General features: G+C 41.5%; 1 protein-coding gene across 1 annotated transcript; it reads left to right on the top strand.

Moving 5' to 3' along the window:
* Nucleotides 1-53,668: 53,668 nt before the first annotated feature.
* On the top strand, nt 53,669-117,107 carry LOC145394984 (uncharacterized). The gene is made up of 6 exons (XM_080268733.1): nt 53,669-54,838; nt 55,017-56,007; nt 57,557-57,742; nt 116,004-116,173; nt 116,208-116,351; nt 116,883-117,107. Exons 1-6 carry the CDS (start codon nt 53,669-53,671, stop codon nt 117,105-117,107), a joined length of 2,886 nt encoding a protein of 961 aa, XP_080124859.1.
* The last annotated feature ends 27,072 nt before the right edge of the window (nt 117,108-144,179 follow it).

The raw sequence follows: 144,179 nt of genomic DNA, 5'->3' as shown, positions 1-144,179 counted from the left end.
ATCCTCCACCTCCCCCACCACTGCATCACTACTCCCAGACATCACCTCATCTCCCTCCCCCGCCCCCAAACTCCCACCCCAAACCCCACCACACAATGCCGGCCACTACTGCACCCCACCAGGAGCAGTAAAAACACCACAGGGCAGAACCTACGCCACCTCGCCCACCACCCCGCCACTGTCACGCTGCCTCAGCATGCCAAGACTGCCCACAACACCTACACCACCATCCGCCCGTATGCCCTCCTCCACCACCTATTAAAGTTGTCGATGGCCCCCTTTCCGTCACTCAGGTAAAGGCAAAGTCTTGTAGTAGTTTTCTGACAATATATTAAACACAGTCTTGAATCGATACAGCAGTACCGGACAACTCCATGTCCTTACCCAGACCCGTTTGGACAGCTACTGATCGCCGGTTTCCCACCGGCTAGAGAGAGACAAGCGGTGCGACTCATAAGTCGTGACTCATACCTTTCTAGACATAACATACTGAGCGAGCGTTGACGCTCTACTTGGATCCTACTTACAACTACTTACATACTATATTTACATATTATATAATATCTACAGAAATGTTACAAACAATTTTCCCCCTCATCAAAAAGTGTGTCTCCTGACACAGTGGTGGGGGATCAAGTCATAATATGGCAAGAATACAAGTGGTCTGAGTACACAGTGAGACGCCCCCCCCCCCCTTTTTTTTTTTACAGTGAACCGGGATTACATGGGAGTGCAATAATAAATGAGATATTGCTACATAATTCACAAAGCTGGATGTAAGAAAGGATTAATATATTTACAGTACATGGCCATGTTGGAAAAATAGCATAAACATATAGGTTTGGTCAATTTACAAATATATATATATATATATATATATATATATATATATATATATATATATATATATATATATATATATATATATATATATATATATATATATAATCACAAAATGAGTTTTACTCAGAACTACCATTTTCCAGGTCTTTTGGTTGTCGCACTAACCTTGTTGCTACACGGATCTCATGCAACCTTTTGTCCATTCGCTTGAGACAACAATACAGGATACAAACAATTGTAATAAAACCTAGAAAACATAAGACAACCGGAGGAAATACAAAGACTGGATGTGACCAGGAGCGGTTAAAAGCTGAAGAAAAGTGGTTCATAATAAAATTAGAATTGTTTAAATAGTTCAACATACGTAGGTTTTCTGATGTGATAGAAAGATTGTCTGTTGGTAGATGAAAGGTAGTATTAATAGGTTTGAAGATGTCATACTTGTGGGAGCGGAGTGCGAAGTGATAATGTGTGTCATGGGCTATTATAGACTCAGACTTTACTGTACAGTAATCAGGGGCCTTATATAAACCAATTGCCGATAGTGAACGGACAGGGGTCCCTGGACAAATAAGACTGACTGGAGCTGAGACACTAAAGAAGAAATAGCGGATGTGATAAAACCTAGAAAACATAAGACAACCGGAGGAAATACAAAGACTGGATGTGACCAGGAGCGGTTAAAAGCTGAAGAAAAGTGGTTCATAATAAAATTAGAATTGTTTAAATAGTTCAACATACGTAGGTTTTCTGATGTGATAGAAAGATTGTCTGTTGGTAGATGAAAGGTAGTATTAATAGGTTTGAAGATGTCATACTTGTGGGAGCGGAGTGCGAAGTGATAATGTGTGTCATGGGCTATTATAGACTCAGACTTTACTGTACAGTAATCAGGGGCCTTATATAAACCAATTGCCGATAGTGAACGGACAGGGGTCCCTGGACAAATAAGACTGACTGGAGCTGAGACACTAAAGAAGAAATAGCGGATGTGATTTAGACGAGCATGGTGTACCTGGCTTTTGGGAACCGGAACAAAGGTACAGACAGGTTGTACTGAGAAGTTACGGACTAAGGCAGATTCGCAAGGAGCAACGCTGCCAGGAAAAATTGTTATGAGGTACGCAGCACAAACACAAGAGTTGGATGTGAGAAGGGCACATCTACCGAGGTCACTTGAGGAGAGGAAGGCAATATAGAGATGATCATGGGAGAGAAGAAAGTACTCTGAAGAGACAGAGGCTTGTACTAGGGAGTTATTGTACCAGAAGGGAAAAGGAATGATGTGAAAGACATCGAGTATGATGGAGGAACGAAAAGGAATATGAACAATTATATCTTTAGTAAGGAATGTGGCTTCTAGTATTGGGTAGTAGTGTTCTAAAGAGGAAAATGGAATCATAGGAGACAAGCCGAATGTTGGATGAGCCCATTCCAAGGTAGAACGAAGGTCAGAGAGAGATACTAAATCTAGGGTCACACGACTATCAACAGCATTGACTAAAATGCTTGGGAGACAAGAGAGTCCAGAGAAACCTGCAAATTATCAACATGTAATTTAACATACATCAACTCTGAAATAATATTAGTCTGTGATATTTCACGCTTAAGAACAATCGTAAAATTATTTAAAGTATTAGTAACATCATGTAGATGGTGACTCATCTGTTGCATCATAAAATGTTCAATACGTAACACTTTGTATTGGGACTCGATGGCATTGGATAATTGGATTAAGTCCTTTTTATAACCAGAAAGTTCACGGTTAGTCGCTACACCAAATAATCCACTGATGATTTCTCCTCCAAGGTCAAAAAATCCACGTTTCACTCGTGAGCGACCCACAGGCGTTTGGTGAGGGAAAGAATCTTGAAGATGGTTGAACTGATAACGAATATAATCTAAGTTCCAGCAGATGGGTAGGTAGAGTGGGTACAAAAATGTGTCATTGGGTACTGCAATATAGGAGCAGGTTGACTGGCTGTCCCCTTGTGACGGGCACTTGATAAACATGCATTGCAGTGAGCTTCTATATCCTTTCACATAGTGGGCCAGTAATATGACAGACATGCTTGCCGTAAGCTTCTGTCTTTGCCATGGTGTGATGCATGAGGGGTGTCGTGGATTAAATGGAGGGCAGCAGGAATTAAGTATGTTGGAATGACTAGTTGCTTAACTTCGCGATGAGGTACGTTGTTACCTGTCAGTACTGAGTTTTTATAGAGCAATTCATTGTTGAGGAAGAAATCAGATACAGGGACTGGTAACTTTGGCAGAGAAGAGTCATTGCCTGACTCTAGAAAATATATGACCTGTGATCATACGGGGTCCTCACGCTGGAACCTACGTAGTGTGTCATAATTGAACGCTAAGTTTACGTCGCAACTAGTTGAGACTGTGGCAACATGCCGCGAGAGGGCATCAGCTACGACATTGGATTTTCCAGGAACGTATTCAAATGTTGGATTATAGTCAGTCACAGTGACTGCCCAACGTGCAAGTCGACCGGTAAGGTTACGTCCCCGAAACAAGTCACATAAGGGAAGATGGTCGGTTTGGATGTAAACAGGATATCCATAGATGATGTCGCGGAAATGTTTTAGGGACCAGACCACGGCAAGGGCTTCCCAGTGAGTTACACTGCAATTCTTTTCCGCTGAGTTTAGCACACAGTTAGCATAGGCAATGACACGTTTCTTTCCTTCAGAGTCATATTGCATGTGAACGGCACCTAGGCCTACTCCGGAAGCATCAGTACAGAGAAGAAATGGTTTAGAATAATCAGGGAATGCCAAAACTGGTGATTGTGCTAGAGCAGTTTTCGGTGTTGTGAATGCAGTTGCCTGTTCATCAGCCCACACAAAGGGCGCATCCTTCTTTAGCAATTTTGTTAACGGCACAGCTATCTTGGCATACGATTTTATGAACCTTCTATAATACCCACTGAGACCGAGGAAACTGCGTACAGCGTCGGTGTTGGTTGGAGTTGGGAAATTCGTCACGGCTCTAACCTTGTCATCTGATGTGTGATTTCCGTGTGCGTCAACAACATGTCCTAGGAATTGGAGTTTCTTAAGTAAAAAAGTCACACTTTGATAGTTTGATCTTAAGTCCAGCTTGTTTGAGTCTAGTGAACACTTCGGCTAACTTTTCTAAGTGTTCCTCCACTGAGTGACTAGCGATTATGACATCATCTAGATAAGCAAAAACTGAGTGACCTATCATCCCAGCGAAAACTGTATGAATTAATCGCATGAATGCTAAAGGTGCATTTCTCAAACCGAATGGAAGTCTACGGAATTGGTAATGACCGGATGGAGTACTGAAGGCAGTGATAGGACGAGATGATTCTTCCATCTCGACTTGCCAGTAACCACTTAAAAGATCTAGGGAGGAAAAAACACAATTGTTTTCGCCTAAGGATTCCAGAAAATTAGTCAGTACAGGAATTGGAAATCTGTCCGAGACAGTCAGTACATTCACGCGTCTGTAATCTATGACTGGTCGTAACTCACCATCTTTCTTTGGAACCAGAAATAGTGGGCTGTTCCACGGGCTATCAGAGTGTTCAATGACCTCATTTTCCAACATGTCCTGAATAAGACGATCGGCTTGTTGACGTTGGCTATGTGGTAAACGGTAGGCAGGAATATATACTGGCTGAGCACCTGGCTGTAATGTAATATTGTACTTTACCAAATTTGTTTTGCCCATATTCTCACTGGGTAGGGCTACTACTTTGCGATAGTCTCGCAAGAGATTAATTAATTGATGTCGGTGTTCCGGGAAATCACTTTGTTTCACATGAGAATCAAGATTAGATGGAATACTGGTGGACTGAGCAACTGAGCACACATCGGCAACAGGGTATGGGAAGTCCTGGCACACACGTACGGTCGCTGGATATACCAAGAATTCGCCAATCTGAGTTCCCGTTCGTAAGGTGTAAGTGGCATTTGTTGTGTTTGCAATATACAAGTAGCATAAACCATCCTCCAGCACCGTACACAATGCTGACTCATAAGCTATGCCATTCATACAACACGTCTCAGGTAGGGTTAGTACATCCACTCCTGCTTTCGCACCTACAACACGAACAGAGACTTTGGTAAACTTGTGCGGCAACAAAATTGTGCACTGATTTGTTACTGCACGTCTTATCTCTGCGTGTTGTAAAACATCAATCACACTATCTGAGGCAGTTAAATGAGACGTGTCTGAGTCGGCGGGTGTGCCACTGTCAGAGGGATTGATACGATCTGTAATTGAATGCTCAGAGGATGTAGTACTAGATGGTAGTGTACTTGGCTGTTCAGGTAACGGCGTGTGTATTTGGTTACTCTTGACTACTGTTGGAATCATGTGAGACTTAATAACTGAGTCAGTTTGGGAAAGTACCGGACATGGATATTCCATACTAGATATTGAGAAACCATTGACATGTACACAACGAGAAGCAGGGAGGAGAGTAATGGCTTCTTGGGCCATTGTCGAAAAGCCAATGAAAGTGTCCGCTGGATACCTAAGATCATTAGTGACATGAAACTCTATGTCAAAAGGTCTTAAGGCTTTATCAAGTTGTACTTCTAATGTGATCTTTCCTTTGACCTGAAATTCTGAGCCATCCACACCGCATAGGCGAATGTCAGGTGGTTCGAGGATCCCAACTCTTTTAGTTATTTTCCTAATGTTGTTTAAAGAGGTATCTGAGATTAGATTTATCATAGATCCACTGTCCATTAAGAAAGAGCTTTGTACCCCTTTGCTCCATCCTAGAATGACTAAGCCTGAAGATGTTATAGGTCCTACCTGACGAATGGGGAGTTGATTTTCTGTTCCCTTATTTTCAGACACCGGCGGATCTTCTACTGTTAGGTTATATTTCTCCGATCCGAGCTCTCGTCTTCCCCGGACTGACAGCTCTTAAGGTAACGACACTCGTCCGTGGAGTGAGTTGTGCTATTCTTATGGTACTTGCACGTTAGGCGTCGGGACCGCGAAGGTGCGCGCGGACGTTCCCGTGAGTGAAAACGTCTTTCTTTGTATGCACAGCTAGACTCTCTATGACCTACATTACCGCAGTGCCAGCACGGAATTGAGAATTGTTTGCTTCGTCGCAGAGTTGAATTGTCATGACCGCTAGAAGGTGAAAGATATTGTGAGTGAGAACGATTACTAGGTTTGGTTCTTGTAGATGGCCGTGAACGAGAGGAATCATATGAAGCGATGCTGGTGTGTAGTACTCTCGCAGTACCACCTGCAGAGGGAGAGGGTGAACGATAAGAATCGACCTGGTGAGTGAAGTCTGTTCCTGACCTTTCTACAATTGTTTTACCTACATCCATTATTTTGTCTCCTGGTTTAAAGCCAACTTTTAGCACTATTTATTTTTGGGAGTCCGAAAGCCAATTGAGAAATCTAAAGTAACCGAACAAGTCTGCAAAATTATTTAATGTAATCATGATCTCCCTGTTTTGTTCTGTTACCCACTGAGTACCACGGAATATTTGGCGCAACTCTGAACTCGTCGCCCTCACAGTAGCGGCTGCCTCAATTACTTTTGCATGTTGGGGATGTACCTTCATGTCTTCCTGCATTTGCTTGAGGAGATTAGTTAATTCTATAAGTGATGCAGAATTGGAATGCTGGCAACAGTATTGAATGAGCCGTTGGCTAAACATGTCAAACGTTTGACAATCTTCGAAGTGCCCCGCACGAATAGCGGCTCCTATTAATGATCTGCCATGGTGAAGTCGACTGAGAAGGTATGAAACATTCAAGGGTTCATTGACAATCTGGCGATTATGCAGGACGTTTTCGAAATCTCTGAGGAAATCTCCTGTAAATTTGGGTCTATTCACATCATCTAAATATATAGATTGAGGAAGTGGAGAGTTCTGAGTCGCCATCGTAAGAAGAGGGTGAGACCGCGAAGGTGAGGAAGTAGGCACGGTAGTGATCTGAGACGGTGTGTGGGAAGGAAGTGTCGTAGCGGTAGTGGTGTGTGTATGTGTAGTAGTAGGGAGGGATAAAGACTGTGGAGAAGACTGAGTGGTTTCGGGAGAATCAGTTGGAGATGATAGAGTATCTGGAGTTAATATATCTGGATTTAGGGTAGGAGTAACAGGTGTAGTAGAAGCAGGTAGGGAACTTACGGTTGGTTTGGTATAAGATCTGTCACTGCGAAGTTTTACATTATCATTACATACAGCGTTATCTGTGTTACCGTCGGATTCAATAGGTGAGAGATCTACCCTTTTAAAAAATGACATTAACAGAGTAGGAAGTTAGCAAATAAAACTAAATGAACAAATGGATGAATAAATGAGAATAAATAAAAAAAATATTTGTAATCTGTGAAGAAATGATTTATATACAATGAATATGAGTGAAAATGAATGCGTTATTTACAGCTGAGTATGAGTGGGAGAAAATGGGATGAAGTAGGAGTGAGTGAACGAAAAATTCTGACTGAATAAAAAATGAGGAACAAAAATACAATGAATGGATGAGAGTAAATGGTGAAAGTATCACAATCTATAGAGACTGCTTGGCTGCTTTGTAGAAAGGGATTAATCAATGTGATGGAATGAGGAATTGCATGAAAATGCTGGTAAGAAATACTTTGTAGTGAGATGTGGTCTTGTCCGAATGCTGAAGAATAGTGAGGCTCTCGTCTCCTCGTGATTGGGTGGAAGTGTCCGTGACGTCACTGGGTGCGGCTCTCTCTCTCTCTCTCTCTCTCTCTCTCTCTCTCTCTCTCTCTCTCCTCGTGATTGGGTGGAAGTGTCCGTGACGTCACTGGGTGCGGCTCTCTCCTCGTGATTGGGTGGAAGTGTCCGTGACGTCACTGGGTGCGGCTCACCACTGGGCAGAACGAGAAGCTGATAGGAGCAGGAGACTGTGACGTAGCTCGGTGTGACTGGCCAGGCTCCCTGGGTGACGTCGGTGTGTGTGGTGGGTGGGGTAAACGATGACGTAACGGCGTCGGGCGGCGGTTGGGGGCTGCTTCCTGGAGTGGGGTCTGGGGTGGAATTTGTGGGGGCTGAAACTAACCGTTACAGAAGGCTGGACAGGAACACAGGCATGCAGGCAAGGCAGGTTGTAGGTTGATAGGAGCAGGAGCAGCGTTGCCGGATACCCAGAAAAGTCTGGATTTCTCCAGATTTTTGTAGCTAATGCCAGAATTCCAGAATTTTGATGAAAATATCCAGATTTTTCATGGTTAGCCAGATAGAATCCTTTAAAAACTCTAAATCTCCAGAATTTACGGTTTTGTGATTACGTTCAGTAAATGATCACATTACCATATATATCACTGAGTTTCAACTACTATTATACGTACAGCCAACAGTAGCTGTTGAGTTGAATCTTGAACAGTACCCGTGCGCACGGTGCGCTTCTCGTCCAGACGGCGGTCACGGCACAGCTGGGAGTCCTGCCACTGCGGCTGCCAGTCCCGTCGAGATATCTGAATCGTGTACGTGATCGGTTGTACATAGCGGGCAAAAACACACAAGCACAGCAAAAGGAAGCCAGATTCTGCCGAAAACGCACAACTAAAGGTAGCAGATGGCTAATTAAGTCATAATATATAAGATTATCAGGGATGCCGCACTCAGTCGTTGTATGTGATTTTTACTGCAATCACGAGACTGTTATTACAAGTGTCGTGAATTTGTCACTGAGACACCAACGAAAAATGCATTGTTTTCAGCCTAATGGTGTTCCCCATCTCTATTATATAACATATAACCTAATTAGCTATCTTTTACCTGTATTTGTGTATTTCGGTAGAATTTGGCTCTCTTTTGCTGTGCTTTGTTTGTGTGCTGTGTTTTGATGTGCTACGGTGTTTCTGTAAAGTATCGGTTTACCATATTATCATAGCATTCACAATTTTTCATGATTCAGTTCAGGTGTGACTGTGTCTGAGAAAGCATTAGATATGTCGTCTGATACAAGTGACAGTGGATATGAGACACCTGCTGGTGTTCCAGGCAAAAAACAGAAACGGAAGTACAGTCAGAAATATTCGAAATCCTGGGAAAATGATGAAGAATTTAAAAAGTGGCTGAAGAGTAGCAAAAAAAGTGCAAATTTCGCATACTGTGATGTATGTAAAGTTGACCTGACACTTAAAGCTGGAAAGGCTGACTTGCGAAAACATGCTAATTCCAAGAAACACAAGGAAAACTGTGTTGTAGTGTCGAGACAGCCCTCGGTATTTGACATGCTTGGATCTAGTATGAAACAAAAAGAGAGTGATGCAGTGAAAGCTGGTGAGATTCGGATAGCATCATCTGTCGCAGAACATGATTTACCATTTACTATTGTTGAACACATTCCCAAGTTAATTCAAGCTATCTGTTCTGATTCTGAAATTGCAAAACAACTTAAATGTGGGAGAACCAAAGCAACTGCTATTGTAAAAAAGGTCTGTGGTCTAGAGAGCATTTCATCACTAATTAAATGCCTACAGCTGTTCAAATTTTCCCTCATAGTAGATGAATCTACGGATAAAGGCTGTGTGAAGCACTTGTGTTTGATTGCTAGAACAATGATGAACGAGGACATTCAAGATTGTTTTCTGGGCCTCATCCCTGTACAAGATGGTTCTGCAGATGTTCTGCTTGCTAACATTGTTACATTTTTTGAAGAGAACAACATCCCATACAAAAGCAACATGATAGGCTTTGCAGCAGATGGGGCTAATGCTATGCTTGGGCCTCATCACTCTCTGTCCTCTTTACTGAAAAATGACATCTGTTAATTATGAAGTGTATATGCCACTCCTATGCTCTGTGTGCATCATACGCATGTCTGAAGTTGCCACGAGGAATTGAAGATTTAGCACGTGATGTCTACTCCTACTTTACTTGCAGTCCAAAAAGACAAGGAGCTTTTCAAGAATTTCAAGAATTTGTTCAGGCCAAGTCTCACAAGCTCCTATACCCTTGCCAGACTCGGTGGCTGTCCCTTGAGTCTGTCGTGTCTAGACTCCTGGAGCAATATAATGCTCTAAGGCTGTATTTCACTGATGCAGTAGTAAGCAAAAGACTTCTGGCATGTGAAAACATATTACAAAAACTTAATGATCCAACAACAAAACTGTATCTTCAGTTTCTGGAGTTTGTACTACCCATCTTCAACTTGCTCAACAAACAAATGCAGTCTGAGTCACCCCAGATTCACACCCTTCGCAAGTCTGTTATAAGGTCATACACAACAATTCTGGAATGCTACCTGCAAGATGATTACATCCAGAAGACGCCAGTGGAAACCATTAACCCTCGTGACCCACACAACTTCAAAGAGCTTGATTCTATGTACTTCGGTGTGGCAGTTGGAATGTCACTATCACAGCCACATTCATTTCCCCCACAAGCTGTACATCGGTTCAAGCTACGATGTCTGGACTTTTTTGTTGAAGCTGCAGTTCAAATATCCAAGCGGTTTCCCATGCAATATGAAGTATTCAAGCATTTAGAAGCACTGGATCCAGCTGTTGTCAAAGAAAAGAGCATCTAAACACTAGTCCCCCTTATGATAAACTTTCCATCCCTTGTGAATAATGAGAACAGGCAAAAAATTGACACCCAATGGAGGATGCTGAGAAATACACATACCACTATCGTAACTTAAAATCAAAACATGACCCCTATCAAATTCTTGATGGAACTGAAGAAATCCAAGACGGGCGATGGAACATCTCTCTTCCCAGATCTAGCTGAATTCATGCTTTCACTGCTGTGCTTACCCCATTCTAGTGCTGCAGCAGAGAGAGTTTTCTCATCCATCAACAGAATGAAGACGAAGACCAGGAATTGTCTAACTACTGCTACAATATCAGGACTGCTTCACACCAGATGCTTGATAACTGAGAGGAGCTGCTACGATTTGGAAGTCATCCGTTCAATGACCAGTAAAATGAACTCTGATATATACAAGTCAAATGCTCCAGAAGATATGCAAGGTAAGAAAAATTATACCTTTATAATACTGTACGGTGTATTTCAGATTTTTTTTCTCTCTCTCTCTCTCTCGCTCTCTCTCTGGATATATATATATATATATATATATATATATATATATATATATATATATATATATCCAGAATTTCAAACAAAATATCCAGAATTTTTTGCCTCGGTTTCCCAGAAAAGTGCTGTCAGTCATCTGGCAACGCTGAGCAGGAGTTTTGCGTTGTTCACTGGTTGTGGTGGCGTGGTGATAGGTGGGGGCGTTGATGTGGAGGAAATACCCAAAATTACATCAAAACTGTCAGAACGATTCCACACCAAGACTGCAAACAGGGCTGGAGGCTAGGGCGTCGTGGAAAGAGCAGCAGACAGTAGCGTGGGAAGACCGACACAGCTAAACCGGCCCACAGAAGACGTAATTCATCCCACTCGCTTTCCACCAAATGTTAAAGCTGTCGATGGTCCCCTTTATGTCACTTGCAGGTAAAGGCAAAGTCTTGTAGTAGTTTTCTGACAATATATTAAACACAGTCTTGAATCAATACAGCAGTACCGGACAACTCCATGTCCTTCCCTAGACCCGTTTGGACAGCTACTGATCGCCGGTTTCCCACCGGCTAGAGAGAGAGAAGTGGTGCAACATGGAAGTCGTGACTCATTCCTTTGTAGACATAACATACTGAGCGAGCGTTGATGCCCTACTTGGATCCTACTTACAACTACTTACATACTATGTTTACATATTATATAATATCTACAAAAAGGTTGCAAACACACCCCTACCAGTACATTGCCACCCCCCACCATCACCTCACCTTGCCCCTCTACCCACAAATCTCCACCCCCGACACCCACACCATGCACAACCTGAGCACCATGTGGAGGCACTCCTACCTCGCCACCCACAGCCACCCTAAAAACCACCATCACCCGATCCAGCTGCCTCTCGCGCCCTCCTGCCGGATACATCACCACTCCATCCCCCCCCTCCATCTCACCTCCCCCACTGGATTTGTCCACCCCAACACTACCCCCATCACCCTCAGACTACACCAAGCCCAGCTGAAACTTCCTTCTACCAATATCCCTGGGGAAAATACTTGCGTCTCTCCCCAGCATAATACCACCACCCTCGCTGCCATCGCCAGCATTCAGGTGGGACCACTGGAGGAGCAACCACCTACCACCATGAGAGTCAAATGTGGTACCTGGGCACCAGCTTGCGGCAGGAAGCACCTCGTCCGTGGACCACACCACCTTCTCCAGATCCTCTGCAACTCATCCATGCCCTCCATCCTATTCATAACCTACAATCAGCACCTCGATGAGAATAGAGCAACCACTCAATGAATCACCCTCCTCCAACACCTGACCCCAGACCACAACACAGGCAACACCAAGACCTGTTATGTCCAAGCACGGGGATGTGACTTTCTCCCCCATGACGGTGGTGAAATGATGACAGCAGACAACATCACGACACCCCCAGGAGGCGACAATGGAGAGGTAGACAGGGCACGTGCAACATCCGTACTATATGGACGTAAGTCCAATAGAGCCACGTGCCCCTATTCCCCGGACAGCACCCGATGTAAACACCTCAGTCCAGGTGCATTACCTTTTCACTGGACCAGCCTGCATCAGGATCAGGGTGGAGCTAGAAAACTAGCTCCAAGCAGCACCCCAGCGACAGCCGGCAGCTGTGCACCTAAGGCAGTGGCCTGTAGCTGTGTCCCTGCAACTGCCTGTAGCCGTGCATATGTCATGGCCGGTAGCCACACACCTAAGGCAACAGCCTGTAGTTGGGCCCCTTCAATGGACAGTAGCCATGCAAAGGTGACGGCCAGTAACCATGCCCTAAAGAAACAGCCAGTAGCCACTCCTAGTGCTGCTATCCCCCCTCTGCAGAACCCATGATGGCCAGTTGCCGCACGTGGTGAGAGAATGGTATGCCCTCTCTCTTTCTGCAGTTGCCTCAAGGGGCACGACACTGGTGACGGCTGATAGCCGCATCAGCAGGCAAGAAACAGCCTGTAGCCACTCTTCGCCTACACATCGCCCCTCATACGGGACTTCAACGATGGCTGGTAGCCCACAGCCACACTTCGCCTGCGGTCCCATCAGGGAGTCGGGTCCAGGTGACAGCCAGCTGCTGCACCTACGGGAAAAGGACGGCCTGTAGCCGCCCTCCTCATGTTGCCCAAGGGACCTCAGCAATGGCTGGTAGCCACGCCAGGGAGGAGCACCTTAAAAGCCCTCGTCCCCTGTGACTCCGCACCTCAAGGGAGACCCTGGAAGTCAGACCCAGGTGACGGCCAGCTGCTGCACCTATGGGAAAGGGACAGCCTGTAGCCACCCTCCTTCCATTGCCCAAGGGACCTCAGTGACGGCCGGTAGCCATGCCAGGGAGGGCAACCTAAAAGCCCCTCACCTCCTACGACTTCCCTACCTGAGGGAGACCCCTTTTTGAGCTGCCCCTCCAGTGGCAGAACAAGTCCCACCCTTGGCTTCCTCACCCGAAGCAGTCTCCAGGAGGAACACTTCTCTATCCAGGACTTGTGGAGAGGACCCATCTTGACCCCAGGGTTACACTCCATCCAGCCAGCACCAAAGGGAGACCCACGCCTATTCGATTCCTGCCACCCACAACGCCGCAGTCCTACCCTAATGGCGAAGCAACAGGAGCGGGACCACAGCCAGCGGGCCCTCAATGCCCCCCCAGCATCCCGGGGCGTGACCTTTCCAGTCCGCAGGAGGAGCGACGCTCTTCCCGCACCAGGTGCCTGCAGGAGTGCCTTCACCAAATCTTTGGTCCCAGTCCTGAGGGCCAGACCTCAGTACCAAGCCCCTCCCGTGCAGGGCCCTTCAACACACCTGACTGCAGCCCATCTCGGAGGATGATGCCCCCACGGATAGTCCCGTGGCCCCTCCCCGAGAGCTCATCTGAAGGGGCGCCACCAACACCGGGCTGCCACCTGTGAGCTGCCGCCCCCCCCCAGTTGGTCTGCTCCCCTACCCCATATCCCTATAGTGACTGTGATCCCTCTCCCTGCCCGAAAGTGAAAATGAAAGTGACTGCCCGAGCATCTAGTACAGGGACAGTAAATGTGAACTTAACTGCCCGAATATAACGTACAGTGACAGTGGTAAAACAGCCTGAATATAGTGAGAAGTAAGTAAGACACTACCACTGCATACCGTAGGACAGTTATAGAAATAATATGAGGAACCAGCAGCCCTAGAATAAAAGTGTAGTCATGACTTGTCTCAAGAGCAGTGTCTGTGTGTCTGTCCGTTGGTATCCTGTGAGATACTTTTAACTCACAAATACCTGTCCATTTCAGTTACTTGGTTTTGGACAAAGTCTAGCTTCCTGTATCCATAATTTAGTAATATACGTGTAAGGTTGTTGCTTAGTGTTTTATGCCCTGTTTCTCTCATACTGTGTCTAAGCTCCGGTCTAGAAAGGGAACCCAGCTATACCATAGGCATTATTAGGACGGGAAGACGACCTAGAAATGCCTAGTATAACAGTTTACATCTGAAAATTCTGTCGAAGTGTCATCATTATTTATTTATGTGTAAATTGCATCTGTTTGCTGTTCTTTATATACTCTATCTAGTGTGCTTTTTGTTTCCTGTTTGTTTTCCTGCTTGTTCTTTTGTCTCTGATTATGTTTGGTGATTTATGTTTCACAGACGACCTTTCTTAGAAATGCCTAGGATAACAGTCTACATCTGAAAATTCTGTCGAAGTGTCATTATTATTTATTTCAATGTAAATTGCATCTGTTTGCTGTTCTTTATATACTCTATCTAGTGTGCTTTTTGTTTCCTCAGTTTGTTTTCCTGCTTCTTTTTGTGTCTCTGATTATGTTTGGTGATTTATGTTTCATTGATCATTTTCTGGTTCTTGTGTTACAGTATTTGGCACTGCTAGTGCTGATTCTTCAGGCACTAAGGCGGTTTTCTTAGCATAATCTGATTACTCACTAAATCACAGCTACACATATCTTGATTGCTCAAAAAAGTTAAATTATAAAACACATATGTCAATGTACATTGTGTAACTGTCTTTCACTGTGTAGTTGGTAATATTATGTGAATGATGAGTATATATATATATATATATATATATATATATATATATATATATATATATATATATATATATATATATATATATATATATATATAAATGCTCGTGGATCCTTCGGGCCCCTCGCACTTGCTCCTGCGGAGAGCTCTTGCGCTGCTATAATATATTTTAGTTATAGCTACGGGCAAAAAATTCTACGGAGATTCTATGCCGGGTGCTTGGAGAGGCGTTTTTTGGTCAAAATGTGATCACTCATTAAATATAGTTAAAGTTTTTCAATCGTGATGGGACCAAGTTTTTTCACATCACTATTTTTTTGCGATTTTTGTGCCAATTGTGGTGCGATTTGAATGTGTAGTTTCGGCTGCCCAAAACACACACACACACACACACACACACACACACGGCTACTGCTATATTATATTATATTATATTATATTATATATATATATATATATATATAATTTGATAATTTGTTCGTATATTATTGATAGTTATGTAAGTGATGAAGTGATAACTAATACAAACTTGGTTAGAATAAGTCAACTCACTAGAACAGTAGTGAATTTATAGTCGTGGTGTGCGGTGTGGCGAGAGAGATGTTGATGTTCAGGATTGTTGACCCAGTTCAGCATGTCAGCATCGCCTGGACATCACTGCCTTCTTGGTGAAGAAGATGGTGGTGTTTGGGAAAAGTTGTGGGAAATGGTGGGGGGACGAATGGTGGAGAGAGGTGGGTATCAACTGTGCTGTGCTTAACTTAGCTGTCACAGAGTTCACTCACTTCCTTGTTCGCCTCTTCTTCTTGTAGTACTTGATTTTCCTTACTTGTTGTGATTAACATGTAGGCTTGTAGAGTTGTCGATAGACGTAGTTTATCGTTGTTATTGTTTCTCGTTAATCGTGGAGTTGTGGTTGAGGTGGTTAGGAGCGGTTAGGGACGAGGTTAAGCTGCGTTTATGCTCAGCGAGGTCTTGCTCTGCTTTGCTTGTTTTTTGTTTGTTTGTTTCTTGTTTCTTGTCATTGCGTAAAGTAGCCAGATTGAGTGTAGTCGGTTTGTTTTCATTGTCAGTATCGATGATGTCGCCTTGACAGACATAGAGATATAAGGAGGTTGGCTGTAATTGTATATTGTCAAAGCACCACCAGTATAGAGTCGTGTGGCTCGAACTTGCCGCTGTCACCAATATTGATGATCGTAACCGAAGGGTTTGATTAGATGGAGAGATTGTAGGTGTATCTTTGATTAAAGGCTTCCCCTCTATCACCATTGAAGTGTAACATGGGTCGTTGCTTAGTAAAATGGTGTGTCATTGTGTAGGGTGAATAGGTTGGTCTCTTTCTGTCTCACCTTCCCTTTTGTGTATCGTAAGCGAGGTGAGTTACAGAGCACTCTTGGGTTACGTAGTTTATTGTGTACAGTTATATCGAAGTGTGATTGACAGCGTAACCTAACGTGACGGCAAACCTCCTAGCTGACTCTATCTCCTGCCTTCTGCCCTCGATCGTCCTCTCAAGCTCGCTCTTTCTAACCCCTTCTGACCTGAAGAGAATCTGTTCGACATTATATATAGCTTGGAGGGGATTTGTTGTGTGATATTGTGTCTGGTAGATTTCCATTCACGTGGACTAACCGACTAGAGCTGGTTACCTCACGTGTTTGAATACGTCACAAAATTCCCGTTCGCCTGGACTACAGCGAGATTGTTTGAGATACATCATGTGTTAAGACATTCTTGATGGTCTAGGAAAACAGGTTTGTGGATTGACATTATTAGTGAGAAGCTGTGCAGACAGTACATACTGCACATTGTGATACGAGATATATACTGGTGTCTATAATGCCTACATTTATATACACTATATAGACGTAATATTCAGTATATATACTATAAATACTATGTATTTACATATGTATACTATGATTATTTATATGTGAAAATATACCTATTCACAGTTTATGCATATATATATATATATATATATATATATATATATATATATATATATATATACGGAGCCTCAGTGGTAAAGTGTGCGTTTTAGTACACTGAAGAACGTGGGTTCGCGCCCCGCCAGGATAATAAACTTTGGGAGCATTCTTCTGGCCGTAAAACTACATGCTGTCTCAAAGATGCCACATGTCCTTAAATTTGTGAACTTTATAAAGAAAAATATTGATATCCCATTCATGGTAAAACGACGAGTGTTCGAAGCAGCGTTAATGTCATCACTGTTATATGGTTGTGAGTCGTGGCTCACCGCGGACCTCAAGCCTATAATTAAATTGTATAATTGGTGCCTGAAAGAATTACTTGGTGTACGAAAATCAACTTGTAATGATGTTTGCTGTATTGAAGCAGGATTTCCATCTTTACAACAATTAGTAAAATATAAGCAACATACATTCTTTAATAAGATATGGCAATCGAGGTCCGAGATGGGTGACGATCCGCTCATGTTTGCAATAAATACGACACTGAATTATAACACAGTAACATCAAGATTACTTAGAAATTATAAAAATGACCAAGTGACAAGTTTAGAACAATGTAGACATAACCTTATTGTATCAATTATGGAAAGTGAATCATCTCGACGAGTGACGTACAAAGATATAAACCCTAATTTTTTGTTGCACCGTGTATATACAGAGAGAAACTCAGTGAATGAAAAACACAGATTATCGTTCACCCGCTTCCGAATCAGTGGTCATAGTTTGGCCTGTGAAACAGGTCGTTGGGACAGAAGAGGGCGAGGCAGACTACCTCTGGCTGAACGGTTGTGCCAGTGTGGTCAGGTGCAAACTGAGTCTCATGTAGTACAACATTGTACACTCACACAGCACATTAGGACACAATATGACTTTACCACGATTGATGACTTGTTTTCCGGTCGTTTTACACCCGAAGTAGAATGTAAAATAATTCATGACATTTTATCTGAATATGACTTGTAATAATTATAATGTAGGAGTACATTACTTAAGTACTGAATATGAATAGCCAAACATATTGAGTATAAGACTATTATCATGATTTTATGTGCATAAATAGGGGATAATTGTGTACACATAAGAATAGAAGAAGCCGAATGCTAGTGATACTTATATTTATGATTATCTTAGAATATGATACTTATATTGGACTGCAGTTTTTTTTTTTTTGTAAGAAAATTACTTAATTATACTTTGTTCAAATGATTTTGTATACTATATGATTTTTGTAAAAAAAAAACTCTGTAATTGCTGTGGTCAATAAACTATCTATCTATCTATCTATCTATCTATCTATCTACTGCTTGGCGGACATCAGGGGTGCTGTGGTTGAACCAGTGTCGCATACTATAAAGTATGCTTGCACCCAATCGGCTTGCACGGGCTGATTACACCTGGTTCACAGACCACACACATCCAAAGCCACTACAACACTGCAGTTACATTTACAAGCACTTCTCACCCTACATACAATCTCTACCAGACAGCCTAAGCCACTTGGTAGAGATATATTGGCTGTATCTTCCCCACTTCGGTAGGGATAAGCCGGTCCTGCAGTGGACACTCAAACGGCTGATGAGATGATATATATATATATATATATATATATATATATATATATATATATATATATATATATCCCAACTGACAAAAATCAATATAGTTCATCAGTGCTCGTGGGCCCTTCGGGCCCCTTGCATTTGCTCCTGCGGAGGGCTCTCGCGTTTATGTACTGTTCTAGTGCAACGTTGTCACTTGGATTTTTTGCAGCTAACCAATTGATCGTGTTATTTGCAGCATTGGTAATGGAACCCAGTTTATTTTAGTTCTACCTCTGGGCAAAAAATTCTATGGAGATCCTATTTCGGGCTTCGGGAGCAGCGTTTTTTGGTCAAAGTGTGATCACTCATTAAATATAGTAATAGTTTTTCAATCGTGATGGGACCAAGTTTTATCACATCAGCGATTTTTTTGCGATTTTTGTGCCAATTTTGGTGTGATTTGAATGTGTAGTTTCGGCTGCCCAAAATACACTTACGCACACATGCACACACACACACACACGCCTACTGCTATAGTATATATATATATATATATATATATATATATATATATATATATATATATATATTCATTTTTTTCATTCATTGCCAGACGCCATGTATCCCAAACGGGGTGGCCAAGGGCTTAGAGTTAATTGTTTTACAGGGAGGGGCACTAATCCTCCACCAACCCCACTTGACACGTAGGGAGAACGTTATGCCAACAGCATCTGGTGTTCCCTGGCGGTCAACCATCCAAGTACGAACCAGACCCAACGTTGCTTACTTAAAATTGCCGGATGCAAATGCACGAGGAGATATTTGATTACTTTATAAAAAATTAGGCAAACAAGGGATGGAAAAGAAGCAATTGCTGTAAAGTAAGAAAGGGTTATGGGAAGTAGAAATGGTGCACAGCAGACACTGGCAATGCTGACTGAGCCATTCACCACATCAATCATCGTCATCGTAATCATCATAATCAATAAAATGATCAACATCAGTCATTACTATTATACTTATCATTGTAATCACCAGCATATCGTCATCATCCTAACCTCCTTCTCACACAGGGATGCGGTAGGGTAGGGTCCAAAATGCAAGGACAAAACACATGGAAATCAGACATGTTATATATGGACGACCCTGTACTTGTAAGTAACTGTGGCATATAACCAGAACTCACTGCATCCATTTGTGATGTACAGGTACGTGCAAAAGTATGACATCAATACTCTCCCAGCACTAACTTGTATTTCATAATTACTATCAAGCTTACCCAAATGACAAAAGAGTAGCACTCTGCAGTCCATACCACATAAATACTTCAAACAAACCCTTCCATTGTTACAGTCCACACCACATAAAATATTTCAAACAAACCCTTCCACTGTTACAGTTGGCAGACAAGTGCCTACATACTTTTGTTCATGGTATAGACAGGGGTCTTGGTACACATTTTATAGCCTGTGGCAGCGTATGGCTGGCCAGTTTTTTTTTTTTTTTTTTTTTTTTTTTTTTAGGGGGGGATTGGTAATCAGGTTTGTGAGGTTGCAATATACATCTGTACAGTATGCTAATCCAGTTAGCAGATCTGAAGTGTTTGCAATGAAACAACTGGGCAAACCACAAACTATAAAAAAAAAAAAATCTGTCCACTGCCCATCAAGTTAAACAATAATACCACTAATAATAATAATAATAATAATAATAATAATAAATCAGTAAAAAATCACATGCATAATTCACTGGGGTGCCTTTTAGGTGGCACAGGAATCTTGCTAAGAAATTACGCTAGGAAATTGTCTAAGCCACAGAGACAAGCCACTTTCATTGAACTAACAAAAGACATTGTTCAACTGAGAGAAATACTGCTGGGGAACCTTTCTATTTAAAAATTCTAGCTAGCTATATATCTATCTGCCGATCTACCACTTATTGAGTAATCTATCTACTACCTATATATGTGTATATGTCATGTATTTCTATCTGTGTACTGTACTTATTTGGCAATCTATCTAATATCTATGTGTATCAGTGTAATGCTCCTCAGTCTATTTGTGTTCTTGTCTGTCTATCTGCCTATCAATGTGAAATAAGAATGAGTTGATGCAATAGCTTAGTAAGGAGACATGCTAGTCACAAATAAGTGCAGTGGAAATGCTTCAAAACTACCGGTACAGTATCTGCTGCTGGTATATCTGCAGAATTTGCTTACTATACTCCTATTACCCTAATCAGCCCTAATATTACCATCTCAGCAATAGTTTAGCAAACAGAAAAATGCTAGTGTGCGATGGAAAGAATGTAAACCCACAGTACAGCATTGTGTTATTCTACCACAGAACATCAAGAAAAAGCTGCTACATGCCCAAAAACCTGAATTGAGTTACGGTGAAAGAATGATGCCACTTATGCACAGACTAAAATAAGCTAAAAATACATATCCTTATACCCCATAGAATCGCTCTCAGCTGAACAAAATTATCTAGCATTAGATGGAATAAAGTGTTGCTCTCCCACTTATGAACATTCGTTATGATATTACTGAGGACTTACCAGATTGAGTGGTTAGCACTTCTGTTAATAACCAGCTAGCTTGACATTGCCAGTTTGATTGTTGGCACTGCATCGACTGCATCATTATCATCATCACAGATTAGCAAGTAAGATAAATACTGTACCTTGGTGACAAAACTGTGGAAATGCGGAATGATGCACTGACCTTTTATACCAGTGGTGAAATAATCAGCCAAAGGGTAAAAGGCCTACAGGCAACGAGCACTGCCACCGGTTATCGGTTTCATCATCAGCCCAACCTCCTTCTCCTACCCAAGGATGGGGTGAGGAATTTATATATATATATATATATATATATATATATATATATATATATATATATATATATATATTTGTTCCATCTGACAAAAATCAATATGAAATCCATACAAGCGATAGCAGTGTCAATAGTAGGAACTGTTTGACGCACCCGAGCGATTTTGCGCTTATGTGTGTGTGTGTGTGTGTGTGTGTGTGTGTGTAATTCACCGGGTCCGTCAAGATCACTTGATGGTCGTGATCGTCAGCTTTTACCCTCCCGGAAGGGAGCTGAGAGCTCATATAGTCCGATCTAAGGGCAAGGCTGTGACCTTCACACATGCACACACCCATCCCCTTGCTCAAGGGGGACAGTAACCAGTGAAACTTTTCGCAACCTGAGCAAGGCGCGAACTCCCGTCTACCAGATGGCAAGCGAGAACGTTATCACTGTGTGTGTGTGTAATTCACCGGGTCGGTCAGGATCATTTGTGGGTCGTGATCGTCAGCTTTTTACCCTCCCGGAAGGGAGCTGAGAGCTCATATAGTCCGATCTAAGGGCAAGGCTGTGACCTTCACACACGCACACACCCGTCCCCTTGCTCAAGGGGGACAGTAACCACCCACTTCGTCAGTGAAACTTTTCGCAACCTGAGCGAGGCGCGAACTCCCGTCCACCAGTTGGCAAGCGAGAGCGTTACCACTGCACCAGTGAACGGTGTGTGTGTGTGTGTGTGTGTGTGTGTGTGTGTGTGTGTGTGTGTGTGTGTGTGTGTGTTATATAACGTCATGATCTGATTTTGACCATTCCTAGTGGGAAGGTTGAAGGTCATTCAGGAGGGGCTGATAATGATTATGAGAACCGGTCTAGCACACATGGTTTGGTTGAGTATACAATTTTTACTTGATTTAGTGGAGAGTTGGCGGATGGGCTCATGGTAATGAAAGAATGAAGGGCTTTGATTTTGGTAACAATTATTCAAAGGTCAAGCTCACATACATATTCCATTTTTACTGTCACCTAGCAAAATTAGCCAGCAGACATAGGCTTGTGATGATTTAGATCAAACATGATGGAAGGTAATAGGGCTGTGCCAGAACGATGGGATTCAAACTTAACTACAAACCGTCAAAGGTCGGTTACCATCACTGGGCCAGGCTTTTTTTTTTTTTTTTCCGAATTTAACCAAAGTGTGTGGAAAAGGTAAGGGACAGTTAAAAATGAGGTAGATCGATTCTGTGAAAAATCAGTCGAAGGTCAAGGTCACTGGTCGTAAGGCCTCGGCAAATGAAGATACAGATAGAAGACGCAAATATTATCGTATGTAATCCCGAAGGTCAATGAATGGAAAAGTTTTGGCTGCAAGAAAAATCACCCCTTCCACAACACAGCTCCATTGCTCAACTCCAAGCCAGTACCCATAATTTCAAGAGTCAAACGTTTCTCGTGCTGGTGTGGAGTATGTTAACATCATACTATCCTTACATGAATAGCAAATAGAACGTAAGTTCTGGCTGTCCACTTCAAAGGATCGATTATTCATTATAGAACTGCTATGTTAGCATAGTAAATAGTGCTCTGCTCATTACAAATCATGTGTTAGATTTGGCAGAAAAGATAAATCGAGTAATTCCTTTTTTCATCAGTGTGAAAGAGTTGAAGAACATACGCCTACACTCATATATACAGTCTAAGACACAACAATCTTCCCAGTGTTTGACGAGTATATAGTGGAAAAAATCGAACCATTTGAAACACGCACTAGTAGAGATAGGCTTTTCATTGCATTTCGCCAGGTGTAAATTTTCCTTTGAAGGATCTGGGAAGATAGTTATGTCTTAAATTTTACAAGTGTACCTAGTTGCTAGGACCATTTAATGCAGTGATATAGGTAGATGGGAGGAGAAAACAGAAAATTTGTCGGACTTGACCTTCCATTACGGCTTCTCAGTGGTAACTGAGAGACAGACAGACAGACAGACAGAGACAGAGTACTTACCCCCTCGAACTTGAAGATATTAACAAAACTGGATGTGGCTGATACATTCTTCAGTGTCTGCTGGCGGACTTTAATGGTATCCATCGGGTGGCCAACCAACAGACCTGCACAACCTGTGGAGTAGAAAGAAGTCTTTTTGTGTTGGTTAACCCCTGTACAGTCGGGACAACTCTAGTATGTCATTTCAGTAAACGTCAGACATTTAATTTAAAACTGAGTCATAGGACCCTGAGAATGTTTCTCCTAGTAGGTACACTGCCATTTATTATCGCATGGTCGGGCCAGCTTTAATTGTTTCAGTTAACGACTGGTTTGGTAGCAGAAGCAGCCACATATCAGATGAATGTTATCGGTTTACACAGAAATGTTTGACTGTAGCAAGAACAGACTGGAAGAAAGAGTCATCTTGTTAATTAAAAAATCGTTCCGAACGTCCAGAAACTCGATGCCTTCCAGCAGGGAAAGTGACGACTAGATTATTTACACTGAAGAGTAAGTATCAGGGTGCCAAGTCTGCAGTGCGTGTGGATAATAAACTGAGTTTCTCTATTTGAGGGTTGGATTGAAACGGATATGTCATGTCTCCATGGTTGTTCAGTCTGATTATGGATGGGGTTATAAAAGAGATACAAGGTAAGGCAGTGGATGTTGGAGTGGCCCTGGTGAGAGAGGGCAGTGTTTGGAAACTCCCTGTACTGTTGTTTGCAGATGATACTGAGTTGTTAATTGAAGACGAAGGGGAGCTGCAAGGGTTGGTGGATGAGTCTGGGAGAGTATGTAACAAACGGAATCTAATGGTGAATGTAGGGAAGAATAAAGTAATGGTCTTCGAGAGAGATGAAGTCAGTGAATATACAGTGAAGTTGGATGATATATATATATATATATATATATATATATATATATATATATATATATATATATAGAGAGAGAGAGAGAGAGAGAGAGAGAGAGAGAGAGAGAGAGAGAGAGAGAGAGAGAGATAGATAGATAGATAGATAGATAGATAGATATATGTTCCCAGACACCTTAATCCCTTATACGGGGTGGCCACAAACAAATTGCCTCCACGTCACCCTGTCCCCCGCCATTTCACTGTTCTGCTCCCAGTTCACACCCCTTTCTCTCATATACATCTCCACTCCATCTCTCCGTCTCATCCTTGGCCTTCCCCTCCCTCTCTCCCCCTCCACCTCCCTCACATACACTCTCCTCGTCAGTCTCTCACTCTCCATCCTCTCCACATGGCCAAACCACCTCAGTGTGTTTCTCCTAACGCTTCCTATCACATCCACATCCACACCACAACGCTCCTTTACATCCTCATTTGTTAGTCTGTCTCGCCATGTGACTCCACAGGTTCTTCTCAATTAACTCATTTCCAATGCTCTCACTCTTAACTTGTGTCCCTGCAACAACGTCCAAGCCTAACTTGCATACGTTAGAGCTGATATCATAATACTGTCATGTAATAACTTTTTCACTTCCATGCTCACTTCCCTGTTTCTTATCACTGCCTTCAAGGAACCAGCAACCTTTCTTCCTTGTTGTACCCTTTCAAGCACTTCACCCTCCAAACTTCCATCTTTACTCATCACACTACCCAAGTACTTAAACGTACTCACACTTTCCATTTCCTCATCATCCAACTTCACTGTATATTCACTGACTTCATCTCTCTCGAAGACCATTACTTTATTCTTCCCTACATTCACCATTAGATTCCGTTTGTTACATACTCTCCCAGACTCATCCACCAACCCTTGCAGCTCCCTTTCGTCTTCAATTACGAACTAACAACTCAGTATCATCTGCAAACAACAGTACAGGGAGTTTCCAAACACTGCCCTCTCTCACCAGGGCCACTCCAACATCCACTGCCTTACCTTGTATCTCTTTTATAACCCCATCCATAATCAGACTGAACAACCATGGAGACATGACATATCCGTTTCAATCCAACCCTCAAATAGAGAAACTCACTCAGTTTATTATCCACACACACTGCAGACTTGGCACCCTGATACTTACTCTTCACAGCATTCAACAACTTCCCATCTACTCCGTATATTCTTAACACTTTCCACAATCCTTGTCTATCCACCCTGTCATATGCTTTCTCCAAATCCATGAAGGGCGCATACAACTTCTTTCCCTTCTCTAGAAACTTTTTCACGAAAGATCTAAGAATAAATATCTGATCTACACAACCTCTTCCCTTCCTAAAGCCTCCTTGTTCTTCTCCTACTAATTCCTCTGTTATTTACTTGACTCTGTCAATAAGTATCCTACCGTATACTTTTCCTATTACACTAAGAAAACAAATGCCCCTATGATTACCACACACTTCTTTTTCCCCGTTCACTTTGTACAAGGGAATAATTATATCTGACTTCCAATCCTCTGGGACTCTCCCTTCCTCCCAGGCCAATCTGCACATCTTCCACATCCATTCTACTACTGTCTCTCCCCCATGCTTCGGCATTTCACCTCACACTCCATCAATTCCTGGGGCTTTCCTCATTTTGACTTTCTTCATTGCTTCCACAACTTCAATCCTACTGATTTCTCCCTGTCTTCTCACCTCCCTCCTTCTCCCAGTAATCCCCAGCCACTTATACTCGCATTACTTTCTTTCTCTATGTTCAACAGTTCATTAAAATGTTCCCTCCATCTGCTCACTTTTTCTTCTTTCTCAGCTAGTAATCTACCATTTTTATCTTTCACTTCCTTACTAACTTCATTGCCACCCTGTCTGACTCTCTTTACCCCATTCCAGAACAGTTTCTTACTTTCCCTCCACTTTACACTCAAATTCCTTCCAAATTCCTCATCCACTCTCTTCTTTCTCTTACTAATCTTTTCACCTCTCTCTTCCATCTCTCAACTTCTTCCACGCTCCTATTTCTCATCTATTAATTATATGCTTTTTTCTTTTATGCCACAGCCTGTCTCACTTCTTCATTCCACCATGGTGTTCCTTGCACCCCCTTTCGTCTTCTCTTCACCCCACACCACCTCACATGCTGCACATATTTCTTCTGTGAATATCTTGCACACACCTTCCACATCCCCCATCTGCTCCAATTCATATTTACGTAATCGTTCCTCCACTTCTCTCTTATGTTCTGCCTTTTTCTCATCCTCTCGTAACCTTTCCACTCTCCTTCCATATACTCCTTCCTCCCGTCCTTCCCTTCTCCTATTTTTCCATTTTTACTTGGACCTTGATTCTGAACACCGCCATGTGGTGGTCAGAAAGTCCACTCCCCGAACCTCTCTCTCTCTCTCTCTCTCTCTCTCTCTCTCTCTCTGTAGTATATATATATATATATATATATATATATATATATATATATATATATATATATATATATATATAAAATAGTAAATTATGCTTCTTACCCAGCTTTATCACAGGATATTCGGATCTACTAATACATTAATATGTTTTATAACAGTTACGTATGGCAAAGAAAAAAATCACATTTTGTTAGTACTATGAGGCACTGAAATGCCAATGAAAACACATGGAACTCGAACAGTTATGTCAGTTAAAATAATGACGCATGAAATACAGCAACGAACATAATCTGACTACATTATTATCACCCGCCTTTAGAAGGCAGAGCGATAATGTTTTTGCCTGTGTGTGTGTGTGTGTGTGTGTGTGTGTGTGTGTATTTGTTCCCATTATATCTCAGGAAGGATTTGAGCTGTCAACATGAAATCTTCAGGGTATCAAGATATGGCAAAAATCTTGGACGAGTTCGAAAATGGGCACTTGGGGCAAAGGTCAAGGTCACAAAATGGCTCCCAAAGGTCAACTAGTTTTTATCGCCCACCTTTAGCACCATTATATCTCATGAACGGCTTGAGCTATCAACATGAAACCTTCAGGGTATCAAGACATGGCCAAAACCTAGGACTTGGCCAACAGCATATTCTGGCTGGCGATTGACATTCGGCTCCAGAATGCTTTTCTTTCAGTACTTGAACCGTATTAACACTAGAGCACATGAAAAAGTTAACATAAATACTTAAGATTCGCAGAAGATGTTTAGTACTAGAACCCCAGTGGAGACGCTACACACACACACACACACACACACACACACACACACACACACACACACACACACACAAAACGCGAATCACATAAAGGGGCAAGCTTTATAGATGTAGGTTTTTTGTGTGAGAAACAAATTACTCTCACTATTGAAGAAATAATAAACATTACCTTAAAGGACTACTCAACGATACTTGAAGCACACAAGGACATTTAGTTAGCGACTTACTTTATTACTCGTTCCCGCACCTGAGGGGCTGGGAGACGGGTATTGTTTTCACTCGGTTTGTCTGTTTGTTTGTCTGTCTGTCTGTTAACAACTTTACGCGAAAACTACGGGTGCGATTTTGGCTAAAATTACAGGGACGATGGGCTATGACCTTCTGATCACCTGATTAAATTTGGGGCCACACTGGGACAGGGCTCAGCCCGTGGGCCCAAATAGACTATAAAAAAAAATCGCTTTTTCGCCATAACTCCATTCAAATTCGTCATATCGGCGTGAAACCAAAACCTAAATGTGCATCTTTCAAATCTGTATCCTCATTACATCAGGGGGTCACCCCCCCGGTTAGCGGTAGGAGGGTGAATGTCAGGTGGGTCGGGCCTAAAATTTCAAATGGGCATAGGCTAAAATCGTCAACCTTCACGCGATTTACTCCAGATTTGACATGTGACCTCTTTGACTAGATATCTTGTTGTGTTTATACGTCAGCACAAAAATGACTGCCGGGAACGGGTTTGCTGTGCCTTGGCACTACTTCTTGCTAGAACTGTTGCTGGGAGCAATCGGCACAAAAATTACACTGGGTAAAACAATTGTTTCTACATTGCATTGACAGTTTCTACCATTTAAACGACCCTAGCAATGAACCAGATGCAGTACTTGAACATGCAGGAATATCACACAGTGTGAAACAGCAGTTCCACGGAAATTGTCAGATCACCGGCTGGGTGTGAGTGATACAAGCAGATGGACAATAATAATAATAATAATAATAATAATAATATTAATAATAAATAATTTGATTTTACGCCAGGTATCCCTGAAGGGCTAAGATGTTGCCCCTGACTAGAGGACTTTGGACTGGAGCGTGTAGTGTTTTATGACCGGATGCCCTTCCTGATGTCTACCAATGACCCTTGGGTGGATCCGATCCTCCGACCCTTCGGTAAGAGCGGAGAGCTCAAACCCACTGAGCCACGACTGCTACTTAATAATAATAATAATAATAATATTATTATTATTATTATTATTATTATTATTATTATATATTGCCAGACGCCTCAATCCCGTTCGGGGTGGCCACAAACAAATCGCCTCCACGTCGCCCTGTCCCTCCCCATTTCACTGCCCTGCTCCCAACTCACACCCCCATCTCTCATATACCTCTCCACCCCACCCCTCCATCTCATCCCCGGCCTCCCCCTCCCTCTGCCCCTCCCACCTCACTCACATACACTCTTCTCGTCAGTCTCTTACCCACCATCCTCTCCACATGGCCAAACCACCTCAGTGTATTCCTCCTAACGCTTCCTATCACATCCACATCCACAACACAACGCTCCTTTATATCCTCATTTGTCAGCCTGTCTCTCCATGTGACTCCACAGGCTCCTCTTAAATAACTCATTTCCACTGCTCTCACTCTTGACTTGTGTCCTTCTAACAACGTCCAAGCTTCTCTTCCATACGTTAGAGTTGGTATCACAATACTATCATGTAGTAACTTTTTCTCATCCATGCTCACTTCCCTGTTTCTTATCACTGCTTTCAAGGAACCAGCAACCTTTCTTCCCTGCTGTACCCTTTCAAGCACTTCACCCTCCAAACCTCCATCCTTACTCATCACACTACCCAAGTACTTAAACGTACTCACATTTTCCAATTCCTCACCATCCAACCTCGCTGTACATTCACTGACTTCACCTCTCTCAAAGACCATCACTTTATTCTTCCCTACATTCACCTTTAGATTCCGTTTCTTACACACTTTCCCAAACTCATCCACCAAGCCTTGCAGCTCCCCTTCGTCTTCACTCAACAACACAGTATCATCTGCAAACAACAGTACAGGGAGTTTCGAAACACTATCCTCTCTCACCAGGGCCACTCCAACGTCCACTACCCTACCTTGTACCTCTTTTATTACCCCATCCATGTACAGATTGAACAACCATGGAGACGTGACACATCCCTGTTTCAACCCAACCTTTAAAGAGAAAAATTCACTTAGTTCACCATCCACACGCACTGCAGCCTTAGCACCATCATACATATTCTTCACAGCATTCAACAATTTCCCATCTACTCCATATAATTTTAATACTTTCCACAGTCCTTGTCTATCCACCCTGTCATACGCTTTCTCCAAATCCATGAAAACCGCATACAACTTATTTCCCTTCTCTAGAAACTTTTCCACTAAAGATCTAAGAATGAATATCTGATCTACACAACCTCTTCCCTTCCTAAAGCCTCCCTGTTCTTCTCCTACTAATTCCTCTGTTCTTTCTCTAACTCTATCAACAAGTATCCTACCATACACTTTTCCTATTATACTAAGAAGACAAACGCCCCTATAATTACCACACACTTCTTTTTCCCCTTTTCCTTTGTACAAGGGAATAATTATACCTGACTTCCAATCCTCTGGGACTCTACCTGCCTCCCAGGCCAATCTACACATCTTCCACATCCATTCTACTACTATCTCTCCCCCATGCTTCAGCATTTCACCACACACTCCATCAATTCCTGGGGCTTTCCCCATTTTAACTTTCTTCATTGCTTCCACAACTTCTATCCTACTGATTTCTTCCTGTCTTCTTACCTCCCTCCTTCTCCCAGCCATTCCCCAGCCACTTATACTCGCATTACTTCCATCCTCTATGTTCAACAATTCCTTAAAGTGTTCTCTCCATCTGCTCACTTTTTCTCCCTTCTCTACTAGTAATCTACCATCCTTATCTTTCACTCCCCTACTAACTTCACTTCCACCCTGTCTTACTCTCTTCACCTCTTTCCCGAACATTTTCTTACGGTCCCTCCACTTTACACTCAAATTCCTTCCAAATTCCTCATCCATTCTCTTCTTTCTCTCTCTTACTAATATTTTCACCTCTTTCTACATATAACTCTCTCTTCCACCTCTCAACTCCTTCCACACCCCTATTTCTCATCCATTCATTGTATTCTTTCTTCTTTTGTGCAACAGCCTGTCTCACCTCTTCATTCCACCATGCTGTTCCTTGCATCCCCCTTTGTCTTCTCTTCATCCCACACACCACATCACATGCTGCACATATTTCTTCTGTGAATATCCTGCACACACCTTCCACGTCCCCCATCTGCTCCAATTCATATTTACCCAATCATTCCTCCACTTCTTTCTTATACTCTGCCTTTTTCTCATCCTCTTGTAACCTTTCCACTCTCATTGCAAATACTCCCTCTTCCCGTCCTTCCCTTCTTCTATTTCTCCATCATATATGGATCTTAATTCTGGCCACCACCAAGTAGTGCTCAGAAAGTCCACTCCCCCAACCTCTATAAGCTCTTGCATCCATTACACATCTTCGCATCCTTTCATCCACACACACATAATCAATCATTGCCTTCCTTTCATTCAGTTCACCACCGACCCTTCTCATCACTCGCCATGTATACCTGTGTATCATTTTATGTCTGAAGATGGCATTGGCTATCACCAACCCCCTCCAAGCACAAATGTCCACTAATGCACTGTCATTCTCATCTATCTCAGCAGGTACACCCCACTCACCAACTATTCCATCCATCTTCACATTCCCTACTTTACCATTCATATCACCGATCAAAAACACTCTCTGATTCATTCCAAACTTTTCCATGCACACTTCCACATTTGTCCAGAACTCTTCTCTCACTCTGCTTGCACGATCTTGCGTTTGCACATACACACAGACAATCGCCCACATTTGTATTCCAACTTTCAATCTCACCCACACAGTCCTTGACCCAACTGATCCATACTCTATTATGCTCTTCTTCCAACTTTTGCTCACAACTATACACACTCCTTCTTTTGCCCTCTCATTCTCACCTACTCCTGCAGATATACCCCATCCATACTCCCATTCTCTCACACTCTCACCTCTCCATTTAGTTTCAGTTACTCCACATACATCCATTTTCTCACCCTCAAGCACCTGGACAATCTCTCACTCTTTCACCTCATCATTCGCACCTCTTACATTCCATGTTCCGATTACCATGTCCTTTGTCCGGTCCTTCATCGTCATCGTTTGGTCAGTCATTGTCCGAGGCTTATTGTCTTTTTAGTTAGTTGTTTTCCGGGGAGGGGCACTAACCCTTGGGAAACCTTTTTAGTTGCCTTGTACGACAAGCAGAGATACTGGGGGAGTATTCTTGAAAACCCCCTACCCTACTTGCTAGTACAAAGAATGATAACAGAAAGATGTCATCGTATCGGGGAAAAAAATCTCCGGGCAGTAGCAAGACTATATCAGTGCCATTTTACTGAATAAAATTGTTTCCCGATACCAAGAATAAAATTAGAAAGACGTCATCGAAATGGCGAAAATCGTTTGGTGAGGGCAGGAATAAAATATCGTATTCTGATTGGATGGATAAACTGAGGGAGAGGTTATATAACTGAACTAACTCTCTTTTCTGGTAGAAGAACAGTATAAGAAATGTCTTCGTACTGAATTTGGTTCCTTTAGTATTAGGTAAAATAGTTCGGCGGTAGCAAAGATGGAAAGAAAAAAAAGTCGTAATCATGTAGAGTAATAGAGTTTTATGGTATCAAGAATGAAATCAGGAAGACGTTAGCGTCCTGAACATATTCGTTAGCAATTGCCAAGGCCCCAACATGCGTCGGCCTTGGTCACCTAATGGCGCCACTCCATGCCACTCGATCTCTACTGCCTCCATATTAATTTAGTCCCTTATCTCTGAGGTCACGCTCAATGACTTCATCCCAGGTAATTTTCGGTCTGCATCTCGCAACCCTACCCTTAATCTTAACACTTCTCACTTTCCGCACCCAGTTGTTATTCCCTGTCCTCTCCACATGCCCAAACCACCACATCACAACACCAGTACACTCCAGTCCCATAATACCTCTTCCATGGTACACCTAGTCCCCCCAGGCCTCGCACACAAAAACGCACTGCACATTCACCTTATCACTGTCGTTCCTGTACGTTTGAACCTGCGAATATCCTTTTCCTTTATTGCCCAGGTCTCGCTACCAAACAGCATTAGCCTACACCCCTAACGCATGCCGCATACAAAGATCCTTTAGCACGGAGGGAGAGCCATCTCAGTGTTAGGAGAGGCAACAGTTCCCCCAAACTTTTTCCAACCATTCCTCACTCTAGCCACAGAGCTAACTCCAGCTTCACTTTCACCACTTAACATGTCTCCTAGATAACAAACCTTTTCCACACACTCGAGAGACTCACCATCAAGATCAATCCTTTCACGCCTGACAATCTCCATATGCTCTCCCCGTCACACAGCAGACACGAAATCAGCATTATCTCGCAGCATACATCTAATACCACTACATTGCTTGTCCACCCACTTATCACAAACACTGCGCTAGATGGAATTACTTCCCACGCCCTTGTGGGAAATCGCACACAGCCACTCTCCCTTTGCTTTGACAGTACTGCCACCAGCCCTACATACCATCGCCTTTGTTTTATCTGCATTTACTCTCCAGCCTTTGTGTCCCATATCATCTCTTCACTTCCTAAATCTTTCCTCTGCCTTCTTTCAATCTCTGTAGGTAACACCCAATCATCGGCATACAACATCTCCCAGAGTAGTCCATTATTGAAGTCACATGACAGGGCTTCAAGTACCATGATAAACAGTAAGGGGCTGACCCCTGATGCACACCAGCATTCACAGAAAACTCATCACTCAAACCTCCATTCACTCTTACCTGGGTGTGATCACCCACTTACATAGCCATTACTACCTTAACCAGCCACTCCTCGATCCCAAGCTTTCTCATCGCTCACATCACCATCTCCCTAGGGACTCTGTCAAAGGCCATCTCCAAGTCAACAAAAATAAAGTACAGGTACTTTCTCTTTCCTACATATTTTTCCTGAAACTCACGAACAGTGAATATGGCATCAGTGGTCCCCCTGCCTGGCATAAACCCAAACTGCCTCTCATCAATGTTCACGCTTTCTCAAATCATACCTTCAAGGGCTCTCTCCATTACCTTCATTATCTGGTCCAAAAGCTTTATGCCTCTATAATTTTCTCTTTCCAGGTCATCACTCTTCCCCTGTACACATAATCATACTCTTCAGCCAGTCGTCTGGGACAACACATCATCATCATCATCATCATCCGGACCTCCTTTCCCACTCTAGGACAGGGTGAGGAGACAGCCTTAGTTTGCCCAATTCAATGGACCATGCTTCCATTCACTCATCACTCAAGCCCATGGAATCCTGGCTCCATCAGATAGGACAAAAAAAATTTCACTACGTTATGTGGTTTCACATATACCTATCTGATAGAGTCAGTCCGAACACTGTCACGTTAAAAAGGGGTGCCAAATCCCTGGTTATGTGCTTCTCTGCACAAAATTCATCTAGCCAGCTCGGTCTCAAGTCAGTCCCTCAGCCTTACCAACTTCCATACGTCTCTTCCTCACACACTCATCCACCACATCCCTCCACCTTCTTCTTGGCTTACCTCGCCACCTCCGTCCTTCAAGGTCAAATTCGCTCACATATACCATTTTCACCGCTCTATTAATTCTCGTCGATTCTGGTGTCCACAGACTTCCTCACTCTGCATCATTCACGAATCACATCATTCCGTATCCTATCCATTCTCTGTACTCCACATTCATTCCTCAGCAGTCTCATCTCCACTGCTCTTACACTTGACCTTTCATTATCATGCTACGAGTACATCAAAGTTTCAGATCTATATGTTAAAGCTGGCACGAACACTCCTTCATGTAAGCCTCACGCAGCTCCAACACTCAAGCCTCTGTTTTTTATCAAGGCCTTCATAGCACCATCTACTTTCCTTCCTTGTGTCACTCTACTTTCCACTTCTTGTGCACATTTCCCTCTCTTTCTGTCACTGTACCCAGGTACTTGAAATCTCTCACCAATTCCACTCTCTCTCCATTCACTGTTACATCACACTGGGAGTCACCTTCTCTCTCAATAACCATTACTTCACGCTTTTCTACATTTACTGTCAAGGCACGATGATCACAAACATTTACAAAACTCTACACTAGTTTAGCAAGCTCTTGTCTCGTATTTGCAAGTACCACTGCATCATCAGCATGCAATAAAATTGAGATATTCTATCCAACACTATTCCTTGCCAACGCCATCCCTCTCCATTAGTCATGTTTTTAGTTCTCTACCTCATCCATGTGGAGAGAGAGAGAGAGAGAGAGAGAGAGATCCATCATCCAATCCTACGTTGCCCCATGAGGAGCGATATAGCCCGGGGCTAGGCAGTTGGTCCTGACATTTAAGATGAGAGTGACCAACCTCACTCATCCCTGAGTGGCATTACGTGAGCAGTAAACCCCAATCACCCCTTGGATATAAACCTTCACAGGCTCAGTCCGATTGGAGCACAATAAATACCCACTAAACCACCAGGCGCCAAAATTTGGTTATATATAGTAAATGGTTTCCTGATGTACAGAAAATACACACACACACACACACACATATATATATATATATATATATATATATATATATATATATATATATATATATATATATATATATATATATATATATACTGTATATATATATATATATATATATATATATATATATATATATATATATATATATATATATACCCTGTATATATCCCATTCGATCCCCGGGGTGCTGGGCGAGGCATCGCACTGGCTGGGTACTAAGTGCACAGCCCTCCGCCTATCGGCTTATAGTTGCAAAGCTCATAGGTCCCTACCCGGGGGTTTCCTACTTTATAAAGACTTGAAAAATCCCAGTTCTGTCCAATATTCCAGACACCGGGCTCCAATGGGTTAAAGAGACTTATAGGTTTGCCAGCCATTAACCCACTGGATCCCCGGAGTGATGGGCAAGGCATTGCGCTGCCTGGGTACTAAGCGTACTGCCCTCCGCCTATCGGATTATAGTCGCAAAGCTCATAGGTCCCTACCTGGGGGTTCCTTACCTTATAAAGACTTGAAAAATCCCAGTTCTGTCCAATATTCCGGACACCAGGATCCAACGGGATATATGTATATATATATATATATATATATATATATATATATATATATATATATATATATATATATATATATATTGTTACATAGCCTCTGATTTCATCATCCTTTGTATAATTCTAATGTACAGTATGCTGCATGTTTTATCACAATTCGCCTCGTGGCTTCCATAGTGACCAGGCTTGCGCGTTCTACCTCACTCCCCCTTCTCTCCCTTATAGTATAGTAAGTCGTTCTTTCTGTTATTCAGAGCAGGATTGTCAACTCTTTGTCCCCTATGGCTTCATTTGCGCTTCCTTCTTACAAGTTGTATCAAGCTCTGCAGGCCCCTATATAACGAGCTCAGTCTCTGCATTAATTGCCATTTAGATCTACTCCTCATTTTGTTCACATCTCTGTCCTCCCCTGTATAATGTATTATTATTTTTGTGAGTCCTCAGAAAGTCTCCAACCATCTAGCTGCTGTATAATTTGAGTATAAGTGTTGTTACCATTTTTCTTGTACTGTGTGGCCTGGGGCGTTGGTTCGTGGGCCTGGTGAAGTTTTTTGTGATTCACGTAGAGTTTTTGATGTCAGCCATTATTAATAATATTTTGTTCCGTAATAATATATATTGCTTTAACTGAGCATTATCCGGTTTTCTCATTTATCAGGGCTGACTTAGATAAATTTGCTCTTGCTAAATTCATGTTAACGAGGCTACTGCAGTTAACCATATATGTAACCTGTTTTGTCATTACATTATCATTATGAGTCCTGAATGTTTAGTTGTTAGTTTGAGCATTAAACTTTAACTTGTAATTTTACCTAAGCCTTTTGTATTGAACCTGGAACTTTGCAGGACCGTAGTGATTTTGGTATTCTCACTTAAAGTGTCCATTATCTCTCTCTGTTCCATAACATAAATTTCGCGACCTCTTATCAGGATATTCAGGATATTATCATAAGGATATTGCTTGATATTTTGAGACTATGATTTATTCATGATGTCTACTATTACTACTCTTGATGAAGCCAAAGATTTTTTGTCAAATGTGCAAACAGTGTGTGATGTAGAAAACAGAACAAAGAATGAACTTAAGCTTGTTGCTCAACAATTAGGAATTGCTGTTCACTCTCATCATTCTAAAGATCAAATTGTTGACATGATTAATAAAAGCTTGTTTAATGTAACTCCTCCAGATGAGCAAATGCAGATTGAAATAGCTAAGTTACAGCTAGCCCTGCAGGAGGCTCGTACTAAGGAGGCTGAGACTCAGGCTCGTATTCAGGAGGCACAGGCACAAATTGAAATTGCTAGGATTCAGGCAGACCATGAGTATCGCATGAACCAAGGTGAAACTGGATCATCTAGCTCTGATGATTTTGATGTAGCTAAAAATGTTAAACTTGTCCCTCCTTTTAATGAATCTGATTTATCAAAGTATTTTCAGTTGTTTGAGAGGGTAGCTACAGGTTTTAATTGGCCCAAAAAGTATTCGCCAGTACTCCTTCAAACTGTTCTCACCGGTAAAGCTCAAGTAACTTATGCATCTTTGCCTCAGGATCAATCTGATACTTATGATGTAGTTAAGAGCTTGATTTTTAAGGCCTATGAGCTTGTTCCTGAAGCCTATAGAGTAAAATTTAGGACAACTTATAAGCAAGATAAACAATCCCATGCTGAGTATGCAAAAATCAAAGATCTGTTACAGCAGTGGTTAAATTCTAAGAATGTAAATTCTGATTTTGATAAATTTAAGCAGATGATTTTGCTGGAGGACTTCAAAAGGTATATTAATAAAGATGTAAGCCTATATCTTGATGAGAAAAGAATAGATAATTTGTCTGATGCTGCAGTTTTAGCTGATGAATATGTTCTCACTCACAAGAGATATTCTAAAAAAAAAGGAAAGCTGAGAGTAAGTACATTGTCTTACTCAGTACAGGTAACAAGAAAGAGAATAAAGATGATGTTTCTCAGGAAGTAAATACCAGCTCCACCTCTAGATTTCAGAAAAGTAAATGTACTTATTGTAGTAAGCTTGGTCATACTACGGAGAAATGTTTCAGGAGACAGCGTGATGTGAACAAAAGGAGTCTTTAAATATTCAGTCAATTGGTGTAGTGTCCACCCTTGAGAGTTCCCAGAATTCTTTAACCGAGTTAACTGCACCTGTTTTGAGGGGTAAATTAAATTGTCATGATGAGGCTCCTCTTTTGAGCAGTAACGTGGGTGACACTCTCAAGAGTTCAAGTGCTAATTTCCTGTCTGATGGTTTTGTCAGTCCTCTGGACAGTAATGACAGGAAATCAGTTAAAATATACCGTTATACAGGTGCTTGCCAATCCCTTATGCTGACCAGTGTTCTAGGCTCTAATGTTAATTCCTCTGATGAAACTGTAATCATACAAGGTGTAGGGAATAATTACTTCTCTGTCCCTTTGCGCAGAGTGGATTTAGAGTCTGGTTTTGTTAATGGTTCCGTTATGGTTGGGTTGGCTGAGACACTCCCAATGTCAGGTGTAACTTTCTTACTTGGAAATGATATTGGTGGAAGTCAAGTGTGTCCAGCTCCTCAGTTGTCTAGTGAACCAGTGACTGCGACCCAGGATTGTGATGTCCCTGATGTGTTCTCTGCATGTGCTGTCACTAGGGCTAAGTCTAAAGTTACTGGTGACTTAGAGGATAATGATGATGATGATGTTATCCTAGCTGACACTTTTCTTGCTAATTTGGACCACTCACCAGATGAGGCAGTACCCCGTAGTGTTGATAATTTGTCTCAAGAGTTGGTTGAGTTGCAGGTTGCTGACCATGAGTTGAAAGGTCTAGCTAACTCTGCTTGCAGTGAGGAAGAGTCAGCTGGTGCTTCTACTTGTTATTATATAAAGTCAGGAGTACTTATGAGGAAGTGGAGACCCCCAACAGCAGCAGCTGACTGTGAATGGGAGGTTGTACATCAAGTTGTCATCCCTCGTGTTTGTAGGCAGGATATCATTAGAATGGCTCATGATTCCAGTTTGGCAGGACACCTTGGAGTAAAGAAGACTGTGGCACGCATTTTGAAACACTTCTACTGCCCAGGTATCTTCAGAGATGTTTCCTGGTATTGTAAGTCTTGTCACACCTGTCAAGTTGTTGGGAAGTGTAATCAGACCAAAAAGGTTGCACCTCTAGTTCCCATTCCTCCTTTTGAGGCGCCATTCACCCGTGTGTTGGTGGATGTTGTGGGCCCTCTTCCTAAGACTTCTTCAGGATTTTCTTATGTGTTGACCCTCATTGATATGGCTACTCGTTATCCTGAAGCAATTCCACTCAGAAATATCTTTGCAAAGAACGTGGTTAAGGAAATGCTAGGGTTCTTCACCAAGTTTGGTCTGCCCAAGGAGGTACAGTCAGACCGGGGAAGTAATTTCATGTCAAATGTTTTCAAGCAGTCTCTGAAAGAGTTGGGCATCACCCAGATCACGTCTTCAGCTTACCATCCCCAGATCCAAGGAGCGTTGGAGAGATATCATCAAACACTCAAATCGATGCTCAGGAAATACTGTTTGGATCATCAGAAAGATTGGGATAAAGGTCTTCCATTCATTGTATTTGCCGCAAGAGAATCTCCAAATGAATCACTGGGCTTCTCACCCTTTGAACTACTGTTTGGCCATGAAGTAAGAGGACCCCTTAAGCTACTGAAGGAATGCTGGGTGTCGGAGGAAGATGACGTCAACCTGCTGGAGTATGTGATGAAGTTCAGAGAACGGCTGTCCACTGCTTTACAGCTGGCGAGAGAGAATTTAGGAGCTGCTGAGAAGATGAAGACTTGGTATGATAAGAAGTCCAGGTTATGCCACTTTCAACCAGGAGATTAGGTTTTGATTCTGCTACCAGTGCATGGGCAACCCCTTCAAGCCAAGTTTAGTGGTCTTTATTTCGTGGAGAAGAAACTCAGTGATGTCAACTATGTCACCGCCACACCAGATCGTAGAAAGAACAAGCAACTTTGTCACATCAACATGCTAAAGTTATATCACAGGCGGGACAAAAATAATCCAGTCTGCACTGTAGCTGTTCCACTTGAGTCTGCAAGTGAAGTTCTCCCATGCAGTATGAGCCTGAGTGATAGTTTGGGGAAGAATCCTGATATCATGAATGATCCGCAGACTTAGCTTTCTCATCTAGCTCCCGAGGAAAGGCAGGAGTTTTCGGTATTACTGCAGGAGTACCCGCATGTGTTCTGTGCCTTTCCAGGAAGAACCACTGTGTTGATGCATGATGTCGATGTTGGAGACGCAAAGCCAATTAAACTGCCTCCTTACCGTGTGAACCCAGTGGAAGTTCCTCTCGTCCAGAAGGACCTTGGCTACCTGTTGGACCACAAGATGATTGAGCCATGTCAGAGAGATTGGGTTCTCCTGTCACTCTAGTCCCTAAGCCAGGTGGGTCACAGCAGCTTTGCATCGACTACAGACGTGTTAATCAGATAACCAAAACAGACACTTACCCTCTCCCTCGCGTGGAAGATTGCATAGACAAGATCGGAAAGGCTAGGTACATAAGTAAGTTTGATTTGTTAAAGGGATACTGGCAAGTACCTATGACTGAACATGCTAGGGAGATCTCATGTTTTGCTTTGCATGTTCTGTAATGCCATTTGGTATGAAGAATGCACCAGCCACTTTTCAGAAGCTCATGAATGTATTAACAGAGGGTTTGGCAGGGTGTGTTGTTTATATTGATGATGTATTAATCTTCAGTGACAACTGGAAAGACCACCTATGCCATGTCAGTAAATTTCTTGAGCGTTTGGCTCAGGCTAATCTTGTAGCTAATTTATCAAAGTGTGAGTTTGGTCAAGCTAAAGTTCAGTACCTTGGGTACGTAATTGGTGATGGACATGTTGCACCACCAGGAGCTAAGGTTCAGGTTATAAGTGATCTTCCCAGACCTAAAAGTAGGAAAGAGCTACAAAGATTTTTGGGAATGGTAGGTTATTACAGGAGATTTGTTCTTAACTTTTCTACTCTTGTATCACCACTTACAGACCTACTGAAAAAGGGAGTTAAATTTGTCTGGACCGATAACTGTGAATCCTCTTTCAGTAAACTTAAATCTATCCTATTAAGTCAGCCAGTGCTCGCTACTCCAAATTTTGCTAAGCCTTTTAAGATGGCTGTTGACGCAAGTGATACAGGAGCTGGGGTTGTTTTGTTGCAAGAGGATGATCAGGGTATTGAACACCCTGTATCTTATTACAGTAAGAAGTTCACTCCACCTCAAAAGAACTACTCAACTATTGAGAAAGAGCTTTTGGCCTTGATTTTGGGTTTACAGCATTTTTCATTTTATTTGTGTTCTGGTTTTGACCCCATAGTCATTTATACCGTTCATAACCCACTGAAATTCCTTAATAAGTTCAAAGATAAAAATCAGAGATTGACAAGATGGAGTCTACTTCTTCAGTGTCACGAATCAAATTCACGACATTTCCCTTTTATGAGAAGCCACGAACTATTAGTGGAAAACTCACTGTTTATCGTTCAGTTAACTGCTCATTCGGACGGAAGCTTTGTCAAATCAATTTTTCATTGTCATACGTGATCGTCTCTGTGTGAGACATTAGCGCTTCCGCTGAGTGATTTGTTTTGGGCGCGTTTCACTCACTTGACCATTAGAAAAATGCGGCCTACTGCTCCCCCTTTTTTTCCCACGACTTACTCAGTCCAGTGTTTGCTCTGAAGGAGAGAGGTCCTGTGCTCCAGAAGTGAGAGGTCAACCCAAGCTCCACTAGAATCACAGTTACCGAGTGCTCCCACCTTGGTGATACAAAGCATTCATCGACTAGTACTTCCTTCTTGTATTTTCCTAGTCTTAAGAGTTTAATGAAGGTGTTTTTCCTAGGCGTAAGAATTTAGCTCGAGTGAGTGAGTGCGATCTCATTAATTTGATTTTGAATTGTAACGTTAAATTTATTTTGTAATCAATAAATTTAACAGTTCTTTTTCTTGAGCTTAATGTAAAGTAAACTCTTGTTTCATTTCTCCATAATTAAGCTTATTTTCCATATAGCTCCTAGCTTGCATAAACGTTTTGCCAATCATAACTTTTACTTAGGCCAGTTTTGTTGTATTAAGCTTAAAATCCGTTGTGCCACCTAGGAGTTAAGCATCAGCAAGAACCTGATATTATTATTAGTATTATTTATTGTCAGGGGTGAAGTAACTTTCTCCAGAGGCTAACAGTACTAATTCAGCATTTGTGAGTAATTAGTCTCTGCTGTGTACTGTTGAGAAAGTTTATAAATTCTCGTTCTTAAAGAATCGTGCGCAAGCCAGCGTAAAGTAGTCTTTGCTTGATGTAGCAAGACAATCATTGTTCCTGCTCTTCAATATTATTGAACATTAGTATCAATTAAATAATATTTAAGCATTTATTTTAAAAACCCCGTGACAATTGGCGACCTCATTCCAGGATATTAGCTTCTAGCTCTAAAGCTATTCACGAGATAGTGCTCACTCGTTCATATTTAGGTATTTATAATTAAAGTTTATAGGCACAAGTTTACTGGTGTTTACCATTAATTTAGCAAGTGAATTTTTGCTTTATCAATCCATAGAGTACTTAACTCTATTTAGTTTATTCTTGGGAACGCCAGACGATTTTATTCGCTCCTGGAAAGTCGCCGTACCCATTGTGTTTATTATTGAGTCTTCCCAGTCATTTGCATTTTTGCTCTAATCTTTCCCAGTTAACTACATAAGACTGGTCACCACTAGCTTGTGTCTGTACTCTTTACTTGTGTTTATTAGTATTCGTTTGCAGAGCAGTCAGTACTCAGTTTCGTTTGCTTAATAAGCTAGCATCATGGCAGCCAGTGCTTATGTACAGGAAGCCAAAGATATGGGTCTCACAGACCCAGAGAAAATACAGAGTTACGTTCTCTCACGGTTTAATTACGAGCAGCAGCGTGAGAATGATGCTCGTGAAGAGCGTAAGATTCAGCGCGAAAACGAGCGAGAACAGCGCGAATACGAGCAAGAACAGCGTGAGGAACGCGAAAAGGAGCGCGAACACGAGCAGAAACAACGCGAGCTCGAGTTAGAAAAAGAGCGACAACAGCGCGAACACGATAAAAAACAACGCGAACTCGAGCTAGTACAAGAGCGAGAACAGCGCGAATACGAGCGTGAACAACGCGAGAGAGAACGAGAGCACGAACGTGCCGAGCGAGAAGCACGTGAAAAACAAGAATATGAAATAATGAAGCTCAAGCAAGATTCCTTGGCTTCAGACACATCTGGTGCAGTTGGTCAAAGCTGCACGAGCGTTTTCCCTGCACATGTCCTGGCGACCCCACACATCAAGCTTCCTTCATACAAGGAAAGCGAGCGAATCGAGCCGTACATAGCTCGTTTTGAGGACATTGCAGACATGTATCAACTGGATGAGGCAGCTAAGCGGATCCAATTTCTTAGTTTATTTGAGGGCCCTGCCCTCGATATTCTCCACAGAATTCGTGGAGACAATCTCACATATAAGATGATGAAAGCTGCACTCATTAAGGCGTATGGTCTCACAGTAGACGACGCCAAAGTTCAGTTCATGGGAGCTCGTCTCCAAGACAAGGAGACAGCTGTTCAGTTCCTCGATCGTCTCACTGCTTACTTAAATGAGTGGATGGAGAAAGATGAAACTCCTTCCACATGTGAGGGGATAATTGACCTTATGCTGCGTACACAGCTAGAGAGGTCGTGGCCTGCTGAGCTCATAGCACAGCTTAAGATCTGCCAGGTGAAAGATGCCAGCCAAATGGCAGAAAAGGCTGATGCATTCTTTACTGCATACGGGTATCAAACTCGTAAGCAAAACACCTGGAGCAGAAAAGATACTGCCAAGTCTGGGAAGCCGTCTCAGACTGAACCCCAGCAACAAGGCCATTCTCAGAATAATGGCCAAGGTCCAAAACCGCAGTGGAAGGACCAGGGGCAAAACACTCAGAAACTTGAGTGGAAGAGGTACAACAAGTACCCTAACCAGCAGTAGTATCAGCCACGCAAACGACCGTCGGGACAAACTTTTTCACCACCAGCTCAAAAGAGGCAGGAAGCGAATGCAGCCTTCATTCCTCAGCAGCAGCACGGTGGTCACGTCCCTACCAGTATGGGTACTTCCCCACAGTTCACTAGTCCCACAGTGACAGTGAACCCCCCTCCACAGATGGCCAATGTTCCATCTTCCCAATATAATCCTCAAGGCACAATGTTTGCCGGATCAATTCAGCAGCCTCATGAGTGGCTAGCTGCTTCCTCCACAGGCCCTCCCACAGGTGACAGTACCTTCCTTGTTCAGCCAGGGTTTGTGGGAGACATTCTTGTGAAGGTCCTGAGAGATAATGGTTCCTCAGGTTGCTCTGTCAAGCAGAGTCTAGTTCAGCCTGAGCAGTATACAGGTCGACAGATCCATGCAAAGCTTATTGATGGATCAGTGAGATTGTTCCCTGAGGCATGTATCCAGGTGGCATCTCCATTTTATACTGGTATGACACTCGCAGTTGTCATGCCAGAACCTTTATTTGACCTCATCATTGGCAATATTCACGGAGTCAAGGATAGTTGCTCCAGTGATGACGCTACTCAGACTTCGGCTGCTGCGGTAACACGAGCCATGGCTGAGGCTCCAGACTGTGTCACCCCAGTGATCATTGAATCGCTGCAAGATCTGATGTGTAGTCAACTTGTGCAAGAACAACATTCTGACCCGACACTTGCTGCCGTGCGGAACAAACAAAAGGGTCGAGTGATAAAGTATTCACGGGGAGGTCGAGCCAAGTTCCTTCGCAAACAAGGACGGCTCTACCGTGAGTCACGAACACCCGAGGGCGAGGTTCGACTGCAGTTTGTCGTTCCCGCCAAGTACCGCCAAGCAGTGTTAGAATGGGGTCATTGTTCAGCCTCAGGAGGTCACATGGGCAAAAGGAAGACCCAGGGCCGTATCTGAGCTGACTTTTTCTGGCCAGGGATGGGACGAGACATAGATAGTTTTGTCCGTTCCTGCAGTGTGTGTCAAAGTAACACCACTAATCAGGGACATGCCCTTCCTGTGTGATTCATAACCACACCTGTAATCTCTGAGTCAGTTGAGAGACAGGATAGTGGTGAAGTGAGTGTAGACCTGACGTCTCACTTGTTGGCCCCACAGGACACATTATGTCCAGGGCCTGTACATACATATTATGTACCATAAGTTAAGGGGGAAGTTGAGAGGCAACTTGAGGCTATGGAAGACCTGAGTTTGCACAAGGATTCTCAGCTCCCCGATACTAATATAAGTACTGTAGGTTAAGGGGGAAGTTCGAGAGAGAACTCCGCAGAGGTGACTCGAGGCTATGGAAGACCCGAGTTTGCAGAAGGATTCTCAGCTTCCCGGTACTAATATAAGTACTGTAGGTTAAGGGGGAAGTTCGAGAGAGAACTCCGCAGAGGCGACTCGAGGCTATGGAAGACCCGAGTTTGCACAAGGATTCTCAGCTCCCCGATAGTAATATAAGTACTGTAGGTTAAGGGGGAAGATCGAGAGAGAACTCCGCAGAGGCGACTCGAGGCTATGGAAGACCCGAGTTTGCACAAGGATTCTCAGCTCCCTGATATTAAAATTAAGTACTGTAGGTTAAGGCATAGGTTGAGGAGTTGAGGACCCGTGTGCAGTTCGAGGTTATGGAAGACCCGAGTTTGCACAGGGATCCTCAACTTGCTGACACTAATCGTGTGCTATAATTAATGGCGACCTCGAATGTACGTCGTAGCACTGACTGCTAGGCAGAGAGAGTAATTGTAACATAATAATGTTTTTGTCTCATTGACATTTTTGATGCTCCACCTCAATTGGTTTTGCAGGTACAGCAATGGGTGTAGCAGTTTTGCTGTGCGGGCCAACTGATCGTCTGCCGCACACTGCCGCCTCTTCTCCTCTGCCTTCGTCGTTGCCATATTATTATTTACTGTGTCATTTTACACGTAGGTACAGTTACACTACAACTGTCACACCTACACCGTGTATTACATACACCACGCTACACAACAATTAGTTGTCAGTGTAAATGTAGCGAACTTTCGCTCAGTTTGACCTGAGTACAGGATTTTCACTGTCGTCATGGAGTTTTTCCCTCAAGCTTGCTTCTATTAACTTAAATACGAGGTTTTTTCGCTCACTGGCGACTGCGACTTTCTCCTGTAGCAGGATAGCACACACACCACAGTGTGAATCTTGTGTGACTGAGTTAGGATGTGTACATATATATATATATATATATATATATATATATATATATATATATATATATATATATCCACAAATTTTTTCCCATAAGGAAAAAAATTTAATTTTGTAGGGGCGTAATGTCACAAATCAAATTCGTGACATTTCCCTTTTGTGAGAAGCCACGAACTATGAGTGGAAAACTCACTGTTTATCGTTCAGTTAACTGCTCATTCGGACGGAAGCTTTGTCAAATCAATTTTTCATTGTCATACGTGATCGTCTCTGTGTGAGACATTAGCGCTTCCGCTAAGCGATTTGTTTTGGGCGCATTTCGCTCACTTGACCGTTAGAAAAATGCGGCCTACTGCTCCCCCTTTTTTCCTCACGACTTACTCAGTCAAGCGTTTGCTCTGACGGAGAGAGGTCCTGTGCTCCAGAAGTGAGAGGTCAACCCAAGCTCCACTAGAATCACAGTTACCCAGTGCTCCCACCTTGGTGATACAAAGCATTCATCGACTAGTACTTCCTTCTTGTATTTTCCTAGTCTTAAGAGTTTAATGAAGGTGTTTTTCCTAGGCATAAGAATTTAGCTCGAGTGAGTGAGTGAGTGCGATCTCATTAATTTGATTTTGAATTGTAACGTTAAATTTATTTTGTAATCAATAAATTTAACAGTTCTTTTTCTTGAGCTTAATGTAAAGTAAACTCTTGTTTCATTTCTCCATAATTAAGCTTATTTTCCATATAGCTCCTAGCTTGCATAAACGTTTTGCCAATCATAACTTTTACTTAGGCCAGTTTTGTTGTATTAAGCTTAAAATCCGTTGTGCCACCTAGGAGTTAAGCATCAGCAAGAACCTGATATTATTATTAGTATTATTTATTGTCAGGGGTGAAGTAACTTTCTCCAGAGGCTAACAGTACTAATTCAGCATTTGTGAGTAATTAGTCTCTGCTGTGTACTGTTGAGAAAGTTTATAAATTCTCATTCTTAGAGAATCGTGCGCAAGCCAGCGTAAAGTAATCGTTGCTTGATGTAGCAAGACAATCATAGTTCCTGCTCTTCAATATTATTGAACATTAGTATCAATTAAATAATAATAAGCATTTATTTTTAAGAACTCCGTGTTATTTTAAAAACCCCGTGACATTCAGGAGTATTCATTAGACATACAACATGTCAAGGGGGAAGAAAATGTTATTGCAGAATGCTTATCTAGACTTTAGACAGATTGTTTTAGAGTAATAAGAAATTTCCTTTGTAAATTTCTTTTTCTTTGTGGGGAGGTGTTACATAGTCTATGATTTCATCATCCTTTGTATAATTCTAACGTACAGTATGCTGCATGTTTGATCACGATTCGCCTCGTGGCTTCCATAGTGACCAGGCTTCCGTGTTCTACCTCACTCCCCCTTCTCCCCCTAATAGTAAAGTAAGTCGTTCTTTCTGTTGTTCAGAGCAGGATTGTCAACTCTATATCCCCTATGGCTTCATTTGCTCGTCCTTCTTGCAAATTGTATCAAGCTCTGCTGGCCCCTATATAATGAGCTCAGTCTCTGCATTAATTGCCACTTAGATCTACTCCTCATTTTGTTCACATCTCTGCCCTACCCTGTATAGTGTATTATTATTTTTGTGAGTGCTCAGGAAGTCTCCAACCATCTAGCTGCTGTATAATTTGAGTATAAGTGTTGTTGCCAATTTTCTTGTACTGTGTGGCTTGTGGCGTTGGTTCGTGGGCCTGGTGAGGTTTTTTGTGATTCATGTAGAGTTTTTTATGTCAACCATTATTAATAATATTTTGTATCTGTAATAATATATATTGCTTTAACTGAGCATTATCAGGTTTTCTCACTTATCAGGGCTGACTTAGATATATTTGCTCTTGCTAAATTTATGTTAATAGAGGCTATTGCAGTTAACCATATATGTAACCTGTTTTGCCATTACATTATCCTTATGAGTCCTGAATGTTTAGTTGTTAGTTTGAGCTTTAAACTTTAAACTTTAATTTTACCTAAGTCTTTTGTTTTGAACCTGGAACTTTGCGGGACAGTAGTGATTTTAGTATTCTCACTTGAAGTGTCCATTATCTCTCTCTGTTCTGTAACAATATATATATATATATATATATATATATATATATATATATATATATATATATATATATATATATATATATATATATATATATATACACACAGCAAACTCGCCATTAACGCGAGAGTTTCTCTCTAACCGTGGCGTGTTCAGCACGAAACCGCATAAGTTTTAACTACTTATTTTGTTCCCAAGACCCCTCAAATGTGGTGTTTTGCCATTATATGCCATTGGTAATGAATATGAAGCACTTTAAGTGGTTAGAAGATTTATATAAAGTATTAACCTACAAATACAGTACTGCACAGCAAAACTTCAACACACAAATACGTAAACACAAGGCAACATTCTGATGCCAATTGGTTTTGGGACAATTCGTCATCAAGTCAGTTTGACATCACAACAATAAACAAGACAATTTGCCGTCATGAAGACAGCTATGAGTGACACTAGAATATAATTCAAAGGCGAAATTAGTATATTTATTGAATGATGGGGAATCGTTCATGTTTTGACAGGGAATTGTCTGACGGCGAATTGACTTGACGGAGAATTGTCTCAAATCTCGCAGATCATGGGTAATCATATAAATCAGGTTAACTGGTTACAAGGCTTTAGTTAATGTTTTAACTTTATTTCAGTGCTTTAACTTACGAGAACAGTAAATATTTAACTTATAGTACTGTGGAAAATCAGTGCAGGAAATCTTTAATGAACAAATTAAAAAGCCAATATTCCAACGCCTATCATGTAAACTAGTTATAAGACTTTATTTCTTGCTTTAACGTTATTAAATAGTACTTTAACTTGTACATAAACTTACCAGAACAGTAATGTAAATATTTAACCTACAAATACAGTACTGTGGAAAAGCAGTACAGCGAATCACATGATCACGTGATCAAAACAAACTGTGCGTATTGTGCTAATGTTTTAGGATTTGGCCTTTCAAAGGCCTCTCTTGCATAAATTCATAGTTTTCATAATGGTTCTTTAATCTTATATTGTCTTATACCAATTTCAGTACTAACTGCGTATAACTGTGAGCGCGTTCGGCAAGAACGTGTTTGGGGCGAGCTTACTGTATATATATATATATATATATATATATATATATATTGGTCAACCATAGGGACCTCACACAACCTTGTCGCACACCTACATTGATCATGAACTATCACTTAGATTCCCATTTGCCCTTACGCGTGATTCACTACCATCATAAAAACTCCTGACGGCACCTAGCAGCTTACCATCTACTTATACCTAATTCCACTATCAAAAATTCTTCGACTACCTTACTTCTGCGGTGGAACACATTCCGTCCATTTCTCCTTTCTCTGAAATCTCCATTCTAGGAGATTTCGATGTTCACCACCACCTTTGGCTCTCCTTGTTGTTCACTGATCCACCTGGTGAACAAGCCTTCATCTTTTCTATCCTTAAAGACCTAGAGCAGCTTGTACAGCACCCTACCCGTATCCCTGACCGCCTCGGAGAGAGCTCCAACATACTTGACCTCCTCCTTACAACTAAACCTTCTGCTTACACTGTTAATCTTCTCTCTCCATTGGGCTTCTCCGATCACAACCTTATTACCTTGACCTATCCTATTACTCTGATATGACCTGTGGACCCTTCAAAGAAACGTCGACTGTGGCACTTTGGAGCTGTGGAAAGGGAGGCCCTCAGGCAGTAATTCTTTGATATTCCCTGGAATGAGTATTGCTTCCATGGCCGGGAGCCATCTGAGTGTGCCTTGCTCATTACAGAGGTTATTCTCTCGGGCATGGAAGCATACATTCCATTTTCATATCCTTTGAATAATGCAAGAAAGCCTTGGTTTAATCAAGCTTGTTTTAATGCTGTCTGCAACAAGGAGAGGGCCTATAAAAGGTACCGGAGCGACCCCTGAATCACATCTTTTTTACGTTTCTGCTCGGAATCATGCTAAGTCTATTCTTCGCTCTGCTAAAAATAATTTCATCTGTACTAAATGCTCTCAACTCACTGACTCGAATTCTTCCTGCTCCTTCTGGCACGTTGCCAGAAATCTTTCTAACAACTTTACCTCATCATCTTTCCCTCCTCTTTTCTACTCTGATGGCCCTGTAGCTATTTCTTCTACTGATAAAGCAGATCTCTTCGCTCAGACTTTCTCCTCCAATTCCGCCTTAGACGATTCCGGTGCTGTTCCTCCATCACTTCCCCCCTCTGACTTCCTCATGGCTGACATTAAAATTTCTTCAACTGATGTAATTTCTGCCATCACAGGCCTCAATACCATCAAGGCATATGGGCCTGATGGAGTCCCTCCTGTTGTTCTCGAGAACTGTGCTTCTGTGCTTACACTCTGCCTAGGTAAACTCTTTTGCCTTTGTCCATCAACTTGTACCTTTCTTTGTTGCTGGAGGTTTGCTCTCATGCAGCCTGTCCCAAAGAAGAGTGACCATTCCCAACCCTTTAAGTATCGTTCTATTGCTTTAACATCCTGTGTCTCTGTAATGTATTCTTTAGTTATACCTGTAAAGAAGACATTTTCTTTATCCAAGGTTATACGTGATTTGATAAAAGGATTCAGTGCCTTATACATAAAACTGTATCTCTTATTTGTAGCATTTGAATCCTTGATAAGGAATCCAGCGTTTCATAAACAAACGTTTCAATGAAGAATTTGTATCACTTATTGTTTTTAAAAAAGACCTCCTGTACCGCTCTCAGACAGTAAAGTATGGTGTGTCCTCCTAGTGTATTTTGTCCCTAAATTCGCAACGAGTTGGGATAGTGCAACATTATGTACATGATTATTCTGCAGTACAGCGTCTAAGGGTCAGGTCACCGATATCTGCGGGCTAATCAACGCACACTATCATTACAGGTTGGTGTTATATGTTTGAACATAACAAACTGGCGACGAGTTGGGATAGTGCAACATTATGTACATGATTAATCTGCAGTAAAGTTGGGAATGTGAAGCTGGATGGAATAGTTGGTGAGTGGGGTGTGCCTGCTGAGATAAATGAGAATGAGAGTGCGTTAGTGGACATTTGTGCTTGGAGGGGGTTGGTGATAGCCAATACCCTCTTCAGGCATAAAATGATCCACAGGTATACATGGCGAGTGATGAGAAGGGTGGGTGGTGAACTGAATGAAAGGAAGGCAATGATTGATTATGTGTGTGTGGATGAAAGGATGCAAAGATGTGTAATGGATGCAAGAGTTTATAGAGGTTGGGGGAGTGGACTTTCTGACCACTACTTGGTGGTGGCCAGAATTAAAATTCAAGTAAGATGGAGGAATAGAGGAAGGGAAAGACGAGAGGAAGGAGTAGTTGCAAGGAGAGTGGAAAGGTTACAAGAGGATGAGAAAAATGCAGAGTATAAGAGAGAAGTGGAGGAACGATTGGGCAAATATGAATTGGAGCAGATGGGGGACGTGGAAGGTGTGTGCAGGATATTTACAGAAGAAATATGTGCAGCATGTGATGTGGTGTGTGGAAGGGAGAGAAGACGGAGGGGGGTGCAAGGAACAGCGTGGTGGACTGAAGAATTGAAACAGGCTGTGGCACAAAAGAAGAAAGCATACAATGAATGGATGAGAAATAGGGGCGTGGAAGAAGTTGAGAGGCGGAAGAGAGAGTTATAATTATGTAGAAAGAAAGAGAGAGGTGATAAGATTAGTAAGAGAGAGTAAGAAGAGAGTGGATGAGGAATTTGGAAGGAATTTGAGTGTAAAGTGGAGAGACTGTAAGAAAACGTTCTGGAAGGAGGTGAAAAGAGTAAGACAGGGTGGAAGTGAAATTAGCAGGGGAGTGAAAGATAAAAGTGGTAGATTATTAGTGGAGAAGGGAGAAAGAGTGAGCTGATGGAAAGAACACTTTAAGGAATTGTTGAACATACAGGATGGAAGTAATGCGAGTATAAGTGGCTGGGGAATGGCTGGGAGAAGGAGGGAGGTGAGAAGACAGGAAGAAATCAGTAGGATAGAAGTTGTGGAAGCAATGAAGAAAGTTAAATCGGGGAAAGCCCCAGGAATTGATGGAGTGTGTGGTGAAATGCTGAAGCATGGGGGAGAGATAGTAGCAGAATGGATGTGGAAGATGTGCAGATTGGCCTGGGAGGAAGGTAGAGTCCCGGAGGATTGGAAGTCAGGTATAATTATTCCCTTGTACAAAGGAAAAGGGGAAAAAGAAGTGTGTGGTAATCATAGGGGCATTTGTCTTCTTAGTATAATGAGAAAAGTGTATGGTAGGATACTTATTGACAGAGTTAGAGAAAGAACAGAGAAATTAGTTGAAGAAGAACAGGGAGGCTTTAGGAAAGGAAGAGGTTGTGTAGATCAGATATTTATTCTTAGATCTTTAGTGGAAAAGTTTCTAGAGAAGGGAAAGAAGTTGTATGCAGCTTTCATGGATTTGGAGAAAGCATATGACAGGGTGGATAGACAAGAATTGTGGAAAGTGTTAAGAATATATGAAGTAGATGGGAAGTTGTTGAATGCTGTGAAGAGTATGTACGATGGTGCGAAGGCTGCAGTGCGTGTGGATGGTGAACTAAGTGAATTTTTCTCTTTGAAAGTTGGGTTGAAACAGGGATGTTTCATGTCTCCATGGTTGTTCAATCTGTACATGGATAGGGTAATAAAAGAGGTACAAGGTAGGGTAGTGGACGTTGGAGTGGCCCTGGTGAGAGAGGATAGTGTTTGGAAACTCCCTGTACTGTTGTTTGCAGATGATACTGTGTTGTTGAGTGAAGACGAAGGGGAGCTGCAAGGCTTGGTGGATGAGTTTGGGAGAGTGTGAAAGAAACGGAATCTAAAGGTGAATGTAGGGAAGAGTAAAGTTATGGTCTTTGAGCGAGGTGAAGTCAGTGAATGTACAGCGAGGTTGGATGGTGAGGAATTGGAAAATGTGAGTACGTTTAAGTACTTGGGTAGTGTGATGAGTAAGGATGGAGGTTTGGAGGGTGAAGTGCTTGAAAGGGTACAGCAGGGAAGAAAGGTTGCTGGTTTTCTGAAAGCAGTGATAAGAAACAGGGAAGTGAGCATGGAAGTGAAAAAGTTACTACATGACAGTATTGTGATACCAACTCTAAAGTACGGAAGTGAAGCTTGGACGTTGTTGGAAGGACACAAATCAAGAGTGAGAGCAGTGGAAATGAGTTATTTAAGAGGAGCCTGTGGAGTCACATGGAGAGACAGGCTGACGAATGAGGATATAAAGGAGCATTGTGGTGTGGATGTGGATGTGATAGGATGCGTTATGAGGAACACACTGAGGTGGTTTGGCCATGTTGAGAGGATGGAGGGTGAAAGACTGACGAAGAGAGTGTATATGAGTGAGGTGGAGGGGGGAAGAGGGAGGGGGAGGCCGAGGATGAGATGGAGGGATGGGGTGGAGAGGTATATGAGAGAGGGGTGTGTGAGTTGGGAGCAGGGCAGTGAAATGGCGGGGGACAGGGCGACTTGGAGGCGATTTGTTTGTGGCCACCCCAAACGGGATTGAGGCGTCTGGCAATAGATAGATAGATAGACAGCATCTAAGGGTCAGGTCACCGATATCTGCCTGCTAGTCAACGCACACCATTATTACAGGTTGGTGTTATACGTTTGAACATAACAAATTGGCGACGATTGGCGGGCACGGACTCAGCAGCTCCAGCAGCTCCCAGGTCGACAGCAGGTAGCCAAGCATACATCCAAGCACAATGCCTCTAGATGTGCCGCCGCCTACAGCATTCTCCGTGGCTGAGGACCCCTCATCAGTAGCCCAAAGATGGAAGAAGTGGAAGACAAGCTTCAACTTCAACCTCACAGCAACAGGTGTCACCAACCCCGCACAGCAGCGAGCATTATTACTCCATGCAGGAGGGTCAGAGGTACAAGATATTTTTGAAACCCTCCCTGATCCTAAAAGTACCTTAAAGGAAGTAACTGATGCCCTTGACAAGTATTTTTCACCACAGTTAAATTATAGGTATGAAAGATTCTTATTTTCTAGGGCACATCAATCACCCCAAGAATCTACAGATGCCTATGTTACTAGATTAAGGAAACTAGCCTCTACTTGTGAGTTCCATGATGTAGATGATGCTATAACAGATCAGGTGATAATTAATTGTGCTTCCTCTCATTTAAGAAGGAAGTTACTTCAGGAACCGAAGGTAACTTTAGACAAGGTTCTTCAAATTGCCAGATCACTTGAAGCAGCTAATCTACAGGCAGAATCAATAGAAAACAATGGGAGTATGAGTAGTAACCAGGAATCTCAGGTAAAAAATGTTTCAGCAGTTAAACAATTCAAGGGTCACACAAACTATGCCAAGAAAGGTAAAGCCCATACTAGTCCCAAAGCAAATGTTAACCCTAATCAGTCAGGTATTAGTAAGTCCAGCCATTACAGTAACAGTCAGGACACTAAATCCAAACAGTTTAAACTATGTTTTAGATGTGGTAGGACTGATCATGGCCCTTGGGACAAGACAAAATGCCCCGCAACAGACAAAACATGTAGTAAATGTGGAAAATTAGGTCATTTGCAAAGCAGTGCAGATCTACAAAAAATTAATGCAGCCTCTCCAGGATCACAGCAGCAGTCCACAGATACTAATGTTAATCATGTAGAGCAGCCAGTTAATGTTAATGATAATTTTGCTTTCAGAATCAACACTGTGAGTAAGAGTAATGACAGAATCATGATAGACATTCAGTTAAATGGTAAGCCAATAACCATGCAACTAGACACCGCTGCTGAAGTAACAGTAGTATCTGAGGATGTTGCCATGGCTATACCTAATTTGGATATTCAGCCTACCAGCAAGGTCTTAATGGACTATAATAATCAAGCAATTCAGGTTAAAGGTGCAACCACAGTTCATGTAAGTTACAATAAGCAAGATTTTGATAACTTACCTCTGACAGTTGTAGGAGGAAAAAGACCTTCACTGTTTGGTTTAGACTAGTTAAAGCAAATTCCTCTAAATTTGCAAAGTGTTCTTAAAGTTAACTCTGGTATTAACAACAAAGCAGATTTGAATCACTTGTTAACAATTTCAGGAGGTATTTGATGTTAATATAGGAACAGTTAAGAGTGTGCAAGCTAGCCTCTCACTTAAACCAGACAGAACTCCCAAGTTCTGTGCTCCTAGGCCCATTCCCTTTGCATTAAAGTCTGCAGTAGAGCAGGAGATTGCTAGACTTGAAGCTCATGGAACCTGGGAGAGAGTCACTTACTCAACATGGGCCACTCCTTTAGTTCCTGTGGTTAAAGGTGATGGAAGCATTAGATTGTGTGGGGACTACAAAGTAACATTGAATCCCAAATTACAAGTAGCACATCACCCTCTTCCCAGGCCTGATGATATGTTTGCCTCACTTAGTGGATGTAAAGTATTTTCCAAAATAGATCTTAGACAGGCATTCCAACAACTTATGATGGTAGAGAAATCACAAGAGATTTGTACAGTTAACACATGCTTAGGCCTGTTTCGCCCAAAGCGACTGCCATACGGTGTAGCCAGCAGTCCCACTCTGTGGCAGCAGACAATGGACCGAATTTTCAGTGGTCTCTCAGGTACATTTTGTTTTGTGGATGACATATTGGTAGCAGGCAAAGACAGTTTAGAACACCAGTCAAGACTAAGGTCAGTTCTAAGCAGAATAAAGGAAAATGGACAGAGAATCCGTCAAGATAAATGCCAGTTCCAAGTTTCCTCATTAGAATACCTAGGTTTTAGGATTGATGACAAAGGCATACACAAGACTAGTGAGAAAGTCAAAGCAATCAGAGATGCCAAGGTGCCAGAAAATGTAGGTGAGTTGCAGTCATTTCTAGGATTGGTAACCTTTTATGGCAGATTCATCCCTAATCTGGCTACAATAGCAAGCCCTCTGTATCAACTCCTGCAGAGAGATGCTCAGTGGAACTGGACAGACCAATGTGCCAAAGCAGAAGATGAAATTAAATCAGAGATCACATCACCTAGATTCCTCACTCATTTCCAGCCAAATCTACCAGTAAAATTGGTGTGTGATGCGTCATCCATAGGTATCGGCGCAGTACTATCTCACATCACGCCAGATGATGTAGAGAGGCCAATCACTTTTGCTTCACGTGTTCTGAACATAGCTGAAAGAAATTACTCCCAAATAGAGAAAGAAGCATTAGCACTGGTGTATGGTGTAAAAAAATTCCACATGTATCTGTACAGCAAACCAAAATTCACACTCGTTACAGACCATTACCTTTGCTGGCTATTCTAAGGCCAAAGGGCGGATTACCAAACTTAGTTGCCGCCCGACTTCAGCGATGGGCGATCACCCTAGCTGCATACTCATATGATATTGAGTACCGTCCAGCTGGTAAGATGGGTAATGCTGATGCCTTATCCCGTTTACCAGTGGGTAATGCTCTAGATGATGATAAAGATACTGTAATGCTAATAGAGAATTACAATCTTCCTATCACTGCACAGGACATAGCAAAGAACACAAAAGAAGACCCAGTACTAGCAAAAGTATACCAAGCCTTAACGTCAAGTCGTAACTATCTGAACAAAGTGATTTTAATGCATATTTGTCAGTATGGTCTGATCTTACTACTGAACAAGGTTGTATCCTCAGAGGTTCCCGAGTAGTCATTCCAAAGTCTATGCAAAGTCAGGTTCTCAAAGAAATCCATGCAGATCATCAAGGAATCGTAAGGTCCAAGGCAATTGCCAGAAGTTATGTGTGGTGGCCTGGAGTAGACAAAGATGTTGGGACCTATGTCAGAGGATGTCAAGGTTGCTCAGCACAACAAAACGACCCTAAGGCAGCTTGCATGCATCCATGGGAATACCCCAGTCACCCATGGCAGCGTTTACATGTAGACTTTGCAGGTCCTTATCTAGGACACACATACTTGATTGTAGTTGATGCATACAGTAAATGGCCAGAGATTATTCCTTTGCAATCAACTTCAGCACAAGCAACAATAAAGGCTTTAATACCGGTATTCGCAACACATGGTCTACCAGAGCTTCTTGTATCAGATAATGGACCACAGTTTTGTTCAGTGGAATTTTCAGATTTCTTAAAGGTCAATGGTATACAACATTCTAGATCTCCTCCTTATCACCCAGCAACCAATGGGGAGGCAGAGAGGTTTGTCCAGAGTTTTAAGCACAACATGAAATGTAGAGGAGCGACTCCTTTCAATGTAATCACATGCATTAGTAAATTCTTGTTAACTTACCGCACTACTGAACATGCCACTACTGGTCAAACACCTTCTACTTTGTTAATGGGGAGGAAAGTCCGGAATAGGATGGATTTAATGATGCCTAACACTAAGACAAAGCTCAACAACTATCAGTGGAAACAAATGGAACAGCAGAGTAAAGTCAGAAATTTTAATCCTCCAGCTCCAGTCAGGGTTAGAATGTACAACACATTAAACAAATGGGCTGAAGGTAGGATCATTAGAAAGAGAGGCAACATGAACTATGAGGTTGGAGTTGAAGGAAAGGTTCTGAGGCGACACATAGATCAGTTATTACCAAGCACAGTTGATAATGCTCAAACTACCATACCAACACCTATATTGCCTCACACAGACATAGGCTACCATCCCATACAACAACCGGACCAAAACATAACACAGCTCCCTGACACAAATACCACAAATGTGGGGGAACAGGTAGATGACAACGTAAAAGAAGCAGGGAGTACTGTTGGAAATGATATAAGGACACCAGCACCTCGCAGGGTACTACCTCACAGGGTAAACCGAGAACCACTGGGTTTGTAGAATAAGGTGTAGTATATTGCTGTCTTCCAAAGGATATTTGTAAGGTTTCATACAATGAATGTCATTCCACAGGATGATTGTTTTACTAAGCAAGCATTATATATGTGTGCACTTCTCACAGGGGGAAGGAGTGTAATGTATTCTTTTGTTATACCTATAAAGAAGACATTTTCTTTATCCAAGGTTATACGTGATTTGATAAAAGGATTCAGTGCCTTATACATAAAACTGTATCTCTTATTTGTAGCATTTGAATCCTTTATAAGGGATCCAGCGTTTCATAAACAAACGTTTCAATGAAGAATTTGTATCACTTATTGTTTTTAAAAAAGACCTCCTGTACCGCTCTCAGACAGTAAAGTATGGTGTGTCCTCCTAGTGTATTTTGTCCCTAAATTCGCGACGAGTTGGGATAGTGCAACATTATGTACATGATTATTCTGCAGTACAGCATCTAAGGGTCAGGTCACCGATATCTACGGGCTAATCAACGCACACCATTATTACAGATTGCTGTTATATGTTTGAACATAAGTCTCAAAAGTTTTCGAGTCAATTCTTAATAGAATAATTTTAGAGCATCTTTCCTATCACAACCTTCTTTCTGACCGTCAGTATGGATTCCGTCAGGGACGCTCCACTGGCGATCTTCTCACCTACCTTTCAGACTCCTGGTCATCCTCCTTTCGTGACTTTGGCGAAAGCTTTGCCATTGCATTTGACATCTCAAAGGTTTTCGATCGAGTCTGGCACAACTCTTTTATTTCCAAACTGCCGGCTTACGATTTCTATCCTTCTATCTGTGCCTTCATCTCTAGCTTCTTTTTTGGTCGTTCTATAGCCGCTGTTGTAGACGGCCATAGTTCCTGCCCTAGATCTTTCAACAGTGGTGTTCCTCAGGGCTCTATCCTATCACCATCTCTCTTCCTTTTATTCATTAATGACCTTCTAAGCTCTGAATCTAACCCTATCCACTCATCCGCTGATGACTGAACCCTTCACCTTTCCATTCGATTTCCACAGCGCCCATCTCAGCAGTTACTTCAACAAACAAGGGATGAGGCTATGGCACACCTAATGTCTGACTTGGCTCGTATCTCTGACTGGGGTAAAAATAATCTTGTTGCTTTTAATGCATCAAAGACTCAGTTTTTACACCTATAAACCCGTCAAAATCTTTCACAGGTGTACCCACTAATGTTTAATAATATTCAGCTTAATCCTGCATCATCCTTGAACATGCTTGGTGTTTCATTTACTCGGGACTTGTCTCGGAAAGATCATACTACATCTCTTGTAAAAACTGCTTCGAAGAGATTAGGTGTGCTAAGCTGACTCCGTTCCTTCTTTACCCCTGCACAATTGTTGACTCTATACACGGGTTTTATCCGCCCCTATGTGGAGTACAACTCTCATATGTGGGGAGGTTCCCCACATACAGCTCTTCTCAATAGGGTGGAGTCAAACGCTTTCGTCTTACCAACTCTCCTCCTCTTACTGACTCCCTCCAACCTCTGTCTCTTCGCCCCACTGTTGCATCTTTATCTCTTTTCAATGGCTACTTCAATGATTACTGCTCCTCTGAACTGTCTGCATGCATTCCTCCACCTCTACGACGGGCACGTAGCACCCGTCTAGCAGCAAACTCTCATCCCTTTTCTGTCTAACTCTCTAATGCAAGAGTTAACCGTCACTCCCAGTCCTTCATTTATGCAACAGGTCAACTCTGGAACTGTCTCCCTCTGTCTGTTTTTCCTGCTTCCTATGATCTCCAGTCTTTCAGACGCAGTGTGTCCAGGAATCTCGAAATGCTCGGATCTTGAATTTGGTTCTCGTATTTTGTTTTTCTCTTGGAGGGAACAGTTATTGCCGGCTCGTGGCCTTTGGTTCCTTCTTCCTCAAGTGAAACAATATATATATATATATATATATATATATATATATATATATATATATATATATATATATATATATATAATAATATATATGGAGGAATAGAAGAAGGGAAAGACGAGAGGAAGGAGTAGTTGCAAGGAGAGTGGAAAGGTTACAAGAGGATGAGAAAAAGGCAGAGTATAAGAGAGAAGTCGAGGAACGATTGGGCAATTATGAATTGGAGCAGATGGGAGACGTGGAAGGTGTGTGTAGGATATTTACAGAAGAAATATGTGCAGCATGTGATGTGTGTGTGGAAGGAAGAGGAGACGGAGGGGGGTGCAAGGAACAGCGTGGTGGACTGAAGAGGTGAAACAGGCTGTGGCACAAAAGAAGAAGGCATACAATGAATGAATGAAAAATATGGGCGTGGAAGAAGTTGAGAGGCGGAAGAGAGAGTTATATGTAGAAAGAAAGAGAGAGGTGAAAAGATTAGTAAGAGAGAGTAAGAAGAGAGTGGATGAGGAATTTGGAAGGAATTTGAGTGTAAAGTGGAGGGACTGTAAGAAAATGTTCTGGAAAGAGGTGAAAAGAGTAAGACAGGGTGGAAGTGAAGTTAGCAGGGGAGTGAAAGTTAAAAATGGTAGATTACTAGTGGAGAAGGGAGAAAAAGTGAGCAGATGGAGAGAACACTTTAAGGAATTGTTGAACGTAGAGGATGGAAGTAATGCGAGTATAAGTGGCTGGGGAATGGCTGGGAGAAGGAGGGAGGTGAGAAGACAGGAAGAAATCAGTAGGATAGAAGTTGTGGAAGCAATGAAGAAAGTTAAATCGGGGAAAGCCCCAGGAATTGATGGAGTGTGTGGTGAAATGCTGAAGCATGAGGGAGAGATAGTAGTAGAATGGATGTGGAAGATGTGCAGATTGGCCTGGGAGGAAGGTAGAGTCCCGGAGGATTGGAAGTCAGGTATAATTATTCCCTTGTACAAAGGAAAAGGGGAAAAAGAAGTGTGTGGTAATCATAGGGGCATTTGTCTTCTTAGTATAATACGAAAAGTGTATGGTAGGATACTTATTGACAGAGTTAGAGAAATAACAGAGGAGTTAGTTGGAGAAGAACAGGGAGGCTTTAGGAAGGGAAGAGGTTGTGTGGATCAGATATTCATTCTTAGATCTTTAGTGGAAAAGTTTCTAGAGAAGGGAAAGAAGTTGTATGCGGCTTTCATGGATTTGGAGAAAGCATATAACAGGGTGGATAGACAAGGATTGTGGAAAATGTTAAGAATATATGGAGTAGATGGGAAGTTGTTGAATGCTGTGAAGAGTATGTACGATGGTGCGAAGGCTGCAGTGCGTGTGGATGGTGAACTAAGTGAATTTTTCTCTTTGAAAGTTGGTTTGAAACAGGGACATGTCATGTCTCCATGGTTGTTCAATCTGTACATGGATGGGGTAATAAAAGAGGTACAAGGTAGGGTAGTGGATGTTGGAGTGGCCCTGGTGAGAGAGGATAGTGTTTGGAAACTCCCTGTACTGTTGTTTGCAGATGATACTGTGTTGTTGAGTGAAGACGAAGGGGAGCTGCAAGGCTTGGTGGATGAGTTTGAGAGAGTGTGTAAGAAACGGAATCTAAAGGTGAATGTAGGGAAGAGTAAAGTGATGGTCTTTGAGAGAGGTGAAGTCAGTGAATGTATAGCGAGGTTGGACGGTGAGGAATTGGAAAATGTGAGTACGTTTAAGTACTTGGGTAGTGTGATGAGTAAGGATGGACGTTTGGAGGGTGAAGTGCTTGAAAGGGTACAGCAGGGAAGAAAGGTTGCTGGTTCTTTGAAAGCAGTGATAAGAAACAGGGAAATGAGCATGGAAGTGAAAAAGTTACTACATGACAGTATTGTGATACCAACTCTAACGTATGGAAGTGAAGCTTGGACGTTGTTGGAAGGACACAAGTCAAGAGTGAGAGCAGTGGAAATGAGTTATTTAAGAGGAGCCTGTGGAGTCACATGGAGAGACAGGCTGACGAATGCGGATATAAAGGAGCGTTGTGGTGTTGATGTGGATGTGATAGGAAGCGTTATGAGGAACACACTGAGGTGGTTTGGCCATGTTGAGAGGATGGAGGGTGAAAGACTGACGAAGAGAGTGTATGTGAGTGAGGTGGAGGGGGGGAGAGGGCAGAGGAGGCCGAGGATGAGATGGAGGGATGGGGTGGAGAGGTATATGAGAGAGGGGGGTGTGAGTTGGGAGCAGGGCAGGGAAATGGCGGGGGACAGGGCGACTTGGAGGCGATTTGTTTGTGGCCACCCCAAACGGGATTGAGGCGTCTGGCAATAGATAGATAGATAGATATAGATATAGATATATAGATATATATATTGATATATATATATATATATATATAGATATATATATATATATATGAGTGTGTGTGTGTGTGTGTGTGTGTGTGTATTTTTCCCTACAGCAAATCACATACACACAAGTTTGTTATTATCTTTTCCCATTTGTGCATGATGCTTCACATAAACTTTACCTTACAGTGTGTGTGTGTGTGTGTGTGTGTGTGTGTGTGTGTGTGTGTGTGTGTGTGTGTGTGTGTTTTCGTGTCACGTAACAAAGGTATATAAATACGATGCATAAGAGGAATCGGTTGTGATTTCATAGTACTCGGATATAAAGTTAGATGCTAGATAGACAGACAAGCAGGTAAAAAGATAGATGGATTAGACAGGTGACATCTAGGTAGATACTAATTGTGTCTATATATCATCATCATTATTCATCATCATCCGGACCTTCTTTCCTACCCTAAGGCAGGGTGAGGAGTAGCAATGTCCAGACAGCCCAAATTTGCCCAGTTCAATGGACCACGCATCCATTCGCTCATCATTCAAGCCTCTGGAATCCTGGATCTATCGCATACGCCAAAAACATTCACCACGTTCTGTAGCTTCACATAAACGTATCCGAATGAGTGAATCTGGACGCTGCCACGTTAAAATGGGGTGCCAAATCTCTGATCATGCACTTCTCCTCACAACATTCATCCAACTAGCTCGATCTCTTGTCAGTTCTCTAGCCTCATCGACTTCCAAACCTCTCTTCCTCACACACTCATCCACCATAGACCTCCATATTCTCCTTGGCCTACCTAGCCTCCTCCCTTCTTCAAATTCGCTCAAATATACTTTTTCACCACTCTGTTGTTATCCATTCTCTCTACATGACCATACCATCTCAGTACACTATCTTCGATTCTGGTGTCCACAGACTTCCTCACTCCACGTCTTTCATGAATCACATTAATTCGTATCCTATCCACCCTCTGTACTCCACATACATTCCTCAGCAATCCCATCTCCATTGCTTTTACTCTTGACTTCTCATTTTCATGCCACACCATAGTCTCACATCCATTTGTTAAAGTTGGCACTAACACTCCTTCATGTAAGCCTCGTGCAGCTGCAACACTCAAGCCACTGTTTCTTATCAAGGCCCTCATTGCACCAGCTACTTTTCTTCCTTATGTCACTCTACTTTCCACTTCTTTTGCACGTTTTCCTCTCATTTTTGTCACTGTACCCAGGTATTTGAACTCTTTCACTAATTCCAGTCTCTCTCCATTCACTGTAACATCGTACCGGGACTCACTTTCTCACTCAATAAGCATCACTTTACTCTTTTCTACATTTACTCTCAATGCACGACACTCACAGACATCAGCAAAACTCTGCCCTAGCCTACCTAGGCCTTGTCCGGTAATTGCAAGGAGTATTGCATCATCAGCATACAACAATGTTGAGATATTCCATCCATCACCAAAGTCATCCCTCTCTCAATTACTCGTGTTATTACTTCTCTCATCAGCCCATCCAGATATATATATATATATATATATATATATATATATATATATATATATATATATATATATATATATATATATATATATATATATATATATATTTTTCTTTACGGAACAGAGAGAGATAATCAACATTTCAAGTGAGAATACTAAAATGACTACTGTCCCGTAAAGTTCCAGGTTCAAAACAAAAGAGTTAGGTAAAATTACAAGTTAAAGTTTAATCCTCAAACTAACAACTAAACATTCAGGACTCATAAGGATAATGTAATGGCAAAAAACAGGTTAAATATATGGTTAACTGCAATAGCCTCTATTAACACGAAATTAGCAAGAGTAAATTTATCGAAGTCAGCCCTGATAAATGAGAAAACCGGATAATGCTCAATTAATGCAAGATATATTATTACAGATACAAAATATTAATAATGGCTGACATCAAAAACTCCACATGAATCACAAAAAACCTCACCAGGCCTACGAATTAACACCATATGCTATACAGTACAAGAAAAAAATGTAATAACACTTATACTCAAATTACACAGCAGCTAGATGGTTGGAGACTTCCTGAGCACTCACACAAACAACAACTGTACAGGGGAGGACAGAGATGTAAACAAAATGATGAGTAGATCTAAGTGGCAATAATGCAGAGACTGAGCTCATTATATAGGGGCTGGCAGAACTTGATACAACTTGTAAGAAGGACGCGCAAATGAAGCCATAGGTGACAAGGAGTTGACAATCCTGCTCTGAACAACAGAAAGAACGACTTACTCTACTGTAAGGGAGGAGAAGGGGGAAGTGAGGTAGAACACGGAAGCTTGGTCACTATGGAAGCCACGAGGCGAAACGTGATCAAACATGCAGCATACTATACGTTAGAATTATACAAAGGATGATGAAATCATAGGCTATGTAACACCTCCCCACAAAAAAAAAGAAGTTTACAAAGGAAATTTCTCATTACTCTAAAACAATCTCTCTAAAGTCTAGATAAGCAATCTGCAATAACATTTTCTTTCCCCTTGACATGCTGTATGTCTAATGAATACTCCTGAAGAAGTAGACTCCATCTTGTCAATCTCTGATTTTTATCTTTAAACTTACTAAGGAATTACGGTGGGTTATGATCGGTATAAATGACTATGGGGTCAAAACCAGAACACAAATAAAATGAAAAATGCTGTAAACCCAAAATCAAGGCCAAAAGCTCTTTCTCAATAGTTGAGTAGTTCTTTTGAGATGGAGTGAACTTCTTACTGTAATAAGATACAGGGTGTTCAATACCCTGATCATCCTCTTGCAGCAAAACAACCCCAGCTCCTGTATCACTTGCGTCAACAGCCATCTTAAAAGGCTTAGCAAAATTTGGAGTAGCGAGCACTGGCTGACTTAATAGGATAGCTTTAAGTTTACTGAAAGAGGATTCACAGTTATCGGTCCAGACAAATTTAACTCCCTTTTTCAGTAGGTCTGTAAGTGGTAATACAAGAATTGAAAAGTTAAGAACAAATCTCCTGTAATAACCTACCATTCCCAAAAATCTTTGTAGCTCTTTCCTACTTTTAGGTCTGGGAAGATCACTTATAACCCGAACCTTAGCTCCTGGTGGTGCAACATGTCCATCACCAATTACGTACCCAAGGTACTGAACTTTAGCTTGACCAAACTCACACTTTGATAAATTAGCTACAAGATTAGCCTGAGCCAAACGCTCAAGAAATTTACTGACATGGCATAGGTGATCTTTCCAGTTGTCACTGAAGATTAGTACATCATCAATATAAACAACACACCCTGCCAAACCCTCTGTTACAACATTCATGAGCTTCTGAAAAGTGGCTGGTGCATTCTTCATAACATATGGCATTACAGAACATGCAAAAGTCTTTCCTAGTGTTACAAAACATGAGATCTCCCTAGCACGTTCAGTCATAGGTACTTGTCAGTATCCCTTTAACAAATCAAATTTACTTATGTACCTAGCCTTTCCGATCTTATCTATGCAATCTTCCACGCGAGGGAGACGGTAAGTGTCTGTTTTGGTTATCTGATTAACATGTCTGTAGTCGATGCAAAGCCGCTGTGACCCACCTGGCTTAGGGACTAGAGTGACAGGAGAACTCCACTCGCTCTGACAGGGCTCAATCATCTTGTGGTCCAACAGGTAGCCAAGCTCCTTCTGGATGAGAGGAACTTTCACTGGGTTCACACGGTAAAGAGGCAGTTTAATTGGCTTTGCATCTCCAACATCGACATCATGCATCAACACAGTGGTTCTTCCTGGAGTTTCACGGAACACTTGCAGGTACTCCTGCAGTAATGCCGAAAACTCCTGCCTTTCCTCGGGAGCTAGATGAGAAAGCTTAGTCTGGAGATCATTCACGATATCAGGACTCTTACCCAAACTATCACTCCGCTCATGCTGCATGAGAGAACTTCACTTGCAGACTCGGGTGGAACAGCTACAGTGCAGACTGGGTTATGTTCGTCCCGTCTGTGATATAACTTTAGCATGTTGATGTGACAAAGTTGCTTGTTCTTTCTACGATCTGGTGTGGCGATGACATAGTTGACATCACTGAGTTTCTTCTCCACGAAATAAGGACCACTAAACTTGGCTTGAAGAGGTTGCCCATGCACAGGTAGCAGAATCAAAACCTGATCTCCTGGCTGAAAGTGGCGTAACCTGGACTTCTTATCATACCAAGTCTTCATCTTCTCCTGAGCAGTTCCTAAATTCTCTCTCGCCAGCTGTAAAGCAGTGAACAGCCGTTCTTTGAACTTCATCACATACTCCAGCAGGTTGACGTCATTTTCCTCCGACACCCAGCATTCCTTGAGTAGCTTAAGGGGTCCTCTTACTTCATAGACAAACAGTAGTTCAAAGGGTGAGAAGCCCAGTGATTCATTTGGAGATTCTCTTGCGGCAAATACAACGAATGGAAGACCTTTATCCCAGTCTTTCTGATGTTCCAAACAATATTTCCTGAGCATCGATTTGAGTGTTTGATGATGTCTTTCCAACGCTCCTTTAGTCTGGGGATGGTAAGCTGAAGACGTGATCTGGGTGATGCCCAACTCTTTCAGAGACTGCTTGAAAACATTTGACATGAAATTACTTCCCCGGTCTGACTGTACCTCCTTGGGCAGACCAAACTTGGTGAAGAACCCTAGCATTTCCTTAACCACGTTCTTTGCTGAGATTTTTCTAAGTGGAATGGCTTCAGGAAAACGAGTAGCCATATCAATCAGGGTCAACACATAAGAAAATCCTGAAGAAGTCTTAGGAAGAGGGCCCACAATATCCACCAACACACGGGTGAATGGCACCTCAAAAGGAGGAATGGGAACTAGAGGTGCAACATTTTCGGTCTGATTACACTTCCCCACAACTTGATAGGTGTGACAAGACTTACAATACCAGGAAACATCTCTGAAGATACGTGGCCAGTAGAAGTGTTTCAAAATGCATGCCACAGTCTTCCTCACTCCAAGGTGTCCTGCCAAACTGGAATCATGAGCCACTGTAATGATATCCTGCCTACAAACACGAGGGATGACAACTTGATGTATAACCTCCTATTCACAGTCGGCTGATGCTGTTGGGGGTCTCCACTTTCTCATAAGTACTCCTGACTTTATATAATAACAAGTAGAAGCACCAGCTGACTCTTCCTCACTGCAAGCAGAGTTAGCTAGACCTTTCAACTCAGGGTCAGCAACCTGCAACTCAACCAACTCTTGACGAGACAAATTATCAACACTACCGGGTACTGCCTCATCTGGTGAGTGGTCCAAATTAGCTAGAAAAGTGTCAGCTAGGATAACATCATCATCATTATCCTCTAAGTCACCAGTAACTTTAGACTTAGCCCTAGTGACAGCACATGCAGAAAACACATCAGGGATATCACAATCCTGGGTCGCAGTCACTGGTTCACTAGACAACTGATGAGCTGAACACACTTGACTTCCACCAATATCATTTCCAAGTAAGAAAGTTACACCTGACATTGGGAGTGTCTCAACCAACCCAACCATAACGGAACCATTAACAAAACCAGACTCTAAATTCACTCTGCACAGAGGGACAGAGAAGTAATTATTCCCTACACCTTGTAAGATTACAGTTTCATCAGAGAAATTAACATTAGAGTCTAGAACACTGGTCAGCATAAGGGATAGGCAGGCACCTGTATCACGATATATTTGAACTGATTTCCTGTTATTACTGTCCATAGGACTGACAAAACCATCAGAGAGGAAATTAGCACATGAACTATTGAGAGTGTCACCCACGTTACTGCTCAAAAGAGGAGCTTCATCATGAGAATTTAATTTACCCCTCAAAGCAGGTTCAATTAACTCAGTTAAAGAATTCTGGGAACTCTCAAGAGTGGACACTAGACCAATTGACTGAATATTTAAAAACTCCTTTTTGTTCACATCACGCTGTCTCCTGAAACATTTCTCCGTAGTATGACCAAGCTTACTACAATAAGTACATTTACTTTTCTGAAATATAGAGGTGAAGCTGGTATTTACTTCCTGAGAAACATCATCTTTATTCTCTTTCCTGTTACCTGTACTCTGAGTTAAGGCAACGGACTTACTCTCAGCTTTCCTTTTCTCTTTAGAATATCTCTTGTGAGTGAGAACATATTCATCAGCTAAAACTACAGCATCAGACAAATTATCTATTCTTTTCTCATCAAGATATAGGCTTACGTCTTTATTAATACACCTTTTGAAGTCCTCCAGCAAAATCATCTGCTTAAATTTATCAAAATCACAATTTACATTCTTAGAGTTTAACCACTGCTCTAACAGATCTTCTTTTATTTTTGCATACTCAACATGGGATTGCTTATCTTGCTTATAAGTTGTCCTAAACTTTACTCTATAGGCTTCAGGATCAAGCTCATAGGCCTTAAGAATCAAGCTCTTAACTACATCATAATTATCAGATTGATCCTGAGGCAAAGATGCATAAGTTACTTGAGCTTTACCGGTGAGAACAGTTTGAAGGAGTGCTGGCCAATACTTTTTGGGCCAATTAAAACCTGTAGCTACCCTCTCAAACAACTGAAAATACTTTGTTAAATCAGATTCATTAAAAGGAGGAACAAGTTTAACATTTTTAGTCACATCAAAATCATCAGAGCCAGATGATCCAGTTCCACCTTGTCTCATGCGATACTCATGGTTTGCCCGAATCCTAGCAAGTTCAATTTGTGCCTGTGCCTCCTGAATACGAGCCTGAGACTCAGCCTCCTTAGCCTCAGCCTCCTTAGCACGAGCCTGAAATTCAGCCTCCTTGGCACGAGCCTCCTGCAAGGCTAGCTGTAACTTAGCTATTTTAATCTGCATTTGCTCATCTGGAGGAGTTACATTAAACAAGATTTCATTAATCATGTCAACAATTTGATCTTTAGAATGATGAGAGCGAACAGCAATTCCCAATTGTTGAGAAACAAGCTTAAGTTCATTCATTGTTCTGTTTTCTGCATCACACACTGTTTGCACATTTGAGAAAAAATCTTTAGCTTCATCAAGAGTAGTAATAGTAGACATCATGAATAAATCACAGTCACAAAATATCAAGCAATATCCTTATGATATTATCCTGAATATCCTGGTGAGGTCGCCAAATTTATGTTATGGAACAGAGAGAGATAATGAACACTTCAAGTGAGAATACTAAAATGACTACTGTCCCGTAAAATTCCAGGTTCAAAACAAAAGAGTTAGGTAAAATTGCAAGGTAAAGTTTAATGCTCCAACTAATAACTAAACATTCAGGACTCATAAGGATAATGTAATAGCAAAAAACAAGTTAAATATATGGTTAACTGCATTAGCCTCTATTAACACGAAATTAGCAAGAGTAAAATTATCTAAGTCAGCACCAATAAATGAGAAAACCGGATAATGCTCAGTTAATGCAAGATATATTATTACATATACAAAATATTATTAATAATGGCTGACATCAAAAACTCCACATGAATCACAAAAAACCTCACCAGGCCTACGAATTAACACCTTATGCTATACAGTACAAGAAAAAAATGTAATAACACTTATACTCAAATTACACAGCAGCTAGATGGTTAGACTTCCTGAGCACTCACAAAAATAACAACTGTACAGGGGAGGACAGAGATGTGAACAAAATGATGAGTAGATCTAAGTGGCAATAATGCAGAGACTGAGCTCATTATATAGGGGCCGGCAGAGCTTGATACAAATTGTAAGAAGGACGCGCAAATGAAGCCACAGGGAACAAAGAGTTGACACTCCTGCTCTGAACAACAGAAAGAACGACTTACTCTACTATAAAGGAGGAGAAGGGGGGAGTGAGGTAGAACACGGAAGCTTGGTCACTATGGAAGCCACGAGGCGAATCGTGATCAAACATGCAGCATACTGTACGTTAGAATTATACAAAGGATGATGAAATCATAGGCTATGTAACAATATATATATATATATATATATATATATATATATATATATATATATATATATATATATATATATATATATTGAACAACCATGGCGACATCACACAACCTTGTCGCACACCCACACCGATCGTGAACCATTCACTTAGATGCCCATTAACCCTTACACATGCTTCACTACCATCATCAAAACTCCTGACGGCACCTAGCAGCTTACCATCTACACCTTACATGCACAAAACTTTCCACATTCCTTCTCTTATATACATATACAGGATATATAGATATACATATAGATAGATAGATAGATAAATAGATAGACAAACAGGTAGCTATATAGATAGATGGAGAAATAATCAGATCTGAATAAATAACTTTTTGATATGGGGATTTTGTGATTGCTTTTTGTCCTTACTCCATATCCATGTATAACAAACAAAAAGCTGGTAGTAGATGGTGACCACAATCCACTAACTTGATGCAGTGCTTCCTACATTTTCCTTCAACTATTATCATTATTACTCGTTTTCTGCCCTCGTCTCATTCCACTTTTCTTACCTTCACTTTTTTTTACTCTACATTCCACTTCAAATAGCTCGACAGTGAATGACACGTTCAATGGTTTCCTGTAACCTAGGAAACCATTTACAGTGCTGGATGGTAATCATATAACTGCATAACACGGTGATGTGAAGCCTACTATTCTGCCTCTTTTAACTGTGTAGAGACGCAAACCACACTTTTCCCCACGCCTCATTATCGAGGCGCTATCTGTCACAATGGAGCGCTGGTTCCCTGCACGGGACTACCCTGTAGGGTCGGCTGCTTGTCTGCAGTCGAGGATGTGCTCAGCCAGACAGACTTGGGCTGCTCAACTGTACCAAGAAGTTAACAAAATAGTGAGCGATCATTCCATTCATACGACAGTGATACAGTGAATCACTCCCATTTGACTGTGCGTAATCCATATTCCTCACACAATCGATGGAGGAGAGGCACTAGCTCACATTCAGTTGCAAGCTATTTTGTAAGCTAATTTCCCACCGTATCTAATTGGTGGTAAATTGAGTTGGGATGATGATAATAAACTGCTGAAAGCAGTTACTCTCCCTGGACTAAGAATGTTTATTCTTGTTCATGTGCATTTATTGTTTTTATAAACAACTGTAGACTAAGGCAGGAGCAGCCAGGAACAAATCAAGTTGTAAATGGTAACGTGACAATTGGTTTGATGAAACGATATAATATAATTCGATTACTATGCCTGACCTGTCTAATATAATCAGTCAAATGCTGAGGATAGCCTCCGCTACCAGAACATTACACCTGAAACGCATTATACATTGTCCGGGCTGTATAGATAAGTAAAAATGCATTCCAAGTTTACCACTACCTCACTCACCACTCGTCCTTTATGCTGTTTGCTTGACTTTTTTGAGGCTGGTTGGCCTCAGGCTTTGCGGATTATTATGACAGTTGAATGTAATGTGATAAGAATACTTAACCTTTTTCTCCTGGAAGTTTACTGACGAAGTACTGTAATTAAGAATTCATTCCGTTTATTATTTCTAATGCAACCCTAGCAGAGTGACAACTCACGGGACTTACATAATTCAGTTAATTATACGAAGCAAACTGCTCTAATTTTTAGATTCCGCTCTTCCTTTTTTCGTCCTCCTATCTTTCTTATATCTGCATCCTGCCCCTCCTCCTCCCTCCCTTGCCCTCTATGATACTCAAATCCCTCCTCCCTCCTACCCCTCTCCCTCCCCTTCCACTTAACTCTTTTCTCTCCTCCCTCCTTCCCTCCTCCCTTTCTCCCTCCTCCTCCTCCATACTCAACTACATTCTTCCGTCTCGCATCCTTGCTCTTCACCTAACCTCTCTCTCATCTTTACTCCTCCCCCCGTCCACCCTGTGTAGAGGACAAGGTCTTCCAGTTATAGCTCTTTCCTCATTGTCTTCTGTTTTAAAGTACTCCCAAGACTTCATTTACGATTCCGATAGGGGAACTACAGCATGAATCAGTTATCACAAGGAAATATTTTTACTACAGGGACCTATTTCCACGATGGTTTGGTTTTTCTTTCAGATTAAGTTTCCACAATACCCATTGGGCTTATTTTACCCACATAGTGGGATTTACCCATTCCCAATGGATCTATATTCAGCTATGGGGGGACCTCTTCTGTATTCTTTGTTGCCGTGTTTCCACATACTGTTATGGAGGAGGGAGGACATATTTTTTTCTTATGTAAGGAAGAAGAAACCAAAGGCTGGAAGCCTGCAAGATTGTTCTATCCAAGAAAAAACAGACACGATAACAGACCTAAATTCAAGAACCGTTCATTTTGAGATGCCGGGACGCACGGCGTTTGAAAGTCTGGAGGTAATAGGCAATAGGAAATACACACACGGGAAGACAGTTCCAGAGTTCAACTGTTGCATACATGATAGACTAGGACTAACGGTTGCATTATACAGCTGGAGAGAAAATGGATGAAAATTTGCTGCTGGACGCATGCTATGTGCCTGCTGTAACCATAGGGGACAAAGAGTTGACAATCCTGCTCTGAACAACAGAAAGAACGACTTACTCTACTATAAGGGAGGAGAAGGGGGAAGTGAGGTAGAACACGGAAGCTTGGTCACTATGGAAGCCACGAGGCGAATCGTGATCAAACATGCAGCATACTGTACGTTAGAATTATACAAAGGATGATGAAATCATAAGCTATGTAACACCTCCCCACAAAAAAAAAAAGAAGTTTACAAAGGAAATTTCTCATTACTCTAAAACAATCTGTCTAAAGTATAGATAAGCAATCTGCAATAACATTTTCTTTCCCCTTGACATGCTGTATGTCTAATGAATACTCCTGAAGAAGTAGACTCCATCTTATCAATCTCTGATTTTTATCTTTAAACTTACTAAGGAATTTCAGTCGTTTATGATCGGTATAAATGACTATGGGGTCAAAACCAGAACACAAATAAAATGAAAAATGCTGTAAACCCAAAATCAAGGCCAAAAGCTCTTTCTCAATAGTTGAGTAGTTCTTTTGAGGTGGAGTGAACTTCTTACTGTAATAAGATACAGGGTGTTCAATACCCTGATCATCCTCTTGCAGCAAAACAACCCCAGCTCCTGTATCACTTGCGTCAACAGCCATCTTAAAAGGCTTAGCAAAATTTGGAGTAGCGAGCACTGGCTGACTTAATAGGATAGCTTTAAGTTTGCTGAAAGAGGATTCACAGTTATCGGTCCAGACAAATTTAACTCCCTTTTTCAGTAGGTCTGTAAGTGGTGATACAAGAATTGAAAAGTTAAGAACAAATCTCCTGTAATAACCTACCATTCCCAAAAATCTTTGTAGCTCTTTCCTACTTTTAGGTCTGGGAAGATCACTTATAACCTGAACCTTAGCTCCTAGTGGTGCAACATGTCCATCACCAATTATGTACCCAAGGTACTGAACTTTAGCTTGACCAAACTCACACTTTGATAAATTAGCTACAAGATTAGCCTGAACCAAACGCTCAAGAAATTTACTGACATGGCATACGTGATCTTTCCAGTTGTCACTGAAGATTAGTACATCATCAATATAAACAACACACCATGCCAAACCCTCTGTTACAACATTCATGAGCTTCTGAAAAGTGGCTGGTGCATTCTTCATAACATATGGCATTACAGAACATGCAAAAGTCTTTCCTAGTGTTACAAAACATGAGATCTCCCTAGCACGTTCAGTCATAGGTACTTGCCAGTATCCCTTTAACAAATCAAACTTACTTATGTACCTAGCCTTTCCGATCTTATCTATGCAATCTTCCACGCGAGGGAGAGGGTAAGTGTCTGTTTTGGTTATCTGATTAACATGTCTGTAGTCGATGCAAAGCCGCTGTGACCCACCTGGCTTAGGGACTAGAGTGACAGGAGAACTCCACTCGCTCTGACAGGGCTCAATCATCTTGTGGTCCAACAGGTAGCCAAGCTCCTTCTGGATGAGAGGAACTTTCACTGGGTTCACACGGTAAAGAGGCAGTTTAATTGGCTTTGCATCTCCAACATCGACATCATGCATCAACACAGTGGTTCTTCCTGGAGTGGCACGGAACACTTGCAGGTACTCCTGCAGTAATGCCGAAAACTCCTGTCTTTCCTCGGGAGCTAGATGAGAAAGCTTAGTCTGGAGATCATTCATGATATCAGGACTCTTCCCCAAACTATCACTCAGGCTCATGCTACATGAGAGAATTTCACTTGCAGACTCGGGTGGAACAGCTACAGTCCAGACTGAGTAATGTTTGTCCCGCCTGTGATATAACTTTAGCATGTTGATGTGACAAAGTTGCTTGTTCTTTCTACGATCTGGTGTGGCGATGACATAGTTGACATCACTGAGTTTCTTCTCCACGAAATAAGGACCACTAATCTTGGCTTGAAGAGGTTGCCCATGCACTGGTAGCAGAATCAAAACCTGATCTCCTGGCTGAAAGTGGCGTAACCTGGACTTCTTATCATACCAAGTCTTCATCTTCTCCTGAGCAGTTCCTAAATTCTCTCTCGCCAGCTGTAAAGCAGTGGACAGCCGTTCTTTGAACTTCATCACATACTCCAGCAGGTTGACGTCATTTTCCTCCGACACCCAGCATTCCTGGAGTAGCTTAAGGGGTCCTCTTACTTCATGGCCAAACAGTAGTTCAAAGGGTGAGAAGCCCAGTGATTCATTGGAGATTCTCTTGCAGGAAATACAACGAATGGAAGACCTTTATCCCAGTCTTTCTGATGTTCCAAACAGTATTTCCTGAGCATCGATTTGAGTATTTGATGATGTCTCTCCAACGCTCCTTGAGTCTGGGAATGGTAAGCTGAAGACGTGATCTGGGTGATGTCCAACTCTTTCAGAGAATGCTTGAAAACATTTGACATGAAATTACTTCCCCGGTCTGACTGTACCTCCTTGGGCAGACCAAACTTGGTGAAGAACCCTGGCATTTCCTTAACCACGTTCTTTGCTGAGATATTTCTAAGTGGAATGGCTTCAGGATAACGAGTAGCTATATCAATGAGGGTCAACACATAAGAAAATCCTGAAGAAGTCTTAGGAAGAGGGCCCACAATATCCACCAACACACGGGTGAATGGCACCTCAAAAGGAGGAATGGGAACTAGAGGTGCAACCTTTTCGGTCTGATTACACTTCCCCACAACTTGATAGGTGTGACAAGACTTACAATACCAGGAATCATCTCTGAAGATACCTGGCCAGTAGAAGTGTTTCAAAATGCGTGCCACAGTCTTCCTCACTCCAAGGTGTCCTGCCAAACAGGAATCATGAGCCACTCTAATGATATCCTGCCTACAAACACGAGGGATGACAACTTGATGTACAACCTCCTATTCACAGTCGGCTGATGCTGTTGGGGGTCTCCACTTTCTCATAAGTACTCCTGACATTATATAATAACAAGTAGAAGCACCAGCTGACTCTTCCTCACTGCAAGCAGAGTTAGCTAGACCTTTCAACTCAGGGTCAGCAACCTGCAACTCAACCAACTCTTGACGAGACAAATTATCAACACTACCGGGTACTGCCTCATCTGGTGAGTGGTCCAAATTAGCTAGAAAATTGTCAGCTAGGATAACATCATCATCATCATTATCCTCTAAGTCACCAGTAACTTTAGACTTAACCCTAGTGACAGCACATGCAGAAAACACATCAGGGACATCACAATCCTGGGCCGCAGCCACTGGCTCACTAGACAACTGAGGAGCTGGACACACTTGACTTCCACCAATATCATTTCCAAGTAAGAAAGTTACACCTGACATTGGGAGTGTCTCAACCAACCCAACCATAACGGAACCATTAACAAAACCAGACTCTAAATTCACTCTGCACAGAGGGACAGAGAAGTAATTATTCCCTACACCTTGTAAGATTACAGTTTCATCAGAGGAATTAACATTAGAGCCTAGAACACTGGTCAGCATAAGGGATTGGCAGGCACCTGTATCACGATATATTTGAACTGATTTCCTGTTATTACTGTCCAGAGGACTGACAAAACCATGAGACAGGAAATTAGCACATGAACTATTGAGAGTGTCACCCACGTTACTGCTCAAAACAGGAGCTTCATCATGAAAATTTAATTTACCCCTCAAAGCAGGTTCAATTAACTCAGTTAAAGAATTCTGGGAACTCTCAAGGGTGGACACTAGACCAATTGACTGAATATTTAAAAACTCCTTTTTGTTCACATCACGCTGTCTCCTGAAACATTTCTCCGTAGTATGACCAAGCTTACTACAATAAGTACATATACTTTTCTGAAATCTAGAGGTGAAGCTGGTATTTACTTCCTGAGAAACACCATCTTTATTCTCTTTCCTGTTACCTGTACTCTGAGTAAAGGCAACGTACTTACTCTCAGCTTTCCTTTTCTCTTTAGAATATCTCTTGTGAGTGAGAACATATTCATCAGCTAAAACTACAGCATCAGACAAATTATCTATTCTTTTCTCATCAAGATATAGGCTTACATCTTTATTAATACACCTTTTGAAGTCCTCCAGCAAAATCATCTGGTTAAATTTATCAAAATCACAATTTACATTCTTAGAATTTAACCACTGCTCTAACAGATCTTCTTTTATTTTTGCATACTCAACATGGGATTGCTTATCTTGCTTATAAGTTGTCCTAAACTTTACTCTATAGGCTTCAGGATCAAGCTCATAGGCCTTAAGAATCAAGCTCTTAACTACATCATAATTATCAGATTGATCCTGAGGCAAAGATGTATAAGTTACTTGAGCTTTACCGGTGAGAACAGTTTGAAGGAGTACTGGCCAATACTTTTTGGGCCAATTAAAACCTGTAGCTACCCTCTCAAACAACTGAAAATACTTTGTTAAATCAGATTCATTAAAAGGAGGAACAAGTTTAACATTTTTAGTCACATCAAAATCATCAGAGCTAGATGATCCAGTTCCACCTTGTTTCATGCGATACTCATGGTCTGCCCGAATCCTAGCAAGTTCAATTTGTGCCTGTGCCTCCTGAATACGAGCCTGAGACTCAGCCTCCTTAGTCTCAGCCTCCTTAGCACGAGCCTGAAACTCAGCCTCCTTAGCACGAGCCTCCTGCAAGGCTAGCTGTAACTTAGCTATTTCAATCTGCATTTGCTCATCTGGAGGAGTTACATTAAACAAGCTTTCATTAATCATGTCAACAATTTGATCTTTAGAATGATGAGAACGAACAGCAATTCCCAATTGTTGAGCAACAAGCTTAAGTTCATTCTTTGTTCTGTTTTCTACATCACACACTGTTTGCACATTTGAGAAAAAATCTTTAGCTTCATCAAGAGTAGTAATAGTAGACATTATAAATAAATCACAGTCACAAAATATCAAGCAATATCCTTATGATAATATCCTGAAAATCCTGGTGAGGTCGCCAAATTTATGTTACGGAACAGAGAGAAATAATGAACACTTCAAGTGAGAATACTAAAATGACTACTGTCCCGTAAAGTTCCACTTTCAAAACAAAAGAATTAGGTAAAATTGCAAGGTAAAGTTTAATGCTCAAACTAATAACTAAACATTCAGGACTCATAAGGATAATGTAATGGCAAAAAACAAGTTAAATATATGGTTAACTGCAATAGCCTCTATTAACACGAAATTAGCAAGAGTAAATTTATCTAAGTCAGCCCTGATAAATGAGAAAACCGGATAATGCTCAGTTAATGCAAGATATATTATTACATATACAAAATATTATTAATAATGGCTGACATCAAAAACTCCACATGAATCACAAAAAACCTCACCAGGCCTACGAATTAATACCTTATGCTATACAGTACAAGAAAAAAATGTAATAACACTTATACTCAAATTACACAGCAGCTAGATGGTTAGAGACTTCCTGAGCACTCACAAAAATAACAACTGTACAGGGGAGGACAGAGATGTGAACAAAATGATGAGTAGATCTAAGTGGCAATAATGCAGAGACTGAGCTCATTATATAGGGGCCGGCAGAGCTTGATACAACTTGTAAGAAGGACGCGCAAATGAAGCCACAGGGAACAAAGAGTTGACACTCCTGCTCTGAACAACAGAAAGAACGACTTACTCTACTATAAAGGAGGAGAAGGGGGGAGTGAGGTAGAACACGGAAGCTTGGTCACTATGGAAGCCACGAGGTGAATCTTGATCAAACATGCAGCATACTGTACGTTAGAATTATACAAAGGATGATGAAATCATAGGCTATGTAACAATATATATATATATATATATATATATATATATATATATATATATATATATATATATATATATATATATATATATTGAACAACCATGGCGACATCACACCTTGTCGCACACCCACACCGATCGTGAACCATTCACTTAGATGCCCATTAACCCTTACACATGCTTCACTACCATCATCAAAACTCCTGACGGCACCTAGCAGCTTACCATCTACACCTTACATGCACAAAACTTTCCACATTCCTTCTCTTATGTACAAATACAGGATATATAGATATACATATAGATAGATAGATAGATAAATAGATAGACAAACAGGTAGCTATATAGATAGATGGAGAAATAATGAGATCTGAATAAATAACTTTTTGATATGGGGATTTTGTGATTGCTTTTTGTCCTTACTCCATATCTACTGTATAACAAACAAAAAGCTGGTAGTAGATGGTGACCACAATCCACTAACTTGATGCAGTGCTTCCTACATTTTCCTTCAACTTTTATCATTATTACTCGTTTTCTGCCCTCGTCTCATTCCACTTTTCTTACCTTCACTTTTTTTTACTCTACATTCCACTTCAAATAGCTCGACAGTGAATGACACGCTCAATGGTTTCCTGTAACCTAGGAAACCATTTACAGTGCTGGATGGTAATCATATAACTGCATAACACGGTGATGTGAAGCCTACTATTCTGCCTCTTTTAACTGTGTAGAGACGCAAACCACACTTTTCCCCACGCCTCATTATCGAGGCGCTATCTGTCACAATGGAGCGCTGGTTCCCTGCACGGGACTACCCTGTAGGGTCGGCTGCTTGTCTGCAGTCGAGGATGTGCTCAGCCAGACAGACTTGGGCTGCTCAACTGTACCAAGAAGTTAACAAAATAGTGAGCGATCATTCCATTCATACGACAGTGATACAGTGAATCACTCTCATTTGACTGTGCGTAATCCATATTCCTCACACAATCGATGGAGGAGAGACACTAGCTCACATTCAGTTGCAAGCTATTTTGTAAGCTAATTTCCCACCGTATCTAATTGGTGGTAAATTGAGTTGGGATGATGATAATAAACTGCTGAAAGCAGTTACTTTCCCTGGACTAAGAATGTTTATTCTTGTTCATGTGCATTTATTGTTTTTATAAACAACTGTAGACTAAGGCAGGAGCTGCCAGGAACAAATCAAGTTGTAAATGGTAACGTGACAATTGGTTTGATGAAACGATATAATATAATTCGATTACTATGCCTGACCTGTCTAATATAATCAGTCAAATGCTGAGGATAGCCTCCGCTACCAGAACATTACACCTGAAACGCATTATACATTGTCCGGGCTGTATAGATAAGTAAAAATGCATTCCAAGTTTACCACTGCCTCACTCACCACTCGTCCTTTATGCTGTTTGCTTGACTTTTTTGAGGCTGGTTGGCCTCAGGCTTTGCGTATTATTATGACAGTTGAATGTAATGTGATAAGAATACTTAACCTTTTTCTCCTGGAAGTTTACTGACGAAGTACTCTAATTAAGAATTCATTCCGTTTATTATTTCTAATGCAACCCTAGCAGAGTGACAACTCACGGGACTTACATAATTCAGTTAATTATACGAAGCAAACTGCTCTAATTTTTAGATTCCGCTCTTCCTTTTTTCGTCCTCCTATCTTTCTTATATCTGCATCCTGCCCCTCCTCCTCCCTCCCTTGCCCTCTATGATACTCAAATCCCTCCTCCCTCCTACCCCTCTCCCTCCCATTCCACTTAACTCTTTTCTCTCCTCCCTCCTTCCCTCCTCCCTTTCTCCCTCCTCCTCCTCCATACTCAACTACATTCTTCCGTCTCGCATCCTTGCTCTTCACCTAACCTCTCTCTCATCTTTACTCCTCCCCCCGTCCACCCTGTTTAGAGGACAAGGTCTTCCAGTTATAGCTCTTTCCTCATTGTCTTCTGTTTTAAAGTACTCCCAAGACTTCATTTACGATTCCGATAGGGGAACTACAGCATGAATCAGTTATCACAAGGAAATATTTTTACTACAGGGACCTCTTTCCACGATGGATTGGTTTTTCTTTCAGATTAAGTTTCCACAATACCCATTGGGCTTATTTTACCCACATAGTGGGATTTACCCATTCCCAATGGATCTATATTCAGCTATGGGGGGACCTCTTCTGTATTCTTTGTTGCCGTGTTTCCACATACTGTTATGGAGGAGGGAGGACATATTTTTTTCTTATGTAAGGAAGAAGAAACCAAAGGCTGGAAGCCTGCAAGATTGTTCTATCCAAGAAAAAACAGACACGATAACAGACCTAAATTCAAGAACCGTTCATTTTGAGATGCCGGGACAGTAGACTGTTTGAAAGTCTGGAGTAGACTGTAGCACCAGTCGAGCAGGGCAGTACTCCCGAGGTGGATGGAAAGCTGATGACAGGGAGTGCTGGAGCTCCCGTTTCATCAGCCCTCAGGACTAGTTCCTGACCATCCCCCTTTGCTGAACTTTTTCAGTGTCTCAGTTACACAGAGAGTAGGCCAGCATGCTCTCCAGTACAAATTTCTCTAACTATCTTCACCACACTACATGCACAGTACACACTACACTTCCTATTCAAAAATTTACCAAAATGGTGTCGTCTTATCAAGCCTCGGAGTCCCCAGGGGGGGGGACCATAAATGCCCCCACCATCTGCCCGTCTCCCGGTGACGACTCAGGGTGCCTGGAACCACGGTCTGACTCTCTTCTTCTTCATATCTGCAACATTCGCGGCCTTTCCTCTAACTTTCGCTCTGTTGAGCACCACCTCTCCTCCTCTAAACCTCACCTTCTTTTTCTAACGGAGACTCAGCTGTCTGAGACAACTGACAGCAAACCCTTTTCTGTATCCTCCTACTTTCTCTATACTCATTTCAAGGCCAAAGGTGGCTGTTGTGTATATATACGCAACGACTTATCTTGCTCTCGTGTTCCTGAACTTGATTCTTCTGAATTCTCCACACTCTGGCTTCGGCTTTCCTGTCATTCTCTGACTAAATATATCTGTGCTGTTTACTTATCCCCTAATTCTACTGACTATCAAAAATTCTTCGACTATCTTACTTCTACGATGGAACACATTCTATCCATTTCTCCTTTCTCTGAAATCTCCATTCTTGGAGATTTCAATGTTCATCACCACCTTTGGCTCTCCTCTCCTTTCACTGATCCACCTGGTGAACAAGCCTACATCTTTTCTATCCTTAATGACCTAGAGCAGCTTGTACAGCACCCTACCCGTATCCCTGACCGCCTTGGTGAGAGCTCCAACATACTTGACCTCTTCCTCACAACTAATCCTTCTGCTTACTCTGTTAATCTTTTCTCTCCGTTGGGCTCCTCCGATCACAACCTTATTACCTTAACCTGTCCTATCACTCCAGTATGGCCTGTGGACCCTCCAGTGAAACGTCGTCTGTGGCATTTTGGAGCCGCGGACTGGGAGGCCCTCAGGCAGTACTTCTTTGATTTTCCCTGGAATGATTATTGCTTCCGTGGCCGGGAGCCATCTGAGTGTGCCTTGCGCATTACGGAGGTTATTCTCTCGGGCATGGAAGCATACATTCCTTTCTCATATCCTTTGACTAATGCAAGAAAGCCTTGGTTTAATCACGCTTGTTCTAATGCTGTCCGCAACAAGGAGAGGGCCTACAAAAGGTACCGGAGCCAACCCACCCCTGAATCACATCATCTTTACGTTTCTGCCCGGAATCGTGCTAAGTCTGTTCTTCGCTCTACTAAAAATAATTTCATCCATACTAAATGCTCTCAACTCTCCGACTCGAATTCTTCCCGCTCCTTCTGGCATCTTGCCAAAAATCTTTCTAACAACTTTACCTCATCATCCTTCCCTCCTCTGTTCTACTCTGATGGTTCTGTAGCTATTTCTTCTACTGATAAAGCAGATCTCTTCGCATAGACTTTCTCCTCCAATTTTACCTTAGACGATTCCGGTGCTGTTCCTCCATCACTTCCCCCCTCTGACTTCCTCGTGACTGACATTAAAATTTCTTCAGTTGATGTATTTTCTGCCATCACTGGCCTCAGTACTAACAAGGCATATGGGCCGGATGGGGTCCCTCCTGTTGTTCTCAAGAACTGTGCTTCTGTGCTTACACCCTGCCTAGGCAAACTCTTTCGCTTTTGTCTGTCAACTTGTACCTTTCCTTCTTGCTGGAAGTTTGCTCTCATTCAGCCAGTCCCAAAGAAGGGTGACCACTCCCAACCCTCCAACTATCGTCCAATTGCTTTAACGTCCTGTATTTCAAAAGTTTTCGAGTCAATTCTTAATAGAAAAATTTTAAGGCATCTTTCCTATCACAACCTTCTTTCCGATCGTCAGTATGGGTTCCGTCAGGGACGCTCCACTGGCGATCTTCTCACCTACCTTTCAGACTCCTGGTCATCCTCCTTTCGGGACTTTGGCGAAAGCTTTGCCATTGCACTTGACATCTCTAAGGCTTTCGATCGAGTCTGGCATAAATCTTTAATTTCCAAACTGCCCTCCTACGGTTTCTATCCTTCTATCTGTGCCTTCATCGCTAGCTTCCTTTCTGGTCGTTCTATAGCCGCTGTTGTAGACGGCCATCGTTCTTCTCCTAGATCTATCAACAGTGGTGTTCCTCAGGGCTCTGTCCTATCACCAACTCTCTTCCTTTTATTCATCAATGATCTTCTAAGCTGTACATCTAACCCTATCCACTCATACGCTGACGACTCCACCCTTCACCTTTCCATTCGGTTCCCGCAACGCCCATCTCAACAGTTACTTCAACAAGCAAGGGATGAGGCTATGGCACACCTAATGTCTGATTTGGCTCGTATCTCTGACTGGGGTAAAAATAATATGGTTGTCTTTAATGCATCTAAGACTCAGTTCTTACACCTATCAACCCGACAAAATCTTCCACAGGTATACCCACTAATGTTTAATAATATTCAGCTTAATCCTGCATCATCCTTGAACATGCTTGGGGTTTCATTTACTCGGGACTTATCTTGGAAAGATCATATTACATCTCTTGTAAAATCTGCTTCCAAGAGATTGGGTGTGCTAAGCCGACTCCGCTCTTTCTTTACCCCTGCACAATTGTTGACTCTATACAGGGGTTTTATCCGCCCCTGTGTGGAGTACAACTCTCATGTGTGGGGAGGTTCCCCACATACAGCTCTTCTCAATAGGGTGGAGTCAAAGGCTTTTCGTCTCATTAACTCTCCTCCTCTTACTGACTCCCTTCAACCTCTGTCTCTTCGCCGCACTGTTGCATCTTTATCTCTTTTCTATCGCTACTTTAATGATCACTGCTCCTCTGAACTGTCTGCTTGCATTCCTCCACCTCTACGATGGGCGCGTAGCACCAGTCTGGCAGCAAACTCTCATCCTTTTTCTGTCCAACTCTCTAATGCAAGAGTTAACCGTTACTCCCAGTCTTTCATTTATGCAACAGGTCAGCTCTGGAACTGTCTCCCTCTGTCTGTATTTCCTGCTGCCTATGATCTCCAGTCTTTCAAACGCAGTGTGTCCAGGCATCTCAAAATGATTGGATCTTGAATTTGGCTCTATATTGTATTTTGTTTTTCTCTTGGTGGGAACTGTTACTGCGGGCTCATGGCCTTTGGTTCCTTCTTCCTCGCAAAAAAAAACAAAAAAAAAAAAACAACTAGGAAATACACACACGGGAAGACAGTTCCAGAGTTCAACAGTTGCATACATGATAGACTAGGACTAACGGTTGCATTATACAGCTGGACAGAAAATGGATGAGAGTTTGCTGCTGGACGCATGCTATGTGCCTGCTGTAGCCATAGGGGAAAAAGAGTTGACAATCCTGCTCTGAACAAAAGAAAGAACGACTTACTCTACTATAAGGGAGGAGAAGGGGGAAGTGAGGTAGAACACGGAAGCTTGGTCACTATGGAAGCCACGAGGCGAATCGTGATCAAACATGCAGCATACTGTACGTTAGAATTATACAAAGGATGATGAAATCATAGGCTATGTAACACCTCCCCACAAAAAAAAAAGAAGTTTACAAAGGAAATTTCTCATTACTCTAAAACAATCTGTCTAAAGTCTAGATAAGCAATCTGCAATAACATTTTCTTTCCCCTTGACATGCTGTATGTCTAATGAATACTCCTGAAGGAGTAGACTCCATCTTGTCAATCTCTGATTTTTATCTTTAAACTTACTAAGGAATTTCAGTCGTTTATGATCGGTATAAATGACTATGGGGTCAAAACCAGAACACAAATAAAATGAAAAATGCTGTAAACCCAAAATCAAGGCCAAAAGCTCTTTCTCAATAGTTGAGTAGTTCTTTTGAGGTGGAGTGAACTTCTTACTGTAATAAGATACAGGGTGTTCAATACCCTGATCATCCTCTTGCAGCAAAACAACCCCAGCTCCTGTATCACTTGCGTCAACAGCCATCTTAAAAGGCTTAGCAAAATTTGGAGTAGCGAGCACTGGCTGACTTAATAGGATAGCTTTAAGTTTGCTGAAAGAGGATTCACAGTTATCGGTCCAGACAAATTTAACTCCCTTTTTCAGTAGGTCTGTAAGTGGTGATACAAGAATTGAAAAGTTAAGAACAAATCTCCTGTAATAACCTACCATTCCCAAAAATCTTTGTAGCTCTTTCCTACTTTTAGGTCTGGGAAGATCACTTATAACCCGAACCTTAGCTCCTAGTGGTGCAACATGTCCATCATCAATTACGTACCCAAGGTACTGAACTTTAGCTTGACCAAACTCACACTTTGATAAATTAGCTACAAGATTAGCCTGAACCAAATGCTCAAGAAATTAACTGACATGGCATAGGTGATCTTTCCAGTTGTCACTGATGATTAGTACATCATCAATATAAACAACACACCCTGCCAAACCCTCTGTTACAACATTCATGAGCTTCTGAAAAGTGGCTGGTGCATTCTTCATAACATATGGCATTACAGAACATGCAAAAGTCTTTCCTAGTGTTACAAAACATGAGATCTCCCTAGCACGTTCAGTCATAGGTACTTGCCAGTATCCCTTTAACAAATCAAACTTACTTATGTACCTAGCCTTTCCGATCTTATCTATGCAATCTTCCACGCGAGGGAGAGGGTAAGTGTCTGTTTTGGTTATCTGATTAACATGTCTGTAGTCGATGCAAAGCCGCTGTGACCCACCTGGCTTAGGGACTAGAGTGACAGGAGAACTCCACTCGCTCTGACAGGGCTCAATCATCTTGTGGTCCAACAGGTAGCCAAGCTCCTTCTGGATGAGAGGAACTTTCACTGGGTTCACACGGTAAAGAGGCAGTTTAATTGGCTTTGCGTCTCCAAAATCGACATCATGCATCAACACAGTGGTTCTTCCTGGAGTGGCACGGAACACTTGCAGGTACTCCTGCAGTAATGCCGAAAACTCCTGCCTTTCCTCGGGAGCTAGATGAGAAAGCTTAGTCTGGAGATCATTCATGATATCAGGACTCTTCCCCAAACTATCACTCAGGCTCATGCTACATGAGAGAATTTCACTTGCAGACTCGGGTGGAACAGCTACAGATCAGACTGAGTTATGTTCGTCCCGCCTGTGATATAACTTTAGCATGTTGATGTGACAAAGTTGCTTGTTCTTTCTACGATCTGGTGTGGCGATGACATAGTTGACATCACTGAGTTTCTTCTCTACGAAATAAGGACCACTAATCTTGGCTTGAAGAGGTTGCCCATGCACTGGTAGCAGAATCAAAACCTGATCTCCTGGCTGAAAGTGGCGTAACCTGGACTTCTTATCATACCAAGTCTTCATCTTCTCCTGAGCAGTTCCTAAATTCTCTCTCGCCAGCTGTAAAGCAGTGAACAGCCGTTCTTTGAACTTCATCACATACTCCAGCAGGTTGACGTCATTTTCCTCCGACACCCAGCATTTCTGGAGCTGCTTAAGGGGTCCTCTTACTTCATGGCCAAACAGTAGTTCAAAGGGTGAGAAGCCCAGTGATTCATTTGGAGATTCTCTTGCAGGAAATACAACGAATGGAAGACCTTCATCCCAGTCTTTCTGATGTTCCAAACAGTATTTCCTGAGCATCGATTTGAGTGTTTGATGATGTCTCTCCAACGCTCCTTGAGTCTGGGGATGGTAAGCTGAAGACATGATCTGGGTGATGTCCAACTCTTTCAGAGACTGCTTGAAAATATTTGACATGAAATTACTTCCCCGGTCTGACTGTACCTCCTTGGGCAGACCAAACTTGGTGAAGAACCCTAGCATTTCCTTAACCACGTTCTTTGCTGAGATATTTCTAAGTGGAATGGCTTCAGGATAACGAGCAGCTATATCAATGAGGGTCAACACATAAGAAAATCCTGAAGAAGTCTTAGGAAGAGGGCCCACAATATCCACCAACACACGGGTGAATGGCACCTCAAAAGGAGGAATGGGAACTAGAGGTGCAACCTTTCGGTCTGATTACACTTCCCCACAACTTGATAGGTGTGACAAGACTTACAATACCAGGAATCATCTCTGAAGATACCTGGCCAGTAGAAGTGTTTCAAAATGCGTGCCACAGTCTTCCTCACTCCAAGGTGTCCTGCCAAACTGGAATCATGAGCCACTCTAATGATATCCTGCCTACAAACACGAGGGATGACAACTTGATGTACAACCTCCTATTCACAGTCGGCTGATGCTGTTGGGGGTCTCCACTTTCTCATAAGTACTCCTGACTTTATATAATAACAAGTAGAAGCACCAGCTGACTCTTCCTCACTGCAAGCAGAGTTAGCTAGACTCAGGGTCAGCAACCTGCAACTCAACCAACTCTTGACGAGACAAATAATCAACACTACCGGGTACTGCCTCATCTGGTGAGTGGTCCAAATTAGCTAGAAAATTGTCAGCTAGGATAACATCATCATCATCATTCTCCTCTAAGTCACCAGTAACTTTAGACTTAGCCCTAGTGACAGCACATGCAGAAAACACATCAGGGATATCACAATCCTGGGTCGCAGTCACTGGTTCACTAGACAACTGAGGAGCTGAACACACTTGACTTCCACCAATATCATTTCCAAGTAAGAATGTTACACCTGACATTGGGAGTGTCTCAACCAACCCAACCATAACGGAACCATTAACAAAACCAGACTCTAAATTCACTCTGCACAGAGGGACAGAGAAGTAATTATTCCCTACACCTCTTAAGATTACAGTTTCATCAGAGGAATTAAGATTAGAGCCTAGAACACTGGTCAGCATGAGGGATTGGCAGGCACCTGTATCACGATATAGTTGAACTGATTTCCTGTTATTACTGTCCAGAGGACTGACAAAACCATGAGACAGGAAATTAGCACATGAACTATTGAGAGTGTCACCCACGTTACTGCTCAAAACAGGAGCTTCATCATGAGAATTTAATTTACCCCTCAAAGCAGGTTCAATTAACTCAGTTAAAGAATTCTGGGAACTCTCAAGGGTGGACACTAGACCAATTGACTGAATATTTAAAAACTCCTTTTTGTTCACATCACGCTGTCTCCTGAAACATTTCTCCGTAGTATGACCAAGCTTACTACAATAAGTACATTTACTTTTCTGAAATATAGAGGTGAAGCTGGTATTTACTTCCTGAGAAGCATCATCTTTATTCTCTTTCCTGTTACCTGTACTCTGAGTAAAGGCAACGTACTTACTCTCAGCTTTCCTTTTTTCTTTAGAATATCTCTTGTGAGTGAGAACATATTCATCAGCTAAAACTACAGCATCAGACAAATTATCTATTCTTTTCTCATCAAGATATAGGCTTATATCTTTATTAATACACCTTTTGAAGTCCTCCAGCAAAATCATCTGCTTAAATTTATCAAAATCACAATTTACATTCTTAGAATTTAACCACTGCTCTAACAGATCTTCTTTTATTTTTGCATACTCAACATGGGATTGCTTATCTTCCTTATAAGTTGTCCTAAATTTTACTCTATAGGCTTCAGGATCAAGCTCATAGGCCTTAAGAATCAAGCTCTTAACTACATCATAATTATCAGATTGATCCTGAGGCAAAGATGCATAAGTTACTTGAGCTTTACCGGTGAGAACAATTTGAAGGAGTACTGGCTAATACTTTTTGGGCCAATTAAAACCTGTAGCTACCCTCTCAAACAACTGAAAATACTTTGTTAAATCAGATTCATTAACCCTTTAACCGCGGGTGTCATTCCAGAATGACGGCGAGAAAACTGGACCAAACCGCGGGTGGCATTCTGGAATGATCGTGAATATTTTGAAAAACGCGTGTTTTCCCGGCGCGCAAATATTCTCACGCAAGAGTAGCTGTCGAGTTCTTTCACGCCAGCCATCCCACACCTCCCTCCTCCAACCCCGAGGGGCCCCCCCCCACCCCTGCCCTGACCCGCGTCAGTCAGTATCTGTCCAGCTCTGTGCGTGATAATGGCGCTCCGTCCCGACTCATCGTCGCTCGCTTCCTCCTCTACAATGATTAGTGCTAGTGTTTCCTCTACCTCTACACCGGTAAAGGAACTGCCGACGGCGAGGCAGAAGGGGTTGAGCACTCCTGAAATTAGAACTGAGCTGGACAAAACTGTAAGTACTACTCTTGATTGTGGCAGTGAAAGTGACACACTCACAGCAAGCAGTGATGATTTGGCAGTGATTGGTGGTGAACCATTTTCCATTGATAGTGACAGTGATGAAAGTGATCGTGTTGATTGCCCCCCACCACCCCCAACTTACTCTGGGAAAGGAAAGGCTCCTATGGGCAAATCTGGTATTGCACGTGGGAAGGGAGTGAAGCGCAGGCTCACGTCTCCCACACCAGGCCCTAGTACGCATTTCCCATCAATTTCCCATTCCCCTAGCCCAATTGCCCTCACATCATCATCATCATCATCTGTCGTGCCCTCTCCTCAGTCTACATCATCTGAGGAGTACGAATTACCAAAGCCTGCAAAGCGAGGGAAGGCAGGCCGTGCAGGCCGTGCAGGCAGGCCTAGAACAAAGGGGATGCGTGGCAGTTGGAGGGCAAAGCTGGGCGATAAGCGAGGCGATAAGCGAGGTGATAAGCGGGGTATAAAGGGTCAAGTTTCACCACGCACCAGGTCAGAAACCCCCCCGCCTGCCCCCCGCTCAGTTCCCTCACCCGCGCCACCCCCCACTCACCGCCCCCGCACTCACCCCCCTCCCCGTTGCCTCCTGCCTCACCCACCTCCCACTTGCCTCCTGCCTCACCTCCTGCCTCACCCATTGCCTCTACATCAGCTCCTTCTCACGGGGAAACGAGTGGAATGCAACCTGCCCCTGCCACTGAACCACGCACAGGGCAAGTGGATGCATTTGTTTGGTCTGACGGTGGAGATTTCCAGCCACACAATCCACCGTTTGATATGACAAATGCTGGAATACAGCCTGCCTTCCCATGCAACGCAGGTGATGAGTTTGTTGATTACTTCCTGGCCTTCCTTGATGATGAAATTGTGCAGCATGTCAGCGATGAGACCAATAGGTATGCAACTCAGTGTGCAGCAGAAGGGCTGGGACCTATTGGCTCACCAAAGCAAGTGTCGTGGTTGCCTGTGGGGATCAGAGAGCTGTATGTTTTTTTTGCACTCATGTTTTTGATGCCCCATATAAAGAGACATGAGTTGGAGGAGTACTGGCTCGTGGATGACATAACTACTATCCCCATATTCGGGAAGTATATGTCACGGGATCGGTTCCAACAGCTGCTTGGATACCTGCACTTCGCTGACAATGACAACCCGTCCCAAACTGACCCTTTGTGGAAAGTGAGGGATTTTCTCAACAGGATTAGGGATCGATTTATGCGATTTTTCAGGCCTATGCAGAAAGTCGTCATAGACGAGTCCCTGGTATTGTTCAGAGGACGTCTCAAATTCATGCAGTACATCCCCAGCAAACGCCACCGCTTTGGGATAAAGTTCTTTGTGCTGTGTGACTGTGAGACGGGGTATATACTGGATTTTGTCATTTACTCGGCTAGCACAATGGATGTGAACAGGAAAGACCCCCTTGGCTTCTCTGGCTCCGTTGTAAAAGTGCTGATGGAGAGGTATTTTGGTGGTAATCATGTGCTGTACACAGACAATTATTACACAGCACCGAAACTCTCCAAATACCTTGCTGAACACGGCATTGGCACTGTTGGCACTGTACGGAGCTATAGGAAAGAGTGGCCCAGTTTCCCCGAAGCATCATCATCATCCAGGGGAGATGTTCACCTGAAGAAGTCAGACAAGCTTCTTGCGATCAGGTGGCATGACAAGAAGGTCGTCAATATGATCAGCACCATCCACAAGGGGGAAATGAAGAGAACTGGGAAGGTCAGCTACAGGACGGGAGAGCCAATCATGAAGCCTGATGCCGTCATTGATTATAATGTAAATATGAGACTCGTTGATAAGTCTGATATGATGATTGGCGAAATAGACTGTCTCAGGAGAAACACCCGATGGTACAGGAAGGCTTGCCTGCACATGCTCAATATGTGCATGCTCAATGCCTTCATTCTTTACAAGACACAAGTCGGGGGCATAAGGCAACCATCACTGAGACAGTTTTCCAAGACTGTCGTGCAGCAGCTACTTGAACGATTTGGTCAGGTGGCGGCATTGATCCCGAGGCGACACTCTGACACACAACCTGACCGTCTTGAGTGCCGCAATTACATGAGCCGGCACCAGCTTGTGAAATTGCCTCCTAAAGCAGGCGGCAGGTTGTCACAGGGCCGCTGCAGAGTATGTTCAACCACCACACGAAGGCCTACGACGAGAAAAATGAGCACACACCAGTGCCTTGAATGCCAAGTCGCTCTATGTGTAACTCCGTGCTTTGCCGAGTACCACTCTCTGAGTAAATACTGAAAGTGACAGTGATATATAGTGATGCGACAGTGACGTGCTTTGCCAATAATTGTATAATGGATAATGTAGTAATAAGGGATATTTTGCCTAGAAAATAAAGGAAATATTGGCCAGTATAATAAGTGATATTGTAATAAGAGAATCTGCGGCACTTGTGGAATTCTGCGGCACTTATGTAATTCTGTGATGCGCCAGTGACGCAATATATTAATAAGTGCATTGTAAATACAATGTACATTGCCCATATTATATGTAAAATAATATTAGAAGTTAGGAAGAATGAAAAGATTGCAGGAAACGTCAGAGAGCGGGTGCCGCCGCAGTGAAGTGAGGCGCAGCCGCAGTGAAGAGCGGGTGCAGCCGCAGGGAAGTGCCTTTTACCTACCTCAGTGAACACAGAGTGGGTGTTTATCGTATGTACAGTGTTCATATATGTTTATATTACTATTATGAGAGAGTGGTTGGCATTTGGTACTGGTGTGTGGGGCGTAAAATAGTTATTTCACACCCCTCACTTCTAACGGCTCTCCCCGTCCTGTGAAAGTCAACGAAGTCATGAAACCTACATCAATGGAAAGCTGAAGGTTTGTACTTTCTAATGGTACCTTATTTTTTTCTCTAGCTTTATTCTGTGCAGAGTTATTAAGGTTTAAAGGTTTGTTTACATTTGGCTGAAACCCCCGCGGGAGAGGACAGTCAGACCAAAACAATACCCGCGGTTAAGGGGTTAAAAGGAGGAACAAGTTTAACATTTTTAGTCACATCAAAATCATCAGAGCTAGGTGATCCAGTTCCACCTTGTTTCATGCGATACTCATGGTCTGCCCGAATCCTAGCAAGTTCAATTTGTGCCTGTGCCTCCTGAATACGAGCCTGAGACTCAGCCTCCTTAGTCTCAGCCTCCTTAGCACGAGCCTGAAACTCAGCCTCCTTAGCACGAGCCTCCTGCAAGGCTAGTTGTAACTTAACTATTTCAATCTGCATTTGCTCATCTGGAGGAGTTACATTAAACAAGATTTCATTAATCATGTCAATTTGATCTTTAGAATGATGAGAGTGAACAGCAATTCCCAATTGTTGAGCAACAAGCTTAAGTTCATTCTTTGTTCTGTTTTCTACATCACACACTGTTTGCACATTTGAGAAAAAATCTTTAGCTTCATCAAGAGTAGTAATAGTAGACATCATGAATAAATCACAGTCACAAAATATCAAGCAATATCCTTATGATAATATCCTGAATATCCTGGTGAGGTCGCCAAATTTATGTTACGGAACAGAGAGAAATAATGAACACTTCAAGTGAGAATACTAAAATGACTACTGTCCCGTAAAGTTCCACTTTCAAAACAAAAGAATTAGGTAAAATTGCAAGGTAAAGTTTAATGCTCAAACTAATAACTAAACATTCAGGACTCATAAGGATAATGTAATGGCAAAAAACAAGTTAAATATATGGTTAACTGCAATAGCCTCTATTAACACGAAATTAGCAAGAGTAAATTTATCTAAGTCAGCCCCGATAAATGAGAAAACCGGATAATGCTCAGTTAATGCAAGCTATATTATTACATATACAAAATTTTATTAATAATGGCTGACATCAAAAACTCCACATGAATCACAAAAAACCTCACCAGGCCTACGAATTAACACCTTATGCTATACAGTACAAGAAAAAAATGTAATAACACTTATGCTCAAATTACACAGCAGCTAGATGGTTAGACTTCCTGAGCACTCACAAAAATAACAACTGTACAGGGGAGGACAGAGATGTGAACAAAATGATGAGTAGATCTAAGTGGCAATAATGCAGAGACTGAGCTCATTATATAGGGGCCGGCAGAGCTTGATACAACTTGTAAGAAGGACGCACAAATGAAGCCACAGGGAACAAAGAGTTGACACTCCTGCTCTGAACAACAGAAAGAACGACTTACTCTACTATAAGGGAGGAGAAGGGGGGAGTGAGGTAGAACACGGAAGCTTGGTCACTATGGAAGCCACGAGGCGAATCGTGATCAAACATGCAGCGTACTGTACGTTAGAATTATACAAAGGATGATGAAATCATAGGCTATGTAACAATATATATATATATATATATATATATATATATATATATATATATATATATATATATATATATATTGAACAACCATGGCGACATCACACAACCTTGTCGCACACCCACACCGATCGTGAACCATTTACTTAGATGCCCATTAACCCTTACACATGCTTCACTACCATCATCAAAACTCCTGACGGCACCTAGCAGCTTACCATCTACACCTCACATGCACAAAACTTTCCACATTCCTTCTCTTATATACATATACAGGATATATAGATATACATATAGATAGATAGATAAATAGATAGACAAACAGGTAGCTAGATAGATAGATGGAGAAATAATCAGATCTGAATAAATAACTTTTTGATATGGGGATTTTGTGATTGCTTTTTGTCCTTACTCCATATCTACTGTATAACAAACAAAAAGCTGGTAGTAGATGGTGACCACAATCCACTAACTTTATGCAGTGCTTCCTACATTTTCCTTCAACTTTTATCATTATTACTCGTTTTCTGCCCTCGTCTCATTCCACTTTTCTTACCTTCACTTTTTTTTACTCTACATTCCACTTCAAATAGCTCGACAGTGAATGACACGCTCAATGGTTTCCTGTAACCTAGGAAACCATTAACATTGCTGGATGGTAACCATATAACTGCATAACACGGTGATGTGAAGCCTACTATTCTGCCTCTTTTAACTGTATAGAGACGCAAACCACATTTTTCCCCACGTCTCACTATCGAGGCGCTATCTGTCACAATGGAGCGCTGGTTCCCTGCACGGGACTACCCTGATGGAGGAGAGACACTAGCTCACATTCAGTTGCAAGCTATTTTGTAAGCTAATTTCCCACCGTATCTAATTGGTGGTAAATTGAGTTGGGATGATGATAATAAACTGCTGAAAGCAGTTACTCTCCCTGGACTAAGAATGTTTATTCTTGTTCATGTGCATTTATTGTTTTTATAAAGAACTGTAGACTAAGGCAGGAGCAGCCAGGAACAAATCAAGTTGTAAATGGTAACATGACAATTGGTTTGATGAAACGATGTAATATAATTCGATTACTATGCCTGACCTAATATAATCAGTCAAATGCTGAGGATAGCCTCCGCTACCAGAACATTACACCTGAAATGCATTATACATTGTCCGGGCTGTATAGATAAGTAAAAATGCATTCCAAGTTTACCACTGCCTCACTCACCACTCGTCCTTTATGCTGTTTGCTTGACTTTTTTGAGGCTGGTTGGCCTCAGGCTTTGCGTATTATTATGACAGTTGAATGTAATGTGATAAGAATACTTAACCTTTTTCTCCTGGAAGTTTACTGACGAAGTACTGTAATTAAGAATTCATTCCGTTTATTATTTCTAATGCAACCCTAGCAGAGTGACAACTCACGGGACTTACATAATTCAGTTAATTATACGAAGCAAACTGCTCTAATTTTTAGATTCCGCTCTTCCTTTTTTCGTCCTCCTATCTTTCTTATATCTGCATCCTGCCCCTCCTCCTCCCTCCCTTGCCCTCTATGATACTCAAATCCCTCCTCCCTCCTACCCCTCTCCCTCCCCTTCCACTTAACTCTTTTCTCTCCTCCCTCCTTCCCTCCTCCCTTTCTCCCTCCTCCTCCTCCATACTCAACTACATTCTTCCGTCTCGCATCCTTGCTCTTCACCTAACCTCTCTCTCATCTTTATTCCTCCCCCCGTCCACCCTGTTTAGAGGACAAGGTCTTCCAGTTATAGCTCTTTCCTCATTGTCTTCTGTTTTAAAGTACTCCCAAGACTTCATTTACGATTCCGATAGGGGAACTACAGCATGAATCAGTTATCACAAGGAAATATTTTTACTACAGGGACCTCTTTCCACGATGGATTGGTTTTTCTTTCAGATTAAGTTTCCACAATACCCATTGGGCTTATTTTACCCACATAGTGGGATTTACCCATTCCCAATGGATCTATATTCAGCTATGGGGGGACCTCTTCTGTATTCTTTGTTGCCGTGTTTCCACATACTGTTATGGAGGAGGGAGGACATATTTTTTTCTTATGTAAGGAAGAAGAAACCAAAGGCTGGAAGCCTGCAAGATTGTTCTATCCAAGAAAAAACAGACACGATAACAGACCTAAATTCAAGAACCGTTCATTTTGAGATGCCGGGACGCACGGCGTTTGAAAGTCTGGAGGTAATAGGCAATAGGAAATACACACACGGGAAGACAGTTCCAGAGTTCAACTGTTGCATACATGATAGACTAGGACTAACGGTTGCATTATACAGCTGGACAGAAAATGGATGAGAGTTTGCTGCTGGACGCATGCTATGTGCCTGCTGTAGTGGTGGAGGGATGCAAGAAGACAGTTTAGAGGAGCAGTGACCATTGAAGCAGCGACAGAAGAAAGATAAAAATGCAAAAGTGCGGCAAAGAGACAGAGGTTTAAGGGAGAAAATAAGAGTAGTTAATGAGACGAAAAGCCTTTGATTTCACCTTGTTGAGATGAGCTGTATATGGGAGCCTTCCCATACATGAGAGTTGTATTCTACACAGGGGCGAATAACTGTATGAAGTAAACAACTGTGCAGGGGTGAAGAAGACACGGAGTCGGCATAGCACACCTAATATCTTAGAAGCAGATTTTACAAGAGAGGCAATACAATTTTTCCAAGATAAATACCGAGACAATAAAACCCCTAGTATGTTCAAAGATGATGCAGGATTGTTTTTCGATACTGTTATAAATTACAGGTTACTCCTGCGGAATATTCAGACTGGTTGAAAAATGTAAGAAATTAGATTTTAACCGTAAAAACAAGAAGGTTACTTTTACCCTCAATCAGAGATATGAGCCAGGCCAGACATTAGGTGTGCCATAGCCTCATCCCTTCTTTGTTGAAGAAGCTGCTGCGATGGACGCTGCAAGAAACAGACGGAAAAGGGAAGGGTGGATGGAGTGACAAGAATATGAATGGACAGGGTTACGTGTACTCTGTAGAAGGTCATTGACGAATAGAAGGAAAAGAGTTGGTGATAGAACAGAGCAACAAGAAACACCACTATTGATAGCCCTAGGAGAAGAATGATGGTCGTCGACAACAGCAGATGTAGAAAGTCCAGATAGGAAGCTAGAGATGAAGGCACAAATAAAATGATAGAACCCATAAGAGGACAGTTTGGAAATGAAAATTTATAGCAGACTTGATCGAAAGCCTTTCGCCTGTCAGGTGCAATGTCATAGCTTTCACCAAAGTCCCTAAAGGAGGATGACCAGGAGTCTGAAAGGAAGGTGGGAAGATCGCCAACGGAGCATCCTTGGCGGAACCCATACTGATGACTGGAACGAAAGTTATGACAGGAAAGATGCTTTAAAAATTGTTTGTTATGAATAGATGCAAAAACTTTATAAATACAGGAGGTTCAACGAACTCGACGATAGTTACTGGGCTGGGAATGGTCACCCTTCTTTGGGACAGGCTGACAGCAAACTTCCAACAAAAAGGAAAGGTACAAGTTGACAGACAAATGCAAGTGTTTACCTAGGCAGGTTGTAAGAAGAAGAGCACAGTTCTTCAGAATAGAAGAAAGGACCCCATCAGACCTATTTGCCTTGTTATTAATGACAGGGTTGTTGATTTTTTTATTTAAAAATCGGATTTTTAAATTTAAATCAGATTTTTTGTATTTAAATCGTATTTCTTTATTTCTTAAGTAACGAATATAAATATATGAATATACACCTTCATATTCTCTATACGTTAGTTTAACATACATTGAGTATTCTTGCATCATATTACATCATCTTACTGGTTACAACATGTTTGAACCTGTCCCAGGACTGACCCTGCAGCTAAACAGCCACTGGCCAGTGTTGCACTATCACTCTCTCTAACTTGATCACATCATGTTAAGGTCATGTCCTGACTGAGACGGTGTGTAGTATTTTGCCCTTAACCGCTCAGTAATAGCCCAATTGTCAGACAGATGAGATGTCATTCGCCACAAAATATAATACATCTGGTAGAAAAAGTGATCCAGTGCGGCAGTACTCTGAAAGGTTCCCCTCAAAATCTGGGAAAGGATGGAGAGCTAATTGCAAACAGTGCATACTCGAGTTACAGGGTCTAGTAGCAAGACTTAAATTGCACAGAGAGAAATGTCAGCAGCTTCAAATGGAAGTATCAGAAGAGGATGTGGATGATCCAGGTATGTAAATATGTTTGCAAAGTTAGTACAATAATTCTCTGAAAAAATCAATTACCTAATGCCAGTTTTGAAATATACTGCAGTTGGTGATACTTGTAATTTGTGCAGATACCCGTTTCATTGTGTGTACGTACAATATCATCACCCTAGGTCACTGGTTCTCAACCAATAGGCTATTGCCCAGTGGTAGGTCATGGGATGATTCGGTGGTGAACCACATTATATTGTTATACCTGGTATGCCAGAAATGTTGAAATGGCAAAAACAGGGAAACATAAAGTGCATGGTATTTTTAACAAGTGAAAGAATTTTGATTTATTTAAGGGTCATGACAGCACCTATAAATTTTTGTAGCACTATAACTTAAGTGTCTTTATCTCAGATTTTGGTTTGGCACTGGCAGCAGTGCACCAAGGGAATCTGTGAGTTTCAGAAATAGGCTATGCGTAAAAAATAATCAAGAACCACTGCTCTAGTTGAATTAGTTTCGATGCAAATTTAATTTTTTTCAAGCCCCACGAAAAAAAGAAGACAACAAGAATTATTTGCCACTTGAAAAGTTTTTTGCTTGGTAGTGGGGGGGGATTAGAGAAGCATATCTATCTATCTATCTATCTATCCACCTATCTATATAATCAATATGTTGTATTTTGCTGAGAAATCAATCAGTCAGCTAATATGATGTGTTTTCTGTTTATTTTCCCTTCCATATTGTTGTCCTGTAAAAATAAAACCTTGATTTAAATCAATGATTATTTTTTTTAATCACTTGATTTAACTCTTGATTTAAATCATACAGCCCTGATTAATGAGGTCAGTTATGGCTGAAAACGTATCAGTTGAAGATATATTAATGTCAGCCATGAGAATTCAGATTAGGGAAGTGATGGAGAAACAGCACCGGAAACTTTCTAGGTGGAATTGAAGGAGAAAGTCTGAGGTATCAGTTCTGCTTTATCAGTTGAAGTAACTGCTTCAGGGCCAATAGAGTTGGAAACAGGAGTGGGAGATGTTGAAGTATAGTTGTTAGAAAGGTTTATGGCAAGGTGCCAGAAGGAGCAAGAAGAGTGTCAGTTCGAGTTATAGAGTATTTAGTATGAATGATATCGCTTTTTGCAGAGTGAAGAATAGACTTACCACGATTCCATGCAGATACATAAGAGTGAAGAGGGTCCGGTGTGGAATAGCTTCAGCATCTTTGGAAGGCCTTCTTGTTATGGACAACATTAGAACAAGTGTGATTCAACCATTTTTTATTTTACATTAGTCACAAAATAAGAGAAAAGAATGTATGCTTCCATCCCTGAGAGAATAACCTCCATAATGCACAAGACACATATGGATGACTCTCGACCATGTAAACAATTATCATTCCAGGGAAAATCAAAGAAGTGCTGCCTGAGGGCCTCCCAATCAGTCGTTTTAAAGTGTCACAGCCACCGCTTCTTGGGAGGGTCCATAGGTCTCACTGGAGCAATAGAACAGGTCAAGGTGATAAGGTTGTGATTGGAGCAGCCCAGTGGGAGAAAAAATTAACAGTTTAAGCAGAAGGCTTAGATGTATTGAGAAAGTCAGGTGTGATGGAAATCTCTCCAGTGCAGTGAGGGATACGAGTAATGTATTGTACAAGATGCTCTTTGTCACTGAGGATAGAAATGATGTAGGCATGTTCACCAGGTGGGTCAGTGAAAGAGGAGGAGACCCAAAGGTGGTGGTGAACATTAAAATCACCTAGAACGGAGATTTCGGAGAATGGAGAAACAGATCCACGTGTTCGATCTTAGAAGTAAGATAGTCAAAGAATTTTTCAGTCAGCAGAATTAGGGGATAAATAAACAGCATGATTATATATAGTCAGAGAATGACAGGATAGTCGAGGCCAGAGGGTACAGAATTCTGAAGATTCAAATTCTGGACAATGAGAGCAAGATGTTTTGTACATATAAACATCAGCCACCACTGGCTTTGAAGGGAATGTAGAGAAAGTAGGAGGATACAGAGAAGGGTTTGCTATCAGTCACCTCAGACAGCTCAGTCTCAGTGTGGAAGAGAAGGTGAGGTTTTTGAGAAAGAGAGACAGCATTCAGCACTGGGAAAAATTAGAGGAAAGACCACTAATGTTTCAGAAATGAGGAAGTAAGTCAGACAATGGTTCCAAGCATCTCTCTTGGCCTTCACTGGGAGAGGAACAAATGGTGGGGACTTGTATGTTCTCTCCTCCCCCTACCCTACTGGGAACTCCGATGCTGGGTGTTGAGATGCAATTTTTTTTTTCTTAATTTAAAACAGGAAAGTTGTGTGCAGTGAGTATGTAGTTTGGTGCTGAACTGGGGAAGTTGCATAGGAGAGTATGCTGGCCTACTCTCAGTGTTACTGAAAAGCTGAAACACCTATTCCTCCAGCACCTACATACATCCCTCTAGTGAAACATTCTTATCCAGCTGTAATCCTACTACCCCTTCATGGGGCCTTTCCAGTTCTACAAGGAGCTATTTTCCCCGTACTTATATGTTCTGTATGTCCCAGCCGCAGCAGTACCAGTAAGAAACAGCATGTTACCACACACACACACACACACACACACACACACACACACACACACACACACACACACACACACTCAGTGGTTCACAACAACTTCAACAACACCCACTAGTCATCCTCTATGCTTGTTTTTCCCTGAGGAAGGCTAGTTCCAAGTCTTACGAATGACTGTTTGATGTTTGTCTGTATACTCATTCAGCAGTATGAACAGCGTGATACAGTGAAACTACGAGTATTATAATTATGCTTAATGTGTAACCGAATTATTCGTTCATTAATATTACTTGGCTGTTGGATAGGACATCATTGAATTCTAATGGCAATACATTCTTAACTAGCTACAATAAAGGGCGTATGTCAAGGTGACTGGCGTCTATATACAGTGCAAGCTGCTATTAGAACAACACAGTTCTACCTCTCATCCTGCCCCTTCATCGTCCCCAAAGCCTGCCCCCTCTCTCCCTCCCACCTTTTCTTTCCTTTCCCTCCGCCTAGTTTGCTTGCTTCATGTGACTATCTCAGCTCTTCCCAAAGAATTTTTTCAAATGCATTTTACATAGAGACATAAAAGTGTTGTACGGAATCAATCACTGACAATCATGTTGTTGTATGCTCCGGTATATTTTACACAGTCCTTAAGACAGAAAGAGTGTTTGTGTCTGACCATAGGCACAGACCCCTTATGACTTATAATTTTAATATTAATAGTGTGGACAAGTTTAATAAGTTAAATTACAATTTAGCATCAATTTGGTAAGTTGTTTGACCTGCCTGTCAACTCACTGGAGTACAAAACTATCCCTGCATGGTATAAGAGATAGCATGTTAGCAGAAATTCAAAGGATCTTTGAGGCTAATTCCTCCAAGAATACTGTTCGGCATGGTTACATTCAAGAACACACATGACGATAACCTGTAGCATTGATCATACAAGATGATTTCCCTTTCCCCCATACCACAGTACTGAACACAGCTCACCATCTCTGATCATATGCTCATGATAGTCCTTTACGATGTGTTATGAGTCCATATTATAATTACAAATCATAATAGATAGATAGATAAATAGATAGATAGACAGCTCCATGCAAGCCTGGGAAAGGGAAATGATCTTGCAAGTTAACTGAGGAAATGTTGACCATACACAGGAAGTAGCAAAGTCAGGGGATGATGTAGGTAGTGTGTCAGCGAGATAGCATGCGAACAAAGCCTAGTGACATACACACATACTCACACACAGGTTTCTGGAACTTTCCAACCACAGTGTAACACACGTGACACGACCCCTGTTTCACCAGAATTTAGGAAGCAGAGCTTAGAAGGAGAGAGGCGATAGAACCGACAGGTAGTTTTTTTTTTTTTTTATGTGTCCGACTCTTGGCATAGGCTTCACAGCCTGCTATCAAGGCCCAGCAGTCCTCCTACATACCATACACCTCTACATGTCACCACTTCGGCGCTAACACCCACCGTCCATACTGAATACATGCTAGGGCTGTCTCATACAGAACTGGTGTATTGGTATTAGCGGGGGTATTTTTACGACATGTCGGCGGGTCTTCTGGTAGATCAGTAAACCCTGATTTAATGAAATTCAAATCCTTAAACTGTTCCCTGCCCCAGCCGGGATTCGAACCTGGGCCCACTAGGATTGCAGGCCACCTCTCTACCGATTGAGCCACTGCCTCCCCCATGTCACCACTTCGGCGCTAACACCCACCGTCCATATTAAATACATGCTAGGGCTGTCTCATACAGAGAGAGTGAACAAGAAAGGGGGGCCCAACTAGACTTACTTATTATATTGTCTCTGTAAGACATACCCTGCTCAACTTAGATTTTCTCTGAAGGTAATAAATTAAGATCAACTCAATGTATTCATCTTTAATTCCTACCACAAGAAATCGAGAGTGACAACTAAACAACAAAACTTCTCTACAAGTTAATACAAAGTCTTTTATGACATATTGGTGGCAAGCGGAACTACGGACATCGTCTCTGAGTCAAAAGCGAATTTCTACAAAAGCAGGCGAGACTCTACAAGATTAGCTTCAGTTCTACAGTGAATTCCTACAAAATACAGCTTACAGTGCAAATAGCCTACAAGTCTACAAAACAACTCTATAATCTTCATGTAACTTCAAGCAGCAGCAAGAAGAATATAAAACAAAGCAAGTAAAGAAGAGGAAAGACCAAAGCAACAAGCACACAAACCCCCACCAGTCTCTCCCTCCTACCTCCATCGCTGACGCAGAGGTCAAGACACGCAGCAAAACACCAGAGCCACATTTATAACGCGTCTTACTCACCTTTCTTCACCCAGGTTACACATCGCTACTCAGTATTCACCACAGCTACCAGTGTGGGAAGCCGACGTCACCATGTACTGAGATGACATCACAACGCGAGTTTACTGACTTAGGGCCATGCCAAGCAACGTGTGACTGACACCAGGCACTTCTCACCCACTACTCATTACTCATTATTCACATAGCTCCTACTCATACTCACTTATTTCCACAGTATTGAGTTGGAAATTCGACGTTCTATGCTGAGCTTTGCCTGTGATTGCTGTTAACCACCACAAGCACCACGCCATAGAATTTCCTGAGTAATATCGTCCATCAACACAGCACTAGAATTATCGAGATCTTCAATCAACCTTGTATTTTTCTTTCGAGATCGACAGTTGCATCGACACGCCTCTACGATCTGTATCAAGTGGGTGAAATTATACTTACTCTTTTCTTCTCAGTGTTAAATTAGGTATATTCAACTCCTTTACTTATTTCTATATATACACTTATACACTCGCTGTCTATCATTTATTACAACTCATTTGCTCATCTATTTAGTTAGGACATAAAAACAAAAGCCGTATTTCATAACACCATATCTTAATGACAGGGATATTTTCGCCACCACCCACGTTAATACTGGATGAAACACAATTAGCTCCAACAAAAGATTCACAATTAGGAGAGCACCAAGGCAACACAATCATTATACAAACCTCACCACAAACAAAAAATCAAGAAACAAATACGTCAGTTCCAGATGATGAGTGGGAAACCCCCTCTGACGTAGCAAGTGAGGACTTTGTCGCTGACTTGCACACGTATGCCAATACACTTAACAGGGTTCACCGTTCCGGCCGAATATATTCCACCATTCCCTCACGCAACGATAAACAAGTCCAAGTTAAATTAATAGAGCAAACAGGGAAAATGAATCACGAAACAAATACCGCGGATCTAACATCCCCACATCATGTGTATGTTTACCATGAAGATAAAACTGCCCCAAAATTCTCTGGCAGAGAAAAAGATCGCATTGACGTCATTTCATTGGTCAGTCAGTGCGAACAAATGTTCATCAAGCACCACATACTGGATGAACAAGAGAAAACTGCCATTTTTTTATCTTGCATAAGCCAGGAAAGATGTACAGCAAGCAATTTATTGCGATCAGTCAAGCTCCTCAAGGCTAGGACTTATGATGAATTTAAAACTGAATTTTTGAAGAAATTTTCTGGAGGTATGAACTTCTTGCCAGGTATAATTCCAGAATTACATAAGATTGTAGAGCTTGTAAGGGAGCACACTACAAACCATGTGCTCAGTGAAATAACTGCTGATGTCTCCACAATCAAAAGAACATTGTTAGTTACTTTGGAAAACTCATATTGGATAACAGATGATGGAAAGATGTCCCCAGACCTCGTCGTGGACATCATTGGTTATGTAGCTGCCTTGTGTAAATTACCTGATAGGACCCTTAAGATCGCCAAGACGATCGCGTACACTCCAGGCATGTGCTTACTAGACTTAATGAACGAGGTAGAGATGCAGTGCAGTAAAGCAGGTATGGTCGACACACCCGCACATTCTAGTAGAATGAGAGTACCTGAGACAGTATCAGCTGTGAAAACATCTACACCGACTCCAAACAGAGAACAAAATCGATCGTGACCCGAAAGCAGGCAGAGCAAACAACCAAACGTGACGAGGTTTCGATCACAAACACCAGGCTACAGGCAGTTTCGTAAGTTTTCGCGCAGCCCGAGCAGGTCTCGCGCCATAAACAACACCACTTATGGGAAGTCACCTCGTAGGACACGGTCAAGAGATAGGTCCATTCTATGTCATTATTGTGCAAAACCAGGACACACAAGGTATGAATGCTTTATCAAAGCAAAAGAGGATAGACAAAAGACACAAGGATTTGGTCCTTACTGTAGGCATCATAGATACCAAGGGCACTGGACCAGTAACTGCAAAACAGTAGAAAAAATTGTGTCTATGTTCAAATCGGGGGAAGACCAAGTCATGACAAAAAACGAACAAACGTAAAGAAAAACAAGTCTAAAACTCACATAGGAGGCATGTTGGGAAATGAGTGTATCTTGATACCAGCTGTATGTGAGGATCAAAACGTTTCCTTATTATTAGATACAGGCTCTCCAGTGAACTTAATAACACATGAAGAAATAAATAGAATTCTTAGAAATAAGAAGAAAGTAACTTTTCTGGAAGAAGCTGATTTAGTTTTATATACGGTAGATGGAAAAAAAATTACAGTGAAAGGTATGATAAGGTTAAATATCAGTTTCACAGAGACTACAAGACCATTCTCTGCATTTTTCTATATCGTTGAAAACTTAGCAATTAAAGCTCATATGTTACTGGGCTTAAGATCCATCAGAGCAGAGAACATAACTATACTCCCACAAATGAATGGAATAGACATTGACAATGAATTCATAGAGGAAATACCATCAGAGCCCTCACCGTTTAGTAAAAGAGAACCAAAAAGAATTGGTAATATTAAAGGCTTAAACAAACATACACAAACAGATGAGTGTATAGATCCACTCCCACCACCAGCCCCATCCTCCAGAATTAGTGACCCTGATAACAGTACTGATTTATCAGTTTTTCCAGCCCATCTCACCAATGATTTAGTTATACCACCTAATTCCTACATGAAAGTTACCATAAAGAGCAAATTACGGAATAGTACTGTTCTTGTCTTAGAAGAATTATGTAAAGGGATTGTCAGTAGAAAACGCATTGTCAGATGAACGACGAAGGGCAAACTCAGATATTCATAATTAATCACATGAATGAGGAAGTTCAGTTGAAAAGGGGGACTTGCATAGTTAATATTGAAAAATGTCCGGCCCCTGTGAAGGAAATAGTTGTAGCTGGAGTGACAAGTGAGATAAAATCTACGGATAGTGAAAGCATAAAAGAGAATTTAATTCACTCAGGTGAATTTGATGAAGAAAATGATTTGTTAACCCTGCTGGAAACACACAGGGACACCGTAGCATTACCCGGAGAACAATTAGGGTGTACTAACCTGATTAATCACAAGATTAATGTGCACCCAGAAACACCATCAATTTTCATACCAGCTTACCGCATCCCACACTCCCAACATACACTTGCAAATCAGTATGTCGATGAAATGTTAAAACTTGGAATTATTGAGCCTTCAGTCTCCCCGTGGAATGCCCCATTATTCTTCGTGCCCAAACGAAATGGAGGAATGCGTGCGGTAGTAGATTACTGTAAACTAAACAATCACACAATCCCAGACAGATTTCCCATGCCATTGCTAAGCGACGTTCTACAGAATATTGGACCTGAGAATAACATATTCTCAACCATCGATCTTCTAAACGACTATTATCAGATACCGGTTTCAGAGGAGTCACGTAAATACACTGCCTTTTCCACAAACAGAGGCCATTACCAATATACAAGGATGCCGATGGGACTAAGGACAGCCCCAGGCACATTGCAGCGTCTTATGAATTATGTATTGTCCGGAATTTTAGGACAAGGAATATTTGTTTATCTTGACGATATTATAATCGCAACGAAGAATATTACGGATCATCTCAGGAAATTAGACTTACTCTTACAAAAGCTTAGTGATGCTGGTTTAAAAATTAAGCTTTCAAAATGCAAATTTTGCTTTAAGGAAATAAATTTCTTAGGCCACAAATTAAGTTCTAATGGTATTCACACCACTGATGACAAAATACAGGCAGTGAGAGATTTTCCTGAACCCACTACGACTGACGAAGTTAGACAATTTTTAGGTCTAGCTGGGTACTATAGGTCATTCGTACCACAATTCTCTCATATAGCCTTTTCTCTATTCCAACTACTCAAAAAAGATGCTATATTCCAATGGGAAGAACAAAAAAGGGCATTTAACAATCTACAAATTAAACTAACAAATGCACCTTGTTTAGCATATCCGGATTACACAAAATCATTTCTTATTTGTACAGACGCATCAGTTAAAGGACTAGGGGCTGTACTGATGCAGGAAGATAAAAGAGGAAAGATTCAACCAATTGCATTTGCCAGCAGCCAAACAAAAGGTGCAGAGAAAAATTATTGCACTACAGACTTAGAGGCACTTGCAGTGGTTTTTGCATTACAAAAGTTTCGAGATTTGGTATATGGTTACGAAATCCACTTATTCACCGACCATAAACTACTAGTGGGTATGTTTAAAGGAAAACTCCTTTCTGGGAGGAGAGCAAGATGGAAATGTACAGTTGAAAACTACAATGTACAAATTCATTATATACAAGGTAAAATGAACATAGTAGCTGACGCATTATCTAGGAACCCGAACACAATTCAGGTCGCGGCATTAGATCTCAAAGGAAATATCCCAAACCACGATGATATCGCAAAGGCACAAAGACTTGACCCAATATGGTCTAAAGTTATATACAAGTTAGAAAGTGGAGATGACATACAATTACCCAAACTGCATGTACCACTCGAACAATTCACAATGGTCAATAATACATTATACAAGAATAAATCTAAACAACCAAAACGCCAAAGAAATACTAACCGGTTGGTAGTACCTAATGACATGATACCCTAAGTATTACGAACGATACACGATAGCCCACATGCAGGACATCCTGGAAAGGATATATAAGACATTCAACCAAGCCCAGCTGTTATATTACTGGCCTTCATTACGAAAAGATATAAACAATCATATAGACAGATGCGAATCATGTGCAAAACACAAAGGATACTCAATCACACCTGCACCGATGGGTAATTACCCTGTACCACATCAACCATGGGACGTTGTCGCTGTTGATTTACTCAAGATGCCATTATCATACAATAATAACCTATACCTATTCGTAGCAACGGATCATTTTTCGCGTTGTCATTTTAGCTCCAATTAAAGATAAGACAGCAGAGACAGTAGCAAAGGCAATAACAGATAATGTAATATGTCGCTTTACTACCCCAAAGGTTCTAATACGTGATAATGGAGGAGAATTTAATTCTGAGATCTTACAAGAAATATGTAAACAATACAACATCAAAAGGGTTAACGTTTTAGCCTATCACCCAGCATCGAATGGGTTGGTAGAGAGACAAAACAAAAAAGTATTAGATGTGCTACGACACATTCTCAGTGAAAATTATGCAAGCTGGGATGATTGGATTCCCAGAGTAGAAGCCTCAATTAATGGATCTATAAATAAATCCATAGGTGACACACCACATTTCATTATATATGGGACAGATAAAAAACTACCATATGAGCTCCTAGAAGGTGACAGTCTGCCCATATACAATTACGATGATTACTCTAATCTCCGTTTACGTGAATTCCAGGACATACACGAAAGAGTCAAAAAACAATTAACGATGTCCAAGGAAGAAATGATGGAGGCAGTTAACAAGAAGGCAAGAGATTCACCTATCAGCTTAGGAGACATTGTTTATGGTATCATTCGTACGAGAGACAATAAATTATCCCCAAAAATTTGAGGGCCCATATACTGTAGAGTAATTAACATAAAAGCAAACTATCATCGACCACAGCATGACCATATTAGGAAATTAATAGATTTTTTTTTCGGTAGGTTACGATGAAGGGACTTATGCTATGGATTCTCCTCTACATAGCAAGTGGATATGCGCATTTAGACCCCCAACACATAGTACGACAAGGACTCCTCATAGCTCCAACGGCTACGACTTCAATCGTAAAAGACGTCATGAGTACTGAAATAAGTCTGGATTACTTGTATGAATTACCTTGATTATGTGTGTGTGGATGAAAGGATGAGAAGATGTGTAATGGATGCAAGAGCTCATAGAGGTTGGGGGAGTGGACTTTCTGACCACTACTTGGTGGTGACCAGAATTAGAATTCAAGTAAGATGGAGGAATAGAAGAAGGGAAAGACGAGAGGAAGGAGTAGTTGCAAGGAGAGTGGAAAGGTTACAAGAGGATGAGAAAAATGCAGAGTATAAGAGAGAAGTGGAGGAACGATTGGGCAAATATGAATTGGAGCAGATGGGAGACGTGGAAGGTGTGTGTAGGATAATTACAGAAGAAATATGTGCAGCATGTGATGTGGTGTGTGGAAGGAAGAGAAGACGGAGGGGGGTGCAAGGAACAGCGTGGTGGACTGAAGAGGTGAGACAGGCTGTGGCATAAAAGAAGGAAGCATACAATGAATGGATGAGAAATACGGGCGTGGAAGAAGTTGAGAGACGGAAGAGAGAGTTATATGTAGAAAGAAAGAGAGAGGTGAAAAGATTAGTAAGAGAGAGTAAGAAGAGAGTGGATGAGGAATTTGGAAGGAATTTGAGTGTAAAGTGGAGGGACTGTAAGAAAATGTTCTGGAAAGAGGTGAAAAGAGTAAGACAGGGTGGAAGTGAAGTTAGCAGGGAAGTGAAAGATAAAAATGGTAGATTACTAGTGGAGAAGGGAGAAAAAGTGAGCAGATGGAGAGAACACTTTAACCCGCCCCGTCCCGACCACATTTTGGCCACTGGTACCCCCCAATCCCGACCATTTTTCGACCCTTTTTTTTTTTTTTTTTGCTAAAACTTTCGCTTTTGGTGAGAAACATCGAAAATTCATAGGGAAATCGCTCACCTGAGGTTTAAAATACTCATTACAGGTAGGAGAGCCTCCTTACCTTACTGGATTTTCTATCAGGCTGGCACCAAAGAAAACGAGTTCTATGGGAGGATAACTATTTCACACCACTCATAAACGGTATTTATTTATTTACTGTTACGAATTTATATGTAGTACAAGAGTATATTGGTTTTCAAGCAGTAATATAGGCATTATAAGCATTGTTTCACTCACTAATACCTGACCTTTTTTTGCCACATTACCTGATCATCATTTCTAACTGTTTCTTCCTCAAATGCTATGTAAAGTTTGTCCTCCACATTGTCATTGATTGGGGAATCACTCTGGCCCTGAATTTCGTACCATGGCATGACATGGCTATACTGGCCAGGTCACTGATAACAGGTGAATTGCTGAGACAATGGCATGCAGGGGAGGGGGGAGGAGGTCATGCTGGGTAAGGCATTGTCTCTGCCTGGCATCTTGTTGAGGAAGGTGTCACGTGTATACGTACCAAAAATGACTCGCGAAAATTGAAAATTGTGGAAATTATGAACCTTGCAATTGCAGGACGTTGAAGTACGTCCCCTGGATTAGCTGTGACAAAACGTGAGGACGTGGAAGTACGTCCCCGGGACGCTGCGGGTTAAGGAATTGTTCAACATAGAGGATGGAAGTAATGCGAGTATAAATGGCTGGGGAATGGCTGGGAGGAGGGAGGTAAGAAGACAGGAAGAAATCAGTAGGATAGAAGTTGTGGAAGCAATGAAGAAAGTTAAATCGAGGAAAGCCCCAGGAATTGATGGAGTGTGAGGTGAAATGCTGAAGCATGGGGGAGAGATAGTAGCAGAATGGATGTGGAAGATGTGCATATTGGCCTGGGAGGAAGGTAGAGTCCCGGAGGATTGGAAGTCAGGTTAATTATTCGCTTGTACAAAGTAAAAGGGGAAAAAGAAGTGTGTGGTAATCATAGGGGCATTTGTCTTCTTAGTATAATAGGAAAAGTGTATGGTAGGATACTTACTGACAGAGTTAGAGAAAGAACAGAGAAATTAGTTGGAGAAGAACAGGGAGGCTTTAGGAAGGGAAGAGGTTGTGTAGATCAGATATTCATTCTTAGATCTTTAGTGGAAAAGTTTCTAGAGAAGGGAAAGAAGTTGTATGCGGCTTTCATGGATTTGGAGAAAGCATATGACAGGGTGGATAGACAAGGGTTGTGGAAAGTGTTAAGAATATATGGAGTAGATGGGAAGTTGTTGAATGCTGTGAAGTGTATGTACGATAGTGCGAAGGCTGCAGTGCGTGTGGATGGTGAACTAAGTGAATGTTTCTCTTTGAAAGTTGGGTTGAAACAGGGATGTGTCATGTCTCCATGGTTGTTCAATCTGTACATGGATGGGGTAATAAAAGAGGTACAAGGTAGGGTAGTGGATGTTGGAGTGGCCCTGGTGAGAGAGGATAGTGTTTGGAAACTCCCTGTACTGTTGTTTGCAGATGATACTGTGTTGTTGAGTGAAGACGAAGGGGAGCTGCAAGGCTTGGTGGATGAGTTTGGGAGAGAGTATAAGAAACGGAATCTAAAGGTGAATGTAGGGAGGAGTAAAGTGATGGTCTTTGAGAGAGGTGAAGTCAGTGAATGTACAGCGAGGTTGGATGGTGAGGAATTGGAAAATGTGAGTACGTTTAAGTACTTGGGTAGTGTGATGAGTAAGAATGGAGGTTTGGAGGGTGAAGTGCGTGAAAGGGTACAGCAGGGAAGAAAGGTTGCTGGTTCTTTGAAAGCAGTTATAAGAAACAGGGAAGTGAGCATGGAAGTGAAAAAGTTACAACATGACAGTATTGTGATACCAACTCAAACGTACGGAAGTGAAGCTTGGACGTTGTTGGAAGGACACAAGTCAAGAGTGAGAGCAGTGGAAATTAGTTATTTAAGAGGAGCCTGTGGAGTCACATGGAGAGACAGGCTGACGAATGAGGATATAAAGGAGCATTGTGGTGTGGATGTGGATGTGATAGGAAGCGTTATGAGGAACACACTGAGGTGGTTTGGCCATGTGGAGAGGATGGAGGGTGAAAGACTGACGAAGAGAGTGTATGTGAGTAAGGTGGAGGGGGGAAGAGGGAGGGGGAGGCCGAGGATGAGATGGAGGGATGGGGTGGAGAGGTATATGAGAGAGGGGGGTGTGAGTTGGGAGCAGGGCAGTGAGATGGCGGGGAACAGGGCGACTTGGAGGCGATTTGTTTGTGGCCACCCCAAACGGGACTGAGGCATCTGGCAATAGATAGGTAGAAATACCTTCTTATCTAGAAAATCTTGCAAATCCTATGCGAACCCTGGACTTCATGATAGGAAGCTATGTTTCACAAGCACATAACACAAAGGAAGTGAATGAAATAGTGAAGTTAGCGAAATGGAAAATAGAACAGGCAAAATCAACTATGCTCATCATGATCCAAGATCTCCCATCTTATGGAACGGAGGTATTGAGCGACAGGAACAACATCACACGTACTCGCCAAAAGCGCGGTTTGTTCGACCTTGGTGGCGCAGTTCTTGGGAACATCTTTGGATTGGCTACAGAGGAAGACCTTAAAGAAATAAACAACAAATTTAATAAAATAGCTCAGGGACTAACATACCAAGATAAATTCATCACAGGACAGAACTCAGCAATGAAGACAATTGTGAAAAATCTGAAAAAGGCAGAAAACATAGCTCTCGAAAGTGTAGATAAAATAAATGAAATGGAAGCTAACATAACACTTTTCCAACACTTCTCCATCATCACAGAACATATTGACACGATTCTACTACAATTAGACAACACTAGAGATCGTTACAGGGCACTTATGCAAGGAATTTCGAATGCTGGTGATGGCAAGATCACAACTGACTCCCAGTTCATGAGCTACGCCAGATAATTAGTCAAGGCATACATAAACATAAATTGAAGCCTTTGTTCCGAAATAGGGAATTCATGCAATATTATCCATATTTAGAAGCAACACTAACACCAACATCAGTAGTAGTTCATGTACCATTCATAACTGAAGACCTGTTCACAGTATACCAAATACACCCCTTCCCCTCTAAAAATAACAACACTTTGGTCATCATCAACATCAACACAGACACCGAACTCATCATGGTCTCCAAGAGATGGAACACTGTCACTTTCGCAAGTGAATCAACGATTGAACGAAAGTGCCGCACATCCTTACATGCTGTTCATCTTTGTCCAGCGTGCATTTTCACGTTTCAGCCTACTGATACAGTCCCTTGTGAAATGGCTATCATCAGAAATGACAATATTCATAATCATTGCAACTTCACTTTTGCTCCAGATAAACTTGTACACCATCAACGCATCGGACACTCACCGTTTTTTTATTTCACTCATAACACATCAGTTTACATAGTCTGTCCAGATATACCACCATCTCATACTTCAGCCTCAGGATTATACATAGCACCAGACTACTGTGCGGTATTTACACCAGGCATGTCTACTTTATCCACCATCAATCACTACGCCATCCTCAATCATACACACAAACATTTCCACCCACTGCCTGATATGGACTTAAACATGAGCACAAGTATTAAGTTGACGTCACCTAAGTTTGAAACTATGCAGCTGATCAGTGAAATAATGAAGCCCTGGGAAGATTTGGGTTTGAGTATGTTCAAACCATATTATGTGTATAGCCCAGCACCTACTGTCTTTATAATCTTCTGCGTTGTATTTGCAGTACTGCTGTTCGCAGTGCACAGAATGCATGCAAGAATTGCAAATTTGGAGTCAGTATTTAGTGGGGGGAGAGTTAACATCCAAGTTAACCCCCCTGAATGAATTGTATATAGTATTATATATATATATATATATATATATATATATATATACAAAGAAGAATGACCTATGATACAGAAGTATGGCATAGCAGTACCATTATCTTTAAATGAAATATTAATAATGTGGTAGGTCTCCATATTATAATTGCAAATCATACTAGATAGATAGATAAATAGATAGATAGAGAGACAGATAGAAGCAGGAAGTCAAATGATGAGAAGGTGTTGTGTTTGCGAGAAGCGAGCAGCGCTAAACGCTTACACGGAGGAAAGCTGACGACAGCGGCCAGTAAGGAGATGATTCAGTTAGCTGTCAGCAGTCCTCTCGTGAGAAGGTTCTGTTGCCATGAGGAAGGTGCGGGACACACACACCCTACTACACGAGATTTCAGGAAAGAGAGTTTAGAAGGAGACAAGCGACCCTATAGAGAGGTCGAGACGGAGATTAGCTTTAGAACAGAGAGAGAGAGAGATAGCGAGACAGGGAGGTAGCTACCCAGGACTTATACTATTATACCTGTTTAATATTTCCAAGACAAATAAAAATAGTCCCATACTATTCTTTACCTCTCCCGTCACTACATGACATCTGGTGGGGAAACTACTACAAGATATAAAAGCCGTTCGACCACAAGTCTAAAATATACTTCTCTACAATTAACTACAAAGTCTTTATGACAAAGTAAGAAAGAAAAAAAGAGAAATAGAGTAAGATCACATAACAAACAAATGAAAATAAGTGTAAGTGTTACTACATAAGTCAAAATACCACGTAAACTACAAACAAAAAAGCAAATTGTTGTCTCCACATACAAGTGGCACGACACATCATCACTATTATCGACCGCAGCATATGTTAGGACTGCAGTTATTACAATTATGTTACTCCATATTATAATTATGTAACGACAAACGATTGCATTATGTTACACTTTGCCAATTATGTAACAGTTGCATTAACAAGATGTAACTTTTATGTAACTTTAACTACAATTATGTACCTACAAACGATATGTAACAATTATGTAACGACAAAACAGTTGCATTAACAAGATGTAACTTTTATGTAACTTTAACTACAATTATAAGGCCAAGACACATATGTAATAGTTGCATTAACAAAATGTAACTACAATTATAAGGCCAACACAATTATGTAGTACCACAATGTTAGTACAATATTATAAGTCATACAATTATAGCACAATTCTATATTACCAGTATCATCATACAAGTTAGATGAAATATTAGACATTACTAAAGTGATAACTCAAATATGTAATGTATAACTTAGCAGTATTACCATTGCACAATTATATTGCATTTATTCAAATATGTATACAACTTATTTAAAATGTAATATTACTGAATAATCACTATTTACTATGAATAATATATGTATACAATATTCATACAATTATGTTACTTTACAATATTATGTATTTCACTTAATTAGCTTATAAGTTCATTATAATGTGTATGTAGTATATATTAATATGTTATAACTATTAAATGTCGATGGTACGCCATTTTTGCGCGGCAGAGCAATGTGGTAGGTCTCCATATTATAATTGCAAATCATACTAGATAGATAGATAAATAGATAGATAGAGAGACAGATAGAAGCAGGAAGTCAAATGATGAGAAGGTGTTGTGTTTGCGAGAAGCGAGCAGCGCTAAACGCTTACACGGAGGAAAGCTGACGACAGCGGCCAGTAAGGAGATGATTCAGTTAGCTGTCAGCAGTCCTCTCGTGAGAAGGTTCTGTTGCCATGAGGAAGGTGCGGGACACACACACCCTACTACACGAGATTTCAGGAAAGAGAGTTTAGAAGGAGACAAGCGACCCTATAGAGAGGTCGAGACGGAGATTAGCTTGAGAACAGAGAGAGAGAGAGAGATAGCGAGACAGGGAGGTAGCTACCCAGGACTTATACTATTATACCTGTTTAATATTTCCAAGACAAATAAAGATAGTCCCATACTATTCTTTACCTCTCCCGTCACTACATGACATCTGGTGGGGAAACTACTACAAGATATAAAAGCCGCTCGACCACAAGTCTAACATATACTTCTCTACAATTAACTACAAAGTCTTTATGACATTTGGTGGCAGCGGTGGGATACGAACCCACGCCTATTTTTTTCTTGCATGTATGCATTTCACTACAATAACACATGTACATACTGTATTACAATTAAATAGTTTACCTTCAGTGCATTTATTCAAATATGTATACAACTTGTTTAAAATGTAATATTACTGAATCATTGCAATTTACTATGAATATTATATGTATACAATATTATAATCAATATTATGTACTAATAGATTAGCATATGTCAATGATGATTGCTGTCGGAGGACCTTCAGCGGCGTGGCTGAGCAATGTTATGAGTCCATATTATAATTACAAATCATAATAGATAGATAGATAAATAGATAGATAGACAGCTCCATGCAAGCCTGGGAAAGGGAAATGATCTTGCAAGTTAACTGAGGAAATGTTGACCATACACAGGAAGTAGCAAAGTCAGGGGATGATGTAGGTAGTGTGTCAGCGAGATAGCATGCGAACAATGCCTATGGTCAGACTCAAATATGAAGTCCGTTTGGGTGGGGCCCGAGAGGGGATTTCCCTCTCTACAGCTCTGCCGCATCAACCCCAGTACCTATCTCTCTCTCTGTCATACGTCAGCTATTTACTATTTGAAATTGTATATTAAATATTCTGTACTTATTAAATATATTAAATAAGGCTATATAGTGCTATGAATATGTCTCTTTTTAGGATAATAACAATGATTTGTATAAATTCCACACCACGTGACAACGTCACTTTCCGACGTTGCCAGAGGTCAAGGACACCCACCTCAGACTACAGGTGACCGGTCACTTCCTCCCTGATCCCCACCCACGATGGCAGCTACTCCGACTCGCTCTCATGTGCTCCACAGTCGGGAGAAAGAACTTATTTACAATGTGAACAAGTATTTTTTAGAAGAAAAGGCTATTGGAGACTTTACAATTCCACCTTCAGGAGCAGTTGCTCGCACTGCCAAAGCTACCAACGTTAGTGAAAAAACAGTCCAAAGAATCTGCTCTAAATTTAATAAAGCTTGTGTTACACAAATGTCACCAGAACAGCCTGTATTCTCGTCACCAACAAAGAAGCGCAGTGCAACTGTAACGAATCTCGACGATTTCGACAAGCGTGTTGTCAGAAGAACTATCCTGGGATTCTATGAAAGGCATGAAATTCCTACATTGCACAAGATTTACGAAGAACTCAAGGAAAACATATCTTTCAACGTAAGCAACGAGTTTTTGCACGATTCTCTTGCAGATGGGCTTCAAATTTGCAAAAGTTGATGGCCGAAAGTTCCTTATGGAAAGGAGCGATGTGGCAGCACCTCGGACCAGATTTTTGAGAGAAATTCGGCAGGTCAAAGTGTTTTCCCAGAACATTGTGTATCTTGACGAAACATGGGTAAATCAAAATTATACAGTTGGAAAATGCTGGACTGACCCTGCATCCCCACAAGCCACTGGAATACAGCAACCGACTGGAAAAGGAAGTCGTTTAATTATTGTGCATGCTGGAACGAGAAATGGCTTTGTTAACAATGCTGAGCTGATATTTCAAGCAAAAAACTATGGGGACTACCATAAGCAGATGAATTCAACACTTTTTGAAGACTGGTTCAGGAATCAACTAATACCAAACATTTCACCAAACTCCGTAATTGTTATGGATAACGCTTCCTATCATTCAGTCCAACTTGAAAAAAAAAAAAAAAACTCGTCCTGGAGAAAATCGGATATAAGGGACTGGCTTATAAAGAAGGGAGTACAGCCCAGCGACGATCTATTAAAACACGAGCTGTATGAACTTGCAAAGAAGTTTGATACTGGCACAAAGTATGTAATTGACACAATTGCTGAAGAAGCAGGGCATCGGGTCATAAGATTACCATCGTACCATTGTCAGTACAACCCTATTGAGCTCATTTGGGCTCAGGTGAAGACCTATATAGCCAAGGCAAACACCTTCAAAATAGTTGATCTTAAACGTCTTGCCATAGAAGCTTTGAATCATGTAACACCGAGTAACTGGATGAAAGCAGTGCAGCATGCTGAACAACAGCAAGAAGAAGATTCACAGCAAGACGTAGCAGTCGACCATTTCGTGGATTCATTCTTAATCAACATATCAGAAAGCTCGGATGATGAATTGTCTGATTAAAGATCAGAGAGAGGACTTATGCCTACAGGGGAAACCTCTATAAAAAAAAACGCGCCAAGACTTTTACCTCAGTGGTGGTGTGGAAAAAAGGTTGAAACAATATAGAAGAAAACAAAACCAATAAATATATAAAAACTTTCTCAATCAACTGAGAGAGAGAGAGAGAGAGAGAGAGAGAGAGAGAGAGAGGAGGTTTGGCAGAGCTGTAGAGAGGGAAATCCCCGCCCGGGCCCCATCCAAACGGACTTCATATTTGAGTCTGACCATAGTGACATACATACTCACACACAGGTTTCTGGAACTTTCCAACCACAGTGTAACACACGTGACACGACCCCTGTTTCACCAGAATTTAGGAAGCAGAGCTCAGAAGGAGAGAGGCGATAGAACCGACAGGTAGTGGAGAGAGTGAACAGAAAGAGGGGCCCAACTAGACTTACTTATTATATTGTCTCTGTAAGACATACCCTGCTCAACTTAGATTTTCTCTGAAGATAATAAATTAAGATCAACTTACTGTATTCATCTTTAATTCCTACTACAAGAAATCGAGAGTGACAACTAAACAACAAAACTTCTGTACAAGTTACTACAAAGTCTTTTATGACCGATGTACTCCCATATACACATGAAAGCTTGAATGAAATATTACTTTGCTCGACGTGTGCAAATCTGTGCATGCCTATGTGTGTGTGTGTGTGTGTGTGTGTGTGTGTGTGTGTGTGAGCATTTGTATGTGTGTGTGTGTATGTGAGCATGCCCTTGCGCGCGTGAATGTGTGTGTGCGTGTGTGTGTGTGTGTGTGTGTGTGTGTGTGTGTGTGTGTGTGTGTGTGTGTGTGTGTGTGTGTGTGTCTGCCAGTTCCAGCATGTAACTACCACTTATTATATAAATATTTAATCATAATCATTATAATGTATCTGTTCATTCATTATTTCATCATACGATGTGGCAACTCTGTACGGTGACACCAGCTAGTTACAGAGCAACAACCCCGCGATCTACCACGCTCTGTTCACCAGGGCAGACTATTACTGACTTTCATCGGGGCAGGCTGTCATTTTATGCTATCCTTGTTGAGTCCTGTATTCCTCAAGCTGTACAAAATTTAGAGAATGTAGTCTATACACCCTTGCTACAGCTTGATTCTAGGGTCAAGATGAAATGAATCAGTATCACTTAATGTTCACTATCAGTCAATCCGCTACATACTGGCAGAAAGCTGATAGGATTCCTAACAAAGACTCCCAGCATTCTCCAAGAAATCACACATTTTTGCACCTGAATCATCGTCTGTTCCTGTTCTCCTACAACAGGAAGATATTTAGTAGGATAACTGCTGATATGTTACTGTACTGTGGACTACAGCCCTATCCAGACCTTACCTACATCACCTTTGTTCCTGTATTCATCGTCATTAGTAGTGATAACTTCGTCATCTGTCTCCTGGTGTGTGACCACTCACTTTTTTTTTTTTTTTGGGGGGGGGGTGTTTTCTTGGAGGGTTTTGCAGTCTGTAAACAAGAGCAGGCTATGCAACACCCTGATGTCACATCTATATTACATCATCGAGTGGTGGGACTGGGAATGCGTGTGTTCCGATTAGAAAGGACAATACCATACGATGTCTCGCTTGCATCACGGAAAACGTCACAGACAACCTCCAATCAACTCCCTCTTGTGTGTAGTGGTCCCGCGTCTGCAAGCCACACCCTTCATGCGGTCAGTTCCAGCCCAGGCAGGGGTATGAATGTATCAAAGATTTCAAGATAGAACCTGACATATTCTGGTTCGTTATTGCAAGATTCATTAACATTACACTACACACATAGCAATTCACACACGTTTACTGATAGTTTAAATTCGAAGTCTGAAAGCAGAGTTAATTACGAAATACTACGATAAATGATTTTCTTATTTACTCCACTTAACCCTCAATAGCTTGTTTTCTTTAATGGAGCTCACTTCATCATGCTTGCGTTTTATTCACTGATATATACACTGGATGGGGCATGCCGAATACGATTACACGCAGGCGGATGAAGCCTCTGGGCGGCAGTGGCGGCCATCTAAGTGGTCCCATCGAGCCCAAACAACCACATGTATACACACGTAATGCGACCCGAAAGACGGAGAGCTTCCATTAGAACTGGGGCACCTACATTATTAATTTGGGAGTTTCTCCTTTACTGCCATAAATAAAGTCACTGGTAATGAAAAATTCACTTACTGTACCATTGCCGCCCTTTGTGTTGTCATAATACGAATGACACCAATCTGATCACTATCAGTTTCCCGTCAATAAACTCCCGATTAGCTGGATGCGTCTACACCTGCGTTTTTTTTTTTTTTTTTTTTTTTTTTTTTTTGCTGCCAAGTAGTGTTTTAGCGTACGGCCTTTTTTATAACTCAAACTGCACACAAACGATCACAGCAGATGCCTAATATCCGAGGTTATTGCGAGCGAGTTAGTGTAATTGACGAAGTTATATAGCCTATCGGTGGAGTGGCGGGAGATCGTATATAGCGCAATACAATAGTCATAACATAATCCAACATATATCAACAGGATACACAATCACTCATGCCTGAATCATCAGACAACAGAGTTTAAGTGAGAATAACCAAGCACCACAATTGTTTGTGGTGTGCAGCAATTTTAATAACATTAAATTTTTGGTGTGACTGGCCATTGATTATCAAAACAGTCAGAAGAGCCATACTTTGTTTTTGTTTGCCCTGCTATTAGAAAATACAACCAACAAATATGCTGACAGAGAGAACAGGGAAGCATGGATAAAGAATCCAGTGCCAATTTTGCCGTATCACAGCAATTTTCTGGCACAATCGAGTGTTGTCAGCAGACTTCGCTCTCTATGAATACATAAATAACCTGTACCTGTGGTAAGGCTCCACTGAACATTGTACTCATATATCTCATTAATCCAGTTTTTCCAAATGACCTCAACTAGGACACTGTATGTGTCTTATGTATTCCCTGGTGCCTTAAGATATAAAATATGGAAGAATTCAGTGAGATAGGTAGGTAGATGATATAAATCAGCTCTAGGCATACTTACCAATGAAACGTCTGTCCACAGTTCTTAAACCGCATGTTGGTGCAGTTGATCCCTGCACAAGATGGCATGGTGTTGAATATTAACTGTATCGGTTGTTTTATCTCCAAACTAGCATGCATAGCCTCAGCTTCAAGCAAGAAACACAAAAACCGTATACTATTGAAAGCATAAACATGTGCTTCGACGATCCTCGTGGTACCACCAAGAGAGCGGCCGCTGTTCTCAACTCCAGATGGCGATGCCGTATACACTTGTATGTACAGTATATCGATGGTTTTATTTAATCTGCTCATAAACGTGCAACGTAGCCTATACATTGTGTCCTGTCATTTATGTATATACTGTGAACAGTAGGATACTTATTGACAGAGGGAAGTAACAGAGGAATCATTTGGAGAAGAACAGGGAGGTTTTAGAAAGGGAAGAGGTTGTGTAGATCAGATATTCATTCTTAGATCTTTAGTGGAAAAGTTTCTAGAGAAGGGAAAGAAGTTGTATGTGGCATACGTGGATCTGAAGAAAGCATATGACAGGGTGGATAGAAAAGGATTGTGGAAAGTATTAAGAATATATGGAGTAGATGGGAAGTTGCTGAAGGTCGTGAAGAGTATGTATGAGGCTGCTAAGGCTGCACCTTGTGTGGATAGTGAACTGAGTGAATTCTTATATTTGAAGGTTGGATTGAAACAGGGATGTGTCATGTCTTCATGGTTGTTCAGTCTGTATATGGATGGGGTAATAAAAGTGATACAAGGTAGGACAGTGGATGTTGGAGCGACCCTAGTGAGAGAGGACAGTGTTTGGAAACTCACTGTACTGTTGTTTGCAGATGATACTGTGTTGTTAAGAGAAGACAAAGGGGGAGCTGCAAGGCTTGATGGATGAGTTCGGGAGAGTGTGTAAGAAACGGAATCTAAAGATGAATATAGGGAAGAGTAAAGTTATGGTCTTCGAGAGTAGTGAAGCAGTGAATGTACAGTGAGGATGGATGAGGAGGAAATGGAAAATGTGAGTGTGTTTAAGTACTTGGGTAGTGTGATCAGTAAGGATGGAAGTTTAGAGGGTGAAGTGCTTGAAAGGGTACAACAAGGAAGAAAAGTTGCTGGTTCCTTGAAAGCAGTGATAAGAAACAGAAAAGGGAGCATGGAAGTGAAAAAGCTACTACATGACAGTATTGTGATACAAACTCTAATGTATGGAAGTGAAGCTTGGACCTTGTTGGAGGGACAGAAGTCAAGAGTAAGAGCAGTGGAAATGAGTTACTTGAAAGGAGCATGTGGAGTCACATGGAGAGACAGACTGACAAATGAGGAAGTGAAGGAGCATTGTGGTGTGGGTGTGGATGTGATAGGAAGCGTTAGGAGAAACACACTGAGGTGGTTTAGCCATGAGGAGAGGATGGAGAGTGAGAGAATGACGAGGAAGATGTGAGTGAGGTGGAGGAGGGGTGAGGTAGGGGGAGACCAAGGATGAGATGGAAGGACTGAGTGGAGAGGTATATGAGAGAGGGGGGTGTGAGCTGGGAGTAGGGCAATGGAATGGCGGGGGACAGGGTGACATGGAGGCGATTTGTTTGTGGCCACCCCTCATGGGATTGAGGCGTCTGGCAATAGACAGATAGACAGATAGTGAACAGTAATTGTGTATATACAATATTCATGTTATCATACGTATATTTATATTCTTCTTATTTTTATATGTTATCAACTGTATACATACAGTACATATATACATACACATATATATTCATCTGTCTATGTCTATATATATCTATATCAGGCATGGCTCAGTGGGTTAGAACGCTCCACTCTGACCGATGGGTCGGAGGATCGAATCCATCCAATGGTCATTGGTAGACATCAGGAAGGGCATCCGGTCATAAAATGCTACACGCTCCAGTCCAAAAGTTCTCAACCAGGGGCAACGCCTTAGCCCTTCTGGGATACCTGGTGTAAAACCAAATTATTTATTTTTTAATATCTATCTATCTACCTATCTATCTATATATATGTACAGTATATCTATATCTATATCTATCTGTCTATCTATCTATCTATCTATATATATATATATATATATATATATATATGTATATATATATATATATATATATATATATATATATATATATATATATATATATAGTTACATAGCCTATGATTTCATCATCCTTTGTATAATTCTAATGTACAGTATGCTGCATGTTTGATCACGATTCGCCACGTAGCTTCCATAGTGACCAGGCTTGCGTGTTCTGCCTCACTCCACTCTTCTCCCCCTTATAGTAGAGTAAGTCGTTCTTTCTGTTGTTCAGAGCAGGAGTGTCAACTCTTCGTCCTCTATGCCTTCATTTGCGCGTCCTTCTTACAAGTTGAATCAAGCTCTGCTGGCCCCCTATATAATGAGCTCAGTCTCTGCATTAGTTGCCACTTAGATCTACTCCTCATTCTGTTCACATCTCTGTCCTCCCCTGTACAGTATATTATTATTTTTGTGAGTTCTCAGGAAGTCTCCAGCCATCTAGCTGCTGTATAATTTGAGTATAAGTGTTATTACCATTTTTCTTGTACTGTATAGCATAAGGCGTTAATTTGTAGGCCTGGTAAAGTTTTTACTGTCAGCCAGTATTAGTAATATTTTGTTGTTGTTATTGTTGTTGTTGATTCTCTCCTCATTAGAGGAGACCGGGCCTTGCTGTAGCCCGGTTGGTGGTGTTTGGCTTGAGTGGGGTAAGGGGGAAGACAGGGCCTGGGGATTGCACAGCACACACGCCCTGTTTCTTGGATCAGTTTGTGGTATGTGTGTGAATATTTTGTATCTGTAATAATATTATATCTGTAATAATATTATATCTTGCTTTAACTGAGCATTATCCAGTTTTCTCATTTTATCAGGGATCACTTAGATAAATTTGCTCTTGCTAAATTCGTGGCAATAGAGGCTATTGCAGTTAACCATATATGTAACATGTTTTGCCATTACATTATCCTTATGAGTCCTGAATATTTAGTTGTTAGTTTGTGCATTAAACTTTAACTTGTAATTTTACCTAAGTCTTTTGTTTTGAACCTGGAACTTTGCAGGACAGTAGTGATTTTAGTATTCTCACTTGAAGTGTTCATTATCTCTCTCTGTTCCGTAACATAAATTTGGCGACCTCTTATCAGGATATTCAGGATATTATCATAAGGATATTGCTTGATATTTTGTGACTGTGATTTATTTATGATGTCTACTATTACTACTCTTGATGAAGCCAAAGATTTTTTGTCAAATGTGCAAACAGTGTGTGATGTAGAAAACAGAACAAAAGAATGAACTTAAGCTTGTTGCTCAACAATTGGGAATTGCTGTTCACTCTCATCATTCTAAAGATCAAATTGTTGACATGATTAATAAAAGCTTGTGTAATGTAACTCCTCCAGATGAGCAAACGCAGATTGAAATAGCTAAGTTACAGCTAGCCCTACAGGAGGCTCGTGCTAAGGAGGCTGAGTTTCCAGGCTCGTGCTAAGGAGACTGAGTTTCAGGCACGTGCTAAGGAGGCTGCGTCTCAGGCTCGTATTCAGGAGGCACAGGCACAAGCACAGGTTCAGGCACAAATTAAACTTGCTGGGATTCAGGCAGACCATGAGTATCGCATGAAACAAGGTGGAACTGGATCATCTAGCTCTGATGATATTGTTGTCGCTAAAAATGTTAAACTTGTCCCTCCTTTTAATGAATCTGATTTAACAAAGTATTTTCAGTTGTTTGAGAGGGTAGCTGCAGGTTTTAATTGGCCCAAAAAGTATTGGCCAGTAATCCTTCAAACTGTTCTCACCGGTAAAGCTCAAGTAACTTATGCATCTTTGCCTCAGGATGAATCTGATAATTATAATGTAGTTAAGAGCTTCATTCTTAAGGTCTATGAGCTTGTTCCTGAAGCCTATGGAATAAAATTTAGGACAACTTATAAGCAAGATAAGCAATCCCATGTTGAGTATCCAAAAATCAAAGAAGATCCATTAGAGCAGTGGTTAAATTCTAAGAATATAAATTCTGATTTTGATAAATTTAAGCAGATGATTTTGCTGGAGGACTTCAAAAGGTGGAAGCCTATATCTTGATGAGAAAAGAATAGATAATTTGTCTGATACTACAGTTTTAGCTGATGAATATGTTCTCACTCACAAGAGATATTCTAAAGAAATAGGAAAGCTGAGAGTAAGTACGTTGCCTCTACTCAGAGTACAGGTAACAGGAAAGAGAATAAAGAAGATGTTTCTCAGGAAGTAAATACCAGCTCCACCTCTAGATTTCAGAAAAGTAAATGTACTTATTGTAGTAAGCTTGGTCATACTACGGAGAAATGTTTCGGGAGACAGCGTGATGTGAACAAAAAGGAGTTTTTAAATATTCAGTCAATTGGTCTAGTGTCCACCCTTGAGAGTTCCCAGAATTCTTTAACCGAGTTAACTGAACCTGCTTTCAGGGGTAAATTAAATTCTCATGATGAAGCTCCTCTTTTGAGGAGTAACGTGGGTGACACTCTCAAGAGTTCATGTGCTAATTTCCTGTCTGATGGTTTTGTCAGTCCTCTGGACAGTAATGACAGGAAATCAGTTAAAATATATCGTGATACAGGTGCTTGCCAATCCCTTATGCTGACCAGTGTTCTAGGCTCTAATATTAATTCCTCTGATGAAACTGTAATCTTACAAGGTGTAGGGAATAATTACTTCTCTGTCCCTCTGTGTAGAGTGAATTTAGAGTCTGATTTTGTTAATGGTTCCGTTATGGTTGGGTTGGTTGAGACACTCCCAATGTCAGGGGTAACTTTCTTGCTTGGAAATGATATTGGTGGAAGTCAAGTGTATCCAGCTCCTCAGTTGTCTAGTGAACCAGTGACTGTGACCCAGGATTGTGATATCCCTGATGTGTTCTCTGCATGTGCTGTCACTAGGGCTAAGTCTAAAGTTACTGGTGGCTTAGAGGATAATGATGATGATGTTATCCTAGCTGACACTTTTCTTGCTAATTTGGACCACTCACCAGATGAGGCAGTACCCTGTAGTGTTGATAATTTGTCTCGTCAAGAGTTGGTTGAGTTGCAGGTTGCTGACCCTGAGTTGAAAGGTCTAGCTAACTCTGCTTGCAGTGAGGAAGAGTCAGCTGGTGCTTCTACTTGTTATTATATAAAGTCAGGAGTACTTATGAGAAAGTGGAGACCTCCAACAGCATCAGCCGACTGTGAATGGAAGGTTGTACATCAAGTTGTCATCCCTCGTGTTTGTAGGCAGGATATCATTAGAGTGGCTTATGATTCCAGTTTGGCAGGACACCTTGGAGTGAGGAAGACTGTGGCACGCATTTTCAAATACTTCTACTGGCCAGGTATCTTCAGAGATGTTTCCTGGTATTGTAAGTCTTGTCACACCTGTCAAGTTGTGGGGAAGTGTAATCAGACCGAAAAGGTTGCACCTCTAGTTCCCATTCCTCCTTTTGAGGCGCCATTCATCTGTGTGTTGGATATTGTGGGCCCTCTTCCTAAGACTTCTTCAGGATTTTCTTATGTGTTGACCCTGATTGATATGGCTACTCGTTATGCTGAAGCCATTCCACTTAGAAATATCTCTGCAAAGAACGTGGTTAAGGAAATGCTAGGGTTCTTCACCAAGTTTGGTCTGCCCAAGGAGGTATAGTCAGACCGGGGAAGTAACTTCATGTCAAATGTTTTCAAGCAGTCTCTGAAAGAGTTGGGCATCACCCAGATCACGTCTTCAGCTTACCATCCCCAGACCCAAGGAGCATTGGAGAGATATCATCAAACACTCAAATCGATGCTCAGGAAATACTGTTTGGAACATCAGAAAGACTGGGATAAAGGTCTTCCATTCGTTGTATTTGCCGCAAGAGAATCTCCAAATGAATCACTGGGCTTCTCACCCTTTGAACTACTGTTTGGCCATGAAGTAAGAGGACCCCTTAAGCTACTCAAGGAATGCTGGCTGTCGGAGGAAGATGACGTCAACCTGCTGGAGTATGTGATGAAGTTCAAAGAACGGCTGTCCACTGCTTTACAGCTGGCGAGAGAGAATTTAGGAACTGCTCAGGAGAAGATGAAGACTTGGTATGATAAGAAGTCCAGGTTACGCCACTTTCAGCCAGGAGATCAGGTTTTGATTTTGCTACCAGTGCATGGGCAACCTCTTCAAGCCAAGTTTAGTGGTCCTTATTTCGTGGAGAAGAAACTCAGTGATGTCAACTATGTCATCGCCACACCAGATCGTAGAAAGAACAAACAACTTTGTAACATCAACATGCTAAAGTTATATCACAGGCGGGACGAAAATAACCCAGTCTGCACTGTAGCTGATCCACCCGAGTCTGCAAGTGAAGTTCTCCCATGCAGTATGAGCCTGAGTGATAGTTTGGGGAAGAATCCTGATATCATGAATGATCTCCAGACTAAGCTTTCTCATCTAGCTCCCGAGGAAAGACAGGAGTTTTCGATATTACTGCAGGAGTACCTGCAAGTGTTCCGTGCCACTCCAGGAAGAACCACTGTGTTGATGCATGATGTCGATGTTGGAGACGCAAAACCAATTAAACTGCCTCCTTACCGTGTGAACCCAGTGAAAGTTCCTCTCATCCAGAAGGAGCTTGGCTACCTGTTGGACCACAAGATGATTGAGCCCTGTCAGAGCGAGTGGAGTTCTCCTGTCACTCTAGTCCCTAAGCCAGGTGGGTCACAGCGGCTTTGCATCGACTACAGACGTGTTAATCAGATAACCAAAACAGACACTTACCCTCTCCCTCGTATGGAAGATTGCATAGACAAGATCGGAAGGGCTAGGTACATAAGTAATTTTGATTTGTTAAAGGGATACTGGCAAGTACCTATGACTGAACGTGGTAGGGAGATCTCATGTTTTGTAACACTAGGGAAGACTTTTGCATGTTCTGTAATGCCATATGGTATGAAGAATGCACCAGCCACTTTTCAGAAGCTCATGAATGTTGTAACAGAGGGTTTGGCAGGGTGTGTTGTTTATATTGATGATGTATTAATCTTCAGTGACAACTGGAAAGATCACCTATGCCATGTCAGTAAATTTCTTGAGCGCTTGGTTCAGGCTAATCTTGTAGCTAATTTATCAAAGTGTGAGTTTGGTTACGCTAAAGTTCAGTACCTTGGGTACGTAATTGGTGATGGACATGTTGCACCACCAGGAGCTAAGGCTCAGGTTATAAATGATCTTCCCAGACCTAAAAGTAGGAAAGAGCTACAAAGATTTTTGGGAATTGTAGGTTATTACAGGAGATTTGTTCTTAACTTTTCAATTCTTGTATCACCACTTACAGACCTACTGAAAAAGGGAGTTAAATTTGTCTCGACTGATAACTGTGAATCCTCTTTTAGTAAACTTAAAGCTATCCTATTAAGTCAGTCAGTGCTCGCTACTCCAAATTTTGCTAAGCCTTTTAAGATGGCTGTTGACGCAAGTGATACAGGAGCTGGGGCTGTTTTGCTGCAAGAGGATGATCAGGGTATTGAACACCCTGTATCTTATTACAGTAAGAAGTTCACTCCACCTCAAAAGAACTACCCAGCTATTGGGAAAGAGCTTTTGGCCTTGATTATGGGTTTACAGCATTTTTCATTTTATTTGTGTTCTGGTTTTGACCCCATAGTCATTTATACCGATCATAACTCACTGAAATTCCTTAGTAAGTTTAAAGATAAAAATCAGAAATTGATAAGATGGAGTCTACTTCTTCAGGAGTATTCATTAGACATACAACATGTCAAGGGGAAAGAAAATGTTATTGCAGATTGCTTATCTAGGCTTTAGACAGATTGTTTTAGAGTAATAAGAAATTTCCTTTGTAAATTTCTTTTTCTTTGTGGGGAGGTGTTACATAGCCTATGATTTCATCATCCTTTGTATAATTCTAATGTACAGTATGCTGCATGTTTGATCACGATTCGCCACGTGGCTTCGATAGTGACCAGGCTTGTGTGTTCTACCTCACTCCCCCCTTCTCCCCCTTATAGTAGAGTAAGTCGTTCTTTCTGTTGTTCAGAGCAGGAGTGTCAACTCTTCGTCCTCTATGCCTTCATTTGCGCGTCCTTCTTACAAGTTGACTCAAGCTCTGCTGGCCCCCTATATAATGAGCTCAGTTTCTGCATTAGTTGCCACTTAGCTCTACTCATTCTGTTCAGATCTCTGTCCTCCCCTGTACAGTATATTATTATTTTTGTGAGTGCTCAGGAAGTCTCCAGCCATCTAGCTGCTGTATAATTTGAGTATAAGTGTTATTACCTTTTTTCTTGTACTGTATGGCATAAGGCGTTTATTCGTAGGCCTGGTAAAATTTTTTCTGTCAGCCAGTATTAATAATATTTTGTATCTGTAATAATATTATATCTTGCTTTAACTGAATATTATCCATTTTTCTCATTTTATCAGGGCTGACTTAGATAAATTTACTCTTGCTAAATTCGTGTTAATAGAGGCTATTGCAGTTAACCATATATGTAACCTGTTTTGCCATTACATTAACCTTATGAGTCCTGAATGTTTAGTTGTTAGTTTGAGCATTAAACTTTAACTTGTAATTTTACCTAAGTCTTTTGTTTTGAACCTGGAACTTTGCGGGACAGTAGTGATTTTAGTATTCTCACTTGAAGTGTTCATTATCTCTCTCTGTTCCGTAACAATATATATATATATATATATATATATATATATATATATATATATATATATATATATATATATATATATATATATATTTAACCCATTGGAGCCCGTTGTCCGGAATATTGGACAGAACTGGTATTTTTCATGTCTTTGTAAAGTAGGGAACCCCCAGGTAGGGACCTATGAGCTTCGCAACTATGAGCCGATAGGCAGAGGGCGGGACGCTTAGTATCCAGCCAGCGCCATGCCTCACCCTGCACCCCGGGGATCCAATGGGTTAATGACTGGCAAACTCATCAGTCTCTTTAACTCATTGGAGCCCGGTGGCCGGAATATTGGACAGAACTAGGATTTTTCAAGTATTTGTACAGTAGGGAACCCCCAGGTAGGGACCTATGAGCTTCGCAACTATGAGCCAATAGGCGGAGGGCGGGACGCTTAGTACTATTGTATTTTGTTTTTCTCTTGGAGGGAACTGTTACTACGGGCTCATGGCCTTTGGTTCCTTCTTCCTCGCATAAAAAAAAAAAACAGCCAGTGCCATGCCTCGCCCTGCACCCCGGGGATCCAATGGGATATACTGTATATATATATATATATATATATATATATATATATATATATATATATATATATGTGTGTGTGTGTGTGTGTGTGTGTGTGTGTTTGTGTGTGTGTATGTGTGGTGTTCCACGTGCCGGGTATTCTGGGAGAGACAGATGTTTATGTGAGGCCAGAAAGAACTCTTAATGACCTACAGCACGAAAGGATTTAGAGAATATTCTCCGCTATGAGTCTTGTGTCCAACTTAAGGGCACTATTGGAAAGCCTGCTCCTATTCTAGAATATCCTATACCCAAGAAATCTTGGGAAACTGTAGCCATTGATTTACTTCAACTTCCACAAAGCTATCAGGACCTTCAGGACCTACTCGTAGCCACTGATCGTTTCTCACGGCTTGTTGTTTTGATGCTTCTGATTTCCAATTCAGATGGCCTGATGAAGTGGCTCGTGCTATTATTATATGTATAATCTGTCAATATACTACGACCAACATGTTATCTGATAATGGCACAGAGTTCCTTAATCAAATCCATGAGGAAATTTGTCACCACTAAGACATTAAACAAACCTTTGTCACAGCTTATAATCCAGCCTCAAATAGTCTGATGGAACGTGTTAACAGAAGGATTTTGGGAATTCTTCGTCCTCTTGTCAGTTCTACGCAGAACGCATGGCACGATTGGTTGCCCCAGCTGGCTCCATCTAGCAATGCCTCTGTTAACTCATGAACAGGTAAATCTCCCTATTACATCCTATATGGTCATGTTAAGGCCCTCCCATATGATATTCTCCGCCAGTAGTTACCCACGGCCAATTTACAATGTAGATGAATAGACAAAGACTCAGATGTCTGCCTTTCAGTCCATTCATAACAATGTTAGCAAGAGTTTGGCAGCTTCAAGGGATGAAATGATTTACATGCAGTATTAAAAAAAAAATGAATTACTCGTATCCTTTATTGACACTGGCGATGGTGTCATGATTTCATTTCCTGATCGTTAAACTAAACTTTCTCCTAAACTTTATGAACCAATCTGTGTATTGGCTAAAGAGCATGGAAATAAGTACAAAGTTTGGAATCCAGATACTCAGGCTTCTCAAACTGTTAATATTGATGGATAGATGAAGATGGACCTGGGGTTATTATCTATTCTCATGCAGGACCTGATTCCTCATCTTCTTCAATCTCTGATCCAGATTCTTCTTCATCTTATGTCGTTGATGATTACCGAAGTAAGCTCCGTTCAGCTTCCAAAAGAAACTGAGTTTCACTCACTCAACATAAATAGTTCTCATTTCTCCTCCTCGTGGTGTCAGTATACTTCGCTATGAATCCTCCTAAAGCTTCGGATGTCCCCAAACCTGGTGCACTGGTTGCTCAGATCGGTGCCCAACTCATCGTAGAGGACGCCGTTTGTGTGAAACATCAGCTACAAGATGTCTTGACAGTCCCAGATGAAACTGCATTTTCTTTTTAATAAGAAAACGGAAGAAGTAAAAACAAGTGAATAAGAAAAATAATACATACACCAGATTAACTAGGTCCTCCACTCATAAAAAAAAATCTGTAACAGTTGGATTTGAACAGCTGTATATTAAAGTTCGGGGGGAAACAATTCTGGGGAAGCGAGTTCCAAGGAGATGCAGTTCGGGGAATAAAAAAACTTCTGATAGGCAGAAGTTCTGCAATATGGCTGTGTGACATTCCAGTCATGAGCGCTACCAGATGCCTATTAGCGCCAGGAAAGGTATGGAAAGGAGGCACAATGGATGCAACTTCCTCTGTGCACTTGCCATAAAAGTATCTGTAAAATAATGCAAGAGAGGTAACATTCCTCCTACTTATAGGGAAGGTAGTTCATTTGTAATAACAGGATTATTAAATATTCTACCAGCTTTATTCTGAGTTTCGTGTAGTTGTTTTAGTGCAACCTCTCCACATCCATTCCACAAGGGTGAGCAATAGGCCTATTCCAGCTGAGAAAGCACAAGACTTATAAATTATTGCTAACTGCTTGTCAGTGAAGAAGTTATGGCCTCTGTACAATAATCCAAGGTTCTTTGAGGCATGAGAGATCGATCTGAGGACATTGTTAAGTGAAACACTGAGATTTTCGGTACTTTTAGAGATAGAAATGTCAACATTATTGAAGGTTATATAAGAATCTGTTAATATCTGTTTCTTAGTATGTTGTATATATTTGGTTTTACTGGCATTAAATGAGACAAGGTAATTTTGTACCCATTCAGTGATCTTAGATACGCTTTGATTTATGGAGATGGCACTATTGAGCCGTGAGTTAGAGATATTAAACTTTGAAAATGGGTGTTTAACCCCTATCCTCTGGGTAACGCACATACACATCACAATCAGGCTGCTACAGGGCCGCCAGGTAGCAGCTATACACGCAAGTGTCTTCCTGCCACCATTTGAACCCGCGACCATTTTCTCTCATTACCACAGGGTACGGAGTTACCCAAGGTACCCCACTGATGTACGGTTCAGTCTGTACAAGGGCTTGTGACAGAGTGGTGCAAAGTCTTCCTTAGGCTCCTCATCCAGTTCCTTCCCCACAGCCACGAAACCAAATTGCATCATTAAACCCCGCCAAGGTTCAGCCCTTACCAGCGGGGAAATGGCTTAGTGACAGTGACATAGGTTGTGCTCTGGATGAAACTGTGTCCATGAGCATGAGTGGTGAGCTTTCCTCTGCAGGAGGGGGAAGCTACCTCGTTGAAAGCGAAGTATCACACCCTCCATCCCCTACCGCCCTGAAACGCCTGAAAAGCAACAACAGTTGCTACAGGAGGATAGCAGGGCCTATGAGCGTGACTATTTCATGTCAGAGGAGGAGTTGGATGACCCTGGCCATGGAGAAAGTGAGGGAGATGGCGACAGTCATCTCCTCCACAAATGCTGCAGCTGCATCTCGCCACCACCCTCATGGCCAGTTCGCCACAGTCTCTCCCTCCAACGTCCCTCGTCGCCACAACCATGCACTTCAAGTCATTTTCTCCCCAACTTAGCCCTCCACCTGTGGAAATTTCCACTCTGCCCTCACATGGTGTGACTGGGCCGCCAACATCTCCCCAGGAAAGGCCCACGTCAGGTGAGTCATCACCCCTGCACTCCCTCACCTCTGCCTCTCCTCCCCTTCACCCCTGCCCATGACCACCCCCATAGGAGTGCACATGGGCGAGGGCTGCTGCACGTGGTATGAAAAGACATGCTGGCAAAAAAACATGGGCAAGGCTCCCAGGTGTTTGGAAATTGGCTGCCTATGTGTGCGAGGAGGGAGCAGCATTCGAGCCCTCTGTGCCTGCTTTTGATGCAGAAGTGGCAGGTGTGCAGTTTGGTCAACTGTTCCCTTGGCCCAGGACTATGATGTCCTTTTTCCAGGTAATTTTCTCATTGCAATAATACAGTACCACGTGGCTGAGATAAACTATCAGCAGGCCATAAGTGTGCGCTGGGTGAAGATTTCGGACAGTGAGAGTACAAAAATGAAGGATTGGGTTCCAGTGAAGGTGGGGGAGTTGTTTGTGTAGCTTCCCTTGACCTTGATGATGGCCCTCATAAGAGAACATGTGCTCCATAATTATTAGTCCATTGACGAACTTGTGGGCACACCTGTCTTTGGAAAATATATGGCCCATGATAGGTACCTGGCCATATAATGGTTCCTGCATTTCAACAGGAATTGTGGGCCAACTCCCAATGACAGCTTATGGAAAGTAAGGCCCATTCTGACTATGCGCAAGGAGACTTTTGCAAGGCTTTTCCGGCTATTTCAGAAAGTGGTTATTGACGAGTTGCTTGTGTTGTTCCAGGGCCGTTTAGCATTTATTCAATATATTCCATCAAAGCATCACCGTTTTCAACTGAAGTTCTTTGTCTTATGTGACTGCAAACTGGATATGTGCCTGATGTACAGTAATAGTTTATTCAACAACATATGTTGAAATACCTTCTGATGATCCCCATGGTTTCTCGGCATCAGTCATGAAAGTGCTCATGGACAGGTATTTCAACAGGCACCACATCCTGTTCACTGACAATTATTACACCTCTCCTGCATTGACCAAGTATTAACTTGACCATGGTACTAGGTCCTGTGGAACTGTCTGTGCTGGTAGAATTTTCCATCTTTCCCTGAGAAAACTGAAAAAGGTTCCCTCCTCACCCAGAAATGTGGTAACATGGTAGCCCTTATGTGGCACAACAAGTGTAAGGTTAACATGTTGACCATCATTCATAAGGAGGTTATGGAGGACACAGGCAGGACAGACTTCAGGACCAGGGGACCCGTGTTCAAGCCTGATGCTGTCAACGACTACATCAACACGTGGATAGGGGACATGCAGACAGAGGAAGTTGATTGCCTCCATAGATCCTGTTGGTGGTACAAGAAGGCGATCTTACACCTTCTTGATATTGCCGTCCTGAACAGGTACGTTCTCTTCAAGCAGGTTTGGCAAAAGAATCTTTCTCTACGAGAGTTTGAGAAAGAGCTAACATGCAAGCTGCTTGCAGAGTATGCAACTGCACAGTTGACAGTTGGGAGGAGGGAGATGTACCAGGCAGTGATGGCAGACAGGCTGAGCTGTGCTCAATATTTACACCGTCACTGTCTTGTTGACGTAGGCCTTATGCCAGCAGGTCGGCCAGCCTACAGGCACTGCCATGTGTGCAGCAAGACAAAACGCCACTCCCCCACACGGAAGGAACTGTCTGCTTGCATCCCTCCAACTCTACGAAGGGTGCGTAGCACCCGTCTACCAACAAATTCTCATCCCTTTTCTGTCCAACTCTCTAATGCAAGAGTTAACCAATACTCCCAGTCCTTCATTTATGCAACAGGTCAGCTCTGGAACTGTCTCCCTTTGTTTGTATTTCCTGCTTCCTATGATCTCCAGTCTTTCTTACGCAGTGTGTCCAGGCATCTCGATATGAACGGATCTTGAATTTGGCTCTCTTTTGTATTGTTTTTGTTTTTTCTTGAATGGAACAGTTTGTGGGCTTCTGGCCTTTGGTTTCTTTTTCTTGCATTAGAAAAAAAATACCAGTGTGATGAATGCAAGGTCCCGCTGTACCCTAATGCTTCTTTGAGTATCATTCTGAACATGATTACTGGGGAGATGTGTGGAAAAGTGGAAAAAGTGAACAAGTGTGCTCTTTTTTTGGGGGGGTATGAGGAAAGTGAAAATGTGTGTGTGTGTGTGTGTGTGTGTGTGTGTGTGTGTGTGTGTGTGTGTGTGTATGTTTTATGGAAATGTGATGCCATTGTTGATAAAAACTTGAGTAACCCTACCTGATGTATGAAAGAAAACCAAGAGTCATGTACGAAAATGACTTTACTGGGTAGAACTATAATTTCTTTTCACTTATTCTTGAAATATCTGTGAAGATGTGCCATGAAGCGTATTTGTGATCTGAAGTACAAATATGTTATAAGCTGTGAAGAACCTAGGTAATAATTTCACAATGCCTGAAAATGGTAGAAAGAGCCAAAATTTATGTACAGTACAAGTGCATACCTCATACTGAACTGCACTGCGTGCAATACGTTGAGCAAAGCTGCTTTCAAGTACAGTAAGTACTATTGCGGACAGGAGTCCTTAACCACCCTCGTCCATCCAACCTGTGTATGTGGCAACGTCGCATTCACGAGCACAGAAGTTGCCTTCAATGCATTTTTGTCGAAAAATATTCCTTCAGCTTTGGGCTTGTAGAAATGGATAAAGCAATAGTAATATTTACTTTGAAGGTTTGACTCTGATAAAACGATTATATCATACTGATTATTTAATAACTTGTTTCTCGTATAGAGCCAAGCAAGTGATAAATATGTATATTAGGTTCCACTCCACGACTTCCTGTAAGTCTGAACCAGCGAACACAGAGTGAACAAGTTCGAAGCATTCATTTGTTAACAGGAGAGAGAGAGAGAGAGAGAGAGAGAGAGAGAGAGAGAGAGAGAGAGAGAGCGTGTATGGTGGGTGCCTGTGAATTTTGGAATAATGAGGTGGAGGCAGACTGGCGCAGGGAAATGCAAGGGATGAGAAACCCTGGATTCCTGTGATCCATTGAAAACAGGTCACAGTGTGAGTATTTCTTCCATCAGTCACTAAAACTTCCCTTGCTTTTATATATATATATATATATATATATATATATATATATATATATATATATATATATATATATATATATATTGTTACATAGCCTATGATTTCATCATCCTTTGTGTAATTCTAACGTACAGTATGCTGCATGCTTGATCACGAGCGTGTTCTACCTCACTCCCCCCCCTCCTCCCTTATAGTAAAGTCGTTTTTTCTGTTGTTCAGAGCAGGATTCTCAACTCTTTGTCCCCATGGCTTCATTTGTGCGTCCTTCTTACAAGTTGTATCAAGCTCTACCGGCCCCTATATAATGAGCTCAGTCTCTGCATTATTGCCACTTAGATCTACTCCTCATTTTGCTCACATCTCTGTCCTTCCTTGTACAGTTGTTATTATTGTGAGTGCTCAGGAAGTCTCCAGCCATCTAACTGCTGTGTAATTTGAGTATGAGTTATTACATTTTGTTCTTGTACTGTATAGCATAAGGTGTTAATTTGTGGGCCGAGTGAGGTTTTTGTGATTAATGTAAAGTTTGGAAGTCAGTCATTATTAATAATATTTTGTATCTGTAATAATATATCTTGCATTCACTGAGTATTATGTGGTATTTTCATTTTATCAGGGCTGACTTAGATAAATTTACTCTTGCTAATTTCGTGTTAATAGAGGCTATTGCAGTTAACCATATATTTAACCTGTTTTTTGCCATTACATTATCCTTATGAGTCCTGAATGTTTTGTTGTTAGTTTGAGCATTAAACTTTAACTTGTAATTTTACCTAACTCTTTTGATTTGAACCTGGAACTTTACGGGACAGTAGTGATTTTTAGTATTCTCACTTAAAGTGTACATTATCTTTCTCTGTTCCGTAACATAAATTTGGCGACCTCTTATCAGGATATTCAGGATATTATCATAAGGATATTGCTTGATATTTTGTGACTGTCTACTATTACTACGCTTGATGAAGCCAAAGATTTTTTGTCAAATGTGCAAACAGTGTGATGTAGAAAACAGAACAAAGAATGAACTTAACCTTGTTGCTCAACAATTGGGAATTGCTGTTCGCTCTCATCATTCTAAAGATCAAATTGTTGACATGATTAATGAAAGCTTGTTTAATGTAACTCCTCCAAATGAACAAACGCAGATTGAATTACCTAAGTTACAGCTAGCCCTGCAGGAGGCTCGTGTTAAAGAGGCTGAATTTCAGGCAAATGCTAAGGAGGCTGAGTTTCAGGCACGTGCTAAGGAGGCTGAGTCTCAGGCTCATATTCAGGAGGCACAAATTAAAAATTGGTAGGATTCAGGCAGACCATGAGTATCGCATGAAACAAGGTGGAACTGGATCATCTAGCTCTATTAATTTTGATGTGGCTAAAAATGTTAAACTGTCCCTCCTTTTAATGAATCTGATTTAACAAAGTATTTTCAGTTGTTTGAGAGGGTAGCTACAGGTTTTAATTGGCCCAAAAAGTATTGGCCAGTACTCCCTCAAACTGTTCTCACCGGTAAAGCTCAAGTAACTTATGCATCTTTGCCTCAGGATCAATGTGATAATTATGATGTAGTTAAGAGCTTGATTCTTAAGGCCTATGAGCTTGTTCCTGAAGCCTATAGAGTAAAATTTAGGACAACTTATAAGCAAGATAAGCAATCCCATGTTGAGTATGCAAAAATAAAAGAAGATCCGTTAGAGCAGTGGTTAAATTCTAAGAATGTGGATTCTGATTTTGACAAATTTAAGCAGATGATTTTGCTGGAGGACTTTAAAAGGTTTATTAGTAAAGATGTAAGCCTATATCTTGATGAGAGAAGAATAGATAATTTGTCTGATGCTGCAGTTTTAGCTGATGAATATGTTCTCACAAGAAATATTCTAAAGAAAAAAGGAAAGTGAGAGTAAGTACGTTGCCTCTACTCAGAGTACAGGTAACAGGAAAGAGAATAAAGATGATGTTTCTCAGGAAGTAAATACCAGCTCCACCTCTAGATTTCAGAAAAGTAAATGTATTTATTGTAGTAAGCTTGGTCATACTACGAAGAAATGTTTCAGGAGACAGCGTGATGTGAACAAAAAGGAGTCTAAATATTCAGTCAATTGGTCTAGTGTCCACCCTTGAGAGTTTGCAGAATTCCTTAACTGAGTTAATTGAACCTGCTTTGAGGGGTAACTTAAATTCTCATGATGGAGCTCCTCTTTTGAGCAGTAACGTGGGTGACACTCTGAAGAGTTCATGTGCTATTTTCCTGTCTGAAGGTTTTGTCAGTCCTCTGGATAGTAATGACAGGAAATCAGTTAAAATATATCGTGATACAGGTGCTTGCCAATCCCTTATGCTGACCAGTGTTCTAGGATCTAATGTTAATTCCTCTGATGAAACTGTAATCATACAAGGTGTAGGGAATAATTACTTCTCTGTCCCTCTGTGCAGAGTGAATTTAGAGTCTGGTTTTGTTAATGGTTCCATTATGGTTGGGTTGGTTGAGACACTCCCAATGTCAGGTGTAACTTTCTTACTTGGAAATGATATTGGTGGAAGTCAAGTGTGTCCAGCTCCTCAGTTGTCTAGTGAGCCAGTGGCTGCGGCCCAGGATTGTGATGTCCCTGATGTGTTCCCTGCATGTGCTGTCACTAGGGCTAAGTCTAAAGTTACTGGTGACTTAGAGGATAATGATGATGATGATGTTATCCTAGCTGACACTTTTCTTGCTAATTTGGACCACTCACCAGATGAGGCAGTACCCCGTAGTGTTGATAATTTGTCTCGTCAAGAGTTGGTTGAGTTGCAGGTTGCTGACCCTGAGTTGAAAGGTCTAGCTAACACTGCTTGCAGTGAGGAAGAGTCAGCCGGTGCTTCTACTTGTTATTATATAAAGTCAGGAGTACTTATGAGGAAGTGGAGACCCCCAACAGCATCAGCCGACTGTGAATGGGAGGTTGTACATCGTTGTCATCCCTCGTGTTTGTAGGCAGGATATCATTAGAGTGGCTCATGATTCCAGTTTGGCAGGACACCTTGGAGTGAGGAAGACTGTGGCACGCATTTTGAAACACTTCTACTGGCCAGGTATCTTCAGGGATGTTTCGTGGTATTGTAAGTCTTGTCACACCTGTCAAGTTGTGGGGAGGTGTAATCAGACCGAAAAGGTTGCACCTCTAGTTCCCATTCCTCCTTTTGAGGCGCCTTTCACCCGTGTGTTGGTGGATATTGTGGGCCCTCTTCCTAAGACTTCTTCAGGATTTTCTTGTGTTGACCCTGATTGATATGGCTACTCGTTATCCTGAAGCCATTCCACTTAGAAATATCTCAGCAAAGAACGTGATTAAGGAAAGGCTGAGGTTCTTCACAAAGTTTGGTCTGCCCAAGGAGGTACAGTCAGACCGGGGAAGTAATTTCATGTCAAATGTTTTCAAGCACTCTCCGAAAGAGTTGGGCATCACCCAGATCACGTCTTCAGCTTACCATCCCCAGACCCAAGGAGCGTTGGAGAGATATCATCAAACACTCAAATCGATGCTCAAGAAATACTGTTTGGAACATCAGAAAGACCGGGATAAAGGTCTTCCATTCGTTGTATTTACTGCAAGAGAATCTCCAAATGAATCACTGGGCTTCTCACCTTTTGAACTACTGTTTGGCCATGAAGTAAGAGGACCCCTTAAGCTACTCAAGGAATGCTGGCTGTCGGAGGAAGATGACGTCAACCTGCTGGAATATATGATGAAGTTCAAAGAACGGCTGTCCACTGCTTTACAGCTGGCAAGAGAGAATTTACGAGCTGCTCAGGAGAAGATGAAGACTTGGTATGATAAGAAGTCCAGGTTACGCCACTTTCAGCCAGGAGATCAGGTTTTGATTCTGCTACCGTTGCATGGGCAACCTCTTCAAGCCAAGTTTAGTGGTCCTTATTTCGTGGAGAAGAAACTCTGTGATGTCAACAATGTCATCGCCACACCAGATCGTATAAAGAACAAGCAACTTTGTCACATCAACATGCTAAAGTTATATCACAGGCGGGACGAAAATAACCCAGTCTGCACTGTAGCTGTTCCACCCGAGTCTGCAAGTGAAGTTCTCCCATGCAGCATGAGCCTTGAGTGATAGTTTGGGGAAGAATCCTGATATCATGAATGATCTCCAGACTAAGCTTTCTCATCTACCTCCCGAGGAAAGGCAGGAGTTTTCGGCATTACTTCAGGAGTACCCGCAAATGTTCTGTGCCACTCCAGGAAGAACCACTGTGTTGATGCATGATGTCGATGTTGGAGACGCAAAACCAATTAAACTGCCTCCTTACCGTGTGAACCCAGTGAAAGTTCCTCTCATCCAGAAGGAGCTTGGCTACCTGTTGGACCACAAGATGATTGAGCCCTGTCAGAGCGAGTGGAGTTCTCCTGTCACTCTAGTCCCTAAGCCAGGTGGGTCACAGCGGCTTTGCATCGACTACAGACGTGTTAATCAGATAACCAAAAGACACTTACCCTCTCCCTCGCGTGGAAGATTGCATAGGCAAGATCGGAAAGGCTAGGTACACCCGAAAGCACTAATCTCTCCCCCCTGTTAGCTGGAGTCGCGGCCAGTGAACGACCAGGCGATTGAACACCCCACATCCACCGTCCCTACCCCAACCCCAAAGCGTTGTTGGATATATGTGGGACGGCCAGATCTGGTGATGTTACAATGTGTCATGACTGTTTTTATATACAATCAGAACCAGTGTAGGTAAGTATATAAAGGCAATTAATGTGTAATACTATGCTAATATCCACAGCATACGAGAAAGGCACGAAAATGAAAAGACTTACGACGTATTATGTTAGTGACTATATACTTACATACTATATTATAATGTAACTACAGATAAATATAGTATAGCATCTGATGAAAGATGTGATGTCGTTTCTTATACATTCTCACTCCCACCTCCATCACCCTTCTCTCTGATTTGCTGTCTCCACCAAACGCCTCTCATACCCTGTCATCACCCATCCCCATCCATTGTTAACCAACATAAAGATGATAAAATAATCTGTAAAGTATTAATCTTATTGTATTATCACATGCTTCTGCATTACCACCAACAAATAAAAAACATACAATACTCTTGTATACCTGCCAACCATTTCATCCTGTTGTAAGATGTTACATGACATACACTCTGCAAGTTGGACCTTGTGTTACAATGACATACGGTTGTTTATTGTTAACACAGGTTGTGTGGCTTTGGACATCTATCAATCCATATGAGCGTGGTAATTTAAGCCTTACATTATAAACTCGTAGGGATTATGTTCCTGTCATTATTGGATGAAGGAAACGAATCAGGGATCGGCTCTGACGAACCACGAACTCTGCTTTAACACAACAGTGACACAATGTCGTTATGTATAGGATTGACCCACATTCAATCATATACATAATGACACTGTGTCACTATTGTGAGAGGTGGTCGGAATATTTTCGTTAAGACAGAGTTCGTGGTTCGTCAGAGCCGATCTCTGATTCGTTTCGTTCATCCATTAATGACAGGAACATAATCCTTACGAGTTTATAATGTAAGGCTTAAATTACCACGCTCATATGGATTAATAGATGTCCAAAGCCACACAACCTGTGTTAACGATAAACAACCGTATGTCATTGTAACACAAGGTCCAACTTGCAGATTGTGTCATGTAACATCTTACAACAGGATGAAATGGTTGGCAGGTATACCGGAGTATTGTATGTTTTTTATTTGTTGGTGATAATGCAGAAGCGTGTGATAATACAATATGATTAATACTTTACAGATTATTTTATCATTATCTTTATGTTGGTTAACAATGGATGGGGATGGGTGATGACAGGGTATGAGAGGCGTTTGGTGGAGACAGCAAATCAGAGAGAAGGGTGATGGAGGTGGGAGTGAGAATGTATAAGAAACGACATCACATCTTTCATCAGATGCTATACTATATTTATCTGTAGTTACATTATAATATAGTATGTAAATATATAGTCACTAACACATAATACGCCGTATGTCTTCTTTCATTTTCGTGCCTTTCTCGTATGTTGTGGATACCAGCATAGTATTACACATTAATTGCCTTTATATACTTACCTACACTAATTCTGATTGTATATAAAAACAGTCATGACACATTGTAACATCACCAGCTCTGGCCGTCCCACATATATCCAACAACGCTTTGGGGTTGGGGTAGGGACGGTGGATGTGGGGTGTTCGATCGCCTGGTCGCTCACTGACCGCGACTCCGGCTATTAGGGGGGAGAGATTAGTGCTTTCGGGTGTACATAAGTTTGATTTGTTAAAGGGATACTGGCAAGTACCTATGACTGAACGTGCTAGGGAGATCTCATGTTTTGTAACACTAGGAAAGACTTTTGCATGTTCTGTAATGCCATATGGTATGAAGAATGCACCAGCCACATTTCAGAAGCTCATGAATGTTGTAACAGAGGGTTTGGCAGGTTGTGTTGTTTATATTGATGATGTATTAATCTTCAGTGACAACTGGAAAGATCACCTATGCCATGTCAGTAAATTTCTTGAGCGTTTGGTTCAGGCTAATCTTGTAGCTAATTTATCAAAGTGTGAGTTTGGTCAAGCTAAAGTTCAGTACCTTGGGTACGTAATTGGTGATGGACATGTTGCACCACCAGCAGCTAAGGTTCAGGTTATAAGTGATCTTCCCAGACCTAAAAGTAGGAAAGAGCTACAAAGATTTTTGGGAATGGTAGGTTATTACCGGAGATTTGTTCTTAACTTTTCAATTCTTGTATCACCACTTACAGACCTACTGAAAAAGGGAGTTAAATTTCTCTGGACCGATAACTGTGAATCCTCTTTCAGCAAGCTTAAAGCTATCCTATTAAGTCAGCCAGTGCTCGCTACTCCAAATTTTTCTAAGCCTTTTAAGATGGCTGTTGATGCAAGTGATACAGGAGCTGGGGCTGTTTTGCTGCAAGAGGATGATCAGGGTATTGAACACCCTGTATCTTATTACAGTAAGAGGTTCACTCCACCTCAAAAGAACTACTCAACTATTGAGAAAGAGCTTTTGGCCTTGATTTTGGGTTTACAGCATTTTTCATTTTATTTGTTCTGGTTTTGACCCCATAGTCATTTATACCGATCATAAGCCACTGAAATTCCTTAGTAAGTTTAAAGATAAAAATCAGAGATTGACAAGATGGAGTCTACTACTTCAGGAGTATTCATTAGACATACAACATGTCAAGGGGAAAGAAAATGTTATTGCAGATTGCTTATCTAGACTTTAGACAGATTGTTTTAGAGTAATAAGAAATTTCCTTTGTAAATTTCTTTTTCTTTGTGGGGAGGTGTTACATAGCCTATGATGTCATCATCCTTTGTGTAATTCTAACGTACAGTATGCTGCATGTTTGATCACGAGCGTGTTCTACCTCACTCCCCCCCTCCTCCCTTATAGTAGAGTAAGTCGTTCTTTCTGTTGTTCAGAGCAGGATTGTCAACTCTTTGTCCCCATGGCTTCATTTGCGCGTCCTTCTTACAAGTTGTATCAAGCTCTGCCGGCCCCTATATAATGAGCTCAGTCTCTGCATTATTGCCACTTAGATCTACTCCTCATTTTGCTCACACCTCTGTCCTCCCCTGTACAGTTGTTATTATTGTGAGTGCTCAGGAAGTCTCCAGCCATCTAACTGCTGTGTAATTTGAGTATGAGTGTTATTACATTTTGTTCTTGTACTGTATAGCATAAGGTGTTAATTTGTAGGCCTAGTGAGGTTTTTGTGATTAATGTAAAGCTTGGAAGTCAGTCATTATTAATAATATTTTGTATCTGTAATAATATATCTTGCATTCACTGAGTATTATCTGGTAATTTCATTTTATCAGGGCTTAGATAAATTTACTCTTGCTAATTTCGTGTTAATAGTGGCTATTGCAGTTAACCATATATTTAACCTGTGTTTTGCCATTACATTATCCTTATGAGTCCTGAATGTTTTGTTGTTAGTTTGAGCATTAAACTTTAACTTGTAATTTTACCTCTTTTGTTTTGAACCTGGAACTTTACGGGACAGTATTGATTTTTAGTATTCTCACTTAAAGTGTACATTATCTTTCTCTGTTCCGTAACAATATATATATATATATATAGAGAGAGAGAGAGAGAGAGAGAGAGAGAGAGAGAGAGAGATAGAGAGCTATATATAGAGCTATATATCTATATCTATCTATATATCTATATCTATCTGTCTATCTATCTATATATCTCTATCTATCTATCTATATCTGTATCTATCTATCTCTATCTATCTATCTATATCTATCTATCTATCTATCTATGTATCTATCTATCTATCTATCTATCTATCTATATATATATATATATATATATATATATATATATATATATACTGTATATATATATATATATATATATATATTTAGGATTGTTTTCTTTGGTATAATGAATTAGGAGATAAATGCTGTTGATTTAACAAAAAGTTGTGCTTAAGAAAGTAATTTGCCTCTCTGTCCAGAGAGAAATATCCAGTTAATGAGAAAAATACTTATGAGTTCGCCAAAAATGTCCAGGTGCCAACCACCA

This window comes from Coenobita brevimanus, chromosome 29 (genome assembly GCF_032717465.1).
Source record: "Coenobita brevimanus isolate Jiangsu-jjx chromosome 29, ASM3271746v2, whole genome shotgun sequence".
In the NCBI taxonomy this organism is placed as follows: domain Eukaryota; kingdom Metazoa; phylum Arthropoda; class Malacostraca; order Decapoda; family Coenobitidae; genus Coenobita; species Coenobita brevimanus.
This window is presented reverse-complemented; position numbering and strand designations above follow the sequence as displayed.

Excerpts from the sequence above, each read along its gene's own strand:
- LOC145394984 (XM_080268733.1), top strand. The coding sequence starts at position 53,669 with ATGCCTCTAGATGTGCCGCCGCCTACAGCATTCTCCGTGGCTGAGGAC. Across the intron at positions 57,743-116,003 it reads GGTAAACCGAGAACCACTGG|AACAGCCTGTATTCTCGTCA; the intron begins GTTTGTAGAATA and ends AAATGTCACCAG. Across the intron at positions 116,352-116,882 it reads TGTATCTTGACGAAACATGG|GTGAAGACCTATATAGCCAA; the intron begins GTAAATCAAAAT and ends ATTTGGGCTCAG.